Below are 115,872 nucleotides of genomic sequence, written 5' to 3'. Positions count from 1 at the left end.
CCACTTTTCAGGCAATTTCTCCCCTAACACGCTTACTGCCATGGGTAACATTGTGGGAAAAGTTGTAGTAGTCGTTCCGTCGATGACAGAGTTCTGGCTTGCTGGACTCTCAGAACAGAGTGGTGCATGTGGATATTGACTGACTGTTTCAGAGCCGTCTCTATGGGCCCATAGCTTTGGCGGTGTAAGTGTTAATTGTGTGCTGATATGTCTTCTTAGGCAGAGCAGAATAAGCAAAAACACGCAGTACGTCAGTAAAAATAGTAATTTAAGCACTAAAGAGAGAACATATGGTAGGTTTGCATTGCATGAAACCCCTTATTACAGCACTTTTGCCAGTGAAGTGGCACCCAAACATTGGGCTGTGTATCCAACAGAGGAAAGAGTTATTATTGTCATATGAGTCATTGTTCATCTTGTCTATAGGCCTGAGCTTGTGTGGTCCAGAGAACAAGAGGCCTGCGTTTTGCAATAGTGGAAATATGACTGTACTGAGATGTCACAGTATTTGGACTAAGGGAACAATAAAGGTTTTAAATAATCCAACTAAAGATGATCTCCCTAGTCCTGGTCACAGCTGTGGTCCCCTGATCACATCACATCCCTCCAATCTCTAAACCCTGTTCAGTACATCAGTGGTACTGTCATCAGGGAGATATATATTTTGCCAATACCATCTGATTACTTCAAATTGTGATTGCTATTATCCACACAAAAATGCATGATACGACATAAATAACTACATTAAACAATCTTTGGGGGTAGTTTCATACCAACGTATTCACTTGGGCCAAAGACAGTTCTGTTGCCTCTCATTCCCTGCCTTAAAGGAGAAATCCGGTGTAAAATGGTATGATAACGAGTTGGAATGTTGGTTTCGGAGCAAAAAAACGCATATAGACGCATTCTTCAGTTTGCTTTTTTTAGCCGATTCTATCAAAACGCTATAAACTTGGAACGATTTGTAAGAGGGTTAGTAGATTGACGAACACAGAGATTGTGCCATCCGTCAACAACACGCAAGCTCTGTGTTCACCAATCTACTTATCGAGTCTTAAAAACAAGATGGCGTCGACGGGTGGACTACTGATGGTATTGTTTGTATAAAATGTCCTTTTTAATAAACAATCTGTACACTTACAAAGTTATCAATGCCTCGTTTCATATGTTAAGACCCTTATCATACTACCAAAGAAGTGTCGGGCTACTTCTAGCCTTTTAAGTGGTTTAAAATAACGATTTAGTTTTTTACCATAACCTATGCCCCCATCATTCCAAGTTTATAGCATTTTGGTAGAATCAGATAAAAACAGCCAACTTAAGAATGCGTCTATACGCGCTTTTTTGCTTCCAAACGAACATTCCAACTCGTTACATATCCCAGATCCATTTTACACCGGATATCTCCTTTAATTCCACCTAATCCTGGTCAGCGACAAGTCAGTAAGAGTTTCTGATTTTACTTTAATTTGAGACAGAAGTCACATGAAACCGATCCAGTGTGGTCAAGGGTCGATTGTGTCAAACAGGCTTTCTATTGTCTTCTGCTGGTAAGTGATACTGTTACCTGGGAGAATGGCCCAGGCTGTTGGAAAACCACCCACCAACCATTCATTTACTATCAAAATCATTCTTGTTCATCCAAAGAACATGAGTGATTCAAAGAAAATGTGTATGTTTGTGTGTGTCAATGGCTCTCGTACAAACAGGGAAACACTTGACAGGGTGATTGCTATCCAATCATGCTTACAGGTGCTCTTCCTGCAAACAGCACGCCATTTCATGCTTATAGGGAAACAACAGAGCTGTGACTTCAGGGAGCTCTGCTAAAGCCCTGGCATCATGTCCCTGCTGTACCCGAGGGTCCCCGGCCCGTTTAAAGTATATACATAGTGCAGATAATGGAGGCCGTGATCCCAAAGAACGTGTTTCAATTGGATAATGATTGGGTGGCAAAAAGGCAGCGAAGGGAAAGGAGAGCAAGATAATTACATGGGCTTTATGCCTCGCTGGTATCCAAGATCACAGGGATCCCAGCTGGATTATACTGGCCAAGACCGCTGGTTAACTACCCTTAAAACGCCCAGCGTCAGGCTGCTCCGGCAGGGACCTCGCTGCTCGCCATCTGAGCTGGAGCGCTGACCTTTATTTGATGCTGAGTCACCGGGCGACCGTGCGACACCGTTCCATTCCCTTCTCTTTCCACAACCGTTTCTGCCGTTCTAATGCTGAAAGGTTTACCGCCCTTCCTGCCCGGCCATATATCGCTGCGCTGGAGTACACAACAGTCAACCTGGAGGTCACATGTGAATATAGCACTTTCATGAGTTTCACAACAATTTTGCACGCTGGTGAAACATTCTCGGGTTCTCAGAGGAATCTCCAAACGCGAAGCGATAGGAACCACGCGGGTTTGTTGGGGTGAATCCAGAAGAATAGACACTTGTGAAATGGGCTGGCTGGATATAAAAGGATTGTGGCCTTAAGATGAGGGGCAGCCATTCCAAGCCCAAGGATTACCTGGGCATTGAGCACTGTGTTTACAGGATCATAGCTCATCAGCACCGAGACAAGGTCACCGGCTGCTGATCCCAGAGCGGGAAAACGATTGCGCCATCAAACCATAGACTGTGTTGTAGGTAATGGGTTGTCTTAGAGATAAGGAGATGAACACCTGGTAGGGGGGATGCTCGTGTGATGGCTGTTTGTTTCTGAGCTGAAAAGGTTCAGAGTTTGCAAATAGAAAAAGGAATGAATGAGAAATCAAAAACGTTTTCGGTTTCTTGTGCACATAACATAGATGAAAGAGACTTTCATGATAATTTCAATGTTTTTATGTTCAAACACACATACAAACATATTTGCTCTTAAATATAAAATGTATCTATGTTTAATCCCATTGCTGTAACGCCAGAAATGCAGCATACACTGGCTTCAGTATTGAGAAAAACAGAAAATACAATGCATCTATTTGTTTTCATCATATACATTGGATTTCATACTATTTTCCAGTGATCATACACCAGTCAAACTTCGGGTGATGGTGGAAGTAACAATGCACTTTTTTTTTCAAAGGTATAAGTGTAAGAATATTGGTTGTCTACGCCATTGTTGAATACATTATCATGATCTCGCAGGCTAGCAAAACAACACATGGCAACTTTAATGGATTGGCGAATTCTTTATTATGAGTCTGAATCCATTCTTTACCCCTTTTGAATCCATTTCACGATGTTGACAGCCCTTTCATGAAGGTTATATTTTATATATATGAAGCTAAAAAGATGTTTATTCTGAGGGAAAAAGAGAGTGCCAGTGGCACGGTTATGCCTTACTAACAATACCAAAACGTGGCTTTATCTTAAGTTAGGGGTGCAATGTTAATTCAAACATGACTGCCACTCCACTTCCTCAGCCCTTTGAACCCCAATTCTCACATTCAGCAGCGCCTTCCCTCCCCAGGTGGGAGGGACCCACATGGAGGACCCGGTTCACCCAGTCGTCCTATAGCCTCTCTCTGGTGTGAAGTCTTTGAACTGGAGCTCCCGCTGGACGCTGCCTGGTACGTCCTCAGTGTCCTCGCTCCGACACGGGGGGCTCACACCCCCGTGTTATTGGCCCAGGCCGGGAAGGTGTCCAGCTGGAACATGGCCCTGCCCCAACTGTTGATGGCCAAGGTGATGCAGAGGATCCCAATGATGTTCATGACGATGCCCGTCTTGGCCTGTTGGACAAGGAAGCAGGGAGGTGCACATAAAGCACATGGGGCGTCACCGACCGAGAGCCTTGATCCACCTAGCTTAGTGTCGAGGTGTCCCTGAGCAGGACACCTCACCCTCGCTGCTTCCGACGAGCTGGCGGTCGTCTTGCATGGTTGACAACGCCGTCGGTGTGGGAATGTGTGCATGAACGGGTGAATGTTGGGCAATATTGTGAAGCGCTTTGAGTGGCCACTGGCTAGAAGAGTGCTGTGGAAATGCATTCCATTTAACATTTACCCATCACTGTGTGGATGCACCCTGTTCAGGGTTGCGTAACAAGGGACCAAAAGCAACAGCTGTGGACCGGCAGACTCATACTTTATAATTCTGCTGAGCTGAGGGGAACCGCTGTGAGGCTTACCATGTCAGCCACCTTGAGGTAGCCGTAGGAGAAGACGATGGCGTTGGGCGGCGTGGCCACGGGCAGCATGAAGGCGAATGAGGCGCTGAGCGTACAGGGCACCATGATGTACAGAGGGTTCATCCCGATGGACTGGGACTGCACCGATCACAGAGAGAGACAGTTAACAGGGTTGTTAGCATGCTAGAGCCCACTGGTTCTGGAACCCAATGACAACATTCCGCACACACTGTCATCTGCCGCTGTTTGGTTTTGCACGGTAACCGCTGACTCATAGCGTTGTGTAACGCCGCACCGGGTGAAAACTCTTTTCACTCGGGTGTCGTTAAGAAGTCGTTCTCGTACCGTTTTGGCCTGAGTCATGTGACAAGCCGAACGGGGAAAAGTACTTCCCGTGTGGCTGTAATGGCAGACTACTACCAAGGCACACATTACGCTTTGCTTGGGGTTTGCGTTGGAATTACACGTCCCCCCACAGCAAAGGAGCGGACGACACGATCACAATTGCTGGCTTTGGAATAAACAAAGGGTGGAAATACTTTATAGTCCATAATTACTAACATTCATGCTGCACGACTATACACCGTGGCAGTTCGGTAAAGGGCATGTTTAGCCACAACCCCTAACTTTACATCGCATGCACTTGATGAAATGCTCTTTTCCTATCCACTCTTCCATTGTCCCTTCGGGTATTTTCTGTGGCACCCCCCCTGCTACCCCGTCTTGGCTTGGCTGGGCTCGGTAAATATCTGTCTGAATACCCCCGCTTGACATGTTCTGCCTCCTTGCTGGGCACAGCCCTCCCATTCTTCAGCGGCAGGGGGGTTGCGAAACAGGACCCCAGTGCAGGACACTGGGCTGAATGTGTGCGTTTGGCAGGTTACTAATGGGAGGAGGGGCCCAGCTCAGGGGACCTAATATCTGCAGCCAGAATGGGTCGCCATTGAAGTGCCAAACAAGGACATATGGGCCAGCTTCCTCTGGGAGTTGTTTCACTGCTGCGCTCTGATTGGTGCGTTCTCTCCAAAGGCCTCGCCACCGTTAAGATGTTTCACGTTGAGGATCCCCAATGCCGACGCATATATCACCCATTGTCCCTGCCCTTCTGAAGGAATTTGGTTGTGTAACGGCATGTTCCATAGGGACTCGTAAATCTGTGGTCTGTGAGAATCCTTACCATAGAGGCCAGCACAGGTAGGAAGAGCGTTGCCGTGGCTACGTTGCTGGTGCACTCTGTGAAGGTAGCGATTAGCAGGCACAGGATGATGGCTATGGCCCAGGGAGGGATTGTTTTCAGGGGACTCATTTGCTCTCCCATCCACATTGATAGGCCGGATACCTACAGAGGAATGTACAATAGTACAATATCACATTACATCACATCAGATTAGAGAAGAGTAGATTATGTACAGAGAGTACAGAGAGAGTACAGTGGAGCACAGGAGAGCAGAGTAGTAGAGTAGAGTAGAGAACTAGAGCAGAGCAGATTATATTAGAGTAGAGTAGATCATACACGAGTAGATTCTATTAGAGTAGGGTTGAGTAGATTAGAGTATAGTAAATTTATGTAGATGAGATCAGAGTAGATTACATGACTCTAGTTTTTGGAATAGAGACATCGGAACACAGAGCTGATCGGATTAAGACGTGAGAGACTGTATTCATCAGAGACAGAATTGTGGGGGTCACAGCGGCAGAAGTACAGTACAGTAAAACAGAAACGGTAGAGACTCAGCAGCCAGCAGGGGACTGGAGAAGATACGGTCATGTGAGGCTGGCTGTTGGTAGCCTACCTCGCTGCCCTTGGCCAGGGCGAAGCCCCCGCCGAGCAGAAGCACGATGTTCCACGGCAGCTTCTTCTGGGCCACCCTCCATGTGAGCAGAGGGACGGAGGGGCCCGAAGGTTCATCTGCGGGAGACGGGAGCAGTCTGGTGAAACAAGCTGATCGCAGTGACCTTTTCCTCTCTCAACATCCTACCTCGCGACGGAGCGAAACCGATCCAGGTCCGACATCAAAAACACATTTGCATTGATTGCTGTTGCCATTGAACGGACGCCCTCGTGACAACTGTGTGCAGTTGATCTGAAACGCAGAGTCACCTGCTTCGTAGGTGTTGCGCCGCCCCCAGCACTTGCGGGGCCCTTTGGAAGGCAGAATGAAGAGGAGGATCGCGATGAAAATGGCAACCGTGGCGTCGGTCACATATCTGGGAGGATAACAGAAAGAAGAGTCAGTGTCGAGAGCTTCCAGAGGCCGACCTCTGGAAGCAAACAACAACAACAACAACAGCAGCAGGGTTCTAAGGATGCCGGCGATGTGTCAGGATTACGAACTCTGCTCTTTCGTTGAAGAGGTTCGTGGCCCATCCGTCCACAAAGCCCGGGTCCCGGGTGAACCACAGCAGCACCAGCAGGACGAAGAGGCCGAGCACGCTGAGCTCCCCGAAGGACATGGGGCCCAGCCGCCGGTGCTCCTCGCGGATGACCTTGTAGGCGGCGAGCTCCTTCTCCGTCTTCACGGAGCCACACCCCCAGGTCTTCTTGAAGCTAGACGGGGGGGTTTGGAAGGGGATCACAAGGAATCGCCGTGTCACCTCAGTGTTTAATCTCCCCGCCTGGTGGAAAAAGGGTTTTGGTGCAGATTCTGTCAGCTCGGGTTAGGTGGTGAGTTACAGGCCGTTTCATCACAGCCGAGGAGCTTACTTGAATCCCATGTAGACGAACTGCAGCCAGAGCCAGGCCAGGGTGAGCATGAGGATCATATTAGGGAAGGCAAAGCCGAACCACGACGCAAAGTTGATCACGTCTCCGTTGTGAGGAAAGAGTCTGAGAGAGAAAGGTTTGGGGGGTGACTAACACAACGACAAAACATAAAACACTACATTGTAAAATATGAGGACGAATATGATGTAATTCTCTGTGCCTTGAGCAAGCTGTCTGGTCCTTAATGCCATGTATGTTTTGCGTGTATGTATGTCAATTATAGCCCCCATTGTACTCCTGATCATCCCTGGAAGAAGGGAACCCTCACTCTGCATTCCTTCTCAAGATTTCTTCCTTGCTAATTAAACAAGTTTTTTCTTGATCTCTGGGGGGCTAGGGTCAGGGGGAGGGGGGGTCAGAAATACACTGGCCTGTTAAGCCCTTTGAGACTGTACCTGTGATAAGGGGCTACACAAATACAATTGAATATAATTATCTGAACACTGACTTTCATTGCAGATGAGGGCGTCTGCTAGTGAGCAGTCCTCCAACAGGACACTCACTCGTTCATCTGGCCCGTGAGCACCAGGTTGGGGCCGGTGCCGGTGAGCGTGGCAGTGCCTCCGATGCTGGCGGCGTAGCAGATGGACAGGATCATGCCCTTACACATCCTCTTGTTCTCCGCCTGCTCCTTGCGCCGGGCGAGCTCCAGCGAGGCGTCCAGGAAGGTCACCACCACTGGGAGGCCGAAGTACACGAGTCACGGGCTGAATAGTGCCGTCTCATGTGTCGTGTTATGTACTACACAATAAAAGAACGGGGACATTCCAACTGCAGTCTTGCAAAGGATGGCCTCATTTCCCTCGTTAGTCGTATTGTTCCGGTTGATTTGGTAACTAAACACTTTTATCATTTGTATGCAGTGCTCCCCACTCATAAGTAATGTGTCATTTTGTTATTTAAATACATGTTTTTTTTAAACAAATCTGTATATTTGTGCCTGTCCATAAGCTTTGTAAATAGGTGGACCTTGTTGAATGGCTATTCAGTTTTTCCTCTCTGCCTCCTTACAAATACTGTACTTGACACTTGTCTTGTGTACTTGTACTCGATACACTTGATATTGTACTTGATATAATGTACTTACACTTGATCCATGTAATCACATGATATAACGCAGTGCTCAATGCCCAGGTAATCCTTTGGCTTTGAACTGCTGCACCTCATCTTAAGGCCTTAATCCTTTTACATCCAGATGAGTGTAGTACCTTATTGAAAGTTTGTTATTTCAAGTTTTCTATTGTTTTCTATGCATGTTTCATATCTTGTTGTCATGTCTCGCCTGCCCCTCCCCACCCAGGGATCACTAACCCCGTCTTATCTGAGCTTTAACGACTCCCAGACAGTGCTACGGCCGGGCCGAGGGCCTTATCAGCGGACCTTGTGCCTCTGCCTGCTTGGTGGGCTTGGAGGGCGGCTTGGTCTCCCCCTCCACCTCCAGGCCCGGGTCCTCCGAAGAGCAGAGGATGGGGGGGCTCTCTCCTGGCTCCCCCTCGCTGTTGAGCTGCTGCAGCACGGCCTGGACGATGGGCACCATCATGGCGGTGGTGGCCGTGTTGCTGATCCACATGGAGAGGAAGGCCGTGACGCCCATGAAGCCCAGCATCAGGCTGGAAGCACACGGAGCCAGTCAGACGGATGTGTGTGTGTGTGTGTGTGTGTGTGTGTGTGTGTGTGTGTGTGTGCTGTATGTATTAGCTTATAGTATGTGTTTGTGGTTGATGTGCTGATGGACAAAGGGGTGAACGTGTGGGAACTGTAATAGGCCGTCTGGCTGTGCTGTCCTGTGCTGTTCCTGTCTGAGAGTCTAATTGTGTTTCTCAGACAAGTGCAGGACCATAATAAACCCGGCTCGGTGAGATGCCGAATGAGTGTTTACTATTTTGGAATTTTAAATGATGAAGAAGAAAGAAAGAATGTGTTTTGTTGTTGCTCTCGCTCGTGTTGTTCAGGGCCATGCGGGGTGGCGGCTGATTGACGAGCTGATTACTGGGTTGGTGATTACATATCAGCCCTCAACTGTCAACGGATTCAAGAGCTCTTTAAGGATGTTTGGAGGACAGTGGTGATTGTAAAGCTGACACCGGTAGGGGTGTGTTTCACCATTAGGGGGTGTGTATCACTGGTAGGGGTGTGTGTCACCACCAGTAGGGGTGTGTATCACTGGTAGGGGTGTGTGTCACCAGTAGGGGTGTGTTTCACCATTAGGGGGTGTGTATCACTGGTAGGGGTGTGGGTCACCAGTAGGGGTGTGGATCCCCAGTAGGGGTGTGTGTCACCAGTAGGGGTGTGGATCCCCAGTAGGGGTGTGTGTCACCAGTAGGGGTGTGGATCCCCAGTAGGGGTGTGTGTCAACTGTAGGGGTGTGTCACCGGTAGGGGTGTGTATCATCAGTGGGGGTGTTTGTCCCCAGTAGGGGTGTGTATCTCTGGTAGAGGTGTGTGTCGCCAATAGGGGTGTGTATCACGGGTGTGTATCACCAGTAGGGGTGTGTATCACCAGTAGGGGTGTGCGTCCCCAGTAGGGGGGGGGTGTATCACGGGTGGGTGTGTCCCCTCTTCAGCCACTCACAGCGCAGGCCGCACGCCGACACACAGCAGCACCCTGAGGGCGATGCGCTTGTGGAGGTTCCAGTGCTCCACGGCCACAGCCACCAGCAGCCCGCCCACAAACAGCATGTTGGTGTCCTTCAGGTACTGCATGCACACCTGGACGCACCAAAACAACCACGGCCACTTAGAGCCCACTCTTGTGTCGACCGATGAGAACGACAGACTTAAGAATAGTACTTAGCATTGTGTAGCATCTTATGCTATCTTTGTTGTGTACGGGGAATGGGTTAACATATCAATTGCTAGTACTTGGCACTTGGTTCTATGAGCATCCTTACTGTACCGACAGAGATATATTGTTGTTTCCCTTTCTTCTGATAAATGTACTTATTGTAAGTCGCTTTGGATAAAAGCGTCTGCTTAATGCCCTGAATGTAAAGGTCAATGACCGTCAATGATTCATCGATGGGCCTGACACAGAGAGTAAACACAGGCCCCTCCACCGCCCTGAGAAGGCCCTTTCTTGGGGGGTCAGGGCAGGAGGGGGGCAGACTCACGTCTTTGGACTGCATGATGCCGAACAGGGGGAAGAGCAGCACTGGAAGCAGGGCGGTGACGGCCAATGGGAGCGCCTCGGTGCACCAGAACACCGCCATCAGGATGATCACGTAAGCACATTGTGCCACCTGGAGCACCAGGAACACACACACACACACACACACACACACACACACACACACACACACACACACACACACACACACACACACACACACACACACACACACACACACACACACACACACACACACACACACACGTAAATGAATACACACGTTAGTGAATGCAAACATGTTAGTGAACACACACACGTTAATGAAAACACACAAACTCAGACAAACACACGTAAGTGAATACGCACGTTAGTGAACGCACACACGTTAGTAAACACACACACACATTAGTGAAAACACACACACACACAGTAACAAAAACACATATACATTAGCAAACACACACACACACGCACATACATACAGACCCGAATACAGAGGCACACACACACACACACACACACCTTGTTTTAGATCAGACAAGGGTGACACTTGCTCAGTGGTGTCAGATGAAGGGTAAAACACAACAGAACAGACAACACAGGCTTCTGTCCTGCTCCATATTTATTACCGGGCGGAAAGTGAATAAGTAGCTCTGGGCTCAGATAACAGGGGGTTGAAGTTTAAGTTTCTGAGCTGTCATTAAATCACCTTCCACTACACAACAGCATGCCTTTCACTTAGACAACGTTGAGGGACATTATAAAATAAATCCATGCCAACATCTGTGTGAACATGATTGTTTCCAGGAAAGATTATATTCCGTCAACTCATGTATATTTATGATAAGGAATTTCATATCAGTAATTAGGAAGCTGGTAACTGATTATGGATCAATAATTTAGGGAGAATGGGTGAGATTAAATACGATTTTCTTCTCACCCCATTTGGAACGGGTAGAGCAAGTGTTAGACCGTTTATTTTACATTTTTGGCTTTCATTGTTGGTAAATATTACTTAATTGTAACTTGTTTCATCCTTTTATTTTATTGTTTATTATTGCTTATTTTTTCTTTTTCTTTCCTAACCGTTCGAAATAACAAGATATTCAATTCAATTCATTCCGTTGTGTGACTGACTTATCACAACAGGGTCATTGCGTGTGACATGCAGCAGGGGTGACACCGTTCTGTTCCCAACTTCCCACGCTGGACTTGACCCCTGCTCCGTGTTCACAACAAAGAGTTACAATCACAGCTCAGAGTGTGAGGGCAGCCTGCGGCAACACGGGCCGGTTCCCACATGTTGCTCCCATGCATGTTGAACAGGCGGACCGTATGGCGCATCAACAGGTAAACTGAACCCAAACTCTGACGACTCTTGTCGGGACCGTATGGCGCATCAACAGGTGACTGTTCCGCGAACGGTTCTAGTCCCCACAAGAGCCGTCCGAGTTTTACGCAAATGCGTAAATGTGCAACAGCAGCTGTCAGAGTTTTACGCAAATGCGTAAAAGTGAAATGCGTAATATGACTGACTAAAAACTAAGGATGCAGACAAAACAAACCCAAAGTGTGTGTTTGCTGGGTACATACCGAAGTGCCGATCACCAGGGGCAGCGGGAGGAAGATTAACGGGGCGACCAGCAGGATAGCCTCGTTCTTTCGGTTCCGGAGACGCGTGAAAAAGGCCATAGCCAGCAAAGCGCGAAAAAAGCCGAGGAAAGTAAGTCGGCGAGCGCCATGGCGGGCCTTTTTACCACCCGGAGAGGCGGGGGGAAAGGGGGAGTCCTCCATCAGATAAAAGAGAACCGAGGGACTGCAGTCCACTCACGGAGTGCATTGTGGAGGAGAGGGGGGGGGAGAGGGAGAGAGAGAGGAGGGAGAGAGAGGGGGGGGGAGAGGGAGAGAGTGGGGAGGGAGTGAGGGAGAGGAGAGGAGAGAGGAGGGAGAAAGGGAGGGGGGAGGGCGAGATAGAGGAGGGAGAGAGGGAGAGGAGGGAGGGGGGGTGACGGAGAGGGAGGGAGAGAGTAGAGAGGGAGAAAGGGAGAGAGGGGAGGGAGAGAGGACAACAGGGGGAGAGAGAGGGAGGGAGAAGGGAGAGGGAGAGAGCTGGTGGGGGGGATCAAAAGCCTGAGATCACTTCTTCTGAACCTGCCGACTCCCGCCCTCCTCCATGCTCCTCATCATCGTCACATCACTTATCACTTATCATTCATTACTAGCCAAAGTAATGGTTATGGTGCGCGCGCACCATAACCATTACTTTGACACGTGCACCCGCTCAGGTCACAGTCGGACTCGCCGACATCGGATTCCCTCAGATTGCTCCGGCAGCGGGGTAACCGGACACCGGGGAATCCGGTGTCTGAGGACTATTGTCCAGTCCACATGACATGTCCATTGCCCTTGCGATTATCGTTATTATATTTTTATTAAACATTATAATAGAAAAAAATGACAGAAATGCCGACGGTTAAGGGCTCGTTTACCCGTTTGGTATATATAATCATCTGCAGACTGCAAGCAGGATATTCATGCTAAAAAAGAATACTAAAACATTATTAACTTTTATTATTATTATTAACATTATATGACCGTATGTCATTAAGGTGAACAATAAAAGATCCGATTCGATTTTATTGTCATTGCAAAAGTAAAGCAGAACCCGATGTAGCTCGGATGCAGTCCGCTCTCCACTGATCAGAATACCAACAGTCAGAAAAAAATCACCATGAGCATTGGGAGTTGTTTCAATTAATGCATCAGAAGCAGTTTGATTCTGTATAGTGCACGTCCGCGGAGCAGGTTACACTCACGGTCCCTCATCTGCACCCCGGTGCGCCACCAGAGCACCAGACTGCAGCGGTAGAAGGCTTTCTGCAGGTTCCTGGGGGCTTTCTGCAGTTGTTTTGGTGTCTGTCGCTCTCAGGGTCCTCAGTTACCCACAAGACCCGGTGGGAGGAGTTCAGAGTCCAGGGTGCAGGTTATTATCATCGCAAATGGGCCTATGCGAATAGATTAGGCTAGGATATAAGCCAGTTCCCTTCATTGATACCGCGTCTGGTGCACGCACAGTGTCTACCACTGCAACAACTATTATTTAACCCTTAATCGATCTAAACTCAATCCAGCGTGTTTCTCACACAGAGCGAGCCTGCCACGGTATGCAGGGGCGAAGGAAAGGCCACGTCGCTTCCGTTTGTGTTTCAAATGTTCTTGTGGACAGAACACAGTGTGCAGAAAATCTCATGTTCTTCGAATCGTCGCTGACAGCAATTACGGCGCTTGAGGTGGACTGCTGGGATGAGGAAAGCTTTAATTCGTTGTCCTAGTGGGGCCTTCTCTGCAAACGTAGTGGCCTACCCTTGCTTTGACGCAGGGGAAGATGATGCAAACATCCCCGTTATGAAAATAGACAAAGTATTAGAGCAATATAAATAGAATAGCCAGTAGAATTCAGATTCGGACGTTATTTTTTTATACTTATTCATGTGGTCTTATTGGTCTGCTTAGTGGGCCTACGGTAGCATGGTAAGCATATCGGTATAGGCTTGTCTTGATGCTTAGATGTGCAAAAATAATATAGCGAATAAAAGCATCCTGATTTCTATTAACCAACGAGAGGTCAAGATTAACATACACACAAAAATAAATTGAAACATAGGAAGGAAAAAAATTATGGACCATAAAACAATGCCACGGAATGCTGAGAAGAGAAATGGCGCCACCACGTGGATTTAACGTTTACTGCACTTCAGACGCAAGGACACAAAAAACATTGGATGAACGTGGATCGGTCTCACTCATCTTCACCGAATCGTAAATGTTAATACTTTATCTAACCTCTACACCTCATTACTTAATAATCATCACTTATTACCACTGTTTAGTTTATCTTATAGGAAAGAGACACTGGTCACGTGACAGGCAGTTACAGCGGGATCACGTGAGTGCTACTGGAAATAACATGGCTGCACATAACGTTGCACAAAATCACCCTCGGATGGCTTTCTGTGTCTGACTGTGTCTATCTGAACCTACCGGAGCAGGAAACGAGCGGCCTCAGAGAGACGCGCCTCACTGGTCTGCGTTTAAGAGCGTCTTGACGCCACGTCCTGCGCACCGCCGATGGGGAAGCGAAACTTCGCCTTCTGCACTGGCTGCTAGCTACAAGTTGGGAGAGGTGAGCTATTGTCACGTTAAATTATCCTCATGGTGTTTGAATGCGTTGATGAGTTAGTGTTTTGGTGTCCGGTAACCGCTGCGTCCACGTTATGGTGCATCTCGCCTCCGTGCGTGATGTTAGGGGTCCCTGGAGAGCGGCTCTCGTTAGCTGGGTCTTTATCAGCCGATCTGGGCTCGGTACTTCCAGTGGGGAACTTAAGACAGAAGGCCACTCTGCAGACTGCATCATGCAAATGACGGGCTAAAGTGAGGGTTGTTTATTAAGAAAGTGCGGAATAAGTGTTGTATTGTGTGTTGGTGAACTCTCTGCCACTGTAGTTATAAACGTGTTGTTGTTGAACCGCTGTCTGTCAGAATTTGTAGCTTCCCGCTATAATATCGGAACATATTGCATTAATGCATGATCAAACTGTATCCATTCTTATTTTAAAACAGCCCACCAGGGCTGTACATAAGTCTACATGTTTGATTATCTACCAAACGACATGTATCTGTAGAGAGGACATATCTGTTATCATTTATCTCTGAATCCAGACCTGCTAAGTTCAGTCAATCCTTATCTAGGTAATTTTGTGAGGTATGTTCTTCTTAAGTTTAAACTCTGAGTACACTTTCTCCTTGTGTTCGGCTTGTATCGCTTCACGGCCAGCCTCCCTCAGGGTCTCGCGTTCTGAGCCCAGGGATAGTTATTTCTCCTTTGCACATGGGGTCTTGGCAGCCAAGTCATGTGAGCTTGGCTCCCTGATTGAAAACATGTGTCACTAAAATGACATCCTGTGTCGATTACAAAATAGCACTGGCTTCCAATGTGTAACTTCCCTGTGGCTGGTGTCTTCACATTGTAGAGTGGAAAGCACATTTTTAATAAAGCGGTATAAATGGTAAATGTACTGCATTTATACAGCGATTTTCTAACCAGTGGCCACTCAAAGCGCTTTACAATATTGCTTAACCTTCACCCATTCATGCACACAGTCACACACCGACGGCGGTGTCAACCACGCATGGTGTCAGCCTGCTCGTCAGGAGCATCGGAGGGTGAGGCGTTTTGCTCAGGGACACCTCGACACTCTAGCTAGGAGTAGCCAGGGATTGAACTAGCAACCTTCCGGTTACCAGTCAACCGGCTCTACCTCCTGAGGCACATGCCGCCCAGATCTAACGGTTATATCTCCGTTTCAGATAGGTCCTCTGCAGAACCCTCGCGAGAGACGAACTGCACCACATAAATGTAGGGCTCTTGTAGTCCTGCGTTTATAACCCAATGGAAGTGTGAGTGGGGGAGGGGGGGGCGCTGCATGCATCCGGACCGCGCGTGAGTTTTGGGCAGACATCGGACCTTCACCATGGAGTGGCTGCTGCCAGCGGTGGAGCGGGACCTGGGGATCGACCGGCGCCAGCTGGGCCCGGGGCCGAGCCCCCATGAGCTGGTGGCCCTGGTGCCCGCCCGCTGGGTGACGGGGCTGCGGGAGAGGAGGCTGCCGCGCTGCCCGCGCTTCGACAGCATCAGCGATGGCGAGGTCCGCACGTACCTCCAGCGCTCCCAAGCCAAGCTGCCCCCCGGCTGGACCCGGGTGTGCGTCCAGGGCCTGAGGAAGAGCCGGCTGGGCTACCGGCTGGCCAGGGACCCTGGGTACCAGGGAGAGGGCGCCATGCCGCCGGACTCCTTCATGAGGACCATGCTCTGTGTGTCTCAGCAGAATGTCAGGTAGGGTGTGTGTCACTGTGTCTCGTCATCAATGAGAACGCACTTCCACTTTGGGATGTGTAAAAAGTCCTGTGTGTGTGTGTGTGTGTGTGTGTGTGTGTGTGTGTGTGTGTGTGTGTGTGTGTGTGTGTGTGTGTGTGTGTGTGTGTGTGTGTGTGTGTGTGTGTGTGTGTGTGTGTGTGTGTGTGTGTGTGTGTGTCCACCATCGTGTGAGTTCAAAATGTAACTACTGATGTACAACTCATCATCTGAAACTCCTAATATGGGTGATTTCACGGAGCGAGACGGACCCATCAACGACGATGTTGTTCCTGTTTCCTCCCCTCCAGGAACCTCTGGCGCGATGCCCACCGTGAGCGCGTGCAGCCGTACGCCGGCGCCGCTCAGCAGACGCAGATCACCGCCCTCGACGCCGTGCGTCAAGCGCTGCAGAAGCTCTTCAACTCCTCCTTCATCTCCACGGACAAAGTGTCTCCGTCCCTCTCCCCGGCCCGAGAAAAGGACAAAGAAAGCCCCTTCCAGTCGGCCGCGGCCCCGTCCCACAGGTCCCCGGGAGCCCCCCTGTGTCCCAACGTCCTGCGGGCCGAGTGTCTCCTGGAGACGGCCGAGGTGCTCTACGTGGTGCTGCCCTACAGCCAGTACTCCCTGCACGACGTCGTCTCCTACAGCCCCGCCAAGCTGGCCAACAGCCACGCCAAGGTGCTGTTCATCCTGTACCAGGTGCTCACGGCGCTGCAGGCCTGCCACGCGGCGGGGCTGTCCGTCGGGGAGCTGTCCCTGCAGGACATCGCCGTGGACGACCAGCTGTGCAGCCGGCTCCGCCTCAACCTGGCGCACTATGAGGACGCGGGCGTCGCCGGCGGGGCGGACGGCTGCGTCGCGGCGGGCCGACGAGGGCCTCGGAACGTCCCGCCGTCGGACGCTGTGTGTGTGAGCGGGGGCGACCGGGCCCTGTGCGGGGACTGCTTCGACGGGCTGAAGGCGCTGGTGCTGGACTGGGTCCACGGCCGCGTCAGCAACTTCTGCTACCTGATGGAGCTGAACCGGCTGGTGGGGCGGCGGGCGGGGGACCCCAACTACCACCCGGTGCTGCCCTGGGTGGCGGACTTCACCGTGCCCTTCGGCCGCTTCCGGGACCTGCGCAGGTCCAAGTTCCGGCTGAACAAGGGCGACAAGCAGCTGGACTTCACCTACGAGATGACCAAAGAGGCCCTGGCGGCCGCGGGGGGCAACGGGCCGGGGGGCTGCGGCGTGGGCGGGGACTTGGGCGGGGGCGGCGGCGGCGGCGGGGCTGGCCCGTCGGACCACCTCCACGTGCCGCACCACATCTCGGACGTGCTGTCGGACATCACGTACTACGTGTACAAGGCGCGGCAGACGCCCAAGCCGGTGCTGTGCAGCCACGTGCGCTCCCAGTGGGAGCCCAACGAGTACCCGGCCAGCATGGAGCGCATGCAGAGCTGGACCCCCGACGAGTGCATCCCCGAGTTCTACACGGACCCCTCCATATTCCGCTCGGTCCACGCCGACATGCCGGACCTGGACGTGCCGGCGTGGTGTAGCTCCTGCGAGGACTTCATCGAGGTGCACCGGGGCATGCTGGAGAGCAGGGAGGTGTCCCAGCACCTGCACCACTGGATCGACCTCACCTTCGGCCACAAGCTGTCGGGGAAGGAGGCGGTCAAGGCCAAGAACGTGTGTCTGCACCTGGTGGACAACCACACCAACCTCACCAGCTTCGGGGTGGTGCAGCTGTTCGACCAGCCCCACCCGCCCCGCCTCCACCCGTACCAGTACGCCCCGCCGGAGCCCCCTCTCCTGGGCCTCGCCACGCAGCTCGACGTGCAGGTCCGCCCGACGAAGACCCTGACGGACGCTGTGGACGGCACGGTGCAGGAGACGGCGGGGTGCGAGTCCAGCGGCTGGACCATGGTGGACCGTGACGAAGACCTGGAGCAAGGGATGGAAGCCCTGGACTCGTTGGGCTCTGTCGGGGCCTCTGGCTCGGGGGCCACCTCGGCGCCGCTGCCGTGCATGCACACCGCCGGAGGGAAGATGGCAGGCGAACACCCGGCCCTCATCATCTCCCAGTCCCCGAGTTCACTGCCCGGGGAGGGCCGGGGCAGCAGCACTGGTGGCCTGGGTCCGAGCTTCCGTAGCGCGATGCTGCAGAAAGGAGGCGCATCGGGCAAGAAGCACGCAGAGGGGAGCGCGACCGTCGCCAACGCCGACGACTTTAAGATCATCCTGCCGGAGGGATTCAACCCCCTGCAGCCCCTGGAAGAGCTGGAGAAGCTGAACAACTTCCTGGTGAAGAGCCTTCATGCGGAGGTACCACATCGCATGGAGCCCGGGAACGAGACGAGGGCACCGAGGACAGTGGGCCAGTCCTTGACCTCGGTAACGGAACTCTTTCAGAGAGACATTCAGGCGCTTGGCGTGGTCATCGCCGAGATATTCTACTCCCCCAAGCTGAGGGGCCTGGCGCCGGGCGCCCCGCTCAGAGATCGCTTCCAGGCTGTGAAGAAGCTCTGCTCTTCCAACCTGCGCGACGTGCCCCTGTCCCTGCACCACGCCCTGGAGAACCTCCTGTTGATCCGGAAGCACTCTGGGAGAGCGAGCGCGGAGCTCGCGCAGGGCTCCGGTCCGCTGCTCTTCAATTACGAGCCGATCCACGAGGGCCTGCCTCCTCCCAGTCCCTGCCTGCTGCTGAACCCCGTCGTCACCCCCTTCCCCTTCCCGACGTACTTCCCGGCCCTGCACCAGTTCATCTTCTCCTACCACCACAAGATGGAGACGGCCTGTGGCCTCCAGGGCAGGGACGTGGTGTTCCAGCTCTGGCAGCAGCTGGAGACTCTCCTCCTGGGGAACATCAACGCAGAAGGTCTGGAGATCCTCCTGCCGTTCGTCCTGTCCCTGATGCTGGAGGAGTCCACCGCCGTCTACGCCGCCTGGTACATGTTCGAGCCCATCGCCCGCGTGCTGGGCCCCAGGAACGCCACCAAGTTCCTGCTGAAGCCCCTGGTCAGCGTCTACGAGAACCCGCGGTGCCTGCGCGGGCGCTTCTACCTGTACACAGACTGCTTCGTCCTGCAGCTCATCGCCCGGCTGGGCCTGCAGGCCTTCCTGTCCAGCCTGCTGCCCCACGTGCTGCAGGTCATGACGGGCTTCGAGGGCTGCACCGCCGGCTCGGGGGCGGGGGAGGGGAAGCGCCTGAGGGGCGGGACGTGCACCCTGGGGGAGGAGGAAGAGGAGGAAGACTACCAGTGCAGCGAGGGGCGCGCGTCGTCGGGGTCCGTCACTGGGAAGGTGGGGGGCGGCGGCAGCGTCGGCGTCGGGGTGGGCGGGGACACGGGGCTGGTGGACTACTCCTCGGGGCTCAGCCTCAACGACCAGGTGTTCCTCTCCGAGGGCGAGGACTTCCAGAACGGCTTCTACGTCAACAGCGGGGCGGGCGGAGGCGGTGGCGGTGGCGGCGCTGCCGGGAAGCAGCACGGCCAGAGCTCGGCCGGAGCCAAGGAGCAAGACCAGGAGTCGATGAGCGTGGGCAAGCTCAGCGACAAGAGCAGCGCCAGCGAGCTGTCCATCGGGGACGGGGACTCGACGCGGGACCGGGCCAGCCTCCGCTCGGCCGACAGCAGCCAGGACCTGAAGCCCGCCAGCGAGGGAGAGGACGTGGGGGAGCTGGAGGAGGAGGAGACCCCGGAGACGGCCGAGGGCCGAGAGCTCCCCGACGACCCCGCCGGGGAGCTCTCGCTCTCCGGCGGCACCGAGGACACCGTGGGCACCCTGGAGGAGGAGTTCCTGAACGGGATGACGCTGGAGGAGTCTGAGAAAGGCGTCGAGGAGGAGGAGGACCACGACCCGATGGACGGCTCGGACGAGAAGGAGCACAAGATACTTCTAGGTGAGTGAGGAGCAGCGGTTGGTTTATAGGGGGCGGCTTCCTCTGTTGCGGCTTTTCATTGTCGACTGGCACTTAATGTACGCACTTAGCCTACGTTGTCAGTCCCGGCACTTAAAAATCGTACTTGTGTAGCATCCTATCCTAGCTATATTATTGTATACGGGGAAGGGGTTAACAAGTGCTTGGTACTTGGTTCTATGAACATCCTAACTTTACCGACAGCCATATATTGTTGTTTCTCTTTCTTCTTACTAGAAGAGAGTGTCAAGTCGCTTTGGATGAAAGCGTCTGCTAAACGCCCTAAATGTAAATGACTTCATTCAATCCGTGTCCACAGTAACGGTCTTCAAAACGGTGAGGTGGCTGACTGCGAAGCTGGGTCCCACGGTGACGTCTCGCTACGTGGCCAGGAATCTTCTGCGACTGCTCACCACCTGCTATGTCGGTGAGTACGTGGTGGGAACGGTCTCTTCGTATTGTGATGCATGTCTTTGGAGGACAATCTAGCCTCAGTATTTGATACAAAAAATCTCCACGATCATGCAGTTTTATTTATTTGTATAGATATAAATGTACATTTAAATTAAGAGCAACAAAGCGACATACCATTCATGCACACCGACGGACCAGCCAGCTCATCAGGAGCATTCAGGGTGAGGTATCTCGCTCAGTGACACCTCAATGCTTGAATGGAGCCGGGGATCGAACTAGCAACCTTCAGGTTACACGTCAACGCGCTCTACCTCCTGAGCTAAATTGATCCGTATGAATCTACACAGAAAAAAAAAATAACGTGACTGAGCAATGCACCTTTTTGATAACAAAGAGATTTCCTTTCTGCCTGCTCTTCCGTGTCCGTCCAGGGCCGGAGAAGCACCAGTTCCTGGCCCCCCTGTCGGAGGAGAGCAGTCTGGAGGGCGTGGCCATGGGCAGCGTGTACGAGAGGAAGCCCGTGGCCGGAGACCTGACGGCAGAGCCGGTCCTGGAGAGCCTGCTCTACATCGCACAGCTCTACGGGGAGCCGGTGCTCACCTACCAGTACCTGCCCTACATCGGCTACCTGGTGGGAGAATGACCCCCTGGCTGTCTTTAAGCCCCTGTTGTTCCTCCAGGTGTGAGCGGGATTAGCCTTTACAAGCTGTTAGGGAGATCACAAGCGTGAGTGTTCACCTAGCTATATGATGGATATCATTATATATTGGCTAATCACACTCACACCTGGTGGTATAATCCATCCCCATTTAAATAGACAATGTAATCAATGCCTTACAGTGTTGCGTCTATGGTATTCTACTCTCATCCGAAAGGCACTGGGTTCGATTCCCAATGTCATGTCAATGTTCAATAGATAGATATACTTTTTATAGATAGATAGATAGACTTTATTTCTCACCTATACAACAACATTAAATTGCTACATCTGAAGGTGCAGTAAAAATATAAAGGCAAGGCATCACAAGACAAGACAACATAGTAGGCATCCCAAAGCACATGTAAATCCATCTATGTCATGTGGCCTTATTATGGATGTGCTATAACCATGTTGTGCCGCTGTCCGGTTCTGGCCCCGCCCCCTCAGGTGACTCCGCCCTCGTCGCAGCGTCTGAACACGCGCAAGGAGGCGGGGCTTCTGGGCGCGGTGGTGCTGACCCAGAAGATCATCGTCTTCCTCTCGGACACCACGCTCATGGACATGCTGATGAAAATCAACCAGGACATCCTGCTGCCCCTCCTGGAGCTGCTCACCACACCGCACATGGGGTAAACCTCACTCTCTCACTCACTCACTCACCACGCCGCACATGGGGTAAACCTCACTCTCTCACTCACTCACTCACCACGCCGCACATGGGGTAAACCTCACTCTCTCACTCACTCACTCACTCACCACGCCGCACATGGGGTAAAACTCACTCACTCACTCACTCACTCACTCACTCACTCACTCACTCACTCACTCACTCACTCACATGGGGTAAACCTCACATACTCACTCTCATACACACAGACTCACTCACTCACCACCCCACAGATGGGGTAAACTCACTCAGGTACTCACTCACTCACTCAGGTACTCACACACATGTACACAATCACTATTTTACACACACACACACGCACACGCACAATCACACACACACCGCTTGGTACATTTGGCTCTGCTATTTAAACTGACGGTTCTACGATTAAATAAAGACAATTGAATAAAAGTTTTATTGCGTAAACGCCCCGCTCATGAATCCCGGCTGTCGTTATAATTCAAGTAGGACATAAAACCAATTCCCTGCACATGATCTTTTAGCCTCCATTGTGAGGAGAATTGGTTTTATGTCCTGCATGAAAAATAATGACACAAATTACTGACGATTGCAATTCCTCCACCTTTCTCTGTGATGACATGCCACCGTAAGGCCATTAGTATTCAAGACGCGCTCCCTCTAGAAAGGACTGCACTGGGGGGAATGGGAGCATAATGGTCCATCCAAGTGTGTGTGTGTGTGTGTGTATATGACTGTTTATGAACGTGTGTATATATGACTGTGTATGTGTGTGTAGATTTGACTGTGTGTGCGTGTATATATGACTGTGTGTGTGTACATCTGACTGTGTATATCTGACTGTGTGTGCGTGTTTACCTGACTGTGTGTGCGTGTATATATGACTGTGTGTGAGTGTGTATATATTACTGTGTGCGTGTTTACCTGACTGTGTGCGTGTATATATGACTGTGTGTGCGTGTATATATGACTGTGTGTGTATATATCTGACTGTGTGCGTGTTTACCTGACTGTGTATGTGTGTATATCTGACTGTGTGTATATATCTGACTGTGTGTGTATATATCTGACTGTGTGTGCGTGTTTACCTGACTGTGTGTGCGTGTATATATGACTGTGTGTATATATCTGACTGTGTGTGTATATATCTGACTGAGTGTGTATATCTGACTGTGTGTATATATCTCACTGTGTGTGTGTATATCTGACTGTGTGTATATATCTGACTGTGTGTGCGTGTATATATGACTGTGTGTATATACCTGACTGTGTGTATATATCTGACTGTGTGTGTGTATATCTGACTGTGTGCGTGTTTACCTGACTGTGTGTGAGTGTGTATATCTGACTGTGTGTATATATCTGACTGTGTGCCCCCCCAGGTTCCCCAGCGGGGTGCAGACCCGCTCCGCCCTGTGTCTGAAGACTCTGAGCCTCATGGCGCTGATCTGTCTGCGTATTGGGAGGGAGATGGTGCAGCAGCACCTGGCCGACACGCTGGGACGCTTCTTCACTGTCTTCAGCCTGCTGCGCTGCCTGCAGCCCCAGGTACACACACACACACACACACACACACACACACACACACACACACACACACACACACACACACACACACACACACACACACACACACACACACACACACACACACACACGCAACCTCTTGCACTAGCATGCACGCGCGCACAATCTCTTACACACATACGCAACCTCTTAAACACACATAGGCAACCTCTTACACACACATAGGCAACCTCTTACACACACACTCATACGCAACCTCTTACACACACACACATACGCAACCTCTTACACACACACACACACATACGCAACCTCTTACACACATACACAAGCAATCTCTAACACGGACACACACAACCTCTGAAAGGTACACACACACACACAACCTCTTATACGAAACACACACTGAAGAACACACACAGGGGGTTGGGCCAGAATCATTTGACCTTTGGTGCTTAATGACATGAAACGGACTGCTTTATCACAAAGGGCTTCACAGAGGACATTAAGGCGTGTACCAGGTGCTCTCGGGTTCACTGGTGGTGTGGCTGGACCTTTGCAGGCGTGAAGGGGAATTTAAACTTTGAGGATGAACGCTCCGAAAGTACCTCTGATCTCCCACCCGGGCCGCTTGTTTCAATGAAACAATGAAAGTTCTGGGTGAAAAAAACCCAGGACCCAATAGGCCTCCGAGGCTCCTGGTTCCCTCGGCCAAATTTTTGACTGATCGTACTACATGACTAACTCTGTAGGTGGCAAAGAAGTAAAAGCTGCGTCACGTTGTGAACTACTCTCTTTTTCCATCTAGTTTCCACTGCAGTTTTGGATTGTCGTAGCATTACTAATAGTTTACTACTTCGACGGCGGCGACAATCCAAAAACCTTCTTCGCCACCTACAGAGTTTGTTATGTACGATCATTCAAAAACTCGGAGGCGGGACTTATTCTTCAGCCGTCTATGGGCTGCGTCACGGTGTCAGGTGCCCAATGGGAGATGAGCGTGAGCGGTCAGGCGTGGTTGACCTGTGATGCCTTCTCTCTTGCAGCTGGACAGCGCCCCCCGCAGGCTGGTGGGGGACGTGACGGTGGTGGAGGTGCGGACCCCGGAGGGGGCGGAGGCGACCTACGAACTGGGGGTGCTGGAGGAGCTTCAGACGGTGTTCAACGCGGAGATGGCCTACGCCTCCTACATCCCCTTCTACTGCCTCATAGGTGAGGAACGCCGCTGCGCAGTGTCTCCTTAGGATGGGGGCAACTATAGCCTGGCTCCGCCCGCCTACGTACTTCCGCTCAATTTTAATTTCCCTTCAGTACTGCGTCTGCGGTATTTTAGCGGGTTTTCTCCGGCCAAATTTTGCCGGTTCAATTAGCAAAGACAGGGTGTGGCTGAGAACAATGACGTTGAGGTCGTGCGCTAGTTTGAGTTGTAGTCAAACGTTAGCGATTGGTTATGGCAGATCCAGAGTGGCACTGGGCAGATCCAATCGTTTTAAACTCCAACAGACACCCGCCTTCAAGTGAGTTGTCAATAGAGAGAGGCCCTGTGAATGAAATTAAGTACGAGAGTCTAGTAGGACCAGCATAGGACAACTAGGGCTGAGCGATTAATACAAATTTGATTTTGTTAATTTTTTTATTTTTGGGTCAAACAATCTGTGTAATCGAGTCAAAACTATTTTTTTCTATTTTATTTTATAAAACAGTTAGAAACATATTTTAACATTATTTTAGATTTGGAAAAAAAATTCTCAGATACAAAATGTATTGACCAAAATAATCGTCCATAATTGAGCAGCCCAAGTAACAACGAGAGTTGTTCCGATACCGGTACCAGTATCAGAAATTCCTCCATTACTGCCTAAACTGCAGGATCGGGTATCGGGTTAGGGTTAGGGTTAGGGTTAGTGACTCATTTACTTCATTTACTACAAAGGGAAAGAACATAACAAACAATACGGTGTTATGCTGCGTTCGTTAATGGTCGGAGGTGGAAAGAACATGACAAACAATACGGTGTTATGCTGCGTTCGTTAATGGTCGGAGGTGGAAAGAACATAACAAACAATACGGTGTTATGCTGCGTTCGTTAATGGTCGGAGGTGGAAAGAACATGACAAACAATACGGTGTTATGCTGCGTTCGTTAATGGTCGGAGGTGGAAAGTCGGAATGGGTTACGCTTCAACTCCGACATACGTGCGTTCGCGTCAACAAGTCTGAAAAATACTACGGATGCATTCACGGTTAACTACAAGAATACTAATGTATTATTCTAATTGAAGATTATACATTTAATGGATCTAGTTAGCTAATAACATTGACATTGCGGTCACCGTCAGAGAACCTTCAATAAGAACAAGTGCTATTAGTAGTTACAACGCTAGAGGCTGTGTCGTTATATACTCGGTATCGGCCGATGCTCAAGTTCAGGAATCTGAATCGGTATCGGGAAGGAAAAAATGGTATCGGAACATCTCTAATAACAACACATGCTTTTACGTGTTTGTCACCAAATGGTTCCCACCGTGTAAGACCTGTGTTGTTTCTCTACGGGGGTTTCAGGCGACAAAGCCATCCGTAAACTGGTCCCCAACCACGAGCTGGTGTGGGGCATGGCTCAGTCCTACCACGAGCGCGTGCGGCCGGCCAGCCCAGACCCCAACTCCGGGGCGGGGCCGGCCCCAACGGCCGCCCAGAGCCACTTCCCCACCCCCTACACCACCTCCTCCTCCGGGTCGGACGGCATCCCAGAGTCGGGCACCTTCGGCAGCCACCTGGTGGGCAACCGCATCCAGGTGTCCCGGGACCCCGAGTACAGCAGCAGCCCCAACGCGGGTTTATCGGACTCCTGGGGCCGGGCGCACCTCGGGGGGGCCGCCGTCGCCGCGGCGACTGGCGCGGCGGACTCCGCCTTCGCCTCGGCGGCGGCGGCGTCGTCGTGGGCGACGGGAGGCTCCACCCCCGAGGACAGCGCACTGAAGATGGAGCTGCCGCGCAGCGAGAGGTCGCTGCAGGGCAACTGGCTGGCCTACTGGCAGTACGAAATCGGCCTCAACCAGCAGGACCCGCGCTTCCACTTCCACCAGATCCGCCTGCAGAACTTCCTGGGCCACACGGGCACGGCCAAGTGCCTGGCGCCACTGGCCGGGGAGGACTTCTTCCTGTCGGGCAGCAAGGACAAGACGGTGAGGCTGTGGCCGCTGTATAACCACGGCGACGGGACGCGGGAGGTGGAGGCGCGGCTGTGCTACACGGACCACCGCAAGTCGGTGTTCTACGTGGGGCAGCTGGAGGCGTCTCAGGAGGTGGTGAGCTGCGACGGCACGGTCCACCTGTGGGACCAGTACACCGGTGGGTCAGACGCAGTCACAGACACACGGCCTCTTACACACGTACACACACCTGTGGGACCAGTACACCGGTGGGTCAGACGCAGTCACAGACACACGGCCTCTTACACACGTACACGCACGTACACACACGTAAGCACACACAAACACGCATACGCAGACACGTGCGCACACGCACACACATACGTGAACGCACACACACACACACTCGTGAACGCATGCACACACGATAGCATACGCACATGCACACACACGAGAACGCATGGGGGAATGATTAAGTGTCACTGTGGGGGTTCTGGCGCTGGGCTATTAAACTATTATTATTAATATTATTATTATTTACAAATAACAACAATTATAAAAAAAGAAAAATAGCCAACTCTTTTTATTTTACACTGAGCAAGTTTAAATTCTGGAAGCTTCTGTTTAGTGACAGTGAAGTGGGTACTCAGCTGAAACTATATCTTAGATGGGGTACACTGGCAGAACCACTGGACTAGAGTATTATATTTTTATCAATAAGAAAGTGATGTGTGTGAATAGCAAAGAGCCATCGACCGGCAATTTAATACGTTTGATTGATCGGGATTACGACCATGTCTGAAGAGAAATCCGGCTCCAATATGACGAGTAGGAAGGAAGGTATGCACATAAACCTGCATACTTATAGGGGCGAAATGATGCCACCAGGTGTGAGTGTGATTAGCCATTGCAAGCCGTTTTAAATAGTTGTGATGTCACTAAGGCACAGGGGAGGGCACATTTTCAAACGGCTTGTAATGGCTAATCACACTCGCACCTGGTGGCATACCATCACCGCTTTAAGGCCATAAGCGACTTTAAAGGTGACATGTTATACCACCAGGTGTGAGTGTGATTAGCCATTACAAGCCGTTTGAAAATCGGCCTTTTTATGACATCACAAGTTGGGGCGTCCACCGTCCTAGATGCATGCTGGATAGATCAGTCTACCAGCCTACCCAGTGGACTGTAACAAACGTTGCTCATCTATCTGTCATAGATCTAGGTGGACACGCCCACTTGTGATGTCAGCAGAGGCAGATTTTCAAAACGATTCGTAGCGGCTAATCAAACCCACCCCTGGTGGTAGAGCTCAGAGTCAGGGTTCAGGGTGGCGTTGGTTAACCCCTCCTCACTCCTCCGCTCTGCGCTGTCGCCTCCAGGGAAGCAGATCCGCTCGTACGAGGCGTTGGACGGGAAGAACCCCATCACGGCGGTGACCACCATGCCTGCCCCCCACTGCAGCGTGGTCTTCGGCAGCGCAGACTCCGTGCTCCGCTTCATCGACCCGCGCAAACCCGGCCTGCAGGTAATCAGGCGGTGCGTTGACGTCGCCCCCTAGGGCCCCGGAGGGTCATTACCCCAATTGGGCCAATTTGGGCAAAACTGTATTTTTTTTTTTTGTGTTATTAAAGTAATAATTATGAGTGGTAGGCAATAGCTGACTGAGCAGAAAATGTGGATAGGAAGAGAGTTGGTTTAAAGTATATTTTGCAGGTTCATTAACTGCTGGTGAATCAATTAGGTCTATCGATGTAACATGCTAGTTTGAATCGTTTTAATAGGCACCATGTTCTAGTCACACGCTTTATATGACCGATCAACAAACAGAAACACACATTGAGATTGATTTTGGTACATTAACCAACACACTATATTATAAAAATACATATATATACATATCAAGACAAGACCACATCAACTGCAGTCCTGTAACGTCAATTTACACCAACTTACAATTATCCAGATGTACTGCTTCAATCACAGTGCGGTTGTTGTGCATTTGATATATGTAGATATCATCAATCTACCGCCTGTTAAGCCCTTTGAAACTTTACCTGTGATTAAGGGCTATACAAGATCAAAAAAATATATATTTAATTTAATTGAGTTTGAGTCACGACCATTAATGACTCTGGTCCTGCTGGATCTGCATCGTTTCGTCCCTCTCAGCATGAGTTCCGCCTGGCGTACAACAACTTGAGTGCGGGTCTGATCCGCTACCTGGCCGTGAGCCCTGGGGGCCGCACGGTGGCGGCCGGCTTCTCCTCGGGCTTCATCGTGCTGCTGGACTCCCGCACCGGGCTCATCCTCAGGGGCTGGCCCGCGCACGAGGGGGACATCCTGCAGATGAAGGTCCGTCCCCGCCCTGCCCCGTGGTCCTGAGTGTAGCATAGAGTGTAGCATAGAGTGTAGCATAGAGTGTAGCATAGAGTGTAGCATAGAGTGTAGCATAGGGTGTAGCATAGAGTGTAGCATAGAGTGTAGCATAGAGTGTAGCCTAGCGTTTAGCCTAGCGTTTAGCCTAGCGCGTAGTCCAGCGTGTAGTCTAGCGTGTAGTCTAGACTGTGGTCCAGACTGTAGCCCAGACTCTAGCCTAGTGTGTAGCTTAGACAGTTGCCTAGTGTGTGTTCTAGAGTGTGGTCCCGACTGTAGCCTAGCGTTTGACCTAGCGTAGGACCTAGCTTGTGACCTAGCGTGTAGCCTAGCTTGTAGCCTAGCGTGTAGCCTAGCGTGTAGCCTAGCGTGTAGCCTAGTGTGTAGCCTAGCGTTTAGTCTAGCGTGTAGCCTAGCGTGTAGCCCAGACTTTGGTCCAGACTGTAGCCTAGTGTCTAGCCTAGCGGGTAGTCAAGAATGTTGCATGGCCTGCAGCCTAGCACGTAGCCTAGACTGTAGCCTAGCATGTATCCTAGCGTGTAGCTTAGACGGTTACCTAGTGTGTAGCCTAGACTCTAGCCTAGCTTGTAGCTTAGACAGTTGACTAGTGTGTGGTCTAGCCTGTAGTCTAGCATGTAGCCTAGACAGCATTCTAGGGTGTGGCCTGCACTGTAGCTTGGACTGTAGCTCAGATTGTCTAGACTGTATTTGTGTATGTATGCGTGTGTGCGTGCGTGCGTGTGCCTGATCACATTTACTAGGTTGTTGTGACCTTAGGGTTTATATAGTTATAAGAAGGCGAGTCTTGCAAATTAGTTTCCCATCTATATGGCTCCCTGGTTATAATCCGTTCAGTTTTTCAATTGGATATCATTCCTAGCTCATCCACTCTGCATTACTTTGATGCAGAGGCTGATATGCACCGCTTTGTTTTTCTGCAATCTTCGCCAGAAACCCTCCTCTGTGCAGGTTTAGTTTCATCCTTCAAATTAAAAGTAAAATCGGGAGTGAGCAATATTTGTGGCACAATATTTTTCTCTTCCAAGTATGCTGAATGGCCAATGGCAGTCCAGCAGGTTTGAAAGTGTGGCTCCCGTCAATCTCCTGTGATGCGTGTGGTTGGTTACGTTTGTTTATGAAAACAAAGAAGTCCCCAATTACTTGCACATATGCATGGCGCTACAATTCCTGTCAATCCTAATATCCCCAGTCTGCTTTTTTTAATTTATTTATCCTTTGGTAATTACCAACGCATTCTTGTATTTATTCATAAACTATAAACATTGCTAAGAGGGAAATATCCGGCGGAATGTGACAATCGGCTCACAGTGGCTAATTGGCTGAATAAATTACTGCCACAACTCTTGACGGTAAAGATAACGAATATTTAAACGTCCTAAAGCATGAATTAGTATACTGTGTTGTCACGATAATCATCCAACTCAAACCTTTTCCCGGTCAGCCCTTGAATTCGGTTTTGTTTCGGCGTTGCGCAATCAAAGACCTAAACGTTTTTTTTTTTCGTTTACGCCCGACGTCAAACCGCCGTCCCAGGACGCGCCCCGTCCCGTTCAAAGCACCTCGCTCAGAAGGAACGGCGCCTGTGATTCGCTCCGATGCGGAGACCCGCCACTAGGAAAATAGACGGAACGGAACTTCATCAAAGTTGCTGTCAGGTTACGATCGCTGCTGAAACAAATGCCTCACGACGGAGGTTAATCTAGGCCAGACGTAGCCCTGTTTTCAAAAGGTGTATTTTTATACAGTGAGTTATTTTTGTGATGCCACAACCGTCCTGGTTTCTCCACCTCTGCTTTTGAATATCGGCACGGTGAGAGTCTGGGCTCGCACCCGGGTTAGATCTCAGTCCCCAGCCATTTGACTTTGACATTTCATCAATGGCGTTCGCTTTCCACTTTAACAATTGGATCAAACGCATGATAAGATACCCGACTCCACGACGGCGCTTAGTTTGGTAAAGTTTGAATGTCGGAAAGGAGTCTGTTGGCTCCTCGCACTGACACACACACGCACGCGCGCAACTGTTGCGTAAGACCCGTCACCCTCTGATTGTGTTTCGGGACTTTTTAATACACAACAGAGGACCTCGCTCACCATTATATACTCTTCTTCAGGTTGAAGACCGCACGCAGACCGCCGGTAGGCCGGGGACAGTTGAACCCGAGCTCGGGTAGTCAACAGAAGGCTGAACAAACTTTATTTAACCCTGAATCTGGGGTCAGGGCCTTTCGGATTATAAGGCATGGGTTTAGACAAATATGGACACAAGTTAGTCATTAGAAAAACCTTGACGGTGCTGTTTGGGACACACTGGACATGAATATCCCCCAAACCACTGTCCAGTTCCTCGGTCTCCAGCCCACGACTATTCCCCCCCCCCCCCCCCCCCCCCCCCCCCCTCACTTTCACAATAATAAAAGTGGTGCTTGACGTGTGTCGCAGGCGTGCAGGCGTGCAGCCTTATCGCCTGCCGTGTGTTAGTGAACCTGAATGTTTATTTTATGGGGCGGCATGTGTCTCAGTAGGTAGAGCGGGTTGGCTTGTAACCGCAAGGTGGCTAGTTCGATCCCCGGCTCGTCCTAGCTTGAGTGTGGAGGTGTCCCTGAGCAAGACGCCTCACCCTGACAACTGCTGCTGCTGATGAGCTGGCTATCGCCTTGGGTGGCTGACGCCGCAGTCGGTGTGTGAATTGTGTTCATGAATGGGTGACTGTAATATTGTAAAGCGCTTTGAGTGGCCACTGGTTAGAAAAGCGCTGTATAAATGCAGTCCATTCACCATTTGATCATTTCCCATTTCATGGCAGGCTGCAGAAGGCAACCTGGTGATCAGCTCCTCGGCCGACCACTCCCTGACAGTGTGGCGGGACCTGGAGCAGAAGCCGCTGCGGCAGTACAAGTCGCCCTCGGAGCCCGTGCACGCCTTCGATCTGTACGGCTCCGAGCTGGTCACCGGCACGGTGGCCAACAAGATCGGCGTGTACTCCATGGCGGACATCTCCCTCAGCCCCGTCAGCAGCACCAAGCTCAGCTCCGAGAACTTCCGGGGAACCCTGACCAGCCTGGCCGTGCTGCCCACCAAGAGGCTGCTGCTGCTGGGCTCGGAGAACGGCGCCATCCGCCTGTTTGCTTAGGCTGGAGGCGTAGGGAAGGAAGTGCTGCGAAGGCCCTGGCTCTGTGTGGGGCGCAGGGCGATTGTGAAACCGATAAGGCCAGATGCGTACGCCTCAAATGTGTTTTTTTGTTTTTTTTTGGTCTGCCTCCTACGATGAAGCAGCCTTAGTGAGCTAGTTGAATTCCCTTGCACCCCTGAAGGGATCCTGCTGCTGCCTGGAGGGGTCGGGACACTGACCAAAGTAGTAGACCTGAGTCTTTCTCTTACTTCCACTGTTGAGATTTATTTCTGCACAGCGAATCACAACCTTGTGCTTAGAGAAGGCTCATGACTTTCTGCCTTTAAGTGTGTGTGTGTGTGTGTGTGTGTGTGTGTGTGTGTGTGTGTGTGTGTGTGTGTGTGTGTGTGTGTGTGTGTGTGTGTGTGTGTGTGTGTGTGTGTGTGTGTGTGTGTGTGTGTGTGTGTGTGTGTGTTCCATATCATAGGAGATTCTTATCTCAATAAGGTCAGTTATTATTTTTGAAAGAATGAATCTGAGGACCCGCTCAGGGTGAAAGCAAATAAGGTTTGAGTGTAGTGTTTACACTTTCCAAACAGATGCATACCAACCAACGCCAAAAACACATCAACGCCGCCACCTCCTCCTCCCTCGTCCCGTATCACTTGACCCCGCGATGAGTCCGAAGCACTGATGAAACTATGCAGTATTTGTAGAGCGATTTTGTTTTTCGTTTGCATCCAAGTTCCTGTTTTTGGTCAAACCTTTTTCCACAGTAGACTTTTTTTTCTAAACAATAAAGCTACAGCAGTCGGTTTTCATGTGACGATGTTAGTTGATCTCCTCAGCGTTTTGGTCTGTGTTGGGTGGTCAGCCCAAGTAACAATGCACAACTCTGGATCCTTAGCACAACCTGGGGTCTCAGCCACACACGGAGAAACGGTCCATTTTAAGATGCTCTTTTTATTTTTTACACATTGATTACTTGAAGTTTCTTTCTGAACAGGTCTTCAGACGTGAATTATTGTATTAACAATCAGAGGGTCCATAGTAACACGGCTTTGACGTGACTTTTTAACATGTATTCCAATTGTTAGGAAATCCATTTAGGAGATGTCCCTTTGGGCTGTTATTAATGTACCATCGATGCATTGTCAGCACAGAAAAGCATTGCAGGAGCACATGGCAAGCCTCAAAATAATTTTGTATTATAACACTTCTATGTAATCACAAATACATTATAAAATGTAACAATCTGTTCAACTAATGGGACGGATTACAAAAAAACGAATCATTTGTAGTCATGTAGCGCTTTTCTTGTTGCAAATTGTGCATATTAAATGGCAACTCTTGTAGTTATCATCATTACTTCTTATGTCAAAATGCCTCAAATCAATGTCTGTTAGTAACTTGTCAAAGCTTTTTTGTCATGTTCGAATTGTTTAGCTCTTTATGCCCACAGATCAACAATTTCCAGTATTTTTATTCTTATTTACTTTGAATCCGATTTCTAAACTTGGATTAAATCTTGACAGACAACTTTGCGTTGAATTCTAAACTCCTGTTACATATGGATATTCGGTTGTGATCCAAAAAAATTCAAACATGAAACATAAATAACTTGATTTATTTATTAACTTGTTTAATAAAAAAAAAAAAGACTGTCACATGTTTCAATGCGATTATTTGTCATGAGTCAACTCCACTATAATCCCTCCCCTCACCATTCTGAAATTGCCTAAGAAAGGTCATCGAATGTGCTATTGGACAAAGTCCCCCTTTTTTGTTTGGAATAGAATCCTTTCCCAGCTGCAGTCATGTGCTCTAAAGAAACAACAGTTTAACTGAGTGTTGCATTCTGAAGCACTTGCCACACACAGTCACTTGAGCCCTCATGGCACCTTCACCCATTCATGATATAATCACCCTCGCTCTTCCAACATCAGCCACAGCTCTCTTATCAAAAGAGCTGACGTCATCCTGCGTATATTGTTTTACAGAATCAAAGTTAACTGTTCAACAGTCTAGTGACTCAGGTTTGTACCAACGATGTGTCATTGAATTGTCTGTACATGATACTGAGAAATCAATTAATTGGAATCGAGCACAGCTTGACCCTGATTTACTCTTAGAGACATTTACAAACAAATAGTGACTGGTTTGAGGCCTCGATCAATGGGAGTTGATATTTAACTGGCCACTGAGCAATTGCCAATCTTTTACGCTTGGGATTTCTGTTGCACGTTGTCGCTTTTTTTAGACACACTTGTTTTTTCACATTTGTTTTCTCCAATTTAAATTTAAGGTAAGATCTTATTTCTAGTGTATTTGATTTGGTTTTGTGCCTACGTACATTTCCAATGGTTATTGGAGGATATTCTGTTCGATTTTTGAGGTTATTTCAATCAAATATTTTTTTCTTCTTTTTGCTCGATTGAAAATGTTTAAGTTAATGTTACACAAATAGTTTCCACCGTTTGGGATGGGTTTTAAAGTGAATTGGGCAGACTTTGGCTTGGCTTACATTACAATTTGTACAAAATAAGAAATTCTGCTAACAGCTTCATAGAACCTTATGGAAAGCAGTCTTTACAGTCATTGCAAAAAGAATATTTCTGTCTTTGTGATTCCTGTAGCAAATCTCTCTCGTTTTTCTTTTTTTAGACTTTAGCTTTTTGTAGCTACTCCAGTTTTAATTGTATACTTTTCATTGCAAATTATAAATATGTTTCTACACAACGCTACTACCAGGTGTTATTTTGGGATTAACCAATATCTGTTCATGTTGATAATATTAACATTATTATTAATTATTATTATTATTAATATTATATATTGTGTTAACCCGGCAAGGTGAGCGAACCCAAAACAGGACACAACTTTGCTGGGCAAAAGCCAAAAAGGCATGTTTAATCCAAAATCAAACAAAGTCTCATACTGAAAATAATACAACCACGAAAAAAACCTGGGAGGAATCGACGGTCCTATCCCCCGTGGGTGGAATCCCGTCACCCACGAGGACCGGTCTCTCCGTGCAGGAGCTCCAGGACTGGGAGTGCCCCGAATGAGTGGAGAAGCAGGCTATTTAAGCCCTGCTTCTCCACCTATTCCTCAGTTGCTCTGCATATCCTAAATTGGCCCGGGCCGGGTTGCCAGAATATAGTGATGTTATGTCTGTGGTTCATTGAAAGTGTGTTTTTTGTGAGAAATGTGAGGAATAAACAAGTATTTCACAACTTGGTTCTTTTTCCTCGACTCTAGACACTGTAAGGACATGGACATACTTCTGGCACTCCTGTTGTTATGTCTTGGCAGCAAGGGAATCTCAGTAAGTAGCACAATCCTTCCATAGATCTTTTTTGTTTATGGTTCGAATTTTAGCCGATTTGGATAAAGCAGCCAAAGAAAGCTAGCCCTAACCCTTAGAATTGATTTTGAAAGACTCCAACTGAAAAAGTCCCAGCCCTCCCTTCAAGCCTCCCTGCAACGCCACTCCCCCAAAACATGTGACTAGCTAGTAAGCTGTGCTCAATTCCAATTAATTGATCACTCAGTATCATGTACAGATAATTCCATGACACATCGTTGGTACAAACCTGAGACACTAGACTGTTGTACTGTTGAACAGTTAACTTTGATAAAAATAGGATGCCTAGCATTGTGTTGTACTCTGGTCATCTGGTCATGGAGTGCATGGGCAGAATGTGTGCAGGTAGCCGGTCAGGTAGGTAGACGGACAGGTTAGCCATTCAGCCATTTCATTTGGGAATGATGGAAATGATCGTTGTAAAGAGTTGATGTAAAGTTAATTTCCACAAAAATGCTTCATAACTATGTGGCCTACCCTCGCTTTAACGCCGGATTCCCCTTCTTACAGAATGCCGAGGTGGCAGAGGTTATGCCTCTCGGTCCTCTACTGCCCAGCGATCCTCTACAGGTGAGAGGCTTGAACTCCTCTTGACTTGTTATGTTTACCCATCACTCTTCAAATATGTCAATCATGTCTTCATGCATACAAATACTGGAATTTTAGTGCTTCACTACATTTCCTGTATACTTTAATATCTTAATATGACAAATACTTCATACTTTGACAATAACTGGGATTTCAGTGCTTCACTACATTTCCTGTATACTTTAATATCTTAATATGACAAATACTTCATACTTTGACAATTACTGGGATTTCAGTGCTTCACTACATTTCCTGTATACTTTAATATCTTAATATGACAAATACTTCCTGTAGTTTTTGCCGACCCAAGTTTTAACGCTGGATTCCCCTTCTAACAGAATGAGATGGGGCCAAGCGCGATGCCTCTCATCCCTCTAATCCGCAGCAAACCTGTAGAGGTTAGAGGCTTCATCTCAAACGTGTTATGATTTCCCATCACCCTTCAAAAATCATAATCTTAATGACAAATAAAGATTTCACTGCTTTCGATTCATTTCCCGTATACTTTCCGCTCAGACCACAGCTGAAAATACCACAGAAGCACAGCCCGACAGAACACTAGAAACAACGGCTGAAGGTACAACAGCACTTTCATCTGCGTCCACCGACACCGACGACGAGAAAGAGACGGTCTCAGAAGAAGATCTAGACGGCTCTTGTGAGTCGGTGGGCAAAAGCCGGCGTTCCCTTGGGCTAATCGCCAGAGCCCTGCAGAAGAGTGGCCTGAAGCTCCTGGCGAAGTTGGAGCCGACAGAGGCAGAGCCCAATGTGATCATATCCCCACTCAGCATATCATTAGCTCTCTCCCAGCTGGCTCTGGGTAAGCAGCCTCCCTCTGAAGCCTGCGCACGTTCACGTCTGATTATCTGTTGTTTCTATGGTGTGTAGATCTGTTCACATCGTGTGTCAGAGGCTGATTCTGGAAGCTACTGCATTGTGTTCCGCAAGCAAATCTTGAGGATGGGGCAGATGTCGACAGATTTGGCAGGATTCTGACGTGTGTGTGTGTGTGTGTGTGTGTGTGTGTGTGTGTGTGTGTGTGTGTGTGTGTGTGTGTGTGTGTGTGTGTGTGTGTGTGTGTGTGTGTGTGTGTGTGTGTGTGTGTGTGTGTGTGTGTGTGTGTGTGTGTGTGGGGGGGGGGGGGGGTTCTTTTTCACTCATAGGAGCAGTCAATGAGACGGAGAGGCTTCTCATGAATTATCTCCATGGAAACAACCTGTCCTGTTACCACGAGACTCTGCATAAAGCTCTGGAGCAGCTCAAAAGCGATGATCTGCAAATCGCCACACGCATCTTCCTGGCCCAAGGTCAGTGCGGAGACTGGCCGGCCTTCTGAATTCAGGAGTTCATTCACAATTCAGAGGACAACATAAGCTCCTCTTGAGTAGTAGTGATCTCTAACATTTACATTTTACATTTATATTTGGGTGTTTGGCAGAGGCTTTTATCCAAAGCGACTTACAATAAGTACATTGTCAGAAGAAAGAGAAACAACTATATATTGCTGTCGGTACAGTAAGGTTAACCCTTTCCCCTGATACAACAAAGATAGCTAGGATAAGATGCTACACAACACAAGTAATATAACTAAGTACTACATACTATAAGTGCGTACATTAAGTGCCAGGACTTAAAACATAACGTCTCTTAATTTCATTGTTTACACAGACTTCATCACAGGCCATTTGTATTAAAAGTTCTTGTATTGCCATGAGTTCTTTTTTAAAGTTAATGTTCCGCAATTCACTTCCAATGTTTGGCGTGTATTCAGTCAAGTCAATTTGGTAGGCTCAATTTCATAGTTTAGACATATTTTGTCATAGGCCAGGGGAGCTTAAAGGGCTTTGAGAGATTGTAAGAATCGCCGTGAATGTTTGTGTTGTACGTGTTTCAGGGCTGGAGCTTAAGCAGAAGTTCACTGAGGACTCTCAGCGGCTCTATGGGTCGAAGCCAGTGGCCCTTGAGGGATTGCAGCAGGTCAACTCATGGGTGGAGCAAGCAACCAAGGGGAAAATCCCTGAGTTCCTCACTTCGTTGCCTCCCCAACTGCTTCTGATGCTCATTAATGCTGTCCACTTTAAAGGTATATAACTAAATCTCTCTTTTTTTTTATGGGTGTTTTTGCCTAATACAGTGTTAATACAAATTCCCGAAATTGTTTCAACATGTTTTTTTCCCTTTAATCAGACATAGAGGAATGTGTATGTGTGTGTGTGTGTGTGTGTGTGTGTGTGTGTATATATATATATATATATATATCTCAGACACCACAGTCTTCATGGTGCAAAATAATTACTTTTAGCACTACAGATCATCACTTTATATCTTAAGTGGTGTTTAAAATGCGCAGCATCGCAAAATGCAGTATATTGCGACCACCGACCGAATTCTTGTTTTGGTAAAGCTACTTAAGGATGTGGTCCTCCTTCCATCTCCCAGGGGAATGGATTGCCCGCTTTGACCCCCAATTGACCTCAAAAGGGGTGTTCTACCTGAACGACAACCAGCTGGTGGACGTGGAGATGATGGAGGGTCCCAAACACCCCATGAGTGTTTATGTAGATCCAATCTTGGAAGCCCACGTAAGCATCCTTTCTTCATCTCATTTGATGTTTTTTTTGTTGGTGGTCACAAATGGGATTCAGCCGTAGAGCATGGTTATTCGTAAGTGAAGTTTACACTACAAATGCATAATGAAGTTTTATTCAAATGTTTAATGTTATCCGTGTGTCACTGTGCTAATTGTGTTTTTTCTTAATGCCTGCACAGGTGGCCCGCTTGAGATTCCAGAAGCGTACGAGTCTGATCCTAGTGCTGCCGACCTCTGGACAGGTGAATGTGTCGAGGCTGGCCGAAACGCTCATCCTCTCAGAAGTCTACTCTCGTCTGCCTCAAGAACAGGATGTAAAAGTCACCCTTCCAAAGCTCAAACTGGAGTACGGTCAAGAACTGAAGAAAGCCTTCACTAACTTGGGTACGTCAACAGCTCCTGCACAAGTTACACTACCCTAACATTTATGTTTAGGGCATTTAGCAGACACTTATATTCAAAGCGACTTACAATAAGTACATTTGTTAGAAGACAGAGAAACAATATATCGCTGTCGATACAGTAAGGATGTTCATAGAACCAAGTGCCAAGCACAAACAATAGTTAGGTTCACCCATTCCCCGTATACAACAGAGATGGATAGGATAAGATGCTACACAATTCTAAGTACTATTTTTTTTTTTAACTAACGATGTACAACATTCAATAAGTGCGTACATTAAGTGCCAGGACTAACCCATCATACTGGGTATTGCTTCACATTGTCCTTTGTGTCCCTCTACGATCGGTTGTCCAACAGATCTAGGACTGATCTTCTCGAACCCCGACCTGTCTGGAATTGCGGAGGGGTCCCTGATAGTGACCAGTGTCAAACACAAGTCCAGCATGGAGCTGAACGAGGAGGGGGCAGAGGCCACTGCAGCCACCGCCGTGATCATCTCTCGGATGTCCACTCCCATCTTCTCCGTCGATCGCCCCTTCTTCTTCAGCCTCGTGGATGATAAAACCAAAGTACCGATCATGATGGGCGTGGTGAACAACCCCAACCCTGGAGCGCCCACAATGCGAAGACCCGAACCCGGCAACAAAGATAAAGAGGGCTACCCCGTTGACAAGAGCGAGGTGTCATCTAAAGGGCTCCCTCCTAAGTAGGAACTGTTACATCACACCAGCTAGAAAACAGATGACACAATCATTTTGCAGATCTCAACTTTATTTTATAGCGTTAACTGGATCGAGTTGTGATCAAATTTTTAAAAATAAAATAAAAAGACAATGAGTCGTGAGTCCCTGGTTAATGTCTGCTGCTTTATGAAATACTATTTTAGTCTGAAGAGCACACACCATGCTCATCCAATCACCTAGGTCAATTCAATAAAAACATACTAACTTGGTTTGTCAGATATTGTTAAGCAACAATAAAATCTAAAATCTGTAGTTCTTTTTCAATCGTTCCATCATTCTAAAAAGTATGTTTTTGTAAATGCGTTCAGTACTTGGTCGGGGCTCCTTTTGCATGAATTACCTGCATCAATGGGGCGTGGCATGGAGCCGATCAGCCTTTGGCCCTGCTGGGCTGTTATGGTGGAAGCCAAGGTTGCTTCGATAGCGGCCTTCAGCTAGTCTGCATTGTTGGGTCACGTGTCTCCTCTTCCTCTTGATAATATAAAGCTCGGCAGCCGAAGGAAGCATGAAGTGCTCTAAAACGTCCTGGTAGAATGCTGCGTTGACTTCGGTCTTGATAAAACCCAGTGGACACACACCAGAAGATGACACAGCTTCCCAAATCATCATGGACTGTGGGAACTTCACACTGGACTTGGATTCTGTGCCTCTCCATCTTCCCCCAGACTCTGTGACCTTGATTTCCAATTGAAATGCAATATTTAAGTTCATCTGAAAGGAGGACTTTGGCCCTCTGAGCGACAGACCCATACGTTTTCTCCTTAGCCCAGGTAAGACGCTTCTGACGTTGTCTGTGGTTCAGGAATGGCTTGACGCAAGGAATGCAACAGCTGTGACCAACGGCCTGGAACGTGTGTGTGTGTGTGTGTGTGTGTGTGTGTGTGTGTGTGTGTTGTGGCTCTTGATGCCCTGACTCCTGGATCAGTCCACTCCTTGCGAAGCTCCCACATATTTTTTAATGGCCTTTTCTGACAATCCTCTCATGGCAGCGGTTACCTGGTTGCTTGTGCACCATTCCCCACCACACATTTTCCTTCCACTCAACTCTAAAAATACTTGGATACAGCACTCTGTGAACAGCCAGCTTCTTTTACAGTGACCTTTTTCGGCTTACCCCTCTTGTGGAGGGTGCAAATGTCTTCTGCACAACTGTCAGGACAGCAGTCACCCCCATAGTTGTGAAGCCTACAGAACCAGACTGATAGACTATCTAAAGGCTCAGCAAATCTTTCAGGTGTTTTGAGGTAATAAGCTGATTAGAGTGGGACATCTTGAGTTTACAATATTTAACTTTTCCACAATACTCTACTTTTCTGAGATATTGAATTTGGACTTTTCATGATCTCCATATAGTCAAATTTAAAAACATAAGGGCTTGAAATATAATGCAATGAATACATATAATATGAGATGATGAGATGAAAAAGTGATGAGATGATATCACTTACTTGTCTTATTGAAACTTTCTGTATTTTATCCCAAAGTCCATCCGATATACTTTAAATATTTAACAATAGGGCATTATATATATATATATATATATATATATATATATGTATGTGTATATATATATGTATGTATATATATATATATATATATATGTATGTTTTATATATATATATGTATGTTTATATATATATATATATATATATATATAATGTATATATATATATATGTATATATATATATATATATATATATGTATATATATATATATATATGTATACATATAATATACATATATATATATATCTACATATATACATATATATATATATCTACATATATATATATATATATATATATATATATATATATATATATATATATGTATATTATATATATCTACATATATACATATATATATATATCTACATATATATATATATATATATATATATATATATATGTATATGTATATATATATATATATATATATATATATATATATATATATATATATGTATATATGTATATATATATATATATTACAAAGTAAAGCTAATATTTCAGAGTGATATATATATATATATATATATATATATACATATATACATATATATATATATATATATATATATATATATATATATATATATATATATATATATACATATACATATATATATATATATATATATATATATATGTAGATATATATATATATGTATATATGTAGATATATATAATATACCTATATATATATATATATATATATATATATATATATATATATATATTATATATATATATATATATATATATATATATATATGTAGATATATATATATATGTATATATGTAGATATATAATATATGTATATTATATTCTATCTCTCCGAGGGACCAAGGTTTCAAGTTTTGCATATTGAGTTGAAAAATCCCGAACGCTAGGTTGCTGTGAACGCACTATTCAGCAACCACGTAGCACGCCCAGCGTCGTCACGTTGTGTATGGCGCGGAACTCCTGTGACGAGTAGCTGGTCTGGAGTCGGTTTTACGTTCTGCACACCGACCAGGGACGACGTTAGACTGACGCTGGATGTGTGGACGGAAACGGAAGCCAGAGCTGAATGTGAATGTGCGCGGTATGAGCAGAAGTAGTTGGCGCCACAGTTTAGCGACAACAAAAAAGGACTCAGCAGAGCTTCTGATATCACTCTGAAATATTAGCTTTACTTTGTAATAATATCCGTACAGACACGATGAAACTCTCAGAGGGAGCCATAGAGGTACGGTACCGGTTTAATACACAATGTTATTGAGTGACTGCATTGTTGTGCATATACAAGTTGAGCCTCTGAGCTTATTACTCAAACGAGCTCAACTTCTGTTGAGCAAGGCACTCAAACGCCTCAGTAATATGTAATTGTATATGTTATATGTAAACCGTTAACTAAATTAGTATCTCTGTCTTTAACCAGCCAATGCTTTTTGGCAAAACTTACACAAAAACATGCATTTAACGTTAATTTGACGACCAACGAGTGAAGTATTGATTGTGTCCCGTTAGACGCTGACCATGGGAGGCCAGCACCCGGACGCAATGCTTCAGCTGCTGGTGAGTCTCACTACAGGGTTGTTGTGAGCTGAACTACGGTGTTACTACGCAGTTTCACATTTTCCATAGGAACGGTTCCACAGTGGTCAATCACTATGGTCTCCTCTCCTGTCATGCTTTATCAACAGTGAAAGCTACGCTGCTCTATATTGGGGGCCTCACAAAGTCGGATGCATTTTGATTGAGAATAACTATTAAAATACATCAGACTTATATTTTCTAAATATTCAAGGACGCTTTACAGAGTGAACACAAAATAAGATCATTTAATAGGAATCTAGAAAAAGTTAAAGGAGGAAGGGGAGAGAAGGGAAGGAGGTTATGTGCTGAAACAAAGAAAAATAAGTATTTCAGAATCATGTTCTTGGAGTGTGGACTGATTCCTGTACTCTGTACTGTATAATGCATTGGGGCAGCCTGTTTCCTGACTGTGTTTTCTCTCAGAACATCCGTAAGATGGACGGTACCAGCGGTCCACCCCGGTTCAGGATCATGATGAACGACGGCCGACACACCATGTCGTGTAAGTCTATGCACTCATTTGGATTTCACTCTCTGAATCAGCAGTAGTCATTTCCGAATTTCATATCGGTTAGCTTCATCATGACTTGCAAACTTGAAAAAAGCTGGTAAAAAAATTAGTGGAAATATTAAATCAATTCCAATGACATGAAAAAATTTATTCAGTTGACTGAAATACGGATAAAATATTTGATATGTGTCACTACCTCAGCAGACCTTGCTGTGTTGTCACTGCCTGTTGGTGTGTGGCTTTTAAGATACCTTTTAGAGGCATTTCAAGGTAATTATTTACCAATTATGAATGGCCAAGGCCTTTTTACTTGTCTGGTGGCCTGATCTGATTGCAGTTCAATGTGTAACAGAATATCCGTGACTTATAACCGGCACTTTTCCAAGCCGAACTTGATAAGTAGTACAAGTTAATTAGCCTGTGTGGTTCATGGTTTCGTATTGATTGTTCAACACGCCCAGGCACACGCATGCGTCACACAGCCAAAACCTTTCTGGGTTCGAGAGGGTCGGCTTAGCTCAGGAGGTAGAGCGGGTCTACTTGTGACTGGAAGGTTGCTAGATCCCTGGCTCCTCCTAGCTGAGTGTCAAGGTGTCCCTGAGCGAGACACCTCACCCTGACTGCTCCTGACGAGATAGCTGTGGCCCTGCGTGGATGACACCGCCGTGGGTGTGTGAATGTGTGTGGGAACTGTTGAAAGTCGCTTCTGATTAAAGCGACTGCTGAATGTGTATGTTAAAGTGTGGTAGTTGGAGGTTCAATGTCTGTGACGGTTGTGTCCCCCGCTCTCTGCAGACTTCATGCTGTCCACTCAGCTGAACTCGCTGGCCGAACAGAACCTGCTGGAACCCAACTGTGTCTGCATGCTGAAGAAGAGTGTGACCAACGTGCTGAAGGATGGAAGGTGGGCTGCAGTAATGGCGTTATTATGGAATGCTTTAATGGTGAATCCCCATCCTTAATTGTAGAGGGTTGGTGAATTTGTTTCACAAAACGTTACGGACCCACTCAAGTGCCAGGCGCCGGTGATGTTAATGTCCGTCCTGTGTTATCATTTACATCTACATTTTACGTTCAGAGTATTAAGAAGATGCTTTTATCCAAAGCGACTTGAGTACATTTGTCAGAAGAAAGGGAAACGACAATATCGCTGTCAGTACAGTAAGGATGTTCATAGAACCAAGGGCCAAGCACTAACAATCACTAGGTTAACCCATTCCCTGTATACAACAAAGACAGCTAGGATAAGTCGCTACACGATGCTAAGGACTATTTTGAAGTGCAAGGACGTACAACATACATAAGTGCGTACATTAAGTGCAAGGATGTACAACATACAATAAGTGCCAGGACGTACAACATACACTAAGTGCGTACATTAAGTGCTAGGACATGCAACATAAAATAAGTGCGTACATTAAGTGCTAGGAAGTACAACATACATTAACTGCATAAGAGTGGGCAGTTATCTTTAAGTGTTTCAATGTGTTGATGGAGACTTGGTTTATAAAACGATGTTGGTGGTTTGTTCCCAGGCGAGTCATCATCATCCTGGAGATCGAGGTCATCACGCCGGCCAAAGACGTTCCCGGGAAGCTGGGCGAGCCCACTCCCTTCGTGGAAGGTGACGCCTTCCAAGTCCACGCTTTAACCTCGTGTCTTAGGCAATGTCACACCAAAATTGTACCGGGGGCAAAAATTTTACCGCCTACGTAATCCGCGTTCGAAAATTCCAAACCTGCCTGGCAACTGATGATCGCGTCGAACTTTGCCTGGCAACGGATGATCGCGTCGAACGATGACGTCTATTATCTAAATTAAATTAACACAAGCTGTCAAGCTAGCTAGACTACGATACACTTTAAACACTCGGTTTACTAGCTAAATTCGGTTAAACAATTAAATACAATACAAATATAAATTAAAAACAAGTGTTATCTGTATTATGTTATTTCGTCTTAATGAGCGCAAACGTTTTTTGAAACCTGCCTGGCATCGGACAATCGCGTTGAACGATGACATAATGTTTTGACGCGAATTACGTAGGCGGTACAATTTTCGACCCCGGTACATTTTTGGTGTGACAGCACCTCACCACACTCTGTGTTTTATGTGAGCGGCTCAGTAAGCCCCTCAGTGGTAGGCAAGGCAACTCTATCTATATAGCACTTTTCATACATAAGGCAGACTCCAAAGTGCTTCAAATAGAAATATTGTCATACAATAAAATAATAGATAAGCAAAAGAAAAAATAGTAAAATAGATATAGAAATATAAATAGAAAATAAAGGCAAAGTTAAAAAAGCATTTTAGAAAGTGCAATGTATTGAAGATCAGATGAAAGTCTCTGGTACCCCCGTCGGGACTCCAACCCAACCTTATGATAGAACGTCGGGTTGGACCTTCTGACCTTCTATTAGAAGGTGTTAGAAGGTCCCAGAGCTAATGGGGGATGTGGTCTCTTGCTCTCCAGGTCAGGGGGGTAAAGCACCACAGGCTGCCGAGCCCGCCGCCCCGGTCCGCCCCCTGCAGCCCCAGAACGGTAAAGAGCGTGAGTTATAGTCTGCCTCTTTCACCAGGCATTTTAATAGATGCGTATTCTCCCGAGTGGCCACCAGATGACAGTGTTTGTCGGGCAAACGCGGGTAGGTATGCAGCCGGTTTGCAGCAGCAGGGGAGGGGTGTGCCTTCAACGCTGCTCGGATACGTTATGTTTGGATACACATTGCTTACGTCTTTCCATATGGGTGTGATCAAACACAAGCCTCCACATTGATATTTTATTAATGAAACTCAGGGGGTTCTCGTTATTCATTAGCATGACGAGGTTAACCGTCTCTTAATGGTTCATGTCCCATGCTTCCCCCACTCGGCGATGAGAAGTTTACCTGGGAACGCTCGAAACGCTGACGAGCCGGTCTGGACGTTGATTAAAACGCTTCCCCCTCGCCTCCACCACGCTCGGGCTAAATCCATAGGTAATCTAAATACGTTGTTGGAGGGACTCGAGTAGCGCAAGGTGGGGTAAATGGGCTGGAACGGGGGGGACGGGCGGCTGTGGTGGAGGATGAGGTGTGATCTGGCTGTCAGAAGGCCCTCTCGAGCCCCCGTTCCCTGGCAGGTATTCATCCCTTTTAATCTGCCGCAAGGGGATGGAGCCCGCGGCAGCACCCTCCTCATCACCACAGTTATTGTTAAGTGTGTGTGTGTGTGTGTGTGTGTTGCCTGATCTGGGAAGGGCTTAATTACCAGAAGTGCAGAGGTTGGCAAAGTCGAAGTGGTGGTGTGTTTGGTGGTGGTGTGGCTTAAGTGGACACTTGAACTATAATCCGCCACGTGGGAAACGCACGCACGCACATGGTAAGGGTGTCCATCCAACCGACAAATCCCGCAGTGAGGCGGTGGCGGCTGCGCTCTGCAGTGGAGGGAGTGTCTCCAAGTGCGTTTCACATTTCACACCCTGCCCCTGAATCTGTGACTGTGATTCATCCTCCTCTTCCTCCTGCTGGAACATCATCTCCACCACTTCCTTCTTACCCGCCTCACACCGTGTTCACACCGGCGCCCGCACGCAACCCCGCGTCACGTGTGGCGGTCGCCTGACGCAGCTCTCCGTGGTATCGCGGCCGAGACGATTACGCCGATCAGAGAGCCGCCATCTAAAGGAATTGGATCTTTTGTTACTCGGCCTCTGATGAATAATGCATGCTTCTCTCACTTCACTTCACTCTATTACTTGCTGTTCTCGGATCATTGATCTCTCTCTCGCTCTCTCTCGCTCTCTCGCTCTCTCTTTCCCCCCCCCTCCCTCCAGCGGCAAACAAAGGTCCAAGCAGAGAGTTCGGGAAGAAGACCCCCTCTGCCCTGCCCAGCACCCCGGGGGGCTCCTCCAAAGTTGTGCCCATCGCCAGCCTCAACCCCTACCAGTCCAAGTGAGTGTCTGGGCCCCCCTCCAACAACTAAGGGGCCGCTGGCTCTCTGCGTATCCCTGCCATCGCGCCCTCCTGTGGGGCTCTGAACTGGAACGCAGTGCAGCACTGCAGCGACAGAACCGGCGATGCGTTCGTAAAATGTAGAAAAGTTTAAAGGGATTTTTTATGTTTTTTTTTTTTTAGGGGTTTCAGCTCCTAGCTAGTATGTTTTCAGAAAAATACAATCTCGAACGCCTAAAGAATATAGAAAATAATGCTAATAATAATACTAGCTTTACCAATGTTTGCTCTAGTGATCTTCAAGGAGGCTTCCATCCGGTGATTTCTTTGTGCCGAGTGCTCTGATTCAATGAATACAGCAGGTTTTATTTTGAGTTATTATAAAAGAACGATGGAGAGAAACTAATTGCCATTTTAGAGCAGTGAATTTTTTTTTTTTTCTTGTAATCTTGGAACTATTTAATTCACGATGCTAACCACCCTTTAAATTCCCATTAATCTCAACGTGCTTTACATGAACAGCCTGTACCTTAATGCATCATCAGAAGAGGCGCAAAACAGCCCAATTTACCCCGCGTTTATCTATGCACTCTGTGTGCCTTGGCTACGCGGAGATACTTCAAATGTGGGAAACTAGAAAAAGATATTATGTGGCGTGACCGACGGCATGAAAGAGACTCCCACGTCGCCCTGAACCCTTGAGAGTGAGTCAGACCGTTCACCGCGGGGCCTCTCTCTTCTCCTCTGCTAGGTGGACCATCCGGGCTCGCGTGACCAACCGCAGCAACGTCCGCACATGGAGCAACTCCCGCGGGGACGGCAAGCTCTTCTCCATGGAGATCGTGGACGAGAGTGTGAGTGTCGTTACCGTCCTCGTTCCTGTCGTCGTGTTAATCATCCCCCTACTCCCAGTGTAGCCCAGAGTGGGACCAGTGGGTCTCCTGGGTGTAAATGGAATGTATTTATACAGCGCTTTTTTCACCGCTCGAAGCTCTTTACAATATTGCCTAACATTCACCCATTCATTCACCCATTCGTTCGATCCATTCATTCACCCATTCATGCATCCATTCATGCACACGTTCACACACCGACGGCGGTTTCAACAATGCAAGGCGACGGCCGGCTCATCAGTAGCGGTCAGGGCGAGGCGTCTCACCCAGGGACACCTCGACACTCCTACGCTAGCAACCTTCCGGTTACCAGCCAGCCCGCTCTACCTCCTGTGTGTGATGGTGGCTAACATATGGTTTGATGTTTTGGGTTGCAGGGAGAAATCCGCATCACAGGGTTCAACCAGGAGGTGGACAAGTTCTACAATCTGATCGAGGTCGGAAAGGTGAGGAAACTGAGCCTAGGTCTGACAACACACACGCTCACTTCCCGAGCCGTCGCATGGGAAACGGGCTTCAGGCGGAGACGCTAACTCAGGCACAGCTGTCGGCGGCGGTCCCTAGTGTCTAGCAGACCGCGGTATCTTGCAAACGTACCAGAGCAACAACCCTGTTGTCCTATGGTCTCCTGCCAGCGTCTATTGTTTTTGCTCCAGGTGTACTACATGTCCAAGGGCACCCTGAAGATCGCCAACAAGCAGTACTCGTCGACGAAGAACGACTACGAGATGACACTGAACGGCGAGTCGTCCATCATCCCCTGCGACGACGCCAGCGACCTGCCCGTGGCCCTCTGCAGCTTTGTGGCCATCAGCGATCTGGCGTCGCACGAGAAGGACGCGGTGCTGGGTGAGGACGTTGTCTGTCTGTCTGTCTGTCTGTCTGTCAAGATTATTTTGGTCAATATTGAATTCACGATTATTCAAACCATTATGTTTGAGTTTCAAAACATGATGCGCATTTATTCAGCATTTCTCTCCCCAAAAAACACGTGGTAACTGAGAAATTTGACATTTCTCAGTGAGGGCACATGAGAAACAAACACTGGGTAGTACTACGAAACAAGGTTCTGTGTAAAGGTTACGATTCAAAACCTTTGCACTTTCTAAGTCTTTATGCAATGTAAGGCCACTAAATTTGAAATTTCTCAGTTACCGAAATCATCCTATTGATCCGATCAAAATAACGTAAAAAAAAATGGATCCAGCTCTTCTATTTCGATATAACATATATATACTTTGAAAAAAAAAATAAAAAATCGATTTATATGAGGTTGGAGATCGTTTTACCCAAGAATCTAAATCCCAATCAAAATGAGGTTGATTGCACCAGGCACTGTGGGAGGGGGGTTAATCGGGCCACTGGGGAGAGGGGGGGGACACACCTGGGTTTGGTGAGATCAAATGAGGTCGTCCTTTATTGCGTCGTGAGTGGAAATGAAGGCACATGAGAAACAAACACTGGGTAGTACCACGAAACAAGGTGCTGTGTAAAGGTTACGATTCAAAACCTTGGCACTTTCTAAGTCTTTATGCAATGTAAGGCCACTTTATGACCCCTGGGGTTAAGATCTGTATATAGTGTACTATATTAATATACAATGTTTTATTTAGGTGTGTGTGTGAGTGTGAGAGATGGCTCAAGGTGAACTCCACTCAGAACGTCCAGAGGTGGAGTGATTCAATCTGAAGCCCATTTTCCTCTGGACATTAAATCCAGTAAACCCCCACGCCCAACATCTGGCCTTCAGTGGGAAAGGTTACAATCCGCCGTCATGCCAGGACAAATGACGCTGTGGTAGTCGTCGTTAGGGGTATTTACCGGCTCCGTCCAGTGATGGAGACGGGACACCAGGGTGGAAATGCATTTTCCCCCCTTTTCCCACACAATGCTAATATCCGGGCAACGTTGGCTCCTCAGCCCCTAGCTCAACATCGATAGCTTGAGTTATACGCCATCAGTGTATTCAGATGCATCAACCAACTTAATACAATATAAACTTAACAATTGGTTGTAGAATATATTGTAACATTAATGTAGTCAACCGGTGACAAATTTTCAACTTCATTTAATTCCTTTTTGCAAAGCAAAAATAATACCTTTTCAAGAACCATACAAGGTAACTTTTTCTTTATTTAACTAAATGTTCTAATTTGTTTTACATCAAAATATAAAACCTGCTGATTGCATTCATTTGAAGGCATCAGTATATGTCTTAATAAAGTGGAGGTGATATTTAAATAAACTGCTTGTCATTTTGGTTTCATTTTAGCTCATTAAAACATCGCCGTTTCTCGTTTTAAGAAAATCAAGCGTTATTAAGAAACGTCCAAAGCTATCGAGCAAACCACTGATCACACCGGGATCCGGGATAACAGCGTCTGCTAAATGCCATAAATGTAATGGATCCTTCCCATCCAACTGCTAGTCCCATCAGCTCAATGTCAACTTTATTGTCAATTTCAAAATATGTGCCAGACGTACAGAGGAAACGAAATTGTGTTATCTCCGACACACCGTACAATAATGACAAAAGGATAAAATTAGGTAAAATAAGATAAGTAATATTTACAATATATAAATTCTAAATAGTGCAAAAGCTAAGGCCAAACAAAGCGGTTTATATGTAAAATAAAGTAAATAAATTGAAATGTACAAAATGAGGAACATTATTTACAATATGTGCAATGTGCATACTGGGAACACTTGGTAAACAGTCCGGTAACTTATAGTCCGATAGACTGAGCCGCTCCTTAGTGAAGAGAGCGCTGAGCTGTTCCCGGCTCAGTCCAGTGGCGTCGCGGCGTTATGAATGTATGCACCTGCAAGTCGTGGGCCACTGACCTCGGCCCCGCCTCCAAATGAAAAACCAGCCGCTGATTTCCCCAGAGCCAATTTGTGGTGGAAAAAACACCGGAGCTTCCTCTGAGTGACCTAGGGTTCCCTGCCCTCCCCGATCAATATGTATGATATGCATATTCGCCCCGGTGTCTGGTGTGGAATTTTCCCTTTCTCTCTCTATTTTTATGTTTATTATTTTTCAAGCCAAGGACAAGAGTTCTCGTCCCGCTCCGGACGGCTTTCCTCGGATGTACGTGACTCATCTGGGAGACTTCTGTCCGATCTCTGCCCGGGTTCCTTACTGTCTGTTCTGCCCTCTTCCCCCCCCCCCCCCCCCCCCCCCCCCCCCCCCCGGTGCAGATGTGATCGGGGTGTGTAAGAGCGTGGACGAGCTGACCCGCCTCACCACCAAGGCCAGCCGCGAGGTCTCCAAGAGGACCTTCAACCTGATGGACCAGTCCGGCTGCACCGTGTCCGTCACCCTGTGGGGGGAGGAGGTGAGCGGGGGGCAAGAGAGTCTGGCGGTGGGGGGGTGAACACGCCGGAGCTCCGCAAAACTGGGGCTAGAGCGATGGGACGAGTTTGTTGTTGTTGTTGTTGGGATCGAGGTGGTCTTCCCCACTATCTGGGGTAGGTATTATGTTTGTTATATAATGTTAGGATAACGTGTTAGTAACAGAGTCGCACAAGAACGCAGGTCGAGACGTCGATATCCATTTTAACTCTGAATCACTATCGGCAGAACATTGTTACACTTAACGGGTGCCGTAGAGCGTCGTAAGGCATCGGAGTAACGATGCATACTAGTGTAGACTATCCATTGCATACATAACAGTAGCATAAAGGGAGCAGCTTTTGATGACGCGTTGCGGAAGGATTCCAAACTAATTCCCGTCTCGATGAAAACGCCCATCAAAAGACTGAGTATTTATTAAGAACTCTTTTCCATGGTTGCGTGAAGGGTACCATCACATAACTCATACCTGCCAGGTCTACCTGTCAACTGGGTGTTCATTTCAAAATAACCTGTGTTTGTGGAACGGGCTTGTGTGTGTCACTGAGTAGTTATTCAGTCGATTTGGATGTGTGTGTGTTTAATGGAAACTCGGGGACCTCTCGATAGCGGAAGCTGTAGCTCAGACCAGGGAATAAATACCCTGTCACGCAGTGATGAACGGACTCTGGGTTGCAGTCTCGTGGATTTTCAGCTCATGGCCCCCGCATTTCTCCCCTCCCGTTTCCTCCCCCTTGACGAGAGGCAGACTGTTAGCCTCTTTGTTTGCTCGGCAGATCTCCCGTTCCGCAGGGAACGTGCCGAGGTACACGAGGATGTATAATTTAGAAAGAACAATCATGGTACCAAACTGCATTATGTCCCCCCTCGCCTCCTCTCTCAGGACTCCGGTTAGGTCTATGTATTTGCTCTCTCATTTCTTTAGTTTTTTATGGTGGGACTGTGTGTGTCTGTCCTTCCTTTTTGGTTTGGTTTCCTTCCCTCTTGGGGCTTCTCCATGTTGTTGTTGTTGTTGTTGATGCTAACTCAATGTTAAAAATAAAGGGATGGAAACGTAGACAGAAACTGAAACGAAAAACGATTGCAGTAAAATGTCTTTTTACGTTGTTGAATTGTACTCGGCGGAAACAGAACAAACGCCACGTAGGAAGCTGAGGAAAAATCGGAATCGAGTTTGTTGAAGCGTTGTCGACCCTCTGCTCCTCCCGCCGTGTGTGTGTGTGCGCAGGCGGAGAACTTTGACGGCTCGGCACAGCCCATCGTGGCCATCAAGGGGGCCAAGCTTTCGGACTTTGGCGGGCGTTCCCTGTCGGCGTCCTTCAGCAGCACAGTGATGATCAACCCGGACCTCCCAGAGGCCTTCAAGCTGCGTGGCTGGTAAGTGGGGCAGACGTTTACACACAGCCTCTCCAAAGCCTGGGGGGGGGGGGGGCGGGGGTCAGGTGGCTCGGTAACCTGTAGGTTGCCAGTTCGATGCTCAGGTCCGCCTACCTGAGTGTCGAGGTGTCCCTGAGCAAGACAACTCACCCTGACTGCTCCCGACGAGCTGGCTGTCGCCTTGCGTGGTTGACTCCGCCGTCAATGTGTGACTGTGTGCATGAAGGTTAGGCAACAGTGTAAAGCGCTTTGAGTTGCCGCGGGTTAGAAAATCGCTGTATGAATGCAGTCCATTTACCGTTTGACCAAAGCAGTACAGGCGTGTATCCGTCAGTACATGCGTCCATACATGAGTGCGTTGGTGGGAAGCATTAAATGCATTAAAGCATTAACTTTAAAGCTGCGTACTTGTTGTTAGGATGTGTGAGGTTTAAGTGCTCCATAGTCTGGTTGGTTGGGGCTGCTGCTGTCATACCTCCATGAGAATTGGGAGAATTGGATTCCCCTGTAACCGATAGAATGTGTTTTCTTGTTTTTTTTTGTTTTGCATGTAACGTGACGAAATTCAGGAAAATTATAAGAGTCCTTGTGCGAGTTAATTAGATTTCTCGCAATTGTGCTCGGTTTTTATTTTGACTTTATCTTTATTTTGTAGACGAGCACGTACAGTATAACCGGTCCTGTGTGGGCATATCACAAGAGGTACTGTTGTATAGTGAAATGTATTTCAGCTTCTTTCAAAGGCACCGGAGCCAAATGCGGTTTTAAGATGGTCTGAGCTATCACAATTGAACAGCCGTACGCTACTATTCCTCTGACTCTCTCTTGGCTTCGGCTTCTCAAAGGAATAGAGAAACAGTTTGGACTTGTGCTTTCATCTTTTCTCTGCACTCTCTGGCCATTCCTACAATTCATCATTACCTAAACCCTCCCATCCTAGCTGCTTGCCCAGACCAGAAATAAGCCAGTGTGTTTTGCACCTCCGACTGCGACACAAAAGGAAAAAGCATAAATCCTTTTCATTCGTTCTTTCTTCTGACATTGTCTGGAGCATGGACGCAGGATTTCACCGTGTGACACACGGGTGGTAGATAAAAAGGCTGTCAGTCGGCCGAAAGGGCCACTGAGGGGAGATGGCTGCGTGACAGAGCTCTGTCTCGACCTTGCCTTCAGCTCCAGGGCACATTGATTGACCTACTCCGGCCTATTGATCCTGCCCTAACCTCAAACCTTCCCCGTTCTATCACAAAGGTAGCCATCTGTTGGTGGCCTGTGTTCACTTAGCGGAATAGTTCCTCCCCTAGGGGATGAATGAATGAATTCATCCCAAGGGTTTGAACTGGCGGTCTCTGACGGTGGATTTGAAGGCGCTCCTAAACACGTGGAGAAGCCTTTGCGCCGCTACTTGCGGCACTGGGCGGCTGCTAGAGTGTCGAGGTGTCCCTGAGCAAGACACCTCACCCTGACTACTCCTGACGAGCTGGCTGTCTTCCTGTGTGGCTTACACCACTGTCGGTGTGTGAATGTGTGCATGAGTGTTAGGCAATGTTGTAAAGCGCTTTGAGTGGCCACTGGTTCGAAAAGCGCAAAATAAAAAGTCATTTTACATAGTCACCTGTGTGTGTATACCGACGCATGGGTTGTGATGAGGCTTAAGGAAAAGGGAGTGGCTAGTCTGAATCCTCACTCGTTCACCCATTAGCTCCCTGGCGCTACTTTACTCCGTACCGCCTTGTGTGTGTGGATCGGCAGCCGCGTGCTGTGGAAGAGTAAGCAGTTGTGTGGAAGAGTAAGCAGTTGTTGGTTTTTCTCTTCTCTGTGGATGAGAGGATTTCATTTCCATAATGGTAGCGGCTAAATGGGCGGGCACTGCGGGAGACGATGGGGAGCGAGTCAACAGAGTACAGTTCTGTTTACCACTCGGCTGCCTCTTCCTGATCGTGTTGATCCAATGATTGGCTCATCTGAAGCCCCTGGGTGCCCTGTGAAGGCCGCGCCTTAAGCCTCAGTTCTGCCGCTTTGCACTTAAGCCTTTATCAGAGTGGTGTGTTCGTATAAGATCGGCTGGCTGTTTTGTCCGATAAATAAACGGATGAGTTTCCGAAAATGATGTCTGTGGGGTCTGATTGCTGGCGTGTCACAGGACCGTTTCAGAATTCTCAGACGGTTGAAGATATCGGTCATTGACTCAAAACGTAGCATGTTTAAATCATACACTAATAACTTCATGGGTCTTCCTATCAATCTGCTTTAATTCAGCCATTTTAGTGTGTGTGTGTGTGTGTGTGTGTGTGTGTGTGTGTGTGTGTGTGTGTGTGTGTGTGTGTGTGTGTGTGTGTGTGTGTGTGTGTGTGTGTGTGTGTGTGTGTGTGTGTGTGTGTGTGTGTGTGTGTGTGCCCTCTTCCTCAGTCCCTTCTCACTTGGCCGACCCCAGATAACGATTCCTGACGCTGTGTTTGTTTATCCAGTCCTTCCTGGAGACAGGCCGGTCCTACCAGGACTTTTCCGAGGCCTTTTAGTGCCTCATAGACCTCCTCTAATTGAGCCCAGAAGTCACAGCTGACAGGAGACCTGACTTGAGCTAGAGGAGAGAGAGAGAGTGGTCGAGCCTATTTTCATTCAATCCAATCCATTCAATGCATGTGGAGATTTACAGGGTGCAATAACAAGCTGACTAAACGCAACACTTAGTTTAAAAAATAGTTTTGTTTTGTAAAGGTGATGGATGTGATTTTTAAACATAAATAAATATACAAAAAAATATCCTTGTTTATGTCTCAAAGTGAAACATTAATTAAACCGACGACTTGGCAACCAATTAAACACATTTTTTGGCCCTCGCCTTTCTTGATTTTGCTCAACTCTGTGTGACCGGTTTTGTCACACACATGTCATGTGGCACTTCTCGTTTATTTCTGGCCAGGCAGAGAAAAAAAGAGCTCACCGCAATCACCTGTGTCCTGGTTCTGTCCCGGGGATTCAGTTTTAATTTGATGATGTTTTGGTGCTGAGTTCTTGAGTTCTCTACAACTATTTAATGCGTCCCTGATGGCTTGGTTTGCGCCGCACCGCAGAAATCAGTCAGCCGACCCCATCCTGTATTCTGGGGACTGCTGACTACTGCGCCGTTTAATGTCACAGTAATTAGCATTAGGCAGAAGACAACTGTTTTATTGCACAGCAATGCAGAGCTGTGCAGAAGTTTGTTCGTTTTCTTTGAGGGGGTGGCGGATGGGGCTGCGGAGTATCTGTGCTTGGCTGCCTAATTATCTTCCTACCATGTTGAGCGTTGCTTGCGCACAGATTGCATGCATTAGTGCTTTGCAATCATAACTTGTTTTTGCTCCAAATAACTATTAACATACTTTTGCGTATAACTCAATTGTGGTTTTCCCCAAGCTCAAATCCAATGTTCCGCAATTTCCCCCCATTTACATGGATAAAAGATTCAACCAATGTTGACAATCGCCACTGCCGGTCTCAAACAGGCCTCGAACTACTGTATTTCTCCTTCGTTATACCTCTTTCACTCTTCTCGTGCAATACTGCAGTTGCCCATGAGGGGGCAACAACACGTTTGGTTATGCCTCTGGTCCGGTCTCTCCAGGACCCTACGTTAAACCCTCTCCCCTCCCCTCCGAAGGGGGGGCCTTCTCGTTCCAGCTCCCTCCCTCGGCGTTAGTCACTCGGTCACTTGTGGCCAGCCTTGCCACGTTTGTCCAGGCCTCCAGCTGACAGAATGTGTGTGTGTGTGTGTAACCGGATGGTTGCTAGTGCGAGTGTCGAGGTGTCCCTGAGCAAGACACCTCACCCTAACTGCTCCTGACGAGCTGGCCGTCGCCTTGCATCGTTGAAACCACCGTCGGTGTGTGTATGAACAGGTGAACGTTAGCCAATATTGTAAAACGCTTCGAAGGGGCCACTGGTTAGAAAGCACTTTATAAATGCAGACAAATTGATCATTTAACACACGGTTGCAGATTCTGCTGATTGTGCGCTGTAGCTAGAAGGTGGTAGGATAAGCGGTAAAGTGGGTGTGGATCCATGGTGAAAGGTTCTGTGTTCTAACCCCGACATCTGCAGTCCTTGCTGGAGGCATCCTCGGGCAGCGATAGAGACCCCTACCTGCTCCGTAGAGCTCGTATCTGTATCTGAAAGGTTCAGATGGTCCACTCTCTTAGGATGTCCGCCTCTGCTGAATACTTCTGAATGGTAATGGGAGGTGGGCAGCTGAAGTTCATCCATTTTGTGAAACATTTGCCCGATCACACCTCCTCTGAATCGGTAATTGTATTATTCATTATTCGTCATCTTTGAAGAGCCAGGGTGTGTTATCCTCTGATGGATGGTGCTGCTGAGAACTTGGTCTCTTGAGTTTTTCCCCCGCATGATTTGATGGGAAAGACGTATGGTTGAAATGCCTCTCAACCCAAGGGGAGAGTCTTAATACATTTAAAATATGTATTGTTAAACAGCAGTCAGTTACAGTTCCTTGGGAATTATCAAGAGGTGGTGGAATGTTGTTATTTTTTTATAAACAACCGCATCGCTTATGTTGACATTTAAAAAGAGAAATTACTTTGAACTGTGGTGTGCCAACACACGATTCGGTCTATCAAATGAAAGCCCAGCCCTTGTCGAGTCACCCATTGTGTTGTTTTGAAGGCCAAGACGTAGAACGCTGCTTCAGTCAGGCTGCACGTACTCCTCCTATATCGCTGAAGAATTTAACGCTTTTGGCTGCAAACGTGTATTTATTTTTATTATTTCACAGAGTGTATACATTAATAACCAGGCGTGCTTACTTATTCATTGTTTGGCTCTGGCCCGCGCTGACCTAGTTACATTATGTCAATCAAGCCCATCTGGAGACTTCTCATCCCGGTTAGTTGGTCATTATCCCAGCACATAGTTTAGTATTTGTGCGTTTGCGATGTGACTGGGTCGATCCCGGTCATTAGTCCGCTGCAGTCAACGGCTAAATCGTCAGAAATTATCCTTTTTTGTTTCCCCTCTCTGCCCTTCTCTCTACACTGAGCTGCGGTTTTTCCACCATTGTGAAAAAAAGAAAGAAAAAAGAGTGAGCTTTTTGAAAATGTTCTCCAAAGTGAATAAATCTAAATAAAACACAGACCTCTTGCGGAGCAACAAATAGTAAAACGTGGCCTGTGCGTACGTGACGATGTTTGAACAGCATTTAGACACAAAAACGTTATTTCTACCCATTGTGTGGATGTGGCCTGAGAGATTTAGGTTTGTTTTAGACGTATAATTGGCCATGGATACAGCCGTGTAAATAGAGGTTGTTTAACCGTCAAGGCAAGAAAAAAGAGGAAAAAGAAACAAGAGTACTGGGAGGGTACTGGGAGGGTACTGGGAGGGTACTGGGAGAGTACCAGTGTGTGACCTTCTCTGGTGCACTGTAGGGGTGAAACAATCAAAGTAACCGATCATGGCTCTTGTCCGGACCCTTCAGCTCAACTGCTCGGACATTGCATTGACACCGCCAGTTAAGGGTTTGATTTCCAACAGGGGCCACCCATGCCAAGAATGTATGCACTGAAGATACTTTGAGAGACGTTGGATAATGCCCTCTTGCAGTACTAACAGAAGTGGAGGCGGGAGTGGTGGGGGGGCACAGCGCCTTGGCCGGAGTCGGGGACAGAGTTACGCTGTAGTATTTTAATAAGTGTTTCCGCAGCGGCTAGTCTACACTGTGCGGATTCAAGACACTTATTTACTGTTTGCTAGTGCTAGCCGAGGTTGAGTTCAGCGCTAACGGCCAATTAGGCGCTTCCAGAGCCCGGCTTCCAGCAACACGATTGGTCGATTGGAGCTCCTTCCATCAAACCCTATATGAGAAATCCAACGTCCTATTTATGGGACAATGGACTAAACCTTTGGACCCCAATGTCCTGTGAATGACGCGACTCTTAATGTCACAAATGACTGAAATGTAGGACAAAAGCATGTTAGTGTTTGGGTCGCCACAGAGATCATATTTCCACTGAGCCGTGAGTCGGCTTTACGTTCTAACCAGTGTTTCCGCTAGTATAAATTGGTGCCGGTCGTCGTGTGACCTGGAAGGTTTAATTTTAACGTTTATTTTTTATTTTTTACTTCTTTCGATATTTGGCATCTGTGAAGCGTGCCGCTGCTGACTTAAAGTCAAATGTATCGAGAGTGTCTCTGCTGCTTGCAATGCGCATGTGCCTCGTCGTGACTCTCGTCGTGAGCCCGTGCCATTCTCTCCGAGCCCGACACATTAACTGGAATGATGACCCAGATTTCAACCCGTCATTTTTTTGAATACATGTGTAACTTTGTAAACATTTGTTACTCAGGCCTTCTCTGCTAAATATATATGTAAGGGATAATGTATACAACACCGGTCATTATCGGGAAAATAAGCCCCGACAGGGCGAACAGGACACCGACACGCAGCGGAGCTTTCTTGCTTCGCCCTGAAGGAGCTTATTTTCGATAATGACTGGCGATGTTCTTTACATTATCCCGCTTATTACACGGCTACTTGCAAAAACGAAAAATAACTTCACATGGTGTGTCTTTTTACAATTTAATCGTTACCAGCATTGTAGTGTTGATCAGCAGTGAAATAATCCGCCAAAGACGTTGACGTCGCTTAGCAACCGAAGATGCTGGGGTTGACAAGTTACCGGACTACTACCCATGCAAGTGAACGGAGCGTTCCACTCCATTGAGAAGAGTAATAAAGGCCTATAATATTTCTGTTCATGGCATAGATTCCTCCTCAGATAAGGCCAATAAAGCAATGATAGGATAGTGGTGGGAAATATCAAATGTCCACTGTAGCATATTTAACACAATTCAAATTGTGCAGAGAGAATTATTTCCATTGGTAATTCTGACGGAGACGTTTAGATTTTCCAGACAATGACCGGTAATTACCGGACGACAGAAACTATGGTTCTCTAACATTACACCCTTCGTTGCGCTCCCTAAATTTTACTCGTACTGTACATTCGCAATAACATAAAGACTACATGCATTTCAACTGAACTGCAAATACCAATTATTGTACCGTAACGTGTGCGTGTCCGTGTGTGTGTGTGTGTTTGCTGCTCGATTATGGAAAGAAAACATAATCACGATTATTCAAACGATTATCTTTGAGTTTGAAAACATGTATTTATTCAGCATGTCTCTCCCAAAAAACGTAACTAAGAACTTAGAAATTTCACCTTAAAAAAATACACAAAATGGTCAAAAAGAAAAGGTTCAAATCTTAAAATAATGTAAATATACGTATCCAGCTGTTCTGCACTTTCTATAAAACATTGAATGCGTTTGACACTAAAATCTAAATCGCAATCGAAATTCGACTAATCGACCTAGTGTGTGCGCCGCCACCGTCACACACGGTTTTCCCTGTTTCCCTCCGCCTCGATGTCCATCACGTCGGCTGTCACATGGCGACTCCTGCTCTGTCCTTGGTTGCTGACACGCCGTGACATGTGACATGTGTGTAGCGTGCCCCCCCGTGAAGCCCGGGTCAGGGTCACTGCTCCTACAGTTGGTTATCCTTCACTCCAAGGGGCGCTGCGCCGCCACCTCGTTCCTCGGCTTCCGCCCGGCACCAATCCCTTCTGCCTTTGTCCACCTTCTGCCGACACCACCCCCCCCTACCTTTTCACCACTTGAATTAGCCAATCAGGTTGTCTCGTGTTATGAATAGGCTGCGTATGCCTAGGGAGTCTGGGACTTTTGTGTGGGAGTCTTGGCTGGAGAAAACAATAGCTTTTATACAAAGCAGGGGTTCTCAAAGTTTTGACAGCTCAGGGCCAATTTTGGTACCCAAAATTTAACTGAGGGCCGCCAAAGGAAAAAAAATCAGGTGGGAAACGCCGTTATCATCCCAGTGGTGAAAAAAAACATTGCTCCATGGACCTCTGGGAGTGAGGTCAAGTGAGGTATAAATCACGAAACCGAGGTTCATCCTTTCAAAATAATGTACAGTCGGATTAAAACTAACGCATTTAACAGGATTTAATTGAAAGCTAGAGAGAGTCGACTTTTCTCTTTATATTTATTTATTTTTGTTTAAATTAATATTGGTAGAATGGCGTACATCTGTGCGTCATTTTGGGCCGCCAGGGATGTTTCTGCAGGCTGCCATAAAGAGAAGCGGGTCGTTTCGTTTCCATTGTGCGTTTCTGTCTGTTTCTAAGTGTATTGTTTGCGAGGGATTTCCAACGGACTACTGAGGTGGAGTCTGTTTAAGCGCAGCGGCACACTTCTGGTCAAGCCACCTTTTTTTTTTTTTTATAAACACCGAACCGATAAAAGACCCAAATTCCTTTCAGGGGTTAGCTCCCCCCCCCCGATCTGTCGGACCGCGAGCGAGCACAATTAAAAGCCGAGCGGTGCCGGTGTACCAGCCAAAGAATGGGTGTCACCGGAAATAATTGCTGACATTAGTCAGCAGGAGTGGTGGAGAGTGACGGCCTGCGTGCAGCCCAGGGCCGCCGACTGCAGCGCTAATGGGGAGATTTTCAATTGGTCATGCCTCCCGTCCGTTGCAGGGTCTTGCGCCACCTGTATTTATCTTTTGTATTTACATCTCGAGCGGCCAACTACCGCAGAGCCCCCCTGACTCCAGGCTCAATGGATCACCGGGGCAATTTTCAGATGGCGGTTACCCCCGCCCCCCACCCCCCCTCTCTTTTTCCATTTCCTTTCCCCTGGTCCCTCCCTCCCTCCCTCCCTCCCTCCCACGTTTCCCCTCCTTGTCTTCGGCGTAGCACCGCGAGCGCTGGGGAGGAAATGAGTTTCTGGTGCCACGGAGACGGCCGTGGCCCCGCCCGGCTCCGGTCCTCTTTGTTGTATTTGAGTTTTCCGTGACTCCCGGTGCTCCCGTGTCTCAGGAGGGGGAGGACAGGGCGGCCGAGCTCCCTCCCCTCCCGCCTGCCTAGACGGACACAGAAGGCCACGCCGCCTCTGAACATAGCTCTTGTATTTCTGTCCTTTCGTCCTTTCTTTGAAGCCAAATTCAAATGTGACGGCTTTCAACCTGTCGGCGGCCGTGTTCACCACCGACGGATCGGCGCTCTCGTTCTCGGGTCAGCGTTTATGTGATCAAACGGCAGAGATACGAAAGACACAACTATACAGTGATACCCACCCAGTACAGAGATACATCTATACAGTGATACCCACCCAGTACAGAGATACATCTATACAGTGATACCCACCCAATACAGAGATACATCTATACAGTGATACCCACCCAATACAGAGATACATCTATACAGTGATACCCACCCAATACAGAGATACATCTATACAGTGATACCCACCCAGTACAGAGATACATCTATACAGTGATGCCCACCCAATACAGAGATACATCTATACAGTGATACCCACCCAGTACAGAGATACATCTATACAGTGATACCCAGTAAAGATGATACTTGTATACATTACAAAGATACATCTATACAGTGATACCCACCCAGTACAGAGATACATCTATACAGTGATACCCAGTAAAGATGATACTTGTATTCATTACAAAGATACATCTATACAGTGATACCCAGCAAGTACAGAGATACATCTATATAGTGATACCCAGTAAAGATGATACTTGTATACATTACAAAGACACATCTATACAGGGATACCCACCCAGTACAGAGATACATCGATACAGTGATACCAAGTACAGATACTGTACATCTACCAGTACAAAGATGAATCTATATAGTGATACCCAGAACATAGATACAAAGATACATCTATAGAGAGATACACACCCAGTAGAAAGAAACATCTATACAGTGATGCATGTAGTTGTGTTGCTATAGATCGGGCTCAAGAAGGGTGGGTCATGATGGTTGGGGTTTGTCCCCCAGTTGAGGTGTGTGTCTGTGTGTGTGTCACGTGTTTTGTTAACGGACAGCACCATAGATCTACACATAACAAACAGACGTCCAGTAATGGCCCCATGTGTGTGATTGATCCCCTCTCCCTGATTCATGTCCCCTGTGCCGCGGCATGCGTCCATCACATTTGTCAACGGGTGTGTGTGTGTGTGTGTGTGTGTGTGTGTGTCTCTGTGTGTGTACATCACAGGTACGACAAGGAGGGTCATGCCGTGGAGGGCCAGTCCCTGACGGAGGCGCGGGGTAGTGGTGGTGGCACCACCAACTGGAAGACCCTGAGCGACGTGAAGACGGAGCACCTGGGGCATGGAGACAAGGTGAGCCCCTGCGCAGCACCTCTCCCCCCGGAGCATCTCTCTCCTCCCCCCCCCCCCCCCCCCGACAGAGGGAGCATCTCTCCCCCCTCTGACACACGGAGCATCTCCCCCCGCGGAGCATCTCTCCCCCCCTGACACACGGAGCATCTCCCCCCCTGGATCATCTCTCCCCCCCTGACACACAGAGAAGCATCTCTCCCCCCTGACCCGCGCAGCACCTCTCCCCCCCCCCCCCCCCCCCCCCGACACGCAAGGCAGCAGCGTCTGGTCGGCGTGCTGGCCGCAAAGACGTTGTCATTCGCGGCACGTCCCCCTGTGTGTTCGGCGCGGGGCTCAAGGTGAGGCCAACGAGGCGCCGGCCGCACGAATCGTCGGTGATTTGTCAGGATCCTCTCGACGATTCTGGAAGGAAGGAAAACGTAGGAAATGCGGCCATTTGTTTTCTTTCTTTCTCCGAATTCGATTTTTGGAGAAAGTTCTCCGGTGCTCGCCGCTTCCAAGGTTGTCACGGTGATGGATCGGGCTCATCATCGAATTGAGCGTGATCATCGGGTGCTCGTTTTTAAGTGACTGTGGGTCTTCCACGCCGTCTCGCACAGTGAGGCAGGGAGGGGGGGAAGCCCTGCGTGGGAAGCGTTTGTGAACGTCCGCCCGGTCGTTAATCACCTCGTCCTGGGTGTCCTCTCGACGACCGGGTTATGTAGATCCAGACTGAGTCGCGCTCAGCACTTCATATTGATCCTAATGGGTTAACCACCATGCCACCCCCCCCCCCCCCCTCCACCACCCTCACCCCATCCCTCACCCTGACCGGGGCGCTTGGTAATGAAACGATGGTCTCTGCGTTAAGTGAAGTGTTTTTAATTTCAGCTCGTTATGTAAGGACGCTGGACGTGTGTGTAAACAGTGAGAACGGATGAGTACGCTGAACCTGTGTGAATAATTAGTTTGATTTGTCTATATACTTTTTAATGTGTGGTGTTCAATTTATTAACGGCCTTAATATCCCTGGAGAATTGAACCTTCACTTAGACTTTTTTTTGGGGGGATTTTTCTTTTCTTTCTTTTTTCTTCACAACTTTTTGGTCAGAAAACCATTTTAGGCTTTAGCTGAGGGCAATAATGGGAAACTTTGGGGGGATTTGAGCAAAGGGGACACCAAAGATGACACCTCCGCTTTCTGGAAAACAAAAAGCACAACGGTACACAGCGTCTTAACAAGGACATCGGTGCTCCCAAGCCTCTTGCCCTTCCTGAGTGCCTCGCTTTGATGTGAGAAACTTTGTGGAGTCACAGGGGTTATTGGAGTGTGTGTGTGTGTGTGTGTGTGTGTGTGTGTGTGTGTGTGTGTGTGTGTGTGTGTGTGTGTGTGTGTGTGTGTGTGTGTGTGTGTGTGTGTGTGTGTGTGTGTGCTGTCCGTGTGTGTGTGTGCTGTCCGTGTGTGTGTGTGCTGTCCGTGTGTGTGTGTGCTGTCCGTGTGTGTGTGTGCTGTCCGTGCAGATTGCTCTGCTCCCGGCTGTGAGTGTGAAAGTGGAGCCTTTGTACCAATGCTATAAGCTTTATACACACACAAACACGGGCAGACACACGGACACAGACACACACACACGTGACGTACGGACACACATGGACACACACGTGGATACACAAAAACACACACGGTCACTCACACTCTAATCTCGAGCCCCCATCACCAGCCACAAGAACTGGTCCGTGTCTCTATATATCGTAACCACGATGTTATACGAGATACAGCGGCTCCTCGGATCAAAATGTCTGGGTAATCGCATTGACGTTATCTTCTCGCTCTCGTCTTAATGGTCTCTCCTCCGATAGGCGGTCCAATTCTCTGAAGTTATTACCGTGGTACGGTTTGAATTAAGGAGGAGGCCGGTGGCTGTTTGGGCTCTGCGGTACCAGCGCTCATTGTTTCTCCCGTGTTTCTTCTTGGCGGGGAGCTCTCGACGCAGAAGACCGTGACAAACTAACCGCTGCAAAGTAAGAGGCGTCCACATCACTTTGGGAGGCAAATTATGACGAGGGTACAGACCGTCTGGGTTTCCATTGAGTCTACACAAACGCAATACGCACGGCGGTCTTCACGGTAGTCGCTCAGGAGGCAGAGCGGGTTGGCTGGTAACCCGAAGGTTGCTAGTTCGATCCCCGGCTCATCCTCGCTGAGCGTCAAGGTGTCCCTGAGCAAGACGCCTCACCCTGACTGCTCCCGACGAGCTGGCTTTCGCCATGCATGGTTGACGCGGCCGTCGGTGTGTGAATGTTTGTATGAATGAGGGAATGTCATACAATAATTGTAAAGCAGTGAGTGGCGGCAGGTTAGAAAAGCGCTGTAGAAATGCAATCCATTAACCATTTGAAATGATCTCTGGCTTTGCTCTCCCTGAGAAGCGTACGTCTCTCGCCAGTATCCTCCGCCTCTTCATCTCATCGCTCTTCCAGGCGACCGGCGGTCATCGGTGTCTCCATCTCGTCCGTTGAACATCGTCCCCTCTTCCCATTGGCTCACCCCCCACTCAAGGGCGAGAGCAAGAGCGAGGGGAGAGCGAGCCTGATCCCGCGACGCCCGCACGTTTGTCCTCCTCAGCGCGGACCGCATTATCGGGGGGGGGGGGGGGGTGGGGTGTGACGGGACGTAGAAGCCTGTCTCGGCCGTCCTGAACCTCACCTACCTGGCCCCAGACCGCCGATGAGTCAGGGAGGGGAGAGGGGCGGTGACGCAGGGTCAGGTTTTCACTGCACTCCCTTGACCAACGTCTGCCACAATTAATTGCCCCCCCAATCCCTGTCACAACCTCTTTGTGTCACAATCTGTGATATTCCCAATGTGGGAGCGTGCCCTCTGACACGCGCTGTCCGGTCTCTGGCGTGCCGGGCGGACATGTTGTACACGGGAGGTGACACAGGATGGCAGAACAGTGTTTTCGGACGCTCCCTTGTCAACGTTTCTGCGCGGCCTCACTGACGTTACGTCCTACTCTTAACTGACAAGCTTTTTATTATTTTTTTTGTAATTTACGCTTTTTCCGTGAAAAGTGTCGTGGTTGTTTCCCATTTAATCTGGACAATCAGAAGTCGTTGTCGCCAACCTCGTCTGCTTAGAGGCGGGGTGGTTCAATTCTTCTCTTTTTGCCACTGTCGTCAACCGCTTTTCTGAAAGGCTTTTTTACTTATCCGAAGTGACACATGATATCAGATGTCCTGCGCACGGTGCTAATTGGGGTCGAGGAACTGTCGCCGTCTGACACGAGGGTCGGCCGTTGGCTAGAGGAGGAAGGGGGCGGCGGTGGATCAATTCTAGTTTTCCTTCTGTTTATTTCCTTCAGAGAACAGGCGGCTGGGCCCCGGGCCCCGGCCTGGATATTGAGCGGCGGCCAAGACTGTAAGTGAACAGGACTCCCGGGGGAGCAGCGGGTCCCTTTCCTGTTAAATCCTTTATTTTTTTATTTTTTTTCCCAAGTCTGCTCCTTTTTGTCTACGGCTGAATCACAACAGCCAGCACGTGAAAATATGCCTTTTTAAGCCTAGTCGTGCAAGGAGGGCATTAAGAATCAGCAATTCTCCCCCGGATTAGACGCTATTACAGATGCCTTCTTAGCCCCGGGCGGTTCTGTGGTGTTAACATAATTAGACTTACACTGCAGAATGATTGGTAGGTCTGCTGTTGGCGCCCCGGCACCGAAGAGGCCACTTGTCACCGTGCTCACTGACCCTGAGGAAATGCACCTTTTGCCAGGCTGTGAACCTCCATCACCCCCCCACCCCCCCCCCCTCCCTCTGAACCCCCAACCCAATCATCCTGAGGGCCAGCGGGGCGAGGAGGGAGAGGGAGGGAGGGAGGGAGGGTCCAAAACAACCCGGCTGTTTGGGTGTGAGAACTATCTTTTTAAAGTGTGCTCGTCAGGGCGTGAGCACTACTGTCGGAGGTGCCGGTGGGAGGAGAACCTCTGTTGACACCCGGCGTCTCCACACCGCGCCGCCGCCTCGTAGGCTGCTGTCACCGCGCAGCTTTTAAAGTCCGAGCCCCAACCTTCGCCGTGACCTTTTCCCTGCTCCAGGGTCTCCGGGCCATGCTAGGCGACTGGGAAACATGCAGAGGTTCAAAAAGACTTCTGTCAGGGTGTTTGCGATGCTTCTCTTTGGGGGAACACTATGTCGACAGGAACGAGGTCAATGGCATTTGTATGATGGCTGCTGGGTTTATCGACACCTGCTGACGCCATTTCTACTGAAATTTAACATTTAGTTATTTTGCGTCTTTTGCAAGCAAGGCGAAAGGTAAATAGTAAAGCAGTAGCTTAAGCCGTTTAAAGGTTAAGGAAGAGAATCTCGAGTTTGTGTCTTGATTTGTCGAGCGCTTTAACACATGTCGGTGTCACCCGTTACGAGAAACGCTCCTCTGATCCTTCCCATTGGCTGATGCCAGCGTAATTTGTTCCTTCCCATTGGCTGTTGCCATCGTAATTTGTTCCTTCCCATTGGCTGATGCCATCATAATTTGTTCCTTCTCATTGGCTGTTGCCATCGTCATTTGTTCCTTCCCATTGGCTGTTGCCATCGTACCTTGTTCCTTCCTAATTGGCTGTTGCCATCGTATCAGGTTTCCTTCCCATTGGCTGATGCCATCGTTCTTTGTTCCTTCCCATTGGCTGATGACATCGTTCTTTGTTCCTTCCCATTGGCTGATGCCATCGTTCTTTGTTACTTCCCATTGGCTGATGCCATCGTACTTTGTTCCTTCTCATTGGCTGTTGCCATCGTAATCGCCCATCTCTGTCCCGGTCTACCCCCGTGCCTCCGTCAGGGACTGGTCCTCTACGGCATGACCCTCCTTGTCGTACCTGTGATGTACACACACAGAGACACACACACACACACACACACACACACACATACCCGTTGACAAATGTGATGGACGCATGCCGCGGCACAGGGGACATGAATCAGGGAGAGGGGATCAATCACACACATGGGGCCATTACTGGACGTCTGTTTGTTATGTGTAGATCTATGGCGCTGTCTGTTTACAAAACACAGCAGAGGGGCGGCAGAATCTCGTGACTTAAGCCCCCCTGTACTATATGACAATCAGAGCCAGCTCAAGCCCCTCTCCCAACTGACTCAGCAGACTCATCGGGGGGGGGGGGGGGGGGTCTGTTGCCTGGCGGGTAGGAGCCTTTACAGGCCGCGCCTGCATTTCATCTGTCCCCCCCACCGGCCCGCTGGCAAATCCCTTTGTCACAACTCATTTTTTTCCGTGGCCTTTTTAGAAATCTTTTACTCTTCAGTGAAGGAATTTCATTTCGGAGAGCCTGTTTACACATGCGCAGCCTCCTTAATTCTCGTCATTTACATGTGCTCATGCTGCTCATAAATACGTGTGGGAGCCACGTCGCAGCTTTCCATTTGTGTCGGAGCGGCGCATGCAGATTTTCGTCAAATTATGCCATTCGTTATTTTGAACATCCCAGTGTTTCCCCTCTGATGTCTTTATGTTAATACAATGTTATTTTTTAATCATTTGACGGTGGCATGGCTCCTAACGAATGTCTCGCCGCACAAAACCCTGACCTGGACGGAAAGTTGGAATATTCATGTGTGTGTGTGTGTCTGTGTTTGTGTGTGTAGGCGGACTATTTCAACAGCATTGCCACCATAGTGTACCTGCGTAAGGAGAACTGCCTGTACCAGGCCTGCCCCAGCCCGGACTGCAACAAGAAGGTGGTGGACCAGCAGAACGGCATGTACCGTTGTGAGAAGTGTGACAAAGAGTTCCCCAACTTCAAGTACCGGCTCATCCTTTCTGTGAGTGACGAACAACGGAACACACAACAGCGTACAGACACACAAACACCGACTGACACAAAGAAGAGACACAGAGACACGCAGAAACACACACACACACACACACGTATGAGACACACACGCATGTACAGACACACTGTCTGAAACACACACACCCGAGATACAACGACCGACACACATGCACACGCAAACGCACACACCTGAGACACACACACACCTGAGCCACACACACACACCTGAGCCACACACACACACCTGAGCCACACACACACACCTGAGACACACACACACACACACACACACCTGAGACACACCCACACACACACACCTGAGACACACACACACACACACACACACACACCTGAGACACACACACACCTGAGACACACACACACCTGAGACACACACACACACACACACCTGAGACACATACACACCTGAGACACACACACATGCACACCCGAGACACACGCATGCACGGACACACCCGAGACACACTGACAGAAACACACACCCGAGGTACATCGAACGACCCACCTACTATCTCACAAGTCACACCGGCACGACCCACACACGCAGAAGGGACAGTGACTGAGGTTCAAGGGCAGCCATTTGGTGTGCCAGGTCCAGACCTCTCGTGGGCTAGGCGTCTTTAGAGCAGAAAGAATACGGGTGACTCCCGTCTCCCAACTACTATGCCATGTCACTGTCCTCGTTTCCCTCTCAAGCATCCCTCTCAGTTGTATTCTTCTATATCTGTCGCTCTGGCTATAAAAATACAAGCCTTTCTGCAGTCATATTCCAGTCTAATTGTTGAATGAGATTCATGTTTATTTGTTTTTATGTTCAATTCTGCATGAGGTGGTTATTGTCTGCATAAGGACTTTCCGTGCTTTCTGGTCGTCCCACATAATTTGCAGGGATGCACTCAAATATAGGCCTATTCTTCAAAATACATGAAATATCGCCTTTTAAATTTAAAAACGCCTTCAGTCAGCGAAAGCGCCCAGCCCTTTTGGAATAAGCATATTTCTTTGTTATTGTTTTGTACCATTCAGCCGTCAGCATATTGCCACCGAACACAAGCGGAAACATAAGCTGTGAATCTCTCTTCCCCCGTATGCATCACCATACCTCAAGGTGTACATCCGGCCTCATCACGAATGCATTCATCATGAATAACCACCCATATGGACCGGATTCACATCTCCTCATGCGGCTCCAACTCGTGGTTGAAATAACCAAACGGTACCTGTGGTGGAAGGGGTTTACGATTCCGCCTTCGTTCTCACCGACTCCTCGTTTTCGCCCCAATCTCTGGCAGGCCAACATCGCGGACTACGGGGACAACCAATGGGTGACGTGCTTCCAGGAGAGCGCCGAGGCCATCCTGGGCCAGAACGCGGCTTACCTGGGGCAGCTTAAGGACTCGGTGAGCCTCCCAAGCGGTCTAGCCGGGCGGAGCCCCTGTGCTGTGTGAATACCCCCCCCCCCCCCCCACACACACACACCCGTCCCCCCTGATCTGAAACACATTTGCTCCAGCACGAAGCACAACAAACAAACATTTCACCGTGTATAAACGATGTCTACATGTTGTTCTAAAGGATTCACACCTTCACACTCCCGACTGCTCGTGCTAAATGTGAGGATGTTAGTCGTGTGTGTGTGTGTGTATGTGTGTGTGTGTGTGTGTCGTCTGTGTCTGTGTCTGTGTCTGTCTGTGTCTGTGTGTTGGTGGATGGAGATGAACTCATGAAATAATCAAAGCCGGTGTTTCTTCAGTGCTGTGTGTCCCATTAGTGCTCATTTAAAGCTGGACTTTAAATAAGCTACGATGCTGAAAGGTTTAATTGAAGTGTTCCCCCCCCTGATTGTTTCCCCTGCAGAACGAGGCGGCGTTCGAGGAGATCTTCCAGCAGGCCAACTTCCACACGTTCGTGTTCCGCAGCCGAGTCAAGCTGGAGACGTACAACGTAAGTTCAGATCAACATAAGGAGCTGTTCAGTGGGGTGCAGGACAGATGAACGTACTAGATCCCACCTGTAGGTGTCCCTGATCAAGAGGCTCAGTCCGCTACCTGCTCAGTAATGATGTATGTCACTTTGGATACAAGCTAAATGCTAAGTACCTACAATCCTTTTTTAAAGGGGCATGCTTTAAACATTTTATGAAAGGTGAAGTGTCTTTTTTTTGACCCATGAATACATGGAACACACACAGGCCTTTGTGTTATCATTCACACTCTCACCCAATGGTTTTTAATGCTTTGTTGACAAACAATTCGCTCACAAACGCGATTCCAACGGTGGCGATCGTTCCCCTTTCCAAGAAAGCCGCTTTTTCGCCCCACTTCCCTCCACGCGACACCTGCCCCTTCACCGGCCCCTCGTTTGTTTTCCTCTGTGAACGCTGGCTATTGTTCACGGGAACGGAGAGGAGGAGGTGGTGGTGTTATGGACACGCCGATGATGTGGTACACACAGGCCTCGGTAGACCGGGGGAAACCACCGTCGTTAATCAGAGCTGTCAGTCGGCGCGGATAAAGTGGCGCAGTGTTTTATTTAGTCTCTGTTTCTTTTTGTGACACGACCTCCACGTCTGTGGCGCAGTCCTCCGGTATTTGATGTTTTTGCTGAAGCGTCCGCAGCACTGCGCTGTCAAGTCTTTGAGAGGCGTTATTGTAAGCAGGTTTCTGAAGGGCATGCTCTGTACATATTTGATGAGTCTGCTGCTTTTCTTTTGGTCTGTGGGGGAGGGGAAAACTTATTATACTTTGAGATTATTTTTATCAGATCAAATGCAGCGACTTCAGGAGTCGGTGTAGGGTAGGGGTATGGATATACCTGTGAAATATAAAAATGATCGGTGAATCGATAAGGGTTTAGTTTCTTGGGGGAAGTACAAAGTCGATCCGATTGTACTACCATTGGGTAAAAATCGCAAACGCCTTATCAAGACACATCCATACGCATCTAATCTTTTTGAACTTTGCACTGGATATAAATCCTCCCCCTCTGACTGTGGTGGAGCTCCGCGGCTCAAAGCCGTTTACAATATCAGAACGAGGATCAATGCATGTAGGTCATGACTTCTGGAAATGTCGCTGGATGAATATCCCCGTCACTTTTTAAACCTGTCAAGTGTCAGACTGCTCCGTCTCGCCGGGGCTCCTGAGTCCCGTTCCCCGCGTTCCTCACACCCGACCGGCCGTTATTACAGCTGTCACTTTGTAATCACCCGGCTGGTATTTAGGATTTGAGTCACCCCTGCAGGCCCCCTGTCTAGACATTTTAACACATTTTAAATGTTTTCAAAACGGAGGGGCCACAGAGGAAGGGGGCGACATTGGAGATAAGGTGTGTGGGTGTGGGTGTGTGTGTGCGTGTGTGTGTCGGTGTGTGTGTGTGTGCTTGTGTCAATCCTGCCCAGTTTCAAAGAGATGTGGCAGGATTTGCATAGCAAATGACACGGGGCTGATGTTTTGTTTTCTGCCCACATAAATCCTGCTCCTCTGGCAAGAAGTGAGCGGGGCTAATCACTGGAGGACCGGGGAGCTGCCGGGCCAGACGGGGGCAGACTGGGACGCTGAGGTGTGCAGTGAGGGGCACTCTCGAAGCCCAGATAAAACGCTGGGAGGACTGTAGGGTCGTGGACCGAGCATGACTAGCGATGTCTTCTTAGACCCTCAGGCAGGGCCGTAGCTAGGGTCTGAAAAATAGTGAGGTCAAAGTAAAAATCACACTTTACATACAGTGAAACAAAAAAAGCGGTTCATTCGTGCAAATTACTAAAACCTGAAGAAATAATCAGTAATATTGATTTAAAAACAGATGACCCTTAATGAGGTGTTGCGATAAAAACGTTCTCGGGGGGAGAGGGGGGGGTTCAGTTGCAGGGGTCCAGTTTTGTTTGGGGGGGGGGGGGGGCGCGTGCTCGGCTCGCACGCTCACCGGCAAATGTCAAACACGGCGAACACAAAGTAACACGTTTAACTGAATTAAGTATTTACTCATCTCGGAGAAGATCTCAACCGCTGATTTTGTATACAGTTGCATATTGGTATTTAGCGTTGGGGTTAACAAGGCCGGAGGAGGTTCCCACACCTGGATCTCTGTCGCTCGGACGTCTTGAAGGATGCCTTCGTGTGGTACGACCTTGCTATGAAAGGAGAATGCGTAGAAAAAAATAATAAAAAGTGTTTAGGAAGAAATAATGGAGTTTGTTGGGAGCATTAACCGGAATGCGGGAAGAAGAACAGGTTTTAATCCTGTTTAATATTTTCTTAATAGACTACTTTTTGAATTACGTCTCCCCACTGCCTGTTGTTCATTAAATTGGCCATTAACCAGAAGCCCCAGGATTGGTGTGGCTCCATACGACTCACATTAACGACTCTGATCACCAGGGTCATAAACGCCGCACTAAAACCAACCATGGGCGACACAAATAAAAGGAACGGGGAGTCGATGATATATCGGTGCATAACCAAAGAAAAAGTCATTAAAATGTTCCCAAAAAGTTTTGTGATAAACCAACCATTCCGGGCGGGGGCCGTTTTGATGTGAGCGGGAGTAGTGGCCCTAGCCTGTAACTCTCTCACGTTGGCAGGGGGCCCTAGTTGTCAAAGCCCCCCGACCCCCCTCGAGTGGATGATGGATTTAGGGGCCCCCACACTAACGCCCCCCGCCTCAGGGGACTGGCTGTACGGACCTCTGTTGTCCCGTTGTCCTGGTCTTTCGTGAATCGACTACAACAGTATCTTCTCTTTTTAATCCCCTAAAAATCGGCCCGGGATCCAGCGGGGGCTGAGATGATGTTTCTCCAGAGATGTTTTTTTTTTTTTTTTTCGCGTGTTGCCCAGCATCAAATCGTTCCACACTTATTTCCTGCGGCTGCTTCGGCCGAGTTATGCCTCGCGTGTCCAGAGTCCTCACTTTTGGCACAGCTCAATTGGGTCCATGGCGCTGGACGGGTTGAATTAATGCCCGCCGTGTTGACCTGTGTCTGCAGGCAGCAATCTTCCACTGCATTGCTTCCAACATATTTCACGACTTCACGTTATTCTTGGAAGTGAAAAAATCTTTTTCTGCCTTTTTTTTTATTTTATTTTTTTCTCGTTTTCACCGAAGGCCTGTCGAATGGAATGTATCCCGGTTTTCGCCCCCTGCTCATTGCGCCCGGTGCCTGACTGTGCACCACTCGACCGTGTTACTAAACACCCAGCAGCACTCTCAACTTTACCGTTGTGTGTGTGTACAGTGGATTACATCCATGGATTACATCCATTCTCACACAGCCTCCGTCCATCAATCTATTTACTAAATTCTAGTGCCGGTACAGCTACAGCCCCTGGCCTCAAACGTAGAAGATATCAGAGTCTGAACAACCTTCTAGACCAGCTTGATCTGGTCAGGACATGATAGGCTTCCACAGGGCAGATGTAGAAGAGCTCTGGCACTTAATCACCTGCTCTCCAAGCACAGAGAGTGAGGCTACCAGCCTAGGTAGCTATCAGCCGCCTCCTCTCTCTCTCTCACTGTAGCTCTTAGCTACCAGCCCCTCTCTCTCTCACTCTCACTGTAGCTCGTAGCTACCAGCCTCTCTCTCTCTCACTGCAGCTCGTAGCTACCAGCCCCTCTCTCTCTCACTCTCACTGTAGCTCGTAGCTACCAGCCCCTCTCTCTCTCACTCTCATTGTAGCTCGTAGCTACCAGCCGCCTCCTCTCTCTCTCTCACTGTAGCTCGTAGCTACCAGCCCCTCTCTCTCTCACTCTCACTGTAGCTCGTAGCTACCAGCCCCTCTCTCTCTCACTCTCACTGTAGCTCGTAGCTACCAGCCCCTCTCTCTCTCACTCTCATTGTAGCTCGTAGCTACCAGCCCCTCTCTCTCTCACTCACTGTAGCTCGTAGCTACCAGCCCCTCTCTCTCTCACTCTCACTGTAGCTCGTAGCTACCAGCCCCTCTCTCTCTCACTCTCACTGTAGCTCGTAGCTACCAGCCCCTCTCTCTCTCACTCTCACTGTAGCTCGTAGCTACCAGCCCCTCTCTCTCTCACTCTCACTGTAGCTCGTAGCTACCAGCCCCTCTCTCTCTCACTCACTCTCTCTCTCATTCACTCACTGTAGCTAACAGCCCCTCTCGCCTCACTGGAGCTTGTAGCTAACAGCTACCCGGGGAGAGAGAGAGAGGCCGGTAGCCTTAAGCTACCAGCCTCTCTCTCTCACTGGAGCTTTGAGCTACCAGCAACTCACTTACTCATTCACTCGTAGCTACCTGTCGCTTGAAGCTACCAGCCCCGCCCTCCCTCTCACTTGAGCTCGCAGCTAACAGCTACCCGGGGGGGGGAGCGTGGGAGGGAGCGAGAGAGGGATGCTGGTAGCTACAAGCTCCACCCTGCCAACACCTTGCTCCCTCCTTCCCCTCGCGCCGTTAGCTGCGGCCCCGGGGGGGCCCGGCCCAGGGCTAACAGCTGAGCCTTCTCTCCGCGCCGGCCAGATGCAAATCCCTGTGCCGCCGCGGGAGCACACTGTAGCAGCACGGCTGCTGCTGTTAACACCGTTGGCATGCACAGATGCTGCCTCGCCCTCAGGCTGGGTGTGGGAGTGCTTACGTGTTCATATGTGTAGTACACTGTGTCTTAAGTCAACGCATGAACGCACACAGTCTTCGTTTACTTGATTTCCCCCCCCCCCTCCCATTCCTTATTGAGCGCTATGTTAATGTAGAACCCCCTATAGCTCGGGATCCTCTAGCCTTGGAGCCGAGTGCTCAGCACCACAAACAGACCTGCTTAGCACTAGCCTGCTTAGCGCTAGCCTGCCTAATGTTTAGCCTGCTCTGCTTAGCCTGCCTAGCATTTAACCTGCTCTGCTTAGCGCTTAGCCTGCCTAGCGTTTAGCCTGCACTGCTTAGCGCTTAGCCTGCTCTGCTAAGCGCTAGCCTGTCTAGAGCTAGCCTGCATAGCGATTAGCCAGCCTAGCGCTTAGCCTGCCTAGAGCTAGCCTGCCTAGTGCTTAGCCTGCTTAGCGTTAGCCTGCCTAGCTCCAGCCTGCCTTGCCCCGCCCATCAGCTGCCTCGCACCATTAACCAGCGGAGGCGGGCCCAACCCCACATGGGCGATCCCACCCTATAGGGCTCCTGGGGGGGCGTCGGCCTTGCGTACATAATGTCTGGTTTTTGTTTTGTGTTCATTAGCATATTTAGCATAGCTCGGGGATGCCGAGCCTGTGCATCGTAGCCACACCCCTCCCTGCTTATGTAAGGGATGCCGGAGGGGGGGCTACTCGACCTATTTGGGCGAGGACAGCGTGCGGATCTTGTTAAAATAAAATGTCAGTGCCAACCCGTTCGGGGATGATTTACATCTCCCCTACATGGGTATAAGGGGAGATTAATGGAGACAAAGTGTGTGTAACTGCGCTTTAAACGCCGAGAATGATGGCCCCGGCTGGCAATGACCTTCTCCTGTCTAGACGGCCGTGGAGGTGGGGATGGCGTTTAAAAAAAATCGCCGCCACCCGTTTTTTTTTTTTCTGTGGAGATCTTCATTTTAATGGCAGTCGACGTCGCGCTGCCAAACCCGGGTACGATCGCTCACGTTGACCCCACCGCGGGCGAAGAGCGACGTCTCTCGGCCACTGTTTGTGTTTTTCCGGGGAGGATTAATTGGGATTACTTGGAATAACTATACTCAGTGCAGTGCGCAGAGTTGGTTTAAGGACTGCTATTGGATCATAAGGATGCCATTGCCTTGGGGGTATTGACATCATTATCTTTACTGCCATGTTGTCTTTTTACGGGGCCTATAGCCGCGCTGCGGGGACGGCTGGCTCGAATAAACATCTGAAGGCCTCGCTACATGTACAGAAGCTGTGTGTCTGTCGCTCGCTGCTGCTCTCACCACAGTGGTGCTTGTGAGCTGTCCTAAGGCCTCACTGTTTGTTTGTTTGTGTCTGTTTGTTTGTTTCCCCCCCGCTAGGACGAGTCTCGGATCAAGGCTACGGTGATGGACGTGAAGCCGGTCGACCACAAGGAGTACAGCAAGAGACTGATCATGAACATCCGCAAAATGGCCGTCTAGGGGAGCTCTGTCTCTGTATCGGTCTGTGTTAATAGCTTGTTTTCTTTGTGTTTTCCTTCTAAACAACCGACGGCTGCTGCCCTGTTTCAGCTCCTTTACCTTAAACCCTAATTTCCCCGCTCTTCACCTTCTAAGCCGTCACAGGACGTAAAGGAGCGCTGGTTTAACTCTGGGCTGTGTTGACTGCTTTCTGTTTGTACATAACTGGTTTGTAGATTAATGGGTCTCTAGGGAGCTCCGAAGATAACGACACGTTTGAGTTTAAATAAAAATTGTTCAACAGATAATAAGCTGATCCAGGATTGCTCAGCTACCGCGAGTAGGGGTAGGAGTGGGGGGTTTATGCGTGTCCGCGGTTGGTTTCCCCTGTGCATGTTTGTAAAATGCCATTTGGACCTGCCAACGCCTGATAAGACGGTATGTTCTGCCAGCGTTCACGAGACCAGAAGTGAGGCAGGGCAAGCCGCTGCGAAGCCGACAGGAAACAGGAAACAAACAGCAATGTATTTATGTTGTTTGGTTTTGTATTTGTTTTTTTTTACCAGTGCTGCCAGTGCTGAAGAATAAAAAAATATAATCAAAATAATCATTGTTCTCGTTATTGTACTTACTGTCGCCTTGCTATTGATTATAGAACCAAGCTTCTCTTCAAGGTAGAGGTTGTCAGCAGGGTTTGATCACAGCATGGAGAGTGTGTTTAGTGGCTGGTCCCCTGCTCTCCTCATCTCCTGGACTCCGGTTCGGATCCACCCAGGGACCCCCCTGAAAGCTGGAATTTCTGTGTCCGTGTGGGGGTGTGTGCCTGTGCGTCCCCCAATTTTAGAAGCTTTACAAACCTTTACCGTCCAGCTGCTGAACTGCAACCGCTAAACTACATTTCTCATCCCGACTACTTCACCCGTCTCCTACGTTATGTGGTACATGTCTGGTGTTATTATTCCTCGTATTCTGGGCTGCAAAACGTGATATCTCCCCGTCTGCTGCGCTGCGTTGCTCTGTGGGAACCGTTCCCAACACACGGCGGCTCGGATCTGCGAAGAGCGGCTGGTGTGTCTGTCGGCTCTGTCCCGCGGCGTCGCCGTGACACGCAGACCTAATTAACCGCTAATTGGAACCTGGCCGGTGCCGCCTCAGTTTCCAGTCATGTAATTAAAGGTCTGCGCTATATTTATGTGTATATTGCAGTGCTCTAAAATTAAATCAAATGTTGGTGTTTAATTAAAAAATAAGCAGCGTTGTTTAGCGAGGTTCTGTTGGGATGGGTCTCCCGTGACCTGTGGATTATCTCCTAGTTCTCTCTGGATACCCCTGGTATCTGCCAATGGGAAACGCAGCTATATGAATAAATGAATATCGCACGGCGGGCAGCACACACCTATTTCCTTGTTCCAATTTGTGATTATGTAGTTTGCACGGACCGTGTTAGGTTGAAAATTAGATCTTGTTGCACGTCGAATTGATTTCCACACTTGTTCTCCCCCTCCTTTTTCCTTTATTTACCCAGATTAGACCCGCTCGTACTTACAGCGGCGATAACATGCATCTCCTCGGAGGGGAGGGGAAATCTGCTTAAACACGGGGAGAGGGCGGGGGCACCTGACCCTCTGGACCTCCGGTGGGTTCGCCCCATCTCGCCCAGGAGCTCATCTGCAGTAAACATCGTAATAATACAACTAAAAAGGTTTTGGGCCGGGAGGCTTTTTAGCCAATGAGGGCGAAGGAGGGGCCTGTGGTGTGGCAGAGGGGTCTGTGGTGTGGCAGAGGGGTCTGGTGTGGCAGAGGGCCTGTGTTGTGGCAGAGGTCCTGTGCTGTGGCAGAGGGGCCTGTGCTGTGGCAGAGGGGACTGTGGTGTGGCAGGGCAGTTTTTTCAACGTTTGGCGTCAGTCGCAGCTGCCCCAGTCGAGTTTTTCAGCGTTTATTTTTCTAGTTACATTTCAATTAAATAATTAATTCAATAGCAATAATTATTTATTGCTATTATTAATTAATTATTTTATTGAAAATTAACTTAAAATGTACGTTGAAAAACTCGACTAGGGCAGCTAGTGGACGACTGTTGATGCATAACGTTGAATAAAGGACCTGCTAAACCGCAGGCCCCTCTTCCCCACCACAGGCCAGTCTCCGGGGGTGCTTCTGGATGCTATTGGCGTGTTGGGCCGTTGTAGCCGCTCCCGCTCTTATGGCCAGCTAACGGAGCAGTTGGACTCAAAGTCCCCCCGTGATGCTGTAAGTTGGAAGATGCTGGGGCGACAGTTGCTCAGGAGGTAGAATGGGTTGGCTTGCCACCGTCCGGAAGGTTGCCAGTTCGATCCCCGTGTCTTCCTGAGCAAGACACCTCACCCTGACTGCTCCTGACGAGCTGGCTGTCACCCTTGCGTGGTTGACTCCGCCGTCGCTTTGTGAATTTGTGAATGAATGGTTGTAAGTCGCTTTGGATAAAACCTAATGTGAGTAAAGTGGGCTGGGCGGGTTGGAGCGCACTGTGGAGCCACTAGATGTTCCACAGGAACCTTTGACTGGTGAAGCGGGCGTCTCATCTGCTCCACCATGTTTGTTGGTCTGGCATTTTGTTCTCCTATGGGGGTGGGGGGGGAATATTTGTGGGATTAATTGTAAATACACACGTCTGCTTTGAAAAAGTCAAAACATGTCGCGTTCTGAGCTGAATGGTCCATCTGATTGAGGTTCTGAGGCGGATTAGGCATCATGTGTTGTGCATACGATCGCGGCGCCAGCCTCTATCGGAAAGGTCACCCCAACGGCAAAGTCTTGTGGGAAATATCGGCATGTTGTCGAGGATTGACCGTGCAACATATAATCCCCGGAAAGACTTTTCCTCAACACGGAAATTAGAAACGGGAGAGAGGTGCCGATCGTTAAAACAATTTAATGAAAAAGTTTAAAAGGTTTTGAGCTGATAAGTATATCCTTTAGTTTGTCCAAGAGCGTGTGTTGAGAGTGGCTTGAAGACATAGTGGAGGAACCACTTCGGTCACTTTCTTAGTGTTAATTATGTCCAACACAACGCAGAGTTCACCTAGACTCTGCATAGCCTCCCCCCTTACACACATCCCCACACCCCTCTTATATACATATTGTACGTCCTGGCACTTAATGTAGCCTACACACTTATTGTATGTTTTACGTCCTGGCACTTAAACATAGTACTTAACATCGTGTTTAGCATCTTATCCTAGCTATCTTTGTTTCATACGGGTAATGCGTAAACCTAGCGATTGTTATTTCTTGGCACTAGTTTCTATGAACATCCTTACTGTACCAACAGTGATAAATTGTTGTTTCTCTTTCTTCTGAGTTAATGTACTTATTGTAATTTGCTTTGGATTATGGCGTCTGCTGAATGCCCTAAAAAAAAGGGCATTCAGTGTAAATGTAAATGTCAGCATTGACAACGTTATTAGCTACGAGTCCGACTCAACTCATCGACTCTGCCTTCCGGCTCATTAACCAGCAAACCTTCTCTCCCCTACTTATTCCTTATTCCAGATAGGCGTTATTAGAGAGAGATAGACAGAGGGAGGGGGCGGGACCCTGCTACAAGGGTTTAGAGACGAGAGAGTGTCGCTGTGTAGACCGGGAGAACGCTTCAATTCATGGCCTCTCAGCCTACTTACTGCTGGTCAACAGCCCGACCAACTGTATCCGGAATAGACCAGAAAGTCTTCCCCATTGGCCGATGGTAGCACATCTACGATCTACAGCTAGTTTGACCCAAATGTCATTGGAGATCGGGGGGATTTCTGCAGCTAGAGCTAGCACCTGTGCCCGTGTGGAGCCTCCTGACCCCCATTTTGAGCGGCAAGGAGTTAATGTGTTGCGGAGTCAATTACCCGCGCGCATGGGAAGAACACCAGATCACATTAGAGTAATCCCATCTGGGTTCCAGGAGTCCATATTTCAGCTACCTGCATATGGAATCTGATCTCTGAGGCTGAGGACCCCAATCACAATAACCTGATAAGCTGACCAATTGTAGAACATTATGGTGTAAATTTCATCTGCCGTCGCTCCACACTTCTGATAGGCAGCCAAACAATCAGGAGCCTCTGCTGTTTCTACCTCCAGGTAATCTTCAACTGAACATCCTTGTGAGATGGTGAACGTACTGGTGAGCTGGTGATCATCTTGGTGAGATGGTGAATATCACGGTGAGAGGGTGAAAAGTAGATGTCCCCTCCATAGCATGTTTACAATTTTACTTAATTATTTGCTATTGTCTGTTGAGAGAGAGAGAGAGAGAGAGAGAGAGAGAGAGAGGGGCCCTGACACCATGGAGACCATCCTGGGTGCTGCTCTAATGCTAATGAATGGAGTAAATGTGTGTATCTTTCAAGATTGATTGGCTCTCGTTCCATCGCAGGACACAGGGGAGCTGAGGTCCTTGTGGTTGGTGTGTGTGTGTGGGGGGGGGGGGCAGGATAGGTGTACGTCTTGGTCAATTGGCCTGCAATTATATGCACGCACGTGCGTTTCCTAGACCCACACTCGCCACATACTGCAGCCAAACGTCTTCAATACCGCCACGATCGGCACCGTGTGAGGGAGATGAGTCTTTATCGCCCCACCTGAGGGGCCGTGGCCTTCTGCTGTCCCACCATGTTTAGGCCCCTTATTAGGTTCCGCTCCATGGGGCCCGGGGCCAAACTCCAGATCTGGGGGACAGTGGTTTGCTCAAGGAGCAGTAGCGTTAGTACGCACCCATTGCGCGTGGCTTTGGGGAACATCTGGACAGCACTACATCACAACTGCTGTAGAGCCATCAGGTTCTCAGCACTTGGAGCCGAGCACTCAGCCCTCTCTTCACAGTGGACTGATGCTTCCTCCGTGGGATCCGAGCGTGACTGGCCAGAAGATTGATCTGACAATCACATGCCAGGGCAGGTAGCAGGCTTATCGCAGCAATAATTGTTACCAACAAATAGAGGACTAGTCCTTTTCGGCTTCTGAAAAGCAGCGCAAATTCTGTCTGGGGACACAAATAAGTCTCCGGTCCGCTCCACCCCTCCCCTTTAATTGGGTCTGGTTGTAGATAGGTCCGTGGTGTTTGCTTTTCTCGAGTGTTGGCTTGTATGGCTTTGTGGGTAGTTGTTGTTGTTGTTATTTACTCTGCTTGTCATTGTCAAGGCCCACAGTCTGCCAAGACACTTTTCTTTCAATTTAATCAGATATAGAACACTTGAGCCAGGATCGGAGCGTCTTGCTCCCTTTATCTCCTCTTTTATGTTGTATCAATACCACGAGTGAAACTGTAACAGAAACAACACAAAACCTTAGTTTCTCTTACAGCACAAGTTGCTAATAAACAGAATGGAATGAACTTAGAAAGAATAACTAGGACTACGCGCCGAAAGTAAGCACGCTCATAACAATAGGCTAATCTAATGCAGGCGCACACTTTACATCAGCTCATTATCTAGTTAACTAAACAACACGTTTTTAGAATGATAGACATATTCATACATTACATACTGCATTATAAACTTACAGCCATTGCTTTAATGAGCGTGAGAAGGGAAGAGAACATTCACCAAATGACCGACTGTCTTTCTTACTGAGCTACGTTATAAACATCACGTAACCTACTTTAACACTTCAAAATAAAAGTCTGGTTCTCATGTAAATATTACTACATTCGTTAAATCATTTAAGTGCATTTAAGTTTGAACATGAATACTATTCTGAGGGCAGAACATCGAATTTATGTACCGAGAAAAATGTCGTGTCTGACTTACGACGTACCATTCCTCCATTTATATGGTAGAAAATCTATTTTCTTGATGTGATTATTTTGAGACAATGCAATCCTCCGCCGGAAAGACAACCATCCCTGGTAACAAATGTTAGGTTGTAAATGAAGTTTTAGATAATTGGAATCTATTTCAATATAATATGTGACTGCATAGAAGCAAACAAGAACACATTACAGAGAGATCCTTTCCGGGGGAGGAAGTTTCCTGTTTGTTAGGGAACTGTGGTAAAAGAGGAAGAACAAAAAAAACTATTACCAACTGTTGCCATGGTGATTATTCGAGCACGTTTCCTCCTTTTTTTTTAGGCCTGCTCACTTTTCCACAAGGGCTTACTCTGTCATCATCAATCTTCAATTACAGGATCAAGAACCCATGGGTGCCTCGCAAAGTGCCGGTAGATCTTTATTGTTTTCTCAGATGTCCGTTACATTACACTGCACATGAAAAACAAATGAAACAAAGGGGAGACATCAGAGGTCCGGCTCTCACTGACATTACTATGCCGGGAAAGGCTTCCTGTTTCAGAATGACTTTGAAGCCCTTTGGTCGGTGAGGCTGAGGCCTCGTCCTTTGAGACCGGTCGTGTTTGTGTTCCACATGTTCCAGTCCTGTTTGGATCCTGTATGTACCGGCCATCTTTCATATATATATATATATATCCAGGATGTACACCATCTTTCCAGGATGTTCACCATCTTTCCAGGATGTTCACCATCTCACCAAGAAGTTCACCATCTCACCTAGACGTTCATCATCTCATCGAAGTGTTCACCATCTCACCAAGAAGTTCACCATCTCACCAAGACGTTCAGCATCGCCCCATCTCACCAAGATATTCACCATCTCACCGAGACATTCACCATCTCACCGAGACATTCACCATCTCACCAGGACGTTCACCATCTCGCAGCGATATTCATAATCTTGCCACCTTGTCCCGGCCCGCTGTGATTGGGCGACCGAGAGCTTTATCAAGGAGTTGAACCTGAGGGGTTGATCGACGCCTTCTTCAAACCGCTACCACGATAACGACGATTGATTCGTCGATATATAGGGGAGTCTATTCCCCCCCACCTCCATGTACACAATCACGTTCATGTTTTTGAAACGGTGGGTTCTAGTGACAGATGTCTGGAGGAAGTGTACTCCAGCACTGACTGCAGCGCGCAGAGATGTTGGCAGCCTGATAGCATCTGTTACATTCAAATGGAGAGAAATTATGTGGAAATACAGAGTATATCTGTTTGGGTATACACTGGCCTCGCTCTCTCCAACACTCTCCATCTCTCTCCATCGCTCGCGCTCTCTCCAACTCTCAATCTCTCTCCATCTCTCTCTCTCTCTCGCTCTCCCTCCAACGCTCTCCCTCCCTCCCTTCCTCCCTCCCCCCATGACGGCGGCTGCAGACTCCAGATGATACACCTGGTCTGAGGTCCCTTTCTCCCTTAAACCTTCCTCCAGAGGGATGTGGACAGGTCCCTGTTGGGGAGCGGGGGGAGGGTGGACAGGCACTTCAGCAGGGCCCCAGTCTGCTGTAGCTTACTCTTAAACTCCCACCTCCAAGTCTCCATAAAGCTCCTTTTTATTCCCTTCTGTCTCGCTTTATATATCCCAACTCGCACTCTTTTCTCTAAATCTATATCTCCTCTTTATGTGAAGATGTAACTTATTCCACTTACTGTCAAAAACGATACAGTCCAGAACGGGCAAAGTATCTCATCGCACTTTACAGCGGTAAGAAAAGGAAGCCTCTCTCCCACCGTCAGATTTAGGGTCCTCGGTTTGTGTGTGTGTGTGTGTCGGTGTGTGTGTGCACTTTGTCTTTCCTAGAGCAGTGTGTTAAACTCCACCTCATGCATTCTTAACATCCTCATTCTGTTAAGGTGCCGGACCTTTCTGGTCCGGCAGAACAGAAGTCCCCCTCTCGCTCGCTCTGTGTCTCCCTCTCTTCCTCTCTCTGTCCCTGTCTCTATCTCTCTCTGTCTCTCTATCGCGTCTTTGCCTCTCTCTGTCCTTGTCTCTCTCTCTCTCTCTCTCTCTCCCTCCCTCTCTATCGGGCTGTCATTGTCTCTCTCTTTTTTTTTAAGAAAATTTTAAAAAGATCTCTCACTCACACTTTATCTCTGTCTCTGTCCCTCTAACTCTCTCTCTCTCTCTCACTCTCTATAGCTGCGTTTCCATCCCCCTGATTTTATGCGGATTTTGTGAAAATATGTACAATGTATCCATTAAATACGTCCATGGAACAGATGGCCAATGTGAATAATAGAAACGTGTGGACCGCCGAAGAGCTAAAACTTTTCCTTGCTCATCGAAGAAAAAAACATTACAGCTATTTTAGATGGAAAACAACGCAATTCCACTTTATATCAGGACCTAAGAGAGGATGTTATCAAAAGGATACGACAAGCCCTGGAATGTGTGTAGTTTTTCGCTCCAACCACTTGATGGAAACCCAACTAATTTGAATTTCTTTATTGCGAACTTTCTAAAGATTCGCATCACCTTTTAGATGGAAACGTGACTTATCTCTCTCACTCTGCCTCTCTCACTCTCACTCTGTCTCTCGCTTCTCCCTCTCTGTCTCTCTCACTCTGCCTCTCTCACTCTCACTCTGTCTCTCGCTTCTCCCTCTCTGTCTCTTTCACTCTGCCTCTCTCACTCTCACTCTCTGTCTCTCGCTTCTCCCTCTCTCTCTCGCTCTGCCTCTCTCTCTCCCTCTCTGTCTCTCTCACTCTGCCTCTCTCTCTCACTCTCTGTCTCTCTGTCACCCTCTCTGCCTCTCTGTCCCTCTCTCTCCCTCTCTCTCTCTCTCTCTCACTCTGCCTCTCTCACTCTCTGTCTCTCTCACTCTGCCTCTCTCCCTCTCTGTCTCTCTCACTCTGCCTCTCTAACTCTCACTCTCTGTCTCTCTGTCACCCTCTCTGCCTCTCTGTCCCTCTCTCTCCCTCCCTCTCCCTCTCTCTCTCACTCTGCCTCTCTCACTCTCTGTCTCTCTCACTCTGCCTCTCTCACTCTCTGTCTCTCTCACTCTCCCTCTCTCACTCTCTGTCTCTCTCTCACTCTGCCTCTCTCCCTCTCTGTCTCTCTCACTCTGCCTCTCTCACTCTCTGTCTCTCTCACTCTCTGTCTCTCTCTCTGCCTCTATCACTCTCTGTCTCTCTCACTCTCTGTCTCTCTCACTCTGCCTCTCTCACTCTCTGTCTCTGTCTCTCTCCCTCTCTCTCTCTCTCTCACTCTGCCTCTCTCTCTCTCTCTCTCACTCTGCCTCTCCCCCTCTCTGTCTCTCTCACTCTGCCTCTCTCACTCTCTGTCTCTCTCACTCTGCCTCTCTCACTCTCTGTCTCTGTCTCTCTCCCTCTCTCTCTCTCTCACTCTGCCTCTCTCTCACTCTGCCTCTCTCACTCTCTGTCTCTCTCACTCTCTGTCTCTCACTCTCTGTCTCTCTCACTCTGCCTCTCTCACTCTCTGTCTCTCTCACTCTCCCTCTCTCACTCTCTGTCTCTCTCTCACTCTGCCTCTCTCCCTCTCTGTCTCTCTCACTCTGCCTCTCTCACTCTCTGTCTCTCTCACTCTGCCTCTCTCACTCTCTGTCTCTCTCACTCTGCCTCTCTCACTCTCTGTCTCTCTCACTCTGCCTCTCTCACTCTCTGTCTCTCTCTCTCACTCTGCCTCTCTCTCTCTCTCTCACTCTGCACTCTCCGCCATCCACATAAACACGCGCACAGAGAGTTGTCCTCGCACTGAACACAAACGCCGAGCGATTGGCTTATTTACTCGGGTTGGAGGGTGAAACGACGGGGAGGAGGGAGGAAAAAAAGTTTGGAGAATTGGGTGACTGCGCTGCCGTGTCACCCGCCGCTGAGAGAGAGCCTGTGGAGCTTCGGCGGGCCCCCGCTCGGCGACGCTATTTTGACATCTTTCTACAGAGCCCTTGAAGACGTGACAGACGGAGAGCTGGAGAAGCTCTTTAGTCTTTCGCTTGGATGCGGGCGGAGAGGAAGACAAGCCGCGGTAGCAGAGGAGTGAAGGGGAATGAAAAAAAGATTCAATCCTGGGGTGCCTTGAATACCAAAAGTGTGCCCCCCCCCCACCCCTAGTTGTAGGAATACATTTGTATAACAATTCACTTTTTAACATGGCGTTGACTTCATCTGCACGTATAGACCCACTGTATACCAACAGAGATACACACGCAGACCCCCCAGTGCCTGGATAACGACTGGTGGTTATTATGGGAGAACCCGCGGCGGCAATAACAAACAGGGTAACTGGTTTCTCTGTCACGCGACTCGGAGCCCGAATCCAGAGTCGCAACACATTAAGATGTTGAGGCGCTCCCGCCAAAACGACTCTCTCACTTGTCTCCGTTTCCCCTCCAACATATTGTCGCCGGCACTTAGCGGCACGCCCGACATTGGGCTGGAAACAGGGAGACGGTATGGCGCTCAGCCATTACCCAGATGCCCCGGCGGCTCGTCTCTGGCCCTGCCAAGTCCGTGGCGGTGGTGTTCAGCAGACGGCCCCGCGGCTATCAGTTCACATCATTACTTACAAAGCATTGTGCTCCTAAGTTTGCCCAATCAAATCAACAACAAACAGCAATCGGCATTAGCGCCGGGGTGTTTTGTGACAAACATTAAGGAGAGGGAATGAAGGTAGAGCTGCGCGGCAGTACTCTGAAGAGCTCTAATTAAACAAACACATCCTGTTGCCAAATGGGTTTCTTCTGGGTGGCTCCCGGCTCGGGTGCGTGTGGGTGTGTGTGCTATCTCTCTGCTGAGAGAGATAGCACACTGTGTGTGTGTGTGTGTGTGTGTGTGTGTGTGTGTGTGTGTGTGTGTGTGTGTGTGTGTGTGTGTGTGTCTTTAAGGCTTCCGACGCACCAATAGCACCCGTTCTTCTAGGCTAATTGAATAGTCAATTTGTTGCCGTAGTAACAAAGTGGAATGCTAACGCAGGAGAGGGGAATTCGATGGCCTACAGGCCTTTGGAATGTTTATCAGGGAAGACGCCCACCGCAGTGAAGGTCCACAAGATGGGCGACGGAACCATGTGACCACGTGATCATGTGACCAGACTCGCGTGACTGAAGTGTGTCACGTTCAGCCCCCCCGTCAGGAGCCTTGACTGGCAAGGGGCGGGGGGTTTCCTGGATGTCCTGCGGCCCTCTCTCCCCACATGGGGGCCGGGCCTTGTGATGCTCGGAGTCACTGGCAGGCTTCAAAGACAAAGACGGGTAGCTTTGACATCAATCCCTTTTCCATGGGGCTGTCGAGTGCGAGAACTAACAACCCGTTGGACCTGCCGGCGTCGAGGGCTCCCGATGGTTTCTACATGTCCAGTCGGGGCCGATGCCCTGAGCTACCCTACCAGGAGAAGGGGAAGGGATTATCCACAGCGTTTGAACTAAAAGGACAGCGGAGTAAACTTTGGACGGTTGGAGATTGTCCTCGGCTGACGGAGGAAGAGTTGTTTAGACCAGTGGTTCTCAACTGGTCTGGCCTTGGGTCCCACGTTTTTCCTATGGTGATTAAGTCGCCACCCACTTCGGTAAAATTAGAACATTTCTCAGAAATGGGCCATCATGACTTTTTTGTTTTAAATCAACAAATATTTTCATACCTGCACTCAAAGCACATTACCTTAGCAAAATAAATAAATGGGTAAGTAAGTAAAAATAATTAAATTAAATGTATTGATTTATTTTTTGACCACACTCTGATCACACACTTGGGTAACGGACCCACTTTCGGGTACTGGTTTAGACTGAAGATAATGAACACAGCTTCTTCAATTCAATCACGATGATGTTACATGTTTGACATCACAATTGTTTCTAATGTTTTCCAAGTGGAATTAATGGAAAGTGACTTGGAAAGTGTTAGAATTTTAAAAAATCGAATTTGAATCCATCTTGCCAAAAGCTTTGTTAACCAGCACTTTGAGGTTTACGGTATGTGTCCTGCCATTGTTTCATGAATACCATGGGGTTTTTACAGAAATATAGTTAGAAAACTATAACTTTAAAATCCCATACAGTAAAGTTGTTGGTTATGGCATATGCTCATAAATCAGTGCAAAGAGAATTACATAACTTGCTATCAACATCGTTTAAAATCATCCTTTACCCTTCCCCCAGTTTGATTGTTTCAGAAACAAACAAAACAAATGAATCATTAACTGAGCGTCTAGATGGGAGGTGAAGGCTGTGCTTCAATCAATTGCAGACTAAATTCAGAACAAATACTCCACACACACCGTGGTACTGAATCCTCCTTGTCCTAATTAAAAACCAAAACTATAAAATTGTGTGCAATGGGGAAGTGATAAAATTCAAAAAATATGTATCTGTATGTCGTGTGATTCTCTGTGCACCTCCTGTCCTTGGGTGTGTTTGTGCTTGTGTGTGTCTGGGTGTGTGTGTCCGGGAGTGTGTATCCCTGGTCGCGTGTGTCCGGGAGCATTTGTGTCTGGCCGCGTGTCCTTGTTTGGGCTTGTCGCGTGTGTGTGTCCGTGTGCGGGTCGTCTCATCGCAATGGCGACCTGCGTGTGGACGGCAGTAGTATCTGAATGACCGCTTGATGAGTGGTGGGTCGTCTCATCGCCATGGCGACCTGCCGGCGGCGGCAGTAGTATCTGAGTGACCGCGCAATGAGTGGCGGGTCGTCTCATCGCCATGGCGACCTGCCGGCGGCGGCAGTAGTATCTGAGTGACCGCCCAATGAGTGGTGGGTCGTCTCATCGCCATGGCGACCTGCCGGCGGCGGCAGTAGTATCTGAATGACCGCTTGATGAGTGGTGGGTCGTCTCATCGCCATGGCGACCTGCCGGCGACGGCAGTAGTATCTGAGTGACCGCTCGATGAGTTCAGAGCGACCCTGTCTCTCTGCCCGACCAGGAGTTATCGATCCGGCCGTAATTGATTATGGCCGGCAACGGCTTTCCAATGGACTTAGTAAACGGAGACGGATGGGGGTCCGATGGAGTGCGGCCCGCTGGGTGTCCCTGGAATGATGTGCAGACAAGCGGGCGGACACAAGAGGAGTCCGTCTTTGTCTTTTCTCAAACGTCAGAGGAAGAAGATGTAGGGCTCTTGACGGAGCGACGCTTAATGCTGAGCCTCACTGGACTCCAGCAGCACAAGACCGATGCTTGATGCTGAGCCTCACTGGACTCCCGCAGCACAAGACCGATGCTTGATGCTGGGCCTCACGGGACTCCCGCAGCATAAGACCGATGCTTGATGCTGGGCCTCACTGGACTCCAGCAGCACAAGACCGATGCTTGATGCTGGGCCTCACTGGACTCCCGCAGCACAAGACCATCAGCACGTTGCGCTCAGACCTGTTGGGGTCAACACGGAGAGGCAATATCATCAAAATACCATGGAGGTACCGCACGCACGTACACTCGCGCAGTGTGTGTCCACTGTGTGTGTGGGTGCCTGTTGTAAATACATAACCATCAAAATAAAAGCACCATTAGACCGATACCTCCTAGACAGACACCAACCAGGCAGTGAGAGTGTGTGTGCGTAGTTGTCCTAGCGGGCAGCACAGTGGGCGGCACAGTTACCTAACCTGCTCCAAACACCTGTGATCGATTGCTTTTCCTGGGGTGGTGTGTGTGTGTGCGTGGGCCTGTGTTCTGTTCTCTGCATCCTGGACACACCAACACCTCCAGGGACCGCCTTCAACACGACAGCCTGTGCGGGGCGTGGAGGCGATGCTGCAGGTACCGGACGCAGCGTTTAGGAGCTGTTGTCCCACTGTTATCCGCCAGAGAGGCCAGCGCTACCCATCAGCTGTTGGCGGATCGCTCTGTGTGAATACCTGCTCTGGGTGACTGCCCTGGCCTCTGTAAGAGACACTCATAGAGTTAAGACCGCCTGCTCTCTGGGGTCCCCTGGGGGAGGAGAGAACAGCCAGGGGTCTACAGGGTCACTGCAGGGCCACTGGAATAGGAGAAAACGACAATGGTCTATCTATAGCATCACTAGATCCATTAGGCAAGGCAAGAGCTGACTAGGTCTGACGTTGAGCTCTACATACAAAGCGATTCATGTTTGAATACAACAATCAATCGTGCGGAACGTCCGTTTGGAGCCGTGGATTCACCCAGGGTGTGTGTGTGTGTGTGTGTGTGTGTGTGTGTGTGTGTGTGTGTGTGTGTGTGTGTGTGTGTGTGTGTGTGTGTGTGTGTGTGTGTGTGTGTGTGTGTGTGTGTGTGTGTGTGTGTGTCTTCAGGGAGGGGGTCTCCTCCCTGCAGGGGGAGCGTCTTCTGTCACGTGAGCAGGCTGGATGTAGAAGATGGAGGTAGGGCCCAAAAAGAACACCTACCAGCCGTCAATGACATACCGATGTGGCAAAACCATTCAGGGTTGCATATTAATATAATTGCTAAGGGCAGTGGATTCTTCCACTCTGGTAGGATAAAAGACAAAATTGTAAAAGTGAATTTTGGGCCCTGGTTGCAAAAGAATATGCCGTGATTTGAGTTTTATATCAGATGAAAATAATCGCTCTGCGTTGTTTGCGATGGGGAGATTGTGGTCGATAATGACAATGCCGCTCTTGGTAAACAAACCTGTTCATCCGCTCAGCCACAATGTTTACATCGTTTAACATCCGAAAAACAAATACACTGGTGGCTTTAAGCATTTTAATTAAATTAAACTGTTGGCGTTTGTTCAGATCCAAACACACATTACTTTATTCATCCCAGGCAGGGGAACTTCTTCAAACCAACGTCTTTTTATTTTACTTCCTTTCTTTCAATTTCTTCACAAAGTTTCCTTGGCTTGTGAAGTCGAGAGCGATGTGTAGAGTTGGCGAACACCAGACTGAGCCAAACACACACCGTAGTGATAATGGAGCTTCTCTCTTGCGACTTAAATAGCTCCTTTCTGACAGATGACAGATACTTGACAAAATATAGAGCAATTTCCCCCCCGACTGGTAATTTGTACAAAGTATGACAGTATGAAAAAGCCTGTTTTCCACGGCTACCAGATTGGTCACGAGAAAAGGAACCTTTTGCTGATTAGCTTAGCCAGTTGTTAGCTTAGGGCAAGCACATTTTCCCAGCCAAAACGTACAAGTCTAATGCCAGAAACACAAGCTTAGCATCTGGAATGCTAAATGGCAAAGAGCCGACCTCTGACCTTTCAGTTGGTGGTGTCTAATGTGTGTGTTGTATGTGTGTGCCGCTCGCTGTCAAAATGCTAATCCCTGTGTGTGTGTGTGTGTGTGTGTGTGTGTGTGTGTGTGTGTGTGTGTGTGTGTGTGTGTGTGTGTGTGTGTGTGTGTGTGTGTGTGTGTGTGTGTGTGTGTGTGTGAGAGAGAGAGAGAGAGAGAGAGAGGGCATGGTTGAGAGAAAGTGGACCTGATCTTTGTCAGTAGCGACTTGATTATGCTTCCAACTTAGAAGCCCCCAACCTCATCCACACACACACACACACACACACACACACACACACACACACACACACACACACACACACACACCACCTTGAGCGCCGTGCTCTCATTGTGTCAGGTCCTGTAGCGCCTTCATGCGCACACATTATGCAGTGAATACCAAGTTACGCCTTTAAATATTTAACCAGGTGCCTCCGAGTCAATGTCTTAATAGGCTGGCGAATCGTATCGTTCCAACACCGATCGGGGGGGAAGGACACAGCTCGCCAGTGGTGTGTACTCTGTAGCCGCCCCAAAACACAGCAGAGCGAGAGAGAGAGAGGGCCGAGTCAGAGTGAACTGTCTTTTTATTATTCAGTTTTTTTTCATTCCTGTTTTAATGCATGAGAAATATTCAGAGTCAAAACAAGCACTCTCCTCTTTGCTTGTGAACGAAGCGCTGTCTTCCTGTAATAACAAAATGTGAAGTCTGGGAGAGATGTCAGCTCACATCGTCGACGGCGCCTGGACTGTGAGTCAGACACACTCGCTGCAGCAGAATGAGTGTAAAAACACAAGCAGCTGTCGATGCATTAGTATTCAATCATAGTCAACGCACAGCATCTGCGCCTGCACTCGGCGTAACGGTTCTGACGACTGGTGTGCAGATATGAATCTGAAACAAGTTTCACATTTATTCTTCCGGTTGACCCCCTGGCCTTCGCTTCATTTGTTCCCGCTCCTGTCGTAACGATTTAAACGTAGCCATCTTCTAACGTACCGTGATCGACATGCCGTTCCATGCCAAGTGTGAGACTCACACTCACGTCATTTTCTTGGGGCGGCATTTGGCTGAGGCGGTAGAGCGGAGTTGGCTGGTAACCGGAAGGCTGCTGGTTCGATCCCCGGGCTCCTCCTAGCAAGAGTGTCGGGTTGTCCCTGAGCCAGACATCTCCGCCTAACTGCTCCCGACGAGCTGGCGGTTGCCATGCACAGTTGACCCCGCCGTCGGTGTGTGAATGTCTGGATGAATGAGTGAATGTTAAGCACCACTGTAAGGCGCTTTGAGTGGCCACTGGTTAGAAAAGCGCTTTATAAATGCAGTCCATTTAACATTTACTGAGGGATCATGTTTTCAAATATATTTTAAATATATTTCATTATTTTTGAGAGCAATATAATCCCAAAAGAAGCTAGGCCTAATAAATTATGTTACCGTAACGTTGAACAATCTAAAAAGCAAACGTTTAGGTTTTACGATAAATGTATTGCAGTATTCCTGTATATTTCTTAAGGCTACCAGAGTACTTCTGTTCATTATTAAGTTAAGCGCTCTATCTTCCCTGATTACCAGTAGCATTAGACGGAGCACGTTTATGTTAATGCTCCCACTGTATCAATATTATCTAAGCAAATTCTTCTGCTAATACTAATTACTTTCTGGGGAATTAATCCAAATGGGTGACATGCATATTTCATGACATTAATGCCAAATTCAACAGATAATTTGTCACAGAATAGACAGGGAAAGTTAAAGACGTTATACAATTGCACGGCAATTAATGTTATTCATGATGGCCAGTAAAATGTCCCGTATCGTCGAAATGATATCAAGCTGTTCAGCTAATTAGTGAGCAATCAAAATATTGGATGTAAATAAAACAAGGCGTCTATTATTATCTCTGGCTGTGCTTCTGAAAGCCATCATTAATAATTCTCAATCAGAGGTGGAGCTGCACTGTAGCCGCACCTATCCCACGATAAGACCCACATTGTGTGTGTGTACTTGTGTGTGTGTGTGTGTGTTCTTTTGTGTGTGTGTATTTGTGTGAGGTGGTCTTTGTATCCCAGTGTGTGCATGTGTGTGACGTGTGGTTGTCTTTGTATCTGTGTGTGTGTGTGCGTGCCTGCATGCGTACATTTGTTTGTGTGTGGCTGTCTGTGTGCGTGTGTCTTTGTGCGCGTTTCTGCGTGTGAGTGTGTGCGTGCGCGTGCATGTGCATGCGTGCCTGCGTGCGTGCGCACGTGCGTGCACGCATGCATTCCTGCGTGCGTGCGTGCCCGCTCATGTGCACGTGCAACATCCAGAGCCTCGGAGCGGCAGATGAAATGCCTCCACAAAGTGCACGTAGTTCATCGAGTTCGGCGGCGGCGTGCGCGGCTATCGACCACATCTCGGGGATCCCAACCCTGCAGCCTTTCCTCAAATGTCAGCCCTGTTCTGGCGAGCAGGGCGCCTAAGACATCACCTGCCCCCCCCCCCCCCCCCCCCCCCCCCCGGGGAGATGAGGGAGGGGGGGGGGGGGAGGGGCACTGTTTGATCTGACAAGAAGGGATTTAATTGAGTGTGATAGGGGAAAGAAAAAAGGCAGGCGAGGAGCCGGCTCTGGAGCGGCGCCCCAGATGTGTTGGTTGATGTGTTTTTTTATCTCCTCCTGCTGGTGATTTCTCCGGTCGTTCTGCTGACCAGACTTCTAGAGCTGATAGAGGGATGCCCGGCTCTGGTTATGAAGGAAGACTACGCTGATGTATCCCCCCGCCTGGGTGCAGCCGGTCCAGCGTTGCTATCAATAGTGAAGGATTACAACAGCAAGTCCTCCCCTGTGGAAGAGTCTAACCCCCTTCCCACCATCTCCCCCCCCCCTCAGTGCCCCCCGAGCTGGGCCCTCCTGGATACTCCAGACTGAGGCTTTAGAGGAGGCCTGTGTCTAAAGCATTCCCTTCCAGCACCAGTCCTGGGTTTGTTTTATATCTTTGACCAGGATAGCCGCAGAATACAAAGTCCAGTCTAGGTTTTTGTAGCAGGGCTTCGAGGCTTTCCCAACCCGCGCCACGTGAATCCACACAGAGATCTGCTCTCTTCATCTGAATCTCTTTGTGTTTTCCAACCCGGGTCTTCGCCGCTGGCACCGATTGGCTGCAGACCACCTGCCGCCCCCCCTCTTCCAACCCAGGGGATGGAAGTGTAAGAGAGTGGAGTTGTCTTCACAAATCCCTGGTGCTCTGCACACATTTGGACCAAAGACTCGGGGACAGGGGCAGAGACAGAGCCACACCTCGCCGCTGAGATGAGACGATTCTCTGGGTCCGAGCTCTCAATGCCGTCTGTCTTTGCTCGGTTTTCTTTTATCTCTCAATCCATCGTATCCGTCAGGCCTACTTAGACTTTCCCTGACCTCCTACCAATGTATTTCTATTCCTTCTTGTTACACCACCATGCATATCCAAAAGCCTTTTTCTTCATTGCATTCCATGGCTCAGAGCCAACGTTAAACTTTCATAACTTCTCCTCTTAGTCCATATAAAAAAAAATTATATAGAGACTGAAATATCTGCATATATTTCAATGAAGAACCACTTGGCTCTCGCAGGGCAGCAGACTGCTCAGTTATGAGACGTGTGGATGATGATAATTAAACTAATGCCGAGCTAACACCCAGCTCAGGTATCAGGAGATGGGGCTACCTATAGGGGGCCCCTGCTCCCTATAGGGGGCCCCTGCTCCCTATAGGGGCTCAGGAGCATCTCTCATGAAGACAGATCACGACCCAAACAGAGGGTGAGAGAGAGAGAGAGAGAGAGAGAGAGAGAGAGAGAGAGAGAGAGAGAGAGAGAGAGAGAGAGAGAGAGAGAGAGAGAGAGAGATATTCAGGGAGCCTGTATTATATTATCATTGATTTAACATCTATTTTACATTATTTACGCTTATTATTCATGTATATATCTATAGGTGCATTGTTAATAGTGGAATAGAGCATTTGCCGTGCGTTGCTATGCGACGGTAGGGGAGATTATCATCGCTAGTGTCTATCCCTTCCTTAAGCAACAAAAACACGTTGTTGTTGGCGCCCGATGTATTGACCAGAGGACCAGGCCTCCTGGGTGCGTATCTACGGAACAATGCTGTCACACCACGGGCAGAAAATCCCCCAGGGAAGACAGAAGAAAAAAAAACTCCCCAACTCCTCGCCTGTTTTCCCTCCCTTCTGACCTTCTACTTATCATGCAGCAGCACGCACCCCAGCAGCCAATAGGAGGCAGAGATAGAGCAGGGAGAAAGAGAGCCAAGGATTGTGATCCGGGCACCGTGTCCTCATCTGAGTCCGTCCATGCGTGGCGTCCTCTCGGGGAGCTGGAGATGCACAGATCCAATGAGGTCCTAGTCATGATGCCGCTGTCATTAAATCGATGCAGATCCGGCCCCCTTTTATACCGGAGGCGGCGTGGCTTTCAGACGTTCCGGTTCGGCAGGCTTCTTCCTTTTCTTGGTTTTGCCATTTACCGCTCAAGAAAAGAGATTAATCAGGCCGATCATAGTGGAAACACAGGCACACGTCAACCGCGATACCAGGCTTATAGATCTGCTCTGTGATCATGTCAGAGAGACGGAGAGATAAGGAGGGGGGGAGAGACAGAGGGGGAGAGGGGGAGAGGAGGAGAGGGGGAGGGGAAGGGAGGGAGTCTATGACAGAGAGAGAGAAGTGAGAAAGAGAGAGCACGAGTGAATGAAGAGAGAGAGACTATGACAGAGAGAGAAGAAGTGAGAAAGAGAGAGCAGAAGAGAAACAGAGAGAGAGACAGGGAGAGAGAGAGACAGAGAGAGATGGAGGGACATGTCGAGAAGGCGAGAGCGACGGATGGATACTGAGAAAGGCAGAGCTTCTGCAACAAGATAATATTGTGTATGCCTGTGCAGCTCTTCATGGCTGCTGTCCATATCTCTGCTCCCTAGCCGTCTGTCACGGCTGCTGCCCGGCCTTCCAGAGACCGGGATTCAGGTCCTGACAGGCTTCCTGTTCGCCTGACATCTGACACAGGTGTGAAGGGCGTGCATAGGTGTGTTTCCTGGGCGGTACATGGCCTCACTGTCCTCTTGCTGCAAGACTCCTGCCTATGGGGTCAGATCTCCTGCGAGGGAGCTGGGGTCAAACGAAGGAAGGATGGATGGAGGGTTGGATACCGAAAGGGATAGATAAGTGAATGGATAAGTTGATAGACGAATGGAAAGGTATAGGTGGATGGATGGATGAGTGGAAAGATGGATGGATGATTGAATGGAGGAATGGATAGATGGATGAATGGATAGATGGATGGCTGAATGGTTGGATACACAGAGGGATAGATTGGTGGGTGGATATGTTGATAGACGGACATGAATAGGTGGATGGATTGATGAATGAATGGATGGATAGATGGATGGATGAATGGATACACAGAGGGATAGATTGGTGGGTGGATACCTTGATAGACGGACATGTATAGGTGGAAGGATGATGTATGGATGGAAGGTTGGTAACACAGAGGGATAGATTTAAGCGTGGATATACGTTGATAGATGCAATGACGTATGATGTATTGGTGGATGGATGGATTAATGGATGATGATTGGATACTTCTCTACATGAGAGATGACTACTTCCATGTTAGGAGCCGGTTCCTGTTGGATAACTAATCCATCAGATCGTCCTTGTGTCGTATCACACACAGTTTGTTCTATAACTCCTCCTCCTTCACTCACTGAGTCCACACTCTTAGCATTGTGGATTCACTCTAGTTCCTACCCTAGTAAGATTTTAAAACCAGTGTTCGCTCCCCCACCACCCCGGCCGTACCCAGTCCATCATTCGCTCCTGGTCGTGTCATGTCACCACGATTTCCCAGGCAAGTTTTCAATGTTTTCCTGTAACTTCTGTAACAATCTATCACCCCCCCCCCCCCCCCCCTCCCACAGACAAACATGGCCATCAACACGTTTTCCAAATCCATCAGAAGCCCCCTCTTAATTCCGCACCCTTCACTTCTCTTCTTTAACTTTCTATTGAATATTTTAACACAAAAGAAAACATGATTTTTCTCCTAACGTGTTAGAATGTGAGTGGTGTTTGGTGTTTCATAGCTTCATAACTCCGGTAGTAATCAGCCTCCCAGCTTCCATGGGCCCCGCCGTCGCTCCAACATGTTATTCCGCTGCATATTTTGTCGGCCTTGGAGGAGCAATGCCCTTGGAAGAGTTTTTCTCCTCAGCTCTCTCGTCTCGGCTCGCTCCGTATCACCATGTATGATTACCGATCGCAGAGGAATATGTATTCCTTTCCATAACTAATTTAGAGCATTTAGACATCCGCTGGCGTCCGGCGGGATGTCAATAGCTTCGCCAGGTGATGATGTGTTCCTGTCCGTGATGGAGCACTCGATATTTACCTATCTGATTTAGACAACACAACAAACACATCGAAAACAAACAACAACACTGTTTCCATCGGGTGTTTACCAGCAGATTGCGCTTCAACCTAAATAAACACATTCTGTTTTGGGTTGAACTGCTGACAATTGTTTTCTGTAAACAGTGTCTTTGGATGCTACTGCCCTAATGTGTGCGTGTGTGTGTGTGTGTGTGTGTGTGTGTGTGTGTGTGTGTGTGTGTGTGTTTATACGTGTGTGTTTGTGAGTGTGTGTGTGGGTGGGGATGAACCTTGGATCCTGCTCAAGCAGCAGGCATAATGAAACACTCACTATGCTGCAAGCATGTGTTGACGGGAACACGGAAGAGCCCCGCATGTACAATGTGTGTGTGTGTGGGCGTGTGTCTTATTCTGTGTGTGTGCGTGTGTGTGTGCGTGTGTATGGTTGTATCATCTTGTGTGTGTGTGCGCCATGTTGTGAATGTGTGTGTCTGTCACTCTGTGTTTGTGTCTGTGTGTGTGTGTATCATAGTGTGTGTATATATGTGTGTGTGTACGTGCAAGTGTGTGGGTGTGTATCATATTGAGTGTGTCTGTGTGCGAGTGTGGGTGTGTGTTTAGCTGAAGCGAGCTACTGCCTGAGGGAAGATACAGAAGGTTGGGGGGGGGGGGGGGGGGGGGAGGGGGGAGGGTTGAACTCCACCTCAGCTCTTTCTACTTCCATCACTGAGTAGGAGAGCGTGGAAGTTATTCGTTGGGCTGGTTTGTGTGTGTGCGTTTGTGTGTGTGTGCTTCCTTTTGTTCAAATTGCAGGAGTTTTAAGAGGCTGGGGGTGGGTGTGAAGGTGTGGGAGGATGCTCATGGGTGGTGCGTTGTGATTGGTACTCGTTCAATCATTCATTCATTCATTCATTCCAGGATGGTCTTCTCAAAGAGTTCCCTTCTTTTCTCGCCAACATAATGAAAAGATTGAATATTTATTTTTTCCCTTTTTTCATTTTTCTATGGAAAAATAAATCCCATTCAGACTCAGTCTTTCCTCCTAGTTGCTACCGTTGCTTCGACAAGATAACGCGGGCCACAAGGGGGTCCGGAAGATAACGTCACCCGGTAGCGGTGTGCTCGGGCCCCTGGGGGTGGGACTCACAGCCCTGGTAGCTTTAGGGTGCTAACCCCATAGCGCAGTGTACTGTACCTACCGTCTACTGTGGTAACGAAGAGGAGAGTCCAAATGAGGAGCCGTCTCCACTCGGAGAAAGAGTGAGGATTAGACTGCGTTCGGAGTTGTTATTGTTCAGCCTACCCTTGAGGCGGGAAGCAGAAAACATTATTTTTCAGAATTAGCATACTTTGGTATCTTCACACCCGCTGGCAAGTCAGTATAAGACAGTACGGTTAGTGGAAGAACCAACCGTCTCGTAAGAGGAAGAAATGAAAGTGAAATGAAAAAAGCGATATTGTACAACGGCGGGGGTGGGGGGGGTGTTTGAGCAGATAAAGTCTGCGTGTTGCATAGGGGTTTGTGTTGTTCGCTCACCTTGAAGGTCCTCCTCATATATTAAACAGTGGGAATGTGAGCTTAAAGTGTGTCACTTAAGTGAAGGGTTATTTATCACCCGGGAATCGCAGCGGTTGGTATCAGCCTCATTCCTTCAGCGCTCCCGGCTGAGAATTCCCAGATCCATTAGTTTACATTAGAAACATGCCCGTTCTCACCCATCCTCTCCTCAAACTCCACAGGAATACCTCTTCAGGAAAAGCTGCCAAGGAATTAGCATATATCTGCATAATGGACTGAAATAAGTTTAACCTATTTGTGAGGTCGCAAATCACTTCCCACCCCATTCCAGTAAACAACCACGTCCTGGCGACAAACACTGCATGTAAAACACGACCAATGAATCTCTCTCATCTCACGTGGATCCCCTGTAACCCTGTGTTCAGAGCAGAGCCCTAGACCTCAGATCCCAGACCGCTGATGCTGCCCCAGAGCTATCATCTGCTCAGCTTGTGGTGTTGTTCCATCCCTGGTCTGACCATCTGCTGGCCTCTTCACTGTACGCCATAAGAGGAGAAACGTACTGCAGCCGGGAGCCGGGGCAGATGGCGGAGATGATACGACGGAACGGAGAAGATAAGAAGACGTGGGGTCGGGCGTTAAGTGGTTTTATATGTTGGAGGCGTGAGCGCAGGTTCACAGAGCTATCTGTTGGTCTGCAGCGTGGAGGAGAGGGAGGAGGGCCTACTGGGGGTAGAGGAGAGAGGAGAGAGGAGAGAGGGGAGAGGAGAGAGGAGAGAGGAGAGAGGAGAGAGGAGAGAGGGGAGAGGGGAGAGGAGAGCCTACTGGAGGTAGAGGGGAGAGAAGAGAGAAGAGAGAGGGGAGAGAGGGGAGGGAGGAGAGAGGAGAGCCTACTGGATGTAGGTGTGATGGGGCTGCAGCTCGCTGCAGCCCTTAAACACCGTGGATTGGATAGATGGATGGATAGGGGAGGGACGGACAGATGGAGAACACGATGGATGAATGGACAGGTTGATGGAAGGAGGAATGGACGGACAGATGGATGGGTGGATGGATGAATGAATGAAAGAATGGAGAGATGAATGGACAAATAGGTAGGTGATGGATGGATACATTAATAGTAATAATACTAATAATAATGTGTTTTGATAACACACTTTTTCCTCTACATGCACAGTGCTTTTTAACGATGGACATCATGTTAAATACTGCCCACAGAAAAACAAGCGCACAACCCACTAACAAACAAACAATTAAAAAAACACAAACAGCCCCCCCCCCCCCCTTCCACCCCGCTAACGGACAGTGGAGGAGTCGACCAGTCACCGGAGACGGACACTCGCCATCCGTCAGCCCCACCCGAGGGGTGATTAATGGGTGGAGGGGAGGAGTGCTGTGAGTGTCATTAGCCTCTTGTCTAGAGTGTGCCCCCCCCCAGGAGGCAGCGAGCGATGGGCACACGCTGGGCCGCGGCGCCCCCCCTCTTCCAGCAGCCGGGCCAATTGATCGTGCATGTATGTTAATTGCAGCAATTGATCAAGACAAAAGCAGACAAGCAACGGCTTCAACAGAGGGAGTGTTGGTTTGGAGTGAGTTCAGCAAAAACAGAATAGGAGAGAAAGTAAGAAAGAGAGAAAGTGTTGTTCTGTGAAATTGGTAATAACATATCCCGATGAATCGTGCCGTTCGCGGCTCACTGCTTTTAGGCGGAACGTCTGTTTCCACCGTGGGATGCTGTCGGGTTGTCTTTTGATGAGTGACACTTGTCGTCGAGGAGGGCGGGATCACCGATGCGTTGTACGTGAGGCGTGAGCCGTGCCGGACAGGGGACCACGGCGTCGCTGCCTTTATTAAATGCCCATTTCACGACACCCGAGATGGAACAGGAGGTGGAGCCCTCCCTCCTCCAGTCTGGTGTCTTTCGGTGTGTGTGTGTGTGTGTGTGTGTGTGTGTGTGTGTGTGGGCCCACCTCCCTAACCCAATGCAGTGCTCGCCCGCCCGGTTAGTATTCAGCCTGCTTAGCGTGGAGAATCCGAGGCACTCAGAGGGAGTTTTAAAGCTAAACAAACGGACGAAACGCGAGAGGCAGAGTTAGGCGAGGTGATATTAGCAGTGTGATTGAGCGGGGAGAGAGGGACGGTGGCACTAGGGCCGCGGTGTTGTGGAGTTGTGTGTGGCGCTCCTCGTCCTCTTGTAATTATCCCCCCCCCTTCCCCCCAGTGTGCTTTCCTCACCCTCCGGCTCGCTCCCGTTCTTCATCTCTTTTTCAATTTTCTAATTGCTCGGTTTTAATTAAAGCCGCACGGCAGTGACAGTGAAGTCAATTAAAAGCCTCCTAAAAAAAAAGAAAAAAACAACAGCCTGACTGTCACACACAGAGTTATATGGGGGAGGTATAGGCCGATATGGAAGTCGGAAAAACCCATCCGAAGCCGTCTGACTTGATGCGGCTCCGGTGTGAATCCACGCACTTCTTTCCCACCCTACTTGAATAAGTGATGCGATGTCTCACACCGGTCGTGCTATATCGGGTTCCCCTCGGTGTGGCGGGCGGTGTATAAAAAGATGTGACGCCACGGATCTACGCACATGTGTGCATGTACACAGAGTATTTATAGATACCCGCACCATGCGCATCCCGCTATTCTCACCGACGCTCCTCTCTTCAAAAGACTTTCTAGTGTTTTGCACCTTTTTTTTCTTTCTTTCATCAGTTGCCTTCTATTAACGTCGCTTGACGTCACATTGTGGTGTGTGTGTGTGTGTGTGTGTGTGTGTGTGTGTGTGTGTGTGTGTGTGTGTGTGTGTGTGTGTGTGTGTGTGTGTGTGTGTGTGTGTGTGTGTGTGTGTTTATGCGTGTGTGTTCGTGTTGTGACTGCTCTGCATGTTAATTCCCCTCCACAGAGACGACTGTACCACCCCCCAGGACTGGTTCCTCGTGTACATGGGTTCCTACTGTTCCGATGTCTACTTTTAGGTCCTTGTGTTTCTGCTAATGACAGCACCCCCCCTCCCCCTGCTGTTGTTTACAGTTTTGATTCCCTCCGTTAAAGTGATGCAGGGCTATTTTTGGCTCCATGTGATCCAGAGGGGGAGAGGAGATGGGTGGGTGTCCTACCTGGGATGTAAGGGTGAGTTTTGTGGCAAAATTACAGGCTCTATAGTCTCTCTCTCTCTCTCTCTCTCTCTCTCTTTCTCTCTCTCTCTCTTGATCTCTCTTCGTTCTCTATCTCTCTTGCTATAACACCCTTCCATCATGCTCTTTCTTTCTATCACACTCTCTCTCTTTCTCTTCCTCCCTCTCTCTCTCTACCTCTCTCTCTCTCTCTCTCTCTCTCTCTCTCTCTCTCTCTTTCAACCTCTCTCTCTCTCTCTCTCTCTCTCTCTCTCTCTCTCTCTCTCTCTCTCTCTCTCTCTCTCTCTCTCTGATTTAATGCCTTTCGCTCCTGGATCCCAATAACAGCTAGACAATTGCAATTAGGCGCCTTGTCTTTGAAGTCTTCTTTTCTAAGTAAGTGGGCCAAGTCAGATGAGAGTAGCTGTGAGTGAGATAAAAAATGGCCCTCCGTGTTGAGAAAGAAGCGAAGACTTCTGTGTGGAAACTTGCCTCCGGACAAGATGACTGCCTGCGAGCCGGGGAACGATCTGCTCCTTGTTTTAAATGTTTCCTCACCCTGCCATCAATGGCCGTGGTTAGTCCTGCGTCATTAATCCAGAAATAAATTACCTTCTTAAATCAATTAGATGTTATCTCTGCGGCGCCAGCGTCCTTCTGATCTCGGAGGCAATATGAAGTGCTACCATCAGACGGAAATATCAGTCAGTTTCCATTTTCTAATGAGACTATAAAGCTAGTGCTGCAGATGTTTGTTCAGAGCCAGAGTGAGCTGGCCAACCCCCCCCTCCCAGGTTTTGCGAAGATATGTAATAATTGGAAATGGAATTCAAGAGGGACAAATTAGCTGGGGGAGCAGCAATCCTCCAAGCGATTAATCGCGAACTGTATTTACCTAACGTTAACATGCTCTCCAAGATTTTTTGTCTGGTTGTTCGTACGATGCAGCTGTATCTGTTTTTAATGACTTGATGATCGAGCCCTAGTTAGTAATGTGTCAGAGTGTTCATGTATCTAACATTACTTTACATATACTCAGTCGCTTTGTATGAAAAGTCTAGAGTGTAATTACCAGTTCATATCCAACCAGTTCATGGATAGATAGTACGCACATGTAAAAATTGACTACTCCCCCCCTACCTATAACAACATCACCCTGCATTCAGTGCCACCATTGTGGAAGCGGAGCACGGGAATGTTAGTAATTATGTTGGCCGTAATGTTTTCTTGATTACTGTTTCGAAATACATCCTGAAGAGATCTGTCATTACGGGGAGATATTGTGTTTGAAGCTGACACAGTGATTCTCATACCAGACAAGGCAAAACACAGTTTTCCTTGGCCAAGGTGATGCTATATTTAGGGTGATTCAGGACTCTATTGTGTCCTCTCAAGATGGCGTTGAATCGCCCACTACAAATCCCATGATGCACTCTGATGCACACAGCCTTTATTAAAAGACTTGAAGCTTAACACAAGCTTAACACTGTTAAAGATTTCCCAAAAAGCAATACTTCTGCCGTTTGGCAGCAGCAATCAAATTAATTTCCCTCTGGTTTTTGGCAAAGATTGAACCCTAACTATGTGTGCATGTGTTAGTGGTTCATCTGGATTGTATTGATCACAAATCCAGATATTAAAGATAGGATCTATTGTTTTTGTTGACTGTGTCGTGTGAAGACAGACAGTATGTTTCCCCATGGGCTCTACCCACCCCGCCTGAGCACCCAAGGGTGGGGTTGACTGGAAACGTGGCTCACAGGTCTATGGGTGCTGCACTACACCCTTAGTGGCGGGACCGGGGGCACTGTCACCGGCCGCTGCACCTACCCCAGCAGGGCCGGTGACTGGGGGCCCTCCAACCGGGGGGTGCTCCCCTCAAAGAGATGCCTCTAACCACAGGTGGAGCCGGTGATGACCTTCGAATGTCTGGCTGTTGAGATGTTCTTTAATAGGGCCGGCAGTAGCTCAGGAGGTAGAGCGGGTTGGCTGGTAACCGCAACTAGTTCAATCCCGGCTTCTCTTAGCCGAGTGTCGAGGTGTGCCTGAGCGAGACGCCTCACCCTGAATGCTCCTGACGAGATGGCCGTCGCCCTGCGTGGTTGACTCCGCCGTCATTGTGTGAATGTGAGCATGAATGGGTGAATGTCAGGCAATATTGTAAAGAGCTTTGAGCGGCGACTGATTACAAAAAGCGCTGTATAAATGCAGTCCATTTACCTTCTGATAAATAAGTGTGCTTACTTTGATGTTATAACAGATCGTGGACTGAATTCGACGGGGCACACGGCGGCGTCTATATGGAGCGCGTATGTTTGTGTTTTTAACAAGCGACACCTGGGCTAGACCGAAGAAAATGCCTCTCAGGATCAGGGTACCGTCAACGGGAGGAACGGTACGAACACCTTTCACTGATTTTCAAACGTGTTCTCAAAGCTTTTGTATTCCGGGCCGCTCCAATTATATTCCCTGCTCTGAACTACATCTCAGAGTCTGCTTAACCTCGTTAAAACTTTGCAGCTCCCTCAGGGGTTGTTTATTTTGTGTGTCGTAGCGGAGAAGCCTGGGAGGTGCTACCGGGAATGGGAGCGTCTTGGCGCTGACCGTACTGTCTGGGCATCGCTCCGACGGGCGATGTTCACTTGTTCGGTCCGGGGAGATGCTGTCCGCAAAGTGTGGTGAGGTGTGTTTCCTCCCTTGACATTTTTTATATTGAAAACCTTTAAAAGTGTTTTAATCGGCACTTGTGTTGTCGTTAATTGAATTTAATAATTGAATTAAATTCTAATACTATTCTATATGATCTATCATGAGTTTGTTCTGCCGGTCAGGGCATTTTCTGATATTCTGTTGTCATACATAAGCTGTCACAAACACTGCTCAAAATCTGGACTCTGTCCAATTTCCAGGACCTTTGATCCTCCATGAACTTTGACCCTCTATGACCTTTCCCCTCCGACCCAACAACACTTAACCGATAAAGGATCAGCCTTATCAGTGCCCACTCGTTTTGAACTAAATAAACAGGATATTAGAAAAAAATAAAATCGCAGTCAGTTAATTCAATTCAATTAATTCTAATACTCTGAATGGATCAGTGGATATTCAAGAGAGGCATGAATGTGTCACATTAACCAGTTAATGAGGGCTACTTGAGCATAGTAAATAACGTGATCTCAAAGGCATCGATTTCCTTGTTTGGTGCTATGTGACCTACACACAACAAGAGGCAGCTTGGCTCACGTTTATAAAAGAAAATTGCAATTTACTTGGATATATTGTACTGCCAAATGAGTTTACAAGCTTAACACCGTTACCAGTTATAAAGTTCCACAATTAATGATTTCCTAAAAAGTAATACTTCTGCTGTTTGGCATCAGTAATCGTAATAATTTTCCTGTTTTTTGGCAAAAGATTAGACTCTTTTAAATATGTAGTTGTGGTTAATCTGGATTGTATTGTTCGCAAATCCAGATATTAAGGAAAGGATCTATTGTTTTTGTAAAGACAGTGTTGTGTGAAGACAGACAGTATGTATTCATGTTAAATTATTTTGTTGGCATAATTTAGCATATGATGCAAATATACCCTGAATTAAAACACATTGAAATGTAAATTGCCTTTTCATTGTGCTACCTATGATCTATTAGATCTAAATATCCACTCATCTCCTCTAGCTGTATTTTAATGTCCAATATAAACTTTATACCTCATAAGAATGCAAAGTATGTTTTTTCATGCTTGATCCATTCAAATCGTAAGGGATTAACTGACATTCCTGTCGTTCCGTGTATATTCCTGCAGTAATTAACTATTCTATGCATCATATTTGGAAAATATTTGTTAAATGCCATTACAGGTTTTATGTTTCAATTTCCATAATTCTTGTTCAATTATTCATAATCAACCAGCAGCTAATCAGAAGTACTGCAAAGATACAGTAAACATAGCTCAAATATATGCACTGCACATTTTATCTGTCACGATCAGTGTTAATGATAAATGCTCTAATCACATGAATACTTGTTTAAGACCCGAGTTAATTTGAGAATGTAATGTTGGATGTTATGTTAAGGAAGAAAATGCACGTACTCAAGAGTCGAAGAAATAAACTGAAGCAGAAGTGTACGTTTAGGGCGTTGAGAGGAAAGTGGGGCAGGCAGCAGTAAATATCTAGGTGCGTGCGTGCGTGCGTGCGTGTGTGCGCGTGTGTGCGTGCGTGCGTGTGTGTGTGTGTGTGTGTGTGTGTGTGTGCGTGTGTGCGTGCGTGCGTGCGCGCATATGCATGCAAGGAGGGAGGGGTCCATTGTCTGGCTTTGCAAAAGCCTCTAATCAATTCAAATGTGATTCAGAAGCCATTCTTATTCATGCATCACTGCATGAATAAAGCAAATGGAGGAAATAAAAAAAACATAATTTGGCCACTTACCTTTGGATCAATTTCCATCCCGGAGAAAAATGATATCGGAAGAGGAAAAATAGAATCTATGTTTTTAGGACCATTAATAACAATAATAGCCTGGAATAGCTGCAGATTCTTGTTGACACTTTCATCAACACCCTTAGTGCTTTTAAATGATTTCCTTTGGACCGCAGTGAGTACCACGCCAGGCAATGGAGGACACAGAGCAGGACGTGCTCTGTGCCCGTTTTCTACTTTCTCCGTCGCTCAATAATCCATCCTACTGTTAATTTGCCCGCCTATGTTTGGCAAAAAGGGATTGTATTTCACGCTCCAGCTCTACATTCTGAATGCATTGTTTTAGTTTTTCGCCTTCCTTCTCTCCCCACCGTCTATAAATCGCGGTGGTATGAGGAAGGGGTGGCGGTTGTTTTTCTAAGCCCTGATCAGGGAAGACAGATTGCAAAGTAGAGCAAGGCCCGTGGAAAAACAAACAGGGAGGGGAAAACACAAAGTTGCTGACAGAATCCATTTTGGGTTTTAAATTAATTATAATTGGATAGAAGCCTGGAGGCAGGGAGCAAAAGGTAAATCAGGAAAATCACTTTTAGACCCCCTTAACGAAACGCCTCCCAGTTCAAAACCTTGGATCACACGGACGAAACAAACTCAGTCGAAGCTTGCAGCGGTCAACATAAGAAGATATAGACTTTAATATCTTTATAAACATTTTGTACTGTTGCTCTTTGATGATAACGAGTGAACCGTTGGACGTTGGCGGGGAGAGGGTAGAGGTCGGATGGGCGAGTGACAGGGGAAGCAGGGGCGGTTTGGACCGGATTGTGCATTGTTTCACAAATCAGGTTTTATGTAAATAGAACAATTAGACAAAAAAAAAATGTAAGGAAAAAAAAAACGGAAATTGTGCAAACAAATCAGTATGAACAAAGACTCCTCCCCCCTGAAAGTAGGAGTACAAAACCCTGTTATCATCCAAATCAGCAATATTGTTTTTTCTCATTATAATACAGTAAGTGATTAATATCCGCACTGCAGTGAGTCCACTGTTTTTAATGTTTTTACAGTTCACACTACCATCGTAACAAACACCATCTCGTTATTGGATTGGAGACAGGCTCAAAAACTTTGGAACGGCAGGAAGTGCTCCTGTGGGTGCCACTTCCTGTTGGGAGACAAGAAGTAAGTCTGTCCGTCCGTCCGCTGTGACCAATCCCGCTGATTCTCTTCATCTGTGTCCATGGCGACAGCGAACGAGATCGCAGTTCCTTTCTGAAAACATCTGCTCCTCCAAGCTGTCCGTAATGTCATGTTGCTGCTTTTTTCTCGTTGAATAATTTATTAATCACAGAAGTTATTTAAGGTACATGATTATTTTTTTTTTTTTAAGTATTTTTTTTTTTATTCCTTGACTTTTGGTGACTTTTATATAAAAAAAACAAAATGTCCGTAATTGTCAATGAGGAGGGAATGCCCACACACTGCCAGGATCAGCTCACAAGTGCCCTGGGAAAAAAATTCAATTTGACCCCTGACCCCTAAGGCTCCGCCCCCCCCCCCCCCCCCCCCCTCCTCCATTTGTCCTGAGGCAGGGGTTTCGGCGGGGGTGCATCTCTAGGTCCTTGTTTTTTTTTATATATATCTTTTGAAAAACAATATCCGATGAACAATTGATACAACGATATAGACAAACTGTCGAAGCCTCGCCAGACGCAGATTTCCAAGCAAATAAACCCCCCAAAAAAGGTAAGAAACAGAGCAAATCAGATCGCAGATAGCAGGCTAACCAGGAGCTAACGCTTACAGCTTAGTATTCAGTTGCACAGAAGGGAACAGCGTTCGGTACGATGGACATAGAAATGCTATGCTCACTGGGGGAAAATAGTGTAAGTACGCGGGTATGGAATCTCACGGTACCACAGGGAACAAAGCTGGCATTGTACACCGACAGCAACAGAAGAGTTTCACTACCGTACCCTACAGAGTCCGGGTTCAACGGGCTGGGCTTATGTTCACGCCCATCCAGAGCCATGGCTAGATCCGTGCTGCGCAGACGTGTTCAACACCACATTCATCGTTTTGATACTGAATGAGGATGTGTTGGATGCCTTCCTTCGTCCTGTTTAAGTGAACCCCGCTGGTGAGCAAAGAATGGGATTAAGAAGCAACATAGAAATACGTTTGGCAAGATGACTTGGAAAGCAAGGAAAGGAGGCTCCTTGTTTCCCTGTGTTGTCATCCTTAACGAGCTGTGACCTGGCAACTTGAACTCCATTGGACACTTTGAACAACGTGAGCGTATCCTTGACGTTGCTAACTAGCACATTTCATTATATTTTTTTCATCACATAACTGTTTTCTCTCTGTCCTCAGCAATGCCTCCTCTTAGTTTCTCTCTAACCGTCTCTCTCTCTCTCTCTCTCTCTCTCTCTCTCTCTCTCTCTCTCTCTCTCTCTCTCTCTCTCTCTCTCTCTCTCTCTCTCTCTCTCTCTCTCTCTCTCTCTCTCTCTCTCTCTCTCACAAGCACACCTGCATGTATACACACACAGACACACACACACACACACACACACACACACACACACACACACACACACACACACACACACACACACACACACACACACACACACACACACACACACACACTCTCTCTCCATCCCCATCTCATGGGGAAAATGGTCAATCCATTCATCTGGTCTCCAAGGATCATCTTTGAAACTTTGTTTGAGTGAAAGACTTAGCTTTAAAGGAAAAAATGAGAAACACAGACAATTTTAGGTTTAATTATAATGGCAGTGCAAGCTTGTGCTGCATTTCTCCTCCTCTTCCCTTCCCCCCTTTTTCCCACGGATCGTAGCCCCTCGAAAAGTACTACGAGTCTCTCTGCTTACATGTTGGATGCTTGGAGGTTTCATACTCTGAAAAGTAATGCTCCCTACACACAGTTTGTACACAAACATACACATACACACATCCACACACATACACACTCATACACACACACACGCACAACAACATCAAAACACACACACACGCACACAATAGGACACACACATATGAGCCTTGGGGCCTATGTGCACCGCTCGAGGGGGTTTCGCGATTTTCTATCCATGAGCTTTTTCGCCTCCCCCTACTGGTCAACGCAGGATGTGCGCCATGTCTGAGATCACCAGGGCCCCCAACAGAAGGCCAAGGTATAGCGAGGAGCGGTGCAGCAGCGCCGCCCTGTTGTTGGCCTGCTGCACCCCACTAGGGGGGCGCACCGTGGTCCGGGGAGTGCACTTGTGCTTCCTCCGCGTGACGGTGCCGTCGGGGGACGTGTGGTCGTACTTCCCCCCGTCGCCGAAGTCCGGGGACGAGTCCTCCTTGTCGGCCATCAGCTCCTTGGAGTGCACCTCGTTGTCGCCCTTGCCCTTGCCGCCGGACCGGTTGCGGGGCTTGGTGCAGTTCCGGGACCGTCCGGGCCGGGCGGCCGGCGGCGGCGGGGGGTGCACGATGCGGGTCTGCCCCCCCGCCGCCGCCACCGCCACCACCCCGCCGTTCATAGACGGGTTGACCGTGCCGGACAGGTTGTTGGTCTTGCTCTGGGCCCGGGACTCGGAGTTGGGCACTGTGGGGGAGCAGTGGGGGAAGTCCTCCTGCTTGAGCTGCTTGAGGTCCCGGCCCAGCATGGGGGCGGGCGCCTGGCAGCCCACCGTGGAGGTGGAGCCCTTGAAGCGCTTCAGCCACTCCCACAGCGACAGGGCCTTGCAGTCGCAGGCCCAGGGGTTGTCGTTGAGGCGCAGGTACTCCAGCGCGGGCAGTGTGTCCAGGCACTGCCCGGACAGCTCCACCAGGGAGTTGTTGAACAGGTAGAGGGTGGTGAGACGGCGCAGGTCGTGGAAAGCCAGGCGGTCCACCCACTGGATCTGGTTCTGGTGCAGCAGCAGGCGGTCCAGGGCCCGCAGGCCCCTGAAGGTGTTCTGGTGCAGGCTCCACAGACGGTTCCCGTGCAGGAAGAGGTGGCTCAGGTTGTGGAGGTCCATGAAGGTGTCGTCCTGGAGGAACTTGAGGTGGTTCTCCTGAGGACGGACACGAGGAACCGGGTTAACCCACCACACCCCTCTTACGCACTTGTTGCATGTTGTACGTCCCGGTACTTAATGTACACACTTGTTGTATGTTGTACGTACTTGCACACAATGTACACACTTGTTGCATGTTGTATGTCCTTGCACTTAAAAATAGTACTTAGCATTGTGTAGCATCTTATCCTAGCTATCTTTGCTGTATACGGGGAATGGGTTACATCCTTACTGTACCGACAGTAAGATATTTTTTGACAAATGTACTTTATAAGTCGCTTTTGATAAAAGCAAAAATACCCTCAATGTAATGTTAATGTATCGAGGACAACAGCACATGTCGTCCAGTCAGAGCAGTGCTACGACTCGACCCAGGGAAGGGCTTACCTGGAGGTAGAGGTACTGCAGGTTCCTCAGGCCTTGGAAGATGTTGTTGGGCAGGGCGCTGAGGCCGCACCTGTACAGGTGCAGTGCGTTGAGCCGGCTCAGCCCGTGGAAGGTGTCCGAGGCCAGGGAGCGCAGGTGGCGGTTGTCCCCCAGGTCCAGCTCCTCCAGCAGGGTGAAGCCGTGGAACGTGGAGGGATCGATGTAGGAGATGTTGTTGGAGTAGATCCACAGGGTGACGGTGGTGGAGCTGAAGTGGCCACGCAGCAGCCGGTGGATCTTGTTGTTCTGCAGGAAGATGCGCTCGCTGTTGGCCGGGATGCCCTCCGGCACGGACAGGAAGTTGTGCGCCTGGCAGGAGACGGTGCTCGGCGCCGTGTAGCAGATGCAGTGACGAGGGCAGGCCCACGAGAGCTCCAGGCCGCAAAGGACCAGCAGGAACTCCAGCCCACAGCCTGTAGCGTCGATCACACACACACACACACACACACACACACACACACACACAGACACAGACACAGACACAGACACAGACACACACAGACACACACAGACACAGACACAGACACAGACACACACCAGGACGGAGGGAGGGAGGTGGGAGATCCCAGACAAAGGGAGACAGACGGAGATCACACAGACACCCACCATGAAGGAAGAGAAGGAGAATACAAATTAGTTCAGGAATAGTTGAACTTGAATTGAATACTGAGCGTAAACAAGTGGAGCCGGAGTCGGAACCTGAAAGAGAGGATTACTCTGACAAGGACGGGAGCCGGTGGATGGATGTGACGTGGAGGCAAATCAGACGTTAGAGCTCCACGAGTCGGGCGGTGATGGGATACAATTACGTCGGGGGACCGGAACCGAGAGTCACTCATCCTACAGAGATAACTTCCACTTTGAGCAGATCACATGCTGCTCGGGTGTAAATCCCCTTTCTCTCAAACAAACTAGTAACAAAGTGCCTTCCACAAATATGGACATTGCGTCACTGTTTTTCGGCTTCTTCATGGCTTAGTGTCTCCAATCTAAAGCCCCCCTGCCTGGCCCAGCATGCTCTCCCTCTCGCAGGCCTGTGACTAAAAGTCTATTGAACACAGCAAACAAACACACCTGCTCCAGAGCTATGAGATGCTCACACACACACCCACTCACACACCCACGCGCACACATGCACACACACACAGACGCACGCACATGCACACACACACACACACACTCCTATCTATGTACATTACCCCACCAGACATGTGCACGCACACGCACGCACACACAGACACACACACACACACACACAGACAAACAAACACACACACATACACACACACACACGCACACTCACACAGACACACACACCCACACACTATGTCCTATCTATGTGTGTGACTCCACCACACAAGCACAAACGTTCACGTCCATGCTCAGCCTTTTCCGACATGCGGCCCCCTTCGGGGAACCGAGCGTTCGGGGTATTTTCTTTATCTCCGCCCATCAGTCCCGCTCTGCAGCATGCTGCCGCCGTGACATTACCGCCGGCGCGCGTTTAATGGCTTGTGGAATGTTCATTTGGTCGCCACGTCGACGGCCTCTCTGAGGCATTTAGTCTCTCCGCTGATTGGTGACGTGATTACGCCCCGATCCGCCGCTGGCTCGCCCGGTGTGACGACGACAGCGTGACTTATCCCCCGGTTACCGTCGAAAAACGAAAGCGGAGTGACTCACGTTTCGTGCGGCGAAGGCGCCCGGTCTCAGCGCCACCGCAGCGCCTGACTGCTCTGCTAGATGTATTATTCAAGGCTTGGTGACAGCTTGATACACTGTACTTGATCGATACGCCTCCGCCGCCCTGTGCCCCTGTGCGTTGGCAATCCGATTGTTTCCGGGCGACAGTGGAGTATTAGTCTCTCGCCTGAGACCTGTGTATTTATTGGAATACATTCCCTCCTCTCAAAACCACGGCTAAGCTGTGACCTTCAGTCTCTCATCCCTCTGACCTGTAGCAGTAATTCTGCCCGTCGGGTTGGAACACCTCCTGTAATGTTGTGTCAGCCCCGGTCTCAAGGGCCACGCTGTAATCCCCTTTGTTAAGCCTGGTGGCTTCTGGGCAACAATGCCAAATAACGAATCCCTCTCCGGGATCAGCGAGCCAACTTACCTCGCCCCCGAGATGAGGTGGGTAGAATAAACCGCCAAGGTTGAACCACTCCCTCCCGGGTCTCAACCTTCAGCCAGAACTTTAGACGAGAAGTTTATTGTTTTCTATTGAAGATGCTATCATACAAAGTGGCTTAGACAGAAGTCGGATAGAGCTTGCTTAAGGGCCTAGCTACCTTTCAGTGAAATCAGATAGAGCTCGCTCAGGGCTTAGGAGTTATCTTACAGTGAAGTCAGATAGAGCTCACTAAGGGCTTAGCAATCTTACAGTGAAGTCGGGTAGAGCTCACTAAGGGCTTAGGAGTTGTCTTACAGTGAAGTCAGATAGAGCTCACTAAGGAGTGAGTAGGGCTTATGGTGCGTTTTAATATCCATCCGTCTCGGAGGTCCGAGGACGTTGCCTGGCGACACGCACAAACACGCCCCTTTTCCTCGGACGGCGATCTCGCCATCTCGGTTGAACTCAGTGGTGACCGAGCGAAATTCCGAGACAGAATTCAAGATGGCTGCGCCCATTGTGACTTGAAGTATGAACTGTTTTCATTGTGCTTGGACCACTTTGGTGGTTTAAATGGTAATTTCAATCACTCGTATTACTGCAATACCTTACTGCGTCCGTATCTCTGCCTATGTACACAAATATATTGTATTTGTGTACAGCACTTTGGTCAACTACTGTTGTTTTAAATGTGCTATATAAATAAACTTGACTTGACTTAACTATGGCCTATAGCCTACTTATATTGGATCGCCTGGTCCTCTGCCAATGCTATCGCGACAACAGCTTTCCGGGTGGCGTCCATGTTTTCCTCCAACGACCGAGCAAAATAATAAAACGCTTGAAGTGTGGGCGTGGCATCAGATCCGAGGTTCCGAGTCGGTTCGCAGAGAATACTCGAACGCACCATTACTGTGCGTTCACACCAAAAGCTGTAAAACGTTTTGAGCGATAAACGCCCATTCACTTTCTATTAGAAATGAGCGATAAAGCGGTAGGAGCGATAAAACGCTTGAGTGATAGCTTTAAAGCTGAAAAGCTGTAAATGAGAGTTGAAAACAGCTCAACTCTATGCAAATGAGCTAGTAGCGTTTTGGCTGTAAATGCGTTTTGGCTGCGGTCAGCCAAACGATTGGCTGACCGCCAGCCAATCGGAATGTAGATGTCTCTCACCGGCGTGGGTCCCAGTAAACATGTGCGAGAACTTTAGGTCCTAGTTCCTACCACACATTTGTTCCTTCATCATGATGCGTGAAATTTTGAGTTGCGTGTCCCGAGCTCAAATGTCCCGGTTTCCACCAACCACTATCCCCTTTTGTCCACGATTGCAGAGCCAACGTGGTCTTATTATAGCCCGATCATTAACTAAAAAACACATAGAAAGAATAAAGCATCCAGCATATGATTTCAACAATGTATGAGGGCATACGCAATCCGCATTACGCAACAGGGATGGTCGCACAGTGGAATGCTGATGGGAACCAGCGGACGAGCGGTGGGTGGAGATGTGCGCGCATTTCAGAAGCAGGAAGATACCTCACAAAAATCTATTTATAATTTGTCAGTTTGCCGTGTGTGCCTGGCACAAATGTTAACGTTGAGCGGATCTTTTCCATAATAAACAATACTATACACACACACACACGCACCCACACGCACACACACATACACACACGCACACACACACACACACACACACACACACACACACACACACACACACACACACACACACACACACACACACACACACACACGATAGCGATCAACTAAACTTTAATCTAGCATATAAGCAATCACTCCATTAATTAGTTATTCAGTGTATCATGTATTTATGCTTATTATTTTTTTTCTATTGACCAAACTTAGGACTATCTTGTGTTTTGGTGGCTCAGCATCAGCAGCAGCACTTGCCTCAACTACGAGCGTGTAGTAGGCAAAAAGCGCGGGTCCTTTAAATGGAAAAGCTAAATCGCAAGAGCGATATGATGAGCTATTCTGCGATTGTGCATCTTTTAGAGCTTTTGGTGTGAACGTACAGTTAGGTCTCTCAAAGGATGCCAACACATAACCCTTGGGGATCGAACCCTGTACCTTCTGCCGG

The 115,872-nt window shown here is 48.5% G+C and overlaps 5 protein-coding genes across 7 annotated transcripts in view; 3 read left to right on the top strand and 2 right to left on the bottom strand.

Annotated features, from left to right (window-relative positions):
- Positions 1 to 2,819: 2,819 nt before the first annotated feature.
- Positions 2,820 to 11,854, bottom strand: slc13a5b (solute carrier family 13 member 5b). Its single transcript, XM_060075398.1, has 12 exons — positions 11,588 to 11,854; positions 9,996 to 10,124; positions 9,458 to 9,594; positions 8,267 to 8,496; positions 7,390 to 7,564; positions 6,827 to 6,949; positions 6,458 to 6,670; positions 6,224 to 6,330; positions 5,916 to 6,031; positions 5,300 to 5,461; positions 4,123 to 4,260; positions 2,820 to 3,724 (listed from the first exon to the last, which is right to left on the bottom strand). The coding sequence occupies exons 1-12, from the start codon at positions 11,786 to 11,788 to the stop codon at positions 3,599 to 3,601; spliced, it is 1,857 nt and encodes a 618-aa protein (XP_059931381.1). The 5' UTR covers positions 11,789 to 11,854; the 3' UTR covers positions 2,820 to 3,598.
- A 2,071-nt stretch (positions 11,855 to 13,925) lies between these two features.
- wdr81 (WD repeat domain 81) lies at positions 13,926 to 33,422 on the top strand. Of its 2 annotated transcripts, none has more exons than XM_060075397.1 (12): positions 13,926 to 14,177; positions 15,366 to 15,887; positions 16,217 to 19,794; positions 20,132 to 20,239; positions 20,658 to 20,857; positions 21,374 to 21,555; positions 22,955 to 23,120; positions 24,146 to 24,311; positions 25,661 to 26,449; positions 27,633 to 27,778; positions 28,423 to 28,605; positions 31,454 to 33,422. In XM_060075397.1, exons 2-12 carry the CDS (start codon positions 15,526 to 15,528, stop codon positions 31,778 to 31,780), a joined length of 6,207 nt encoding a protein of 2,068 aa, XP_059931380.1. In that variant the 5' UTR covers positions 13,926 to 14,177; positions 15,366 to 15,525; the 3' UTR covers positions 31,781 to 33,422. The 2 variants fall into 2 exon arrangements, with proteins under 2 accessions (XP_059931380.1, XP_059931379.1); XM_060075396.1 differs by having other exon boundaries at positions 15,362 to 15,887.
- A 486-nt stretch (positions 33,423 to 33,908) lies between these two features.
- Positions 33,909 to 39,531, top strand: serpinf2b (serpin peptidase inhibitor, clade F (alpha-2 antiplasmin, pigment epithelium derived factor), member 2b). The gene is made up of 10 exons (XM_060075404.1): positions 33,909 to 34,064; positions 35,021 to 35,087; positions 35,637 to 35,696; positions 36,053 to 36,112; positions 36,231 to 36,534; positions 36,878 to 37,021; positions 37,609 to 37,797; positions 38,154 to 38,296; positions 38,484 to 38,688; positions 39,065 to 39,531. Exons 2-10 carry the CDS (start codon positions 35,034 to 35,036, stop codon positions 39,415 to 39,417), a joined length of 1,512 nt encoding a protein of 503 aa, XP_059931387.1. The 5' UTR covers positions 33,909 to 34,064; positions 35,021 to 35,033; the 3' UTR covers positions 39,418 to 39,531.
- A 2,453-nt stretch (positions 39,532 to 41,984) lies between these two features.
- Positions 41,985 to 77,336, top strand: rpa1 (replication protein A1). Of its 2 annotated transcripts, none has more exons than XM_060074410.1 (17): positions 41,985 to 42,182; positions 42,464 to 42,511; positions 42,956 to 43,034; positions 43,839 to 43,947; positions 44,579 to 44,667; positions 45,517 to 45,594; positions 46,858 to 46,975; positions 47,727 to 47,829; positions 48,246 to 48,314; positions 48,525 to 48,717; positions 51,070 to 51,206; positions 52,452 to 52,600; positions 62,720 to 62,846; positions 68,490 to 68,666; positions 69,991 to 70,098; positions 70,556 to 70,642; positions 76,649 to 77,336. In XM_060074410.1, exons 1-17 carry the CDS (start codon positions 42,156 to 42,158, stop codon positions 76,748 to 76,750), a joined length of 1,800 nt encoding a protein of 599 aa, XP_059930393.1. In that variant the 5' UTR covers positions 41,985 to 42,155; the 3' UTR covers positions 76,751 to 77,336. The 2 variants fall into 2 exon arrangements, with proteins under 2 accessions (XP_059930393.1, XP_059930394.1); XM_060074411.1 differs by having other exon boundaries at positions 41,986 to 42,182; positions 45,517 to 45,585.
- A 30,497-nt stretch (positions 77,337 to 107,833) lies between these two features.
- The window catches only part of rtn4rl1b (reticulon 4 receptor-like 1b), a 123,394-nt gene continuing 115,355 nt past the window's right edge, over positions 107,834 to 115,872 (bottom strand). Inside the window, exons 2-3 of the mRNA XM_060074336.1 lie at positions 111,617 to 112,068; positions 107,834 to 111,226 (exon numbers count right to left, since the gene is read on the bottom strand). Of these exons, the coding sequence (XP_059930319.1) occupies positions 110,303 to 111,226; positions 111,617 to 112,068 (1,376 nt within the window). The 3' untranslated portion in view covers positions 107,834 to 110,302. The remainder of the gene's footprint in view (positions 111,227 to 111,616; positions 112,069 to 115,872) is intronic.

The sequence above is a fragment of the Gadus macrocephalus genome, chromosome 16, assembly GCF_031168955.1.
Source record: "Gadus macrocephalus chromosome 16, ASM3116895v1".
NCBI classification, from domain to species: Eukaryota; Metazoa; Chordata; class Actinopteri; order Gadiformes; family Gadidae; genus Gadus; species Gadus macrocephalus.
This window is presented reverse-complemented; position numbering and strand designations above follow the sequence as displayed.

Bases quoted from the DNA above. Each gene is read 5' to 3' on its own strand.
- wdr81 (XM_060075397.1), top strand. From the start codon at position 15,526: ATGGAGTGGCTGCTGCCAGCGGTGGAGCGGGACCTGGGGATCGACCGG. The intron at 23,121-24,145 runs GTACACACACAC...TCTCTCTTGCAG, and splicing joins TGCGCTGCCTGCAGCCCCAG to CTGGACAGCGCCCCCCGCAG. The intron at 24,312-25,660 runs GTGAGGAACGCC...CGGGGGTTTCAG, and splicing joins CCCCTTCTACTGCCTCATAG to GCGACAAAGCCATCCGTAAA.
- slc13a5b (XM_060075398.1), bottom strand. From the start codon at position 11,788: ATGGAGGACTCCCCCTTTCCCCCCGCCTCTCCGGGTGGTAAAAAGGCC. The intron at 6,032-6,223 runs GTGACTCTGCGT...CGTCTCCCGCAG, and splicing joins GCGCAACACCTACGAAGCAG to ATGAACCTTCGGGCCCCTCC. The intron at 3,725-4,122 runs GTAAGCCTCACA...CTTGTCCAACAG, and splicing joins ACCTCAAGGTGGCTGACATG to GCCAAGACGGGCATCGTCAT.
- rpa1 (XM_060074410.1), top strand. From the start codon at position 42,156: ATGAAACTCTCAGAGGGAGCCATAGAG. The intron at 48,315-48,524 runs GTGAGGAAACTG...TTTTTGCTCCAG, and splicing joins ATCTGATCGAGGTCGGAAAG to GTGTACTACATGTCCAAGGG. The intron at 70,099-70,555 runs GTGAGCCTCCCA...TTTCCCCTGCAG, and splicing joins TGGGGCAGCTTAAGGACTCG to AACGAGGCGGCGTTCGAGGA.
- serpinf2b (XM_060075404.1), top strand. From the start codon at position 35,034: ATGGACATACTTCTGGCACTCCTGTTGTTATGTCTTGGCAGCAAGGGA. The intron at 37,798-38,153 runs GTATATAACTAA...TCCATCTCCCAG, and splicing joins TAATGCTGTCCACTTTAAAG to GGGAATGGATTGCCCGCTTT. The intron at 38,297-38,483 runs GTAAGCATCCTT...ATGCCTGCACAG, and splicing joins ATCCAATCTTGGAAGCCCAC to GTGGCCCGCTTGAGATTCCA.